The 135302-nt window shown below is 40.1% G+C and overlaps 4 protein-coding genes across 5 annotated transcripts; 3 read left to right on the plus strand and 1 right to left on the minus strand.

Moving 5' to 3' along the window:
* The first annotated feature begins 24651 nt into the window (after nucleotides 1-24651).
* vax1 (ventral anterior homeobox 1) lies at nucleotides 24652-33452 on the plus strand. The gene is made up of 3 exons (XM_020090247.2): nucleotides 24652-24996; nucleotides 26630-26817; nucleotides 31644-33452. Exons 1-3 carry the CDS (start codon nucleotides 24783-24785, stop codon nucleotides 32187-32189), a joined length of 948 nt encoding a protein of 315 aa, XP_019945806.1. The 5' UTR covers nucleotides 24652-24782; the 3' UTR covers nucleotides 32190-33452.
* Nucleotides 33453-42820: 9368 nt separating this feature from the next.
* atp6v1ba (ATPase, H+ transporting, lysosomal, V1 subunit B, member a) lies at nucleotides 42821-73627 on the plus strand. The gene is made up of 14 exons (XM_020095751.2): nucleotides 42821-43082; nucleotides 57334-57389; nucleotides 57650-57748; nucleotides 58416-58509; nucleotides 59126-59203; nucleotides 59363-59502; nucleotides 62480-62581; nucleotides 64658-64755; nucleotides 64955-65078; nucleotides 68781-68931; nucleotides 69487-69569; nucleotides 70074-70178; nucleotides 70587-70716; nucleotides 72335-73627. The coding sequence occupies exons 1-14, from the start codon at nucleotides 42977-42979 to the stop codon at nucleotides 72475-72477; spliced, it is 1509 nt and encodes a 502-aa protein (XP_019951310.1). The 5' UTR covers nucleotides 42821-42976; the 3' UTR covers nucleotides 72478-73627.
* A 384-nt stretch (nucleotides 73628-74011) lies between these two features.
* On the plus strand, nucleotides 74012-102509 carry shtn1 (shootin 1). 2 transcript variants are annotated; one of them, XM_020088331.2, is made up of 16 exons: nucleotides 74012-74159; nucleotides 76093-76145; nucleotides 77012-77072; nucleotides 82616-82710; nucleotides 88490-88664; nucleotides 90130-90227; nucleotides 91075-91156; nucleotides 91311-91405; nucleotides 91513-91659; nucleotides 93947-94100; nucleotides 94343-94463; nucleotides 95213-95295; nucleotides 97509-97615; nucleotides 99972-100022; nucleotides 100328-100496; nucleotides 101086-102509. In XM_020088331.2, the coding sequence occupies exons 1-15, from the start codon at nucleotides 74105-74107 to the stop codon at nucleotides 100451-100453; spliced, it is 1503 nt and encodes a 500-aa protein (XP_019943890.2). In that variant the 5' UTR covers nucleotides 74012-74104; the 3' UTR covers nucleotides 100454-100496; nucleotides 101086-102509. The 2 variants fall into 2 exon arrangements, with proteins under 2 accessions (XP_019943890.2, XP_019943879.2); XM_020088320.2 differs by having other exon boundaries at nucleotides 100328-100483.
* A 2295-nt stretch (nucleotides 102510-104804) lies between these two features.
* On the minus strand, nucleotides 104805-119947 carry eno4 (enolase 4). Its single transcript, XM_020090363.2, has 13 exons — nucleotides 119744-119947; nucleotides 117877-118005; nucleotides 115609-115793; nucleotides 112813-112955; nucleotides 111016-111185; nucleotides 110805-110933; nucleotides 110521-110589; nucleotides 109807-109971; nucleotides 109538-109663; nucleotides 108489-108663; nucleotides 106772-106833; nucleotides 105978-106095; nucleotides 104805-105445 (listed from the first exon to the last, which is right to left on the minus strand). Exons 1-13 carry the CDS (start codon nucleotides 119900-119902, stop codon nucleotides 105354-105356), a joined length of 1722 nt encoding a protein of 573 aa, XP_019945922.2. The 5' UTR covers nucleotides 119903-119947; the 3' UTR covers nucleotides 104805-105353.
* Nucleotides 119948-135302: the final 15355 nt, after the last annotated feature.

The raw sequence follows: 135302 nt of genomic DNA on the forward strand, positions 1-135302 counted from the left end.
TCTGTGTCTGTGAATATCCAAATGTCTACACTGACAGTATTCTATAATTTAGATTTGTTTTGTGTTCTGACACTACATTATTAGAGTAATGATGTGATGGAGGGAGAAATTAGCACTAGCCCAAAGCACAAGAGGGAGTGATCCTATTCAACAAAAACAACAGGCAGTGGTAATTCAAGAGTCGATCTGGGCCCCAAGCAAAAATTCCCTGGTGGCCCCTCAAACAGCGATCATCAACATTATTTGAACAGTTATAAATCTGACACCAGTGAAGGGTGGAACGTGCACTGTGTTTTTAATTTGAAATGTTTCACCTACAGGAACATATTTCAGAAAAACTAAGAACACTAAAACCTTCTAATTGTCAAAATATAAATATAAAGAACAATAAAAAAGAAAATGAGCCAGTGTTCAAATTAGCAGACATAAGTTGCTACAATATAAATATATAAAACATGAAATAAAAACAATATTAATATAGTACAAAATATAACCTAAATTATAACCCACATTATAAGGCCAGTGCTTTAATTGTGAAAAGTCTATTTAGGCAGAGACAGCTAAATTGTTTTGAAATTTCAATACTGTCTGTATGACTAGCTTAATTTATTTTTCCTCTTCATGTCATTTTCACTTTCTTTTTTCACTTCTAGATGGATAACTCCTCTTTATTTTATTTGATTGAACTTTGAGAATGATACAGAAGTGTAACTGCGATGGGAAATGTCATGGGGTTACCCCATGCCCTGTAAGATATGAGGTGGCAAATACTTAATATACATCATTATTTGCAGCACATCAGTAGCATTAGCATGCCTGTATCATTCGGCAGCATGGTAGATTGTTAGTACTCACAAACCATTTCATCTTTGTAAACTGTACTGATACACAGAGTCCACAACCAGTAGTCAGAAATAACCTCAACGACACACAGTTTTATTTCACAAACATTTATTGTTATTAAATGTTTTGGGCACATGTGTTTGTGATGTTATATCCACCCTCCCTCACCTTCATTGAGGGGCCTGGTCCCACTGGCAAACAGGAAGTGGGAGATTCCAACTCCATTTATGGAGAGGGGAATCTGGAGTGTACCACATAAAAGCCAGTCCAGAGGGGTGTTTCAAATGATATCACAGAAATGCTCTTTTAGATGCCCATCTAATATAATAGTGTGATATTTCTGTGACAGGCTAGGTCGGGTGAAACAATGATGGGTGTATATATATATTTTTCAATGTCATATCTAATAGAGATTTGTTAATTGATATTTGTCTCTATGGTTTGTCTGGTAGGAGGGGCTTCCACTATAAAGGCAGTGGGTAGATGCTCCTCAAGGGGAGTTTAGCTTGGGCCTGGAGGCCGTGTGTACGAGAGCCCACGAGTCAGTGGCTTAGTAACGAGTATTTGACTTCAGTTTGAGAGAGATTTGTTTAGTATATTCTAAAAAAAATTTCAACTATGTACATTCTCACATTGTACCTGCATGGGACTGGTAACTAAAATAAATTTAAGCACCAGGTGAAGATCTCGAATCATGTCTCCTTCTTCCACCCCTCAGACTGATGGACTGGTTGAATGGTTTAACAAGACTGTAATTAGTATGCTCAAGAAATTTGTGTCAGACACAGGAAAGGACTGGGACAAGTGGCTGCCATTTTTGCTTTTTGCAGATCGTGAAGTTCCCCAGAGTTCTACTGGATTTTCGCCATTTGAGCTGATCTATGCCCATCAGGTCAGAGGCCCACTGGATGTACTCCGTGAGATGTGGGAAGAGTCCGATTCAGCAAAGACTATGAATATTATCTCTTTTGTCCTGAGGATGCGGGAGCAACTCATAAAAACAACATCCATGGCTCGTGACAATCTCCTGAAGTCCCAAGCAAAACAGAAAGAGTGGTATGACCGTTCATCGAGGAAGCGGAGCTTTGTGCCCGGTGAGCAAGTCTTGTTGCTTTTGCCAACATCGGAAAACAAATTGCTGGCTAGGTGGCAAGGCCCTTACCAGGTCAAGCGGAAGATGGGGGAGGTGACTTACCAAATCAACATGCCAGAGCGGAAACAGCCACTTCAAACATTCCATATCAATATGCTGAAGAAATGGCACCCCCGCTCTGTTCCAGAAGCATCTGCACCCCATTCTCTCTTTGTTCAAGTGGTCAAAAAAGAAGAGGACTTGGTGGAACAGTATCTACCAACAGAGGAGGAGGAGACGCAATTAGACCTGACCCATCTGTCGGATGAGAGGAGAAAGAAACTTCTGAAGATCTTGCCTCATAACCTCTTTTTGCAAACACCTGGAAGAACAGAGGTGGTACGTCATCACATCTCCTTGAAGGATCCAACTCCTTTGCGGTAACCAGTGTACAGAGTTCCTGAGTGTCTGTTACCTGTCTTAAAGAAAGAATTGGAAATGATGAGGGAGATGGGAGTGATTGAGCCTTCCATCAGTGAATGGAGCAGCCCCATAATCCTGGTTCCAAAGAAAGACACAACACTGAGGTTCTGTTTGGACTTCAGGAAAATTAATACAGTGAGTAAGATGGACTTGTACCCCATGCCCAGAGTGGACGACCTGGTCGAAAGACTAGGCGGTGCTAACTTCATCAGTACCCTGGATTTATGTAAAGGGTACTGGCAGATCCCACTCACCAAGGAGAGCAAGGAGGTTGCGGCATTCCGAACTCCTTTTGGACACTTCCAGTTCACAGTCCTTCCATTCGGACTGCATGGGGCCCCTGCAACTTTTCAGAAGATGATGGATAGGTTGCTCGAGGGCACAGAATCCTATGCAGCTGCCTACATGGATGATGTGGTGATCTACAGTTCCAGCTGGGAGGGTCACCTGTCTCATCTGAAAGAAGTGCTGAGGAGAATTAAGGAAGCAGGCCTCCCAATCCGCCCAGACAAGTGTGCACTTGCAAAGCAGGAATCCAAGTACCTGGGTTTTGTGCTAGGAAAAGGTTTGATCAGTCCCCAGGTTGGAAAAGTGGATGCCATCATGATGGCTGAGAGACCAAGAACCAAGTCGTAAGTCAAGGCATTTTTGGGCTTGGCAGGGTGGTATAGGCGTTTATGTCCCGGGTTTCTCTACCCTCTCAGTTCCTCTTACCAACCTGACAAGAAAGAACCAACCTAACAAGGTTCAGTGGACAACAGAGTGTGAAGAGTCATTTAAAGCTCTATAGGGTGCATTGTGTGAGGAACCAGTACTGAGGAGCCCTGACTTCCAACAGACATTCATTCTGCAGACTGATGCATCTGAGCTGGGCGTGGGTGCAGCCCTGTTGCAGGGGGAACCAGGTAGTCTCCAACCTGTTTTGTACATCAGCCGGAAGCTCAACAAGTATGAAGTCAGGTACTCAGTGGTGGAGAAAGAATGTCTTGCCATCAAATGGGCCTTGGACTCTCTTCGCTACTACTTGCTAGGAAGGACATTCACCCTTGAGACTGATCACCGGGCATTGTCATGGTTACAGAATATGAGAGACACTAACACCAGGATCACACGATGGTTTCTCGCCATGCAGCCCTTTGATTTTGATGTCGTTTACAGGACGGGGAAGGATAACTGCACAGCTGATTACCTTTCCAGGACATCACAAGTGTCATCTCCAGAAGGGGGGATGTCACGGGGTTACCCCATGCCCTGTAAGATATAAGGTGGCAAATACTGAATATACACCATTATTTGCAGCACATCAGTAGCATTAGCATGCCTGTATCATTCGGCAGCATGGTAACTTGTTAAGCTAGTACTCACAAACCATTTCATCTTTCTAAACTGTACTGATACACAGAGTCCACAACCAGTAGTCAGAAATAACCTCAACGACACACAGTTTTATTTCACATACACTTATTGTTATTAAATGTTTTGGGCACATGTGTTTGTGATGTTATATCCACCCTCCCTCACCTGCATGCCAGGGTCCTGGTCCCACTGGCAAACTGGAAGTGGGAGATTCCAATTCCATTTATGGAGAGGGGAATCTGGAGTGTACCACATAAAAGCCAGTCCAGAGGGGTGTTTCAAATGATATCACAGAAATGCTCTTTTAAATGCTCACCTAATATAATAGTGTGATATTTCTGTGACAGGCTAGGTCGGGTGAAACAATGATGGGTGTATATATATATTTTTCAATGTCATATCTGATAGAGATTTGTTAATTGATATTTGTCTCTATGGTTTGTCTGGTAGGAGGGGCTTCCACTATAAAGGCAGTGGGTAGATGCTCCTCAGGGGGAGTTAAGCTTGGGCCTGGAGGCCGTGTGTACGAGAGCCCACGAGGCAGTGGCTTAGTAACGAGTATTTGACTTCAGTTTGAAGAGTTTTGTTTATTTGTTTAGTATATTTTCAATTTTTTTTCAACTATGTACATTCTCACATTGTACCTGCACGGGACTGGTAACTAAAATAAATTTAAGCACCAGGTGAAGATCTCGAATCATGTCTCCTTCTTCCACCATGGGGCACAATATTACAGGAATGACATGGGGCCCCTATAGAGAGGACTCCTTCCTCCGACTGAGATGTCCAAGCAGTAACCTTGCCTATTCACAAGCGACGCCTCTGACTACAGGCACACTACTCAACTATTCTCAGTATTACAGGGTGGTTGTGCAGGAACATATAATGGTAAACCTATAGTTTTTGATTCACACAGAGATCTATTAAGACATATGGAGGAAAGCAGGGAATGACCACTGATAGAGACCAAGATGCTAAAACACAGGAAGACAGTCCTAAATTTAACTGTTGGAACAAATTTGCACAAAATTGTAAAAACCTTTACCCATAATAACAGTTTTAGTTACATTTTTTAAATGTAAATTTGGAAAAAATCTAATTAACCAAACCATTCACACTCTTTACTGTGATGCTCCAAACTGAGGTCAGTTTGTTTTCACTGTCCCAGACAAATTCAAAAGTTTAATTTACACTTAGTATTAATACTTTATGGTAAAAAGCAAGTTAAATGACCAGAAATAAATGTAGAAATAAACTAATTTGCTGCAGTTTGTGCTGTGATGCTCTGCTCTGATTTACATTTATAAGTCAGGTCCGGCTCCTCCTGTTGCCCTCTCTCATCTGGACAGTCTGCTGCGAGCTCAAAGCATGATGGTATATATTGCCTGGTTGGTGACCATCAGATGAACACTCACTACATAGGGCACAAACGTCACCAAACATTCAGACAGCACTACAGAATGGCAAGCTATCGAATATGTGAGTGATTTCAGACCCAGCCCTGGAGTTGGTCTTCCACCCAAACTGAGTAACCAGGCAAGAGGTTGGGGAGGTGACTAAGAACCCAACACTTACTGTGACAGAGTCTTAGAAGCTCAAAGATGAGAGAAGCAACTGTTAGTGCAAATACCTCAGCAACCTCCACTATTCAGGCCTGTATGATGGAGAGAAGTGCAAACATTACACCTGTCACAAAATAAATCCCAGCATTTTATCACAAACACATAAAGCTGGGATGTCATGACAAAACAGCATGCTTTTAACTCCAGTATTAACAGGAAAATCAGGCACTTACAACAACAACAAAAATTCAGCAGCAAAAGTTTTAACCTAATCTCAAAAGACTGTTAACAAATAAACAGTCTGAGTATTTATGTAAATTAAAGGTACAGTGTGTAGTGTTTTTGATACCTAGTGTTGAAGTTGTATGTTGCAGCTGAACACCCCTCACCTCACCCTCTCCTTCCAAACATGAAAAAGAACCTGTGTTAGCTTCAGTTGTCATAAAAACTCAAAAGGTGTTTAGTTTGTCCAGTCTGGACTAATGTCAAAAACATGGTGGCCTCCATAGAGAGGGTCCCCTTGATGTAAATATAAAGTATTTAAATATAAAGGGCCTTTCCAATTCATATAATTTAGATGATGAAACGAACTAGTGAAAACATGATGAGGTTTATTCTATAATACATTTCTGGCAATAGTTCCCTTTCAACTAAATCTTACACACTGGACCTTTAAAGCCCTTAGTTTTGACATATGCCAAAAATTCAATTTGTCTTACTGAGTGAGTAAACCGATAAAAACTGGTAGAAATATGGCAGTTTTATCAATTTAATATAAATAATGCATCTTCACCACTAGATTTCACTAAATCCTACACACTGAACCTTTAAAATTCAATCTATGGCAAAATAAAGAGTGCAAAAAAGTGAATGCTCTTTGAAGCCATGTAGTACTGTAATATTGGTTTACTTGTATTATTCCTTGAGCTCATGAAGAGACCCCTCAGCAAGTGGAGGTGAGATGAGGTGATGCTTTTATCTCCTCCAGGCCGGGACACTGCAGCGCCCTTGATTCTGGTGTCAGCAGGCCAAACATCCAAACACTACAGCTGAGACAACCCTCTGCTGCCAGGCTTAGAACTCTTTCTATAAGAGGCCACCACATGGCTTGACCTCTGCCTGTGACAGTTTGAAGCAAATTCCGTTTCATTTTATAAAAAAATATCTACTAAAATCTCTGTGGATAAACTTCACTCTCACACTTTTACTTCACTCTGAACTGTACACTGTTTATAAAAAGCTCTGCACACAAGGTCCAGCACACAAACACGTAAAAAGTGACAGTATATTGTAGAAATATTTGAGGAGGACTCACTAATGACAAGGAATAATTCTGAAGATGCGCCGGAGCATTGACACAAGACAAGAGAACTTTGTTATATATCATTTAAAAAATAGCATAAGGTTTGCTTGGATATTTAAAGATCTGGGTTTACTGCAATAATGACCATAATTGGTGTGAGCCGAGACAAACACAGAGCACAGCGGTGGTCCAATGGCTGCAGGCCACTTTATAAAATACAACACGTGAATATCTGCTCAGCGTCATTGGAACTAACATTTGGCAAGCATCTTACCTAAAGCAAACACCCAACACAAAGTTATGGTGCTCTGGCCTCATACACATTTATCAGCAGTGAAACCATAACAAAGCAACTAGTCAGAGCAGCAACTCTGCGATGTCATCCCAGGCCCCTGCACACCATGTCTCTGACAGAGCTTTTAAAGGCAAACTGAGTCGTCTGTGTTTGTGTTACTGTGATTAACGATGAGATAAACTCGGGGGAAGACAAACTTGCGGCTGCCAAATCAGTCTGTGTTTATTTCAGGATATTATTTTTTGTTCCAGCACACATACACACCATACCACACATGGTGAAGTTTTGTGTTTTCTGAACATTAAATCATGTAAACCTTTTACACCATTTAATGATCCTTGTTAAAATTATGAACCTGAATATCAGCAGACCTCCTTTAAAAAGAGGTGTGGTCAGACAAACAGTTGATGCATTGAATCCTTGGGGCAGCAGAAAGTCATGCAGAAGTCATGCAGAATTTCACTGTTATCCTGAGGCACATTATCAACATAGTAATATGCAATAGGCAGATGCACAATATGCATACACAGTGCTTGTTGCACACATCCATAGTCGACTCAGGATGTAAAACTGTTTCCTCTGCAGAAAACTGTTTCTAGCAATCCGGCCTAGTTTTAATATATCTTTTGTGGGGAAATGTGCTAGACCTTCCATACACTTATGGAGAAATGCCATTGTAAAGTGCATCCATCCAATTTCCATCTGCAGTTGGCTGACACAGAGGAAGCCTATGATGCTCTGATAGTATAGCAAAACACCATTGTGTCTTTTTGTGCCACGTTTTATGATATGGTGGATGATACAAAATGTGGGAAAGTGGTTGAGCAAAGTTACTACTTCATCATCTTAGACAATATTCTTAACCATTTCAATATTTAGAATACACATATCTCAACAAAAAGCAGCGTGATCTCTCATTTGAAATTAACTTTCAAGAAGTGCTCACATGGTTTACATACACATGCTGTACAATGATCAACTAACTAAGTATTCAGAAGCACCCCGGCTCAACAGAAATATGAAAAAAAATCAATCCCATTTGTACACAGAGGGTTTGATGGCTGTATGTCACATCCTAAAGCCATTAACTGGATCTCATTTAAAGGCCTTCCCTTTCCTGCAGTCAGATATATTCCAGTGATTATATTCCCTCTCCTATGCCCTAAAGCCTGAAACCTTCATGCCTAACATGACTAACTTTGCTGCAGTCCAACATTACCTGTGCCCAACAATTCATGTCCCTGGCTTTTCCCACCATACGTAGAATCAAAATAAAGATGACCTAGTTCCTGTGTCCTGTGTCCTTTGCCACATTGTTATTGTTGCCCTGCTGTGCATTTCTTATGTTTCATGTTTGGCCCAGTGCAGCCCTCTTCCGTATATGGAAATATGAAGCTCTAAATACTAAACAGTAAACACTCTTTACACTACTGTATGAGGGAGAACATAATTAGTGGCATTTTCGTCCGGCATGGGTGAGGTGCCATATTTGCCATCTAGATTCCTTCTAAGACCTTTGAGTGCAGGGTGTTGGGTTTCACAAAAGTATAATTGGATGAAAACAACTGAGCACTTGGGACAACGGGATTTTTTTTTTGTTGCAGATAATGGTCACACATTTTAATCAATACATTTTAAGTCATAGAATATAAGACTTTAGAGATACAAACTAATAAAAGTTTTTCTCTCCCACAAACACAACAACCACATCTTCTCACACACTTCATTGCTTCCTCAAAGTTTGTAATTCCAACAGAAATGTGGTGCTTTTGTCTTGGTTTTACAATGCATTTCACCTGGTACCTACTCGCACCTTTCCTTTTTTTACTGACCAAATATTGTATTTCTGTGCAATTAAAAAAATTAATTAAAAAAAGAAATCTGGTATTTTCAGTTCATTTCAGTTTGTAGTATATTTTATTAATCATTGGGCTTCAATGTACTGGTGTATGTTTCCTGCTGCCGGCCTTGTTTTTCCAGTCATAAGAGCTTTGCATGAAAATAATCATGAAACATAATCATTGCAGTTGTATCACCAATGGAAACTAGGTTTTGGTCCATCATTGGAAAATTAGCTGTGATGTAAGGCTATGTGCGTCCAAAGAAATGCCATGGTGAATTTAATAAATGTCCTGTGCACCAGCTTCATAGATTGAGCAGTGATACATTGAAAGCCTCATTTTTTGTGCATATTCTGTCAATGCTGTAGACGTCAGTAAGTGATTACTGAAAACATGTGAAAAGAATGGGAGCTACTGTATGTAGGAACTGAATTGTGAAGTTTGACCGTTTCATAGAATACCTTGGTTCCTATCGATTTTTCTAACCCCGTCAAATTAGCTTGAATGGTTGATAACACATTATACTGTGGTGTAAGAAAATATATTATATTAACATGTCAAATAAACAGCCACTGCAGCGAGGGATCTTTTCATGGTCCAGCAGATCATTCACCTGACCTCAATCCAGTTGCCCACAGGTGTTAACTTGCCAAAAGTCAGAACATATGCAGTTGAGGGCTGACTGAGCCTCGACAGGGAGAAGACCACTTTAACACCCTCAAATCAACAAGGACAGGTTGAAGTTAAAGTCAGTGTGCTGAGGCACACAGCAGTTTCCACACAATCTTCCCTAATCTAATCCCAGACTGGAAATATGTATCAATACTCAGGTCAGAGGCCTTAGAGCTGTTTATTAAAAACATATTAACACTGAAGTTACCGTCCTAACTAGACATGTTGTTTTAAACCATATGAAATCTTTCTTTTTGTGCTCAACAGAATCAATCAATCAACCAAACTTGATCTATATAGCACCTTTTATGCAGGTTAGTGCAGCTCAATGTGCTTCACATATGATAATATGATAAGAAGAAAGACATGAGAAAAATAGAATTTAGACAATGAAGCAATTAGAAACAATTTTAAAATCAATTTGAGACAAATGCACGCAGTCAAATTGAGATATAATAAATAATAAATGAATAAAAAGAGGAATATAATAATAAAATGGTAAATAACGGTAAGAGTGGTAGAATAGTGTGGACTAAAAGCTGAATTAACAAAAGAAAATGAAAGAAAATGTTTTTTTTAAAGGTCCAGTGTGTAAGATTTAGGTGAAAGGGATCTATTGGCAGAAATTTAATGTAGAATAATCCTCATGATGTTTTCACTAGTTTGTTTCATCTAAAGTGTATGAATTGTAGTTTAATCCCAGAAAAGGTCCTTTATATTTAAATACTTACTAAACTATATTACCATCAAGGGGACCCTCTCTATGGAGGCAGCCATTTTTTACATTAGTCCAGACTGGACAAACTAAACACCTTTTGAGTTTTTGTGACAGTTAAAGGCTACCACAGGTTCTTTTTCATGTTTGGAAGGAGAGGGTGAGGTGAGGGGTGTTCAGCTGCAACATGTAATTTCAACACTAGATATCACAAAATTCTACACACTGTACCTTTAAATAAGTTAAAGTAACAATAAGTAAAAGTAGTTATTAATGATAAAAGTAAAATGTCTAAAATACAATTCTAAGTCAAAAGCGTGAAGAGGTAGATTTGAAGTTTATGTTTTCCGGCTGCTCTCAGATGCTCTGGCAGACTGTTCCAGTGGCATAAAAGCTAGTGACTCATCAAATGTTATAGTCCAGCACTTTGGAACAACTTAAAGACTTGAGGTCCTGAGGGGCTGAACTGGTTCATATATTGTCAGCATGCACATATATTGGTGCAATACCACAAAGTGCTTTAATAACAAGTAAAAGAACCTTAAAATCAATACAGATATTGACAGGCAGCCAATGTAGGGACTTTGGGACAGGTGTAAAGTGTTCTCTACTTCTGGCCCTGGTCCGTACACTCGGCCGCAGAGTTCTGAATAAGTCTGAGACAGAAGGAAGCAGTTCAATCGACCACAAGCAGCAATGAGTCATGTTCAGGATTCACAAAGCCGAGCAAATTCCCTTCACAGAGATGAGATCAATCACAAAGTTGTGAACTTGGGTCTAATGATTGTGTCACTTGCTTAGCTGACCTTTGATATAGCTGACATGCAATGTTAAGAAAATAAGTGAATATACCAGACACATGAACAGTCATGAAGCAAATGGAGTATAAAAATCGTCATTGCAGATAAACCAGGAGGGTGAAGTTTTCTAACTCCACTCTGCACCACAGACAGTTTATAAAAATGTCTGCACATTACATCCAGCACACAAACAATAGAAACCGACAGTATATTATAGAATAGTTTAGGAGGACTCATTAATGACACAAGGAAATGTTCTGATGTAGCACCTGATTATTAACACAAGAAAACAGCCAATTCCTAACAGACAGGTTTCAACCTAGTGAGGCTTATGATCATTGTCCTCATAAATACCACCCATGCAACGTTTCTTTATATTCAATATCTTTGAAATCAGACAAGTTATGAAAAACTTTTGATAACCTTCTTCTGATAATGATCTGAATTGGTAGCAATTGGATGCAGTGTTTGAGGGGAAATCAAAAGTGTAAATCCATCATGGTGGACTCTAAGTGGCTGTAAAGTGAACACTGAGCTGGACGAGTGTTACATTTGAAATCAGCCTGACTTATGCTATGAGGGGTGTGGCCAGGAGCCGCTCTGCCACACAGGTCATGACTGATCTAAGGGAGCAGTGCAGTGCTCTCCTGGAGGCCTGCAGGTGGATGAAGACCTGCCAACCATGGTGATGTTTGGTCAGGCCTTCTCAACACAGCTGAAGTGATCTGAGCTCTGTGGATGCATCTCTCTCCAAATGCTCTGCTCACTAGCTAGATGCCTCCCTTTAGTAATATCATTTGGAAACACTCACTGTTATTCAGATGATACACAATTATATTCATCGATGAGGCCAGATGAAACTTAGCTTATTTTTAGTGAGAACTGGATGATCTGCTACTCTTTGCTATTATAGTCAGGAAACACCAAAGTCATTGTGCTTGGCTCTGAACACATCAGAGACACGTGACCTAATGATATAGTTACTTCGTAAGTTATCTATCATCCAATGTGTCCTCCTAAACTTTTTATTACCTACGTAACAGCAAAAATCAGCAAATCCTCTTTGATTCAAATAAATGGTTGATGCACGTGTTACTTCTTGGCTGGATTATTGCAATTCCTCGTTCTCAAAGTACTTTAAAAAGTCTCCAAAAACTAGCTGATCCAGAAAGCTGCTGCATATGTATTGTCAGGAACAAGAGTGAGAGATCATTTTTCCTCCGAATGACTTGTACTGCACTGGCTCCCCATAAGATCCATTACTGAATTTAAAATCCTCCTCCTCATGTTCAGTGTCGCCAGGCCCCATCTTAAAGAGCTCATATTACCCACCAGAGCACTGCACTCCAGGAATGACGTAAGAAGTATCGTGATAAACAAATGAATATGAAGCTCGACACAGTGCGCTGCGCACGCCTCGGTGTTTTTAAAACAACAATAAGAACATAGCTCAAGACAAAATAGTCATTGTGATCGTTGACCTCTGAAACCATTTTCCAACATGGAATCTATGTTGTGGAGAATCTTATGTTTTATATGTGAATTTTAAATCAGTGGTTTGCTGTTAAATATTGTGTTGTCATGTCGTATTGTACTGTCTTTTACATCTTCAAGCCTGGACAAATTTCACACACTCATTGAGAGTATAAATGTTAAAATATCACTCGTACGTTTGAAGGTCTTCTGCACAATTTAGGTAACCAACCACTGTAGATGTTAGGTGTTGCACATAACTGTGCACCTTAGCGCCATCAAGTGTTTTGGCCTTGTAATCAATGATACAGGCTGAACTTGAGGATACGCTGAGGCTAAAGGACTACTGGCTTGTATGGCACTTCTATGAACGCCATGTGTCCCGCTCAGTAGATCAGACATCATTACCTCTATGTCTTTTAAACTAAAGACTTTCCCTCTTTTAAGATTTAAGACAAGATGGAGAATACATAACGTATGTTCTGCCGCACTAATTAATGCCTACTGCCAGTTGATGAAATCGGATGTTAGTGACCACCAGTGGATGTTAGGGACATATCTTCAGTTGTGTACCTCAGTGTCATCCGGTGTTTTGGCCTTTTAATCACATCCTCTTCTAAGGCAGGTCCACCGCAGGTTGATCACACCTGGGTGCATGTCTCTAGCATCTCGGGACCCAGTTGGGATCTTTCCTCCTGATCCAGAGCCATTGGTTGCAGTTTTCTGCACTCGCTGATGTTTCTTTCATGGTGTGATGCAGGACTTGTCCATGGATCCCCAGATCTCGGAGTAACATGATGGTGGATGGTGCATGGAAACCCCGGCAGCCAACCTCCACAGGGCAAACTATTGCTTTCCAGCCTCGTGGCTCTGCCTCAAAAGCCTAGTCTTTTCCTCTCATTCGCTCCATCAACATTAGCCTCCTCTTATAGATATCAGTTCTCTAAATTGTAAAAATTGTTCTCATCATTATACATATATACATTCTTTATTTCCTGGGGAAACTGGTGTAAATGTATGAAAAACACCACATCTCACAATCTTAAAGAAAGTAAAACAAAAATCGTGGGTTCTTCCCTGAACCAAACCACATCCTGTTTGTGTCATATTTGTTACAAACTTAAAACCCTGTGATTCAACCAATGAACAGACAGGGTTGACAACAAGACCTCCTTGGCAGAGGTAACTAATCTAAACTAAAAACCTTTTGATTGATTGTTGATTGTTTGATGATTAACTTTCCTGCCATGTTTCCCTTCCTTCTGTTTGTCCCCCATATATTTTCTCCATGGTGATGTTAGATGAAGCTTCTGACCTGTCCAGGTCATACACTGCACACATTGCCACATGACTGACTGATTAACTGCATGGATAAGAAGGTCTTCCTAATTAAGTGCTCAGTGTGTGTAACTTTTAAAAGTAACTCTCCCATGACTGATTGGCAGGAAGAAAAAGCCAATCACAGATATGGATTGATCATAATGTCTAATCCAGGGATCACCGACACGGTGAAGTAGCCCCCAAGGAGCACAGGAGTCGCTCGCAGGCCTGTTCTAAAAATAACACACTTCACCAGGGAAATTTGAAATTTGACATGCGTTTCTACTTGAATTATTTATTTTTTATACTGTCAAATTTGTATTCTCTTTTATTAATTGTATTTATTTCTTAATTTTATTAATATAAATTTTATTTGAAAAGCTAAGCACAGATATGGATTGATCATAATGTCTAATCTAATCTATTCACAACATGGTTATAAATATTTATAATGTAATTTATTTCATGAATATAAATCAGTGTATTGTCTGAAATTGAAACTAAGTTCTGCTGTGACACATTCTGCTGCTGGTAGAGAGGTGCGTCAAAAATAAAAAGTCCAAACAGTGATGGTGATACCAGATATTTGCTTATGCTTAAATAAATGCTTAAAATAAAGTATTAGTGTAACATCCTAACAAATATTAAAATGCAAATATTTGCATGAGTAAAACTGACACCACAACTGAAGAAACCTTTGGAGCATTTTTTAAATAGTTTTTTATTCTTGATGATGATTATAAGTAAATGTGAAGGATTTTTATTCTCATTTTTGACTTGAGAAAAAAATAGATCTCATCTACATCTTGCTGAGTGAAAGTCATTAGTCTGCTGTTCCTTCAAATATCCGTGGATTGGACTGGGGAGTGTTACCTGCACAGGCCACACGAGGGCCCCAGAGGTTTAAGAGTCATACATCTCTGCTGCTGAAACATACATCTTTTCAGGATTTTACCCACAACCTTCTATTCTAATGGCCCCTGGCACAGGAAGCGAGCCTTCATATGACTGATTTCAATTTGACAGCAACATAATAAATAACAATGCTGTGTCTTCCAGTTTCCTAATTGATAGTTCTGAATTAGCCATTTGATTATGGACAAATCAAATAGCAAATCAAAGTTTGATTTCATGTGAATCAATCAACGTGTTTGCTCAGCCATTGGAGATATGGTAAATTTGACGGAGTGGGGGTCAAAGAGTTAGCTCTGTAACAAAAGACCAGGTTTTTGTTTCAGGTGAGAAACGTGTATTATTGTGATCAGCCAACGTCCCAGTGTCTGCGCCCGTGCACCAGACTTAGAATATCTTGTCAACACCTTTATGGTTTGTGAGGGTCAGGGACAAAGCTCCAACTGACAACAGGTCCACACTGTTGTATCTGGAAATGTGAATATTTTAATGACATCAAAAGGCAGATTCTCATTATTTCTTCAGACAAAATATCTCAGAAATGTCATTGTTTTCTGAACAAACAGCTGTTATCTAAAATCAATTTAAAAAATAAAAAGACAGTGTTAATTATTTAGTAGTTTATTGTATTTTTGGAAAGGCTTTGACACAGCAACAAGGAGATAAATTATAATTGAAAATATGATTGAATAGTTACTGTTCATCAATGAAAAAACATTTTAAAAAGTTCATTAATTAGTCTTTTGGTGGAGCAATGATTTCCATTTAGACTTTCAGTATGTATCCAGATTTCTTTATTAAATTAATATATAATTTTTACTGCCGGTTCAGATCATTTAAGATTAATGCAGAAACCATTGATATTATATGATAGCACTATCTTAATGGTTATAGTGTTGTGCTTTAAAACATGTTCTTACCACAAACTACATATATTTTAGAGTTAATTTAATCAATCTGTTGTTTAAACAATAGAAAATAGAAAATAATCAAATTCTCCATGTGAGCAGATAAAACATGGCAATTTTGCTCCATAATTGATTTTCATGATTAAATCATGATCAAAGTTTTACCACTGTGTAGTATTTAGGGGGATCTAGTGGCATATAATATTAATAATGATATTAGTTATGGTGTCATTAGTGCATAATCACTGTAAACTAAGACTTGAGCAGCTCGTCTTTCTTCCATGTTGAACCAACAGGTTTTAACTTAAGCCCAGAACAGAGAAACCACAAACTCCTTCTCTCCAATGCATAAAAGCTTAAGAAGGGGGTGTTTCAGTTAGTTGCAATCTGCAGCTCCACCACTAGATGCCACTAAATCCTTCACACTTAGACCTTTAAGGTTTTTGTCCACACGGCCAATGTACAGACACTGCTGAGCCAACATGTATTCACACCACTTTCGTCAAAAGGTGTTTTTCATGTAGAAATACAATTTGAATATCAACTTGCTTTTTTGGTTGTTGTTTTGCCTCAACGCAGATGTAAATTACTGTTTTGAATTGTTAGTAAACAATGGTTTTAGTGTGAATTTGAGTGATGCATCTGCATATTAAAATGTGTTGACCGACCATGGCCAACTCTGATTATATAAACATTGCATATGACTGAAGCCAAATCAGCATTCTCCTACAATAGCGATCGGAGGTGGAAAAAGTAATCCTTTATTTTAAATATGTGGACTTTGGTGTTGTTTGTTATTCAATTTGTAAAAAGATTTATTTAAAAAAACATTCAATCAACTGAGCTGAGAGTTTATTTTCTAAAGCTGTACAGTAATGAAAAATATTCACACACACACACGCACACGCACACACACACACACACACACACACACACTGTTAATTAGTTGTTCTGACATTCATATTAGCTAGAGTAGCTTTTAGATTGGTCAATAGTAATTTAGATCATAAAGACAACCACCTACATGAAGAGGAAGAACATGAGCTATATCAAAACTTTTGGCTTCATACCTTATTCCATAGTCTAATGAAAAATATGTGTCAGGGGTTCAGCAGTAAGAGGTACTTAGACTTTATACACACTTTATCACTTTATAACATCTTCAAAAAGATTTATTTTTTTAAATACTGAAAGTTAATGAAGCTCCAAGGACATCTTTTATAATGCTGAAGAGAAATGAAAAGCATGGTTTTGATTAGACGAGACCAGATTGAATCACTTTCCTTTGTCTGGGATGTTCGAATATGTGAATACTTACTTTTAGATAAATGATGCACTGGTATAAAGAATCATAAAAGCTGCATATGTTTTTGTTGTGGAGTGACTGTAGCTACAGTTACAATCATCGACTGCTTCCACCTATAGATATAAGCAGCTTTGAACCTGACATCCTCATAATTCTAACAAGTCCTGCTGTCTATAAAGGGCTGAGTTGTTTCTCATACCTGATTTATTCATCTAGGTATTCAGTGTTGCTTTTTCTCTGACTGCTCTGCTTTGTTCCGTGACAATGGATAGCTCATCATTGATTTTTCATGTTGAATGGAAAATGATGGCCAGCTGTATGACGCAGAAAACACAATCATGTTCTCGAGCACTTGTGTGTCTATACTCTGCTCTTTTAATTGATGGAGACACTGCAGCATATTTTGGGTTTGCATGATATTTTGCCCAAAAATGTCTACACGTGAGTAAATAGTGCCCCTGCACACATGGCTGAGCTGGTTTGGATTTCATGTTGTCTAGATGTCTTTGTTTAAATCACATGATCACCGGGCTGCTGTCGTTCACAGTGTTGACCTTGTCCTCTTCCTTCACGTTTGCTGTGCAGCTGTGTTTGCCTGTAAGTCCGACAACACCTCCTCATCAGCTGATTTGTGGGGTGCAGTAGATATTCTGGGGGCAGAAAAGCGTTCGTTCTCCCAACTGACACAGATATCTCATTGTTAGACAGCAGAAGGCCTTGAGAAGAAAAAAACAATGATTCATCCAGAACTCTGTGATCTGGCTCCTCAGGAGACGCAGCCACCGTTTACTGCCCACAACTGTTCTCACATCATGTGTTCTAACCTCTCTTAGTATATGTTTTGCCTCTTGTTCCTCTGTGTTCCTGTTGCCCTTTGAGTCGTGCTGCTTTTATGTGTGTGGTCTGTCCTTTTTCTTCTTCGTCTAAGCGAGGAATTTAAGAGACTGGGTCTTATCCGGTCTCAGCATTACCGTGATTCTTCATTGTATATAACAAGCACTGCAACTGAAACACCCATGCTCCCTCGTTCCGACAGTAACAATAGTAAACACATGGTTAAGGTTGTGAAAGAGGCACCGTTTGTTAAGGTTTGGCTCCACAAAATACTTCGGGAAAACATCGTGGTTTGAATTATTCCTTAAGGTTAGAGGACCTTTGTTGCCATGGTTACCATTAACACATGGTCATGACTTCAGGGAACAATGTTGACACTGGACTCCTCATAGTCCAGTGTTTTGTCAACCTATACGTCAACCTCCTGTTTCTACAGCCACTTATAACTTGCTCTGCAGAGACGACCCACTGCCTTTTTTTTCACAGTCAAACAATCAAATGAAAATATAAATAATAAATAATGCCTCATGCAACCACAGGAGGTCCTCAGCTCAGACCGACTTGGGCAGCAGTGACTGCTAAACCTTTTTTTAATAGTTCAGTGAATGTGTTTGATGAGAATGTATAATCTTTTCGGTATATCAATTCCATTCTATTCCATTGTGTAAACAACTATCGCTGACATCCTGAAATCACTACAATAATATTAATACGCTCTGTTGATATGCTCTACACAGCTAACAGTGACCACTGATTTGGTTTTACTAAATTAATGAATCCCAACCTTTGTCTACGTGTAACCTCTTGTCTCAGGTTGCATGGGACATGTTTATTGAATATATAGGGTGTCTGTTGAATATATAGCATCTCTGTTGAATATACAGAATGTATGTCTGTTGAAAATATGTAGCATGTCTGTTGAATACATGTTTGTTGAACAAAAACACTTGTTTTTGAAAATGTAAGTGATAATACTCAATCGAGTGTCAAATGTGGATTCATCCGCAGCTGGAAGTAGTCCCGACAACACGCAAATTATCTTGTGTCTGACTAATGTTTACTAAAACGTTCAGTGGCTAATTACTTGAGAAAATTAACAAGCGTTAGTTGTTGCAGCAGCTCTCGCTTTCTCTTGAGCTTTTTCTTTGACTTGACTTGTTCGATTTTTAATAATTATTTTAAACTATTATATATATATATATGTTTGCTTATTTGTTACTTTTTTACAAGTGCTTTTTTTATTATAGTGTCCCATTTACTGTAATGTAGCAAATTAATCAAAAATCTTCAAGCAATGGGCTCAGGGCTGAGAGCCATAGACAGGGTCAGCTGCAGACAGATTATGTTATTGCTGGTTTCAGGCTTTTGTCCAAACTGCTCATTATTGTCAACGTATAATTATTTTTTTAGGACCTTCTATAAACTATTAAACAGGAATGAGTACAAATATGTTTTTCCAAATTGTACTGTACCCTTGTAGAATTGAACCATTCTGTTGTCGCCTCCTGTGACCTTGTTGCAGGGACAGAGGGAAAAATAATTATAATAATAAGTGAGGGGCCCAGTGTCAATACACTGGTGCTCGTTCCTAACATAAACATTACTCTCCACCTAAATATATGCTCTCTCAATCACTACAGCTCGCAGCAGGAATCATTTTCTGTAATTCTGAATAACCCTATACAGTTAAGATTAGGTTAAACTGAGAAACACAGCTGTGTTTCCAAACACTCCCAAAAGATCTTCCTCGACAAAAAAAAGGAATCTGTCTGTGGCCTGACAAATGGTGGGCTGAGTGATGAAAGAGGGAAGGGAAAAAAACACATGATTTATTTTCAAAGCTTTTATGATGCTTTCCATTGTTTCCCTCATGCTTTAGTCTTGATGCACTCTTCGACTGCCAATGGGGACGTAACTGTTGCAGAGATACAAAGGAACTGCTCGAATTACACCTGTGACAATTACTACAGCAAGGCGCTGTCTGTGGGACAAAAGAGTGTTATCTAAAACTACTCACGGAGAATGTACAGAAGAAAACCCAATTACTGCTTAGGCTTTGTTGCAGGTTTTAGGCTGTCTGGTATGTCACAATTACAATATTGTATTGTCAGCAGCAGATTAGCACAGCAGCACTGAGATGTTTTCTGTCTTTAAAATGACAAAATTACATGTACTACCCCAAATACAGGTGGCGTCTAGCTACACATTAGCCACTGTTGTATCTACGTTCATCAAATGTCTTGATTTCAAACCATAATGTCCTTTTCTTAGGCCTTGATGAATTCTTGATGAACAGGCACCCTATGTTAAGAGCTTTTGGTTTAAACAAGGAAAACACCCAATGAGATGTGGTTGAGCCCGGATACTGCGAGATGATGTCACGTTCTAACTAAAAACACCTTGTTAGCTACACAGTGACGGAGAGCGCCGGTCCATCTAGTGGACAGCTCTTTTTAAATGATGCCTGTTGAAAACAATTAGCAAACCATAGTGAACCAGGTACAACGTTCAGGCACTTTGTCAAACACCACCTTGAATGAAAACAACATATCTATACTGAGCCAGGTAAATAGAGGCTTGTACCTAACGTAAACGGATACTTGTCACACAGCTCATGCTATATAAGAGCCCGTCAACGATCCTTAGAAGAATTTTTGATACGAATATATAGTTTAATTTTTAATTAGCACATTAGCTGAGCAGATTATCTGGAAGCCCTTAGTACGCATTAACAATAGAGTTGTCACTGGCCTGAGAACACAGGGTTCCTACGCCACAAACCAACACACACAACAATTAATCCCAATTATTAGCTCAGATGTCAAAACCACTTAGTTTAAACCTAATATGTAAACTTCAACAGCTCTGATGTAGCTTAATTGGTGTGGAAGTTTGTTTTCACAACATCATCAGTCACTACGAGGACACCATCATTTTTTTTTGCACCAAGGATTTTGAAGCAAAGGGAAGCTGGATAAAAATGCTTGCAGAGAAACCCATCAGCGCTCAACAATGTTTGAGCACAGCTGCGAGTGTTGCCCTCGGCCATCGATGGAAACAAGTTCTTTATTTATAGGGTTCAAGAACAGCTTGCTCTCTTGCTGTGGAACATAATCACCACATTTGTAAACGTAAAGCACGGCTTTGAATGTAACCATTCATCTTGCGTTACCATGTTGTCAATCAGACATCAAGGCTCTCCAAGGCCTGCGCTCACCACAGCAAGCTACCTTGTATCAGAATTATCCACAAAGTGCCAAGTGGCCCTGGGTCCTATTAACAGGACAACAAAGTACTAACTTATAGCAGTAACAGTAAGGATTACTGTCACGTTAGGCACATGGTCATTTCTCCACTTTGCTTTGACTGTGTTAACTGAGTATTTATGTGCGGCACAGTCACAGAAGGCATTACAAACAAACGTGCTGGCATCTCAGCAGGTTCTGTAGCAAAAGTGACCATTTCCTCCCTGGAAATAACTTGAAATTTCACCCCCTCATTCTGTCCAAATCGAGCCTCAAACTGCCGCAGCCAGTTTGAGGCTCGATTTGATTTCCTGGGATGCACTTATTTTGAACCAGACATTAAATGTGTCCCTAGAACAACTCTAATTTCCGGTGTTGAAATAACAAAAAGGTGGTTGGAGCCAGGTCACATTACAGCACAGCACTGTCCAGTATTTTAAAGAATGTCACCGAAGCCATGCTGTGTTAAAAATGATGACTATAATAGTGATGATAATAATGCTGGTGATTCAGAGCTGGCCTGTGGTGATTGGACCACTGCAGAGCGCTGTGTGTGTGAGTGTGTGTAAGTGTGTGTGGGAGGGCACTTGCCTCCAAAGTTGGATGCTTGCAGGAGAAATGACACATGAAGGAATATATTCAAACCCTGTGGATTCACCTCTTTCATTTCTTTTATATCAAACTTTGTCATGTGATTGTGGCCAGTTGTGTTGAATTAGATTGGACTAGATTCTACATCTGCCATATTCACCAAGGTCAAGTTTTAGTCAAACCCTGCTGTGTCATACAGTATATTTTTTAAGTCTATTACATTATGGAGGCTTTTTGCAGTGCAAACATTCAACAATAAAATTAATCAATACTGGTCTGGTATTAATTATTTTGTGGAGTGGATAGAACAAAATCTGAAGCAGCAATACCTTGGAGTTCAGCCTCCAACGGGGGAAAATGAAGGTCAAAGAATTATTTCCACACCTGGAGTGGTACAGGTGCTTTAAAAGTCATTTTTACATGAGTAAATTCACTGTTGTTAGTCATTAGTAACCCATTTCCGTTAATGGGAACAACAAGGAATAATGAATATACAGTGCGGGTGATATGTTTTGATCTATGATTGTACTGACTATGTCCTACTACTGGAGAATTTATAAAAACATGGCATCATAAAGGTGGAACATTCCTGGTTTGGAAAGTAACATGAAAATGGACACCAGTATGTTCAGGTCATTGTTTAAGATTTAGGTGAAAGGGATCTATTGGCAGAAAGTTAATGTAGAATAATCCTCATGATGTTTTCACTAGTTCATTTCATCTAAATTGTATGAATTGTAGTTTTCTTTACCCCAGAAAAGGTCCTTTATATTTAAATACTTTATATTTACATCGAGGGGACCCTCTCTATGGAGGCTGCCATGTTTTTACATTAGACTGAACAAACTAAACACCTTTTGATTTTTTATGACAATTAAAGGCTACCACAGGTTTTTTCATGTTTGGAAGGAGAGGGTGAGGTGAGGGGTGTTCAGCTGCAACATGCAACTTCAACACTAGGTATCTTAAAATTCTACACACTGTACCTTTAAGTAAATTATTTGAACGTTACTTTTGGGGCACCACAGGGTCACAAAACATCCCCACCCATTACATCCAGCTGGTTGATGATGTTATTGTCCCTACAATAGAATGAACATGGTCACGCAGACCAGTGGTAGCAGCTTGATGCCAGGTCAATGCTGTAGTTTCACTCTGCAGTGACATCACAACACAATGGCAGCCCATGGTGTAAGTCAACAAATATAATGTTGTCCCTTTTCGTACAGCTTATTTCAAGCAGCATTGAAAGCAGAAGATCTTTACAGCACTGGGAAGCTTGGCTCATTTTCTGGTGACGAGATACACAAGCCTTTTGTTTACGAGCACCTGCTAAAGGAAAGAATTATCTACAAGTGAAAACTCAGAAATGCTCTCCATTATTATATTAGCAAAACCCACAATATTAATATGTTATAGTTTTTATTCTGGGTATGAGTGTGTGATAGTTTTTGGGATGTGGAAACTAAACATCGGTCTTTTCTCCCCCTCAGCCATTGTGTGTCACTGAGAGGCCAAGATGCTGCATCCTCAATCTATTTCCCAGGCTGAGGCTCCGCACCACAGCTTGAGAAGCCCCGGTCCCCTTTAGTCGCTCCCTTTTTAGCCTCCTTTTTACCTCCCTCAAACAATAGATCCTGCGCCACTCCAAGCAGCAGCCCCCCAAACACTCAGTGAATAAAGTTAGTCCAACATGCAGCCCTTAAACCCACCCAAAGACTACTGCCGGGCAGCCACACTCACAGAATTGTTTGTTAATAGTCCAATTAGATAATTGCCATCTTTCACTCCTTTTCCTCTCTGTTTCCCATAAAGGCATGAATGGCACTCAAGGAGGGGGGCAGGTTGAAGAGGGCTTCTGGCCAGCTAAGGTGACAAGAAGGGCCAGAGAATGTTCCTTGCACTAGGCCACCGGTTTGAATTGAATCATTGTGGCCTAATCAATGGTCTTATTGGATTACTGGCCACTGCTGTGTTCAGAGATATTGTTGCACTGACAATGAAAATAGCTAAGAGTTGGTGGTAGGGTGGGTGGGTGTGTGGTTAGTGGGCTGGAAGGCGAGTGGTGGAGAGTGGTAGGGGCCATTCCAGGGGTATGCATGAGTGAGAGAGAGTGTTAGCAGTCTAAGCACTAATGACAAGTTTTATTCTCTTGTTTTTGTCTTTTTAAAATGTGGAGGTTAGGACTATGAGAGGTGAAGATGGCTTCTGAGGTGCAATCATTTTAATACTGAAGAACGTGGCGTTAGCGGCCAGGACCTCGCTGGGCTGCCCTGAATGAACCACGGGACGACACAGGACATTTTAAAACAATTCCCTTCAAAGCAGAGCCCCGCGTTGTTGCGGTGCTGAAACTCACTGGCTTGTCATTGCCTCCAAAAATTCTGATTGACATGGATTTGTCTGTCATGCCTTTTTTTCCCACCTATCCCTCTCTCTCCCCCTCTCCGGCTTTCTCCCAGTGTCTCTTGCCGACAATAGCGTAGTGGTGAGATCTGCTCATTGCAGAATTCCGTTGATTGGCGAGAGAGCCAAAGGGAAAAAACGGGATCAAAGTTCGCTGACATGCCGCGGTGATCAGGTGCACTGTGAAAAGTCTGGGGGGGAGGTAAAAAATGTCTGGTCGTGTTCTGCGGATGGAAGAATGAAGCACCCGGGAACTTTTTTCAGATCTGGAAGAGTCGTACCCCTGTGATTGTGAGCATTCATGTGGGGTTCAGGGAGGCTTGGTTGCGAGACAAGACCAATCATTTGTCCTGATTCCCTGGGCTGAGAGGAGGCAAACAGAGGGGGACGGGACGAGCAAACCCCTCTATCAAGACCTGATCTATTTCCCCAAACAATTTAGTGTATTCATGAGGTTACGCAAATGTGGAGGCAGCGAAATTACCGTAATCAATTGAAACAGCAAGTGCGCTTCCATGGCTCTGATTATGTGAAGATCATCTATCAGCCTGATGTCTATGTAACGAAGAAAGGGGGGCACTGAATTACTGTTGAGTTTAACTGAGAAGTCCTTGATCATTGGGCAAAGGGAGTTTGGTCAGTGATAATAGGGCTCCTTGGTCTGCCGACGGAAGTATTTCTCCAAACATTAGATAGCTGACTCCGTCCTGCTGAAAGGTGCTGTTTTGAAACTAAAACCCACACTGTCCAGACGATCTGGTGTGCCGTGCTCTCCGTGATATCCTTTTTTTTCACTTGACAAAGGAAAAAAAAGGTTAACCGCAGGTCCTGAGGATAAACTGAGGATGGAGGTCAGGTACAACCAAGAGACGGACGGGATGGTGCTGAAGAATGGACTAAAGGAGGGGAAGGATGGCAAGGACTCCCAGGGAAGCTTGTCCAAAAGCTTCCTCAAGGAGCAGCAGGACTCCTTTTCCCCCTCTGGGACTCTGGACAACTGCGAGAAGAACAGAGGGAGCACAGGGGACCCAGACTACTGCCGGAGAATCCTAGTCCGAGGTACGGCTCTTCGCTCTCTCTCTTTTTTTCTGTTTTTAAAACCTTGAGGTTTTATACTGTAGAGATGGCACAGATGAATCTGTGCCGTTAGATTCACATGAATTTTAAAATCAGCAAAATGAGAGAATCTTCCAGAAATAAGTTTTAAAAAATAATTTATAAAAACGGACATTGTTTTTGGTACGTTGACCGAAGATGGACAATAACAGCAAAATATTCCTTTAAATGAAAAATCTGCTACAAAAACAGTTTTTTTAAATTGATATCTATGCAGCCTGTAGATAAAGAGACCTCTGTTTTTTGTTTACTCTTCCGAGTGAGATGTTGAAATTACTGGTTGTTATTGTAATTTATTGTTATTCAAGAAAATATGGATATTACAATCTCTCTTAAATATGAGATTGGTAATTTTTTAAAGTAAAACCATAACAAGTTAAATTCTTCTTATGAATTTGTACCGTAACTAATGTAATTCTTTAGAGTTTAATGTTAATGTTAAAAAATAAATCATGAATATTTCCTTGGTTGAATTCAAAGGTGTGAAGCACATTGTAAGGATAAAGAAGGCTACATACAGCAGGGTTTTATACTATATGTACCGCCTTACACCTTCAGGGGATAGATAAAATTATTAATATTTAAACACAAACAAGGGAAGATGTTTATAAAGTATTATATTGAAATGTATAAACCACACATGGAACTGTGTATATGACTGTGTGTGTGTGTGTGTGTGTGTGAGTGTGTGTGTGTGAAAACAAATAAAAAAAAAAATATATATATATATATATATATATATATAATATAATTTCACTAAAAACAGTGGATTAATTTTCAAAGATATTATGAGACAGAGCAAACCGACTCCCTAAATTATAAAAAAATAAATAATAGAAGATTGAATTTGTTTTATTCATTTATTTTTTGGGACAATTGTGTCATAGATTTGTGTTTATTAATTTGTTTCTGGTTAGTAACAAAATTATTGCAAATGTATTTTTTGCAACCCTGGAACCACTTTTTGCTCAATTTGAGAGGATGATACATTTAAGTACTTAACTTCAATTTGCTTTTTAACATTTAGCTCATATTTCTCATGACAACACACATTGTAATTTCTCTTGTATGCTAACATATGGATGAAATGAGTGAATTGAAATGTCGTGTATGTTTCCTGTTTTTTATGTAATCACTGGTTATATATACACATTTGTCAGCAAATATAAATGTATATCTTATTTGAATTGATAAAATAATAATAAGTATAAAAGTATTATCATTTTTTATGAAAGACTGAAATATTCTACTTATGTTAAATTTAATAATTTCAAACATTAATGTTGTCAGCTCATTGATATATAATTTAAAGAAAGATATTCATTATTTAATCCACAAATACTTAAATTCAGGAAGTAAAATCAGTATTTGACTCATAATGAGTACTTCTGTCCTATTGTGTGTATTCTGTGTTATTAATACTATTATTTATAGTATTATTAAAATTGTTATAACTATGATTATAATTCCTATTATATAATAACAGCTAATGATATATTTTATTTGTTTGTTTAAATTGTTACTTGGTTGCAATCTTGGCCTCAACCTTGTTAATTTGGAGTTCTTATTGTTGCAGATGCTAAAGGCTCCATCCGAGAGATTATTCTGCCGAAGGGTTTGGATTTGGACCGGCCCAAAAGAACCCGCACCTCCTTTACTGCAGAGCAGCTCTACCGGTTAGAGATGGAGTTCCAGAGGTGCCAGTACGTGGTTGGGAGGGAACGGACTGAGCTGGCCCGCCAGCTCAATCTGTCTGAAACTCAGGTATGTATTCATCGTCCCCGCTTGTTTCTAAAATTCCGAATTAAATTCAAATTAAACAGGAAAATCTAGAGTGCAAAAGAACTTTTTCAATGATTTTCAGTCATTTCATGTTTTGTGTCTTTTTTTCTTTCACCCCTGTCTGTTTTGACTTCAGACAATCGTATTCCAATCTATGATGACCACTCGCTTAGTCACAGAAGAAGATGATTTTAAAGTCAATTAATTTGATTTGCAAACCCTGACACAAATCACTAATCAATTTGAATTCTGACAGAACCTGTTAATTGAAAGTGGTTTTCTCACGTATTAAAGAGTTTAAATCAGAGAGTGGATCATGTCAAAAGATATGGGCTACTTTCACAAACACTGCAGATATGAATGAACCTTTATTGGCACCAATGATCAATAACAAATAGTGGTGCTTTTGGTTGTATTCACAGACTTGCCAGTTAATGTAGGTGCGCTTGTTGGTTCTAATTTAGTGTTCTGGCGATGAAAGCTGTGGTCATTCTTTAGTTTGTATTTAGGTCAATGAATACACCACAGAGGATAAACAATATTTAATTTGTTTCTAGTTGTAGTTAGATTCATTTCATGCAGTGGTGATTCAGCTTATGGAGTGTTTGACAATATTGACTCAACCTGCTAAAATGAAATTTGTCATTGAAAAAAAAAATTGCGGACTTCCTACTGATGTCACATGTCTGGGGTCAGCAATGGATCATGCAGCGTCCGCCTTTGGGTGAACTGCGTTTGCACTCTTGCGTTTGACACCAGATTCCAGAGCACCACTCACCCTGTGATTTGGACTCAAGGGAACCCCAGTTGTCTGCGCCGGAGCATTGGCGTGTTTCTCAGCTCATTCAGTGTTATTCACCTATTTATGTGTTTTTTTTTTAATTGTGCAACACGGCTAACGGTGCCCTCGACTCGGCCTTTGGTGTTAATGTGTTGTGGCTTTCGATGCGGTTGAACGATGTTGACCTGGAGTGGAGGTCTTTGAGAAGACGGCACTTTCCTTACAAAGTGACACCACGAGCAACATCTTCAATCTGCGGCTCTATTTCCATTAACCACACGGGGCTTTTGTGCTATTAATTATGCACATTTTACTTACTTGCTTAAAGTTTTTCAATTTTAGATGTTTTAATATGTTTAGTTGACCCACACAATTGTTGTCAAAACAAGTTGATTGTATGAAAATGTTGATCACATAAAGGTTTTATAGAAAACAACCTTTGTTTAGGCCGGACAAAGGCTTCAGGATTTTATTTGAGTGTCTTCTTGTCCCGATGAAACACCTTTTATTGACAATAATGAAATTAACATTTTGTTCCCCCAGCACTCACAGGTTGTTTACACACTGACGGGATTTACTGTGCGTGCACTTGATTTTCGTTTGAGCTACTTCCTTCAGCTTGTCATTGTCTCTGATCAGAGAATTTCACCCCAAAAAAGAACAAGATTGTTCCTCCGGGGCAGTGTTTGAGTCACAAACAGAAAATATTGGATTGAGCGGCAGGACTTCTTCTCTTGATGTGAGATGGTTGTTAACAGTGGGTGAGGAGTGAAACCACAGACTGAAGAGAAAGGGGAAAAAAAAGATATTCAGATGTGATTGGACTGGCAGCAGGATTGAGCTGGAGGCTCACTGCTGATTGGTACATGAACATTTTGTTCCATATGAAAGCAATCAGGTGAAATTACAGAGATTTACAGGTACAATACACAGACAAGCCTGTATCTGTTTTAGTTTTGACATTTATTCAATTAAGACTATGTGGAACTGTCAAAATAACTGAATAGATCTGTCGAGCCAGATGAATGACTTGATTGAACATGTTAAATTACAAGGTTGGTGCTTTTTCCTACAATTTAATCAGTAATCAAAATGAATGAATAATTTTTTCATTCTTAAGTGTGACTTTTTTTTTCTTTATTTGGATACTACATAAACTGCTTGATATATGCTGCACACAGACTGAAATAGACATTAGCAATATTTCTGGAACAAATGGAGAAGCTAGATTCATCGGATGTGATAATATCTTTTATTTCAACTAAGAGAGATTTTCATTTTCTGAAGTGTTTGCAGCCTCGGATTTTTAAAAAGGCAACTTCAGTTCTGGGATTGTTCAGTTTCCGTCTGAGGCTCTTTGTAATTCTTGAAGCTAAATCTACATGTTCAGGGTCAGGGAATCACATGATCCTCATTAAAGGAAGGTGTAGGTCTCTGAAATCAAGCGAATGGTGTTTGCGTCTGCACTTCTGTGCCTTTAAAATTATTTTGGAACATCAACTATATACAAACATAATATGGGCTGCATATTATGTTATGTAATTTATATACATATATTAACATTTCATCCATAAAATATCAGGAAGTAGTTTGAGTGTCCTGTAAATTAATAATTGTTGTTTTCTTGGAACTTTTACGTTTGATTCACAAAAAATAAACCGGGGAGACAGCTACAATCTTTCAACCAATGTTTGATAATTAACTTTAACAATCAAGCCACTATTAAAATTAGAGGATATTAATTCTCTGTCAGTCTCCACTGATAATCTCATCTTTAAATAAATCACCATCACATCGTTATTTTCCAACATAAGAACAACAATCAGGTTTGATCGAATAAAACCAACAAACCGACGGAAGAAAAATGTCAAAGACAAAATTACATATCTTTTCGCAGAGTTAGAGGCTGATTATTATTATTCCACAGTGTTCTGACATATAAAGTTGTGTGGGTCGTCTCCTCCATGAGGAGCAGAGTATGAAATATTACATATTGGAACAGATTTGATTGTGTGTCTATGTGTGCACATACCCCTGGATTAGCAGCCACGATATACATTAAAGAGTACCACCAGTAGTCTGAATGCAGCAATTGGGAATGGGCAGGCACTTTGTCACGTATGGTCTCCGAACAAAAGCTTTGGATAATAGCTTTAACTTAATCTGTCAAGACACAGGCTTGTATGGTTCATTGTGCAATTGTCTCCAAGTACTGAGATGATCAGATTACTACTTTACAACTATAATCACAGCAAATATTGGTGAAAGGGAATTATAGAATTCTGCTTTCCTTACAACTACACCACCGACAATGGGAAGGTTTTAATTTCGAAGGATATTTTTATCCTAATATAAAATAAATGGGTGGGAGTGAGTCACATGTGCAAGACACAAGTCTTAATCCAGCCAGTCTGTGTTACTGTGGTGACTCAAGAGATTCAAGTCCCTGCTTTGAATTTAGCGAGCCAAGCCAAGTCATTGCTCAGGTCAATTAAGTTGCACGTGAAGTCATATGAAATTCTGCTGATCTGCTCCAGTTTCTACTTCTACATCATGCAAAGTGAACTAAAATGTTGCACGAGGCTCACACCTTATACATCGCACTGATATTTAACACTAACAAGTGAATGTGTTATGTCCGATGGCAGCACGTGAAACAAATGGCCACAATTTGTCATAACGTTCCTCTGATGTAAATACGTCCTGATGTGCCACAGTAGTCGGATTGTGTCATTTCTGGTTGCCGGTGTGTCTGTGTATTTTGCTGCTCGGTCTCAGTAATGTAGTTATTTTCTTCTTATAGTTGATAATTAGGTTTAAACTCATTTTAAACACTCGCTCTGCTCCTTCTTTGAGTTAATTTATCACATTTACATTTACTCTCCTCAGTTAGCTATCTCTGTCTCTCACTTTGCTGCTTTCATGTGTCTCGTATTGAGCTATTCCTCTGCCTTTACTCTTAATGATGTATTATTTAAATGTAGTTTATTTGTGGTTATAGAGGCCAGTGGATTAGAAATGCTCTGAGCCATGGAAAGTCAATCATTAGCTGCTGTAGTAATGCAATGTAGCCAACTCTAAAAGTGCCCTGAGGAAATGTGTTATAATTTGTGAAGTTAACATGATCTCCCCATGTCTGCGTGGGTTTTCTCTGGGTGCTCAGGCTTCCCATTGTCCAAAACCATGCTGATTAGAATTGGGTTAATTAGAGAATCTAAATTCACCGTAGGTGTGGATATGCGTGTGAAAGGGTTGTTTTTCTCTGTGTGTTGGTCCTGTGATACACTGGCAACCTGTCTCACGCTCAGTGTCAGCTGGGATTGCTTCCTGCACCCCCACCATCCTATACAAATGGATGGATGAATAAAATTGGCTTGACATTTCTATTGAGTAAGTCAATTTTCTTATGGAAACACATTTTTCTACATGAAATATCACATGGGAATTGATGCGGAACGACATAACGTAGCTTAAACTAAACACTAGCTTTCTAGCTAATGTTTCCCCAGAAAAGGGTTTGTACCCTCATAGTCGAATGCACTTATTGTAAGTCACCTTGGATAAAAGTTTTAACTAAATGAAATGTAATGAAATTTTAAATAAAGAAGTTTGCTAAAAAACAGACGTACCTTTCTTTGTGAGTTTTGTGGAGATAGATTATAAAGTATTATGCTGTTCTCTTTTTACAACTGTCATCAATATGACAACATGACCATAATCTTTAAATCATCATTTTATTTTAGTTTGACTTGCCACTTACATCAGTCCTGCATCAGTTAGCAGTCTCTCTATGAGAATAATGTTTCAAAAACAAAACATGCAAAACTAAATATGCAAATATTTGAGTAAAAGTCAAATTTTCATTTGTCTGAAGTCTCAAATCATGAACGCATCAAAACTAACTCGACTCTGACTCTCAGTCACGTGAGGTGAGACCCCCACCTCAGCAGTATGCTGTATGAACTAGCCTACATGTTCCACATAAGCTGTTTCTGAAGCTCTTTCTCTCATCTGTGTACCTCCCCAGGTGAAGGTCTGGTTCCAGAACCGGCGCACTAAGCAGAAGAAGGACCAAGGGAAGGACTCTGAGCTGCGTTCAGTGGTTTCAGAAACAGCAGCAACCTGCAGCGTCCTAAGACTGCTGGAGCAGGGGCGGCTGCTGACACCTCCGGGCCTGCCAGGCCTTCTACCCCACTGCAGCAGTGGCACTCTGGGCTCTGCCCTGCGCCCTCCCTCCATGGCCATGGCCAGTAATGGCAGCAATAACAGCAACAGCAGTGGTGGAGGCAGCACTGGCACGGCAGGCGGCAGCCCTCCTCTACCCACTGTCACCAGCTCAGGGACAGTGGCGGGCCTGCAGAGCTCATCAGCAGCACACAGCCTCTTCAGTTTCCCAATGCCCTCCTTACTCAGTGGCGTCGCCACCCGCATTTCCTCCAATCCCCTGTCAATGGCTGGATCGCTGGCTGGAAACCTGCAGGAACTTTCCGCCCGCTACCTGAGCTCTTCTGCTTTTGAGCCTTATTCGCGGACCAATGGCAAAGAATCGATGGACAAGAAAATTCTGGAATGATGCTTTGTGGATTCCTGTTTCCTCTGGACATGTTTTGGTTGTTTCCTTGGCTTTCATTGTCTGTGTTTGGTTTTGCTCAGTCTCTATCATCTGTCTGTGTCAAGTTCTGTAGCAGTTCATGTATTCCATCTAACGAGGACAGGGTGGCAATGGGGGGATTTTGCACAAAATAGTCATATGGTACCAAAAAGGTACAGGAATTTAGAAAGGCACACATTTGAGGTGATCAATAAGGGATCTTTCAGGTTTCTGATTATTAAATTGCTACATCTATTCATTGGTCAAAAATAATAATTTAGACAGCGTCTGCTTAATGCCACCATCACTCCAAAAGGGGAAGTGGCACTTGGTTTACAGCAAGAGATACATGATTGGTGACAGAAAAAGTGTTAAGTGATGGTACCTTATTGAATTTAGTTTCATTATTTGATTGTGTTGGTCAGTTGCATGTCACTGCAGTGAGTACATAAAGAGAAAGAGCAGCAGTTTGTGATATCCATTCAGCAAATCAGAATGTTTACAATTTTAAATGCAGCATTATGAGGGAACAAGCGGAGAATTGGGAAAGTAGTTCCTGTGTTTGAAGGTCACTGCAAGCCCAGTGTCAGCGTGAAACCCAGTGCATCAGACATGCAAATACAATTTGCTTATGCAGATGCCTTGCGAAAATTGATTTTACAAAAAAGATCATTCGTAGATCGGTTTGTATTAAGTTTGGACCAAACCAAAACATAATCCAGAAAAGGTGTCTTCATACACGATGATGGTTCAATTGTTCAGTGTTGTTTTCTCTGTGGTTTGGTGAGGATTTTTAACATTTTTCAACAACAATCTTCACTTTGTGGCAATTTCTTTGTCAAGCTGCGGTACCTGACATTGTTTTTCCCTGTCTGTGATTTTAATACCACTGGAGGTTCTCAGAGTTTCGGTGTACAGTTTTGATTCCATGTGGAAGCTATTTCCAGGAATGAGTTGCTGAAAGGGGAAGTCCTAAAAAGGGCTTTTCAGCATCAGTAGCCTGCTTGCTTTGTTGAACACTACAAGGTTTTTCCTTCATTGAGGCTATAGTAACATTTCCTCTCTGTGTGAAATTTTCAGAATTCACAGCTTTCATAAGAAGATCAAGGCAGACTGATGCATGTGAAGACTGAGTGGAATTATTGTAGTATAAAAAGTACTGAAAATGAGAAAAGTACCTTAAAATTGTTATTTTATTGTAAATTATTCAATTCTGTAATTAATAGATTATTAGTATCTGGAAAATAATGAATGAATGTATTTGCAGGGTTGAGGAATCAATCAAAAGCTCTTTGGTGCTGTCTTTGTGAAATATCTTGAAATTTGTGAAACGTGTGGTACAAATGTGCATATATATTATGTATATGGATACAGACAAAGTGTGATTTTCATTTTTCTTTCATACATGTTGCTATGAATTGAGTTATGATAAATTTCATGACTGTTATACCTCCATGTCTTTTTTACACTATTTTTGGTAATATGACCTTCTGATGTTGTTATCGTTCGTCCTTTGATTACAGTGGAACAATATGTAGAGCTGGTGGTTTCAATTCAAACTTGACTTATAATAGTAAGATTTTAAAATGGGGCAAGAGGTTTTCAAAAGAAATGACAGACATACTCAAACTGTTAAATCAATTTCACTGGGACTCCATTGTTGATCATCAATAATTTTGCCATTTACTTTATTTATTAATACTCAATGTATGAAATGAGAGAAAAATGCCTGTCCTGATTCCCAAAAGTCCAAGCTGGTGTCTTCAAATGTCTTTTTTTCCTATGACCAACTGCCCAGAATCTAGACATATCCTAGTTAAATAGATCTAAAATAAAGAAGGCAGGACATTCTCACATTGGAATCTATAGAATCTCAGAATGAAATAAGGTTCTTTGTCAATTTGATTTAATTAATTGATTATTTTTCATAAACTCAATATTCAATATTTGTATGAAACGGTTTTATTATCAGTGACTAAAGGGAAAATACTAAAACATCCAAAGGTTAAATGTATGAGTTGCCTTTAGTTCCTGCACTGAGCTCAGAATAATAAGCTTAAGGAGCAACAGTGAGTTTTACTTCTCATACCTCTCATAAAATAGACAACAATAAAGAGAAGGACAGTGTTTCCTCTAGAAAAAAAAACATCTATCAACAATGAGCTCTGTCATTGAAACTAAATCATTTTAGACCCCTCTCTGTTTGGACAGTCATATTATAAAATAATTAATTTTATCAGAATATCAAATTTACAAGATTGTCAATCATTAATCTCAATCCACTGATGAAGACAGTGAGATGTGTTGAAAAACTTAAAAGTAAATGAAGTCGAGATTTTTAAACTACTGTTACCATGTGGCATTCACACAGTTTCAGTTCGGTTTGTGGTGGGAATAAAGAAACTTCACCTTCATTGTACCTCCCACTTCTGAAAGTAAACCTATGCCCTGAGACACAGTAACATTAGCTTAGTGTGCACACTTAATCTGTGCACTTAACTGGACTGAGATGAGTCTGTGAGGGGACGGTCACTGCTGAACTGTCATGAAACGTCCTGGATGAGCCTGGTGTGTGTCGCCCGAGGTATGGGGCAAGAGAGCTTTACTGGTTGTGCCATGAAAAAGACAAAAACACCTCTCCAAGATGAAAAGACTCATGGTCATCAGTTTTTTTTTTCAAGTGTCTTAAATAAAAGCTGGAAAACACATTTAAGAGCAGAGGATATACTCCACAAGCCTCTGTTTAGCAGTGTGGCATCATCAGGATGGTGTGTGTCTGCTGTTGCCAGTGGTGGAAAGTGATTATATAAATTTAATCAATTAGTGTAATATAGTCTGTATATATTTCCAATGGATGTTATCTTCCACTTATACAATTTGAATTAAGTTAAAGGCTCCAGTGCTTTTTATCCCAAAATATATGTGATAACTGTGCAAATTATAGGGTTAAAAAACCCTGCTGTTTATAAAGTTGTTACATTTTACCACTATACTTTGCAGACATCAAAACTCTCCAAATGCATCATTAGTAGCAGCCTAAAATATAATAAATAATATTGCACTTTGTGGCTGTTATAAGGACTTTGTCCACCGCCGGCTGTGAACAGAAGAAATGGACCTCAGAGCAGTATACTGTAGGATCTTGGTGCAAAGATGCTGCCACAAGTTTAAGTGTGTTTTTAATATTCGGACGATTTAGAGATCTGTCTGAGTTGAGCTCCGCTTCCTACAGCAGAGTAATCACAGCAGAATCTCAGGGACTGTCCAGTAACAGAAAAAAAACTGAGGCCCTTTTGTGAGCAGAGCCAAAGAAACCAATCCTCCCCACTGTGTCTTGGGAAACTCCCCAGAAGAGAAAAAAAAAGGTCACACTTAACGCCTCCTACCCCCTTTCCAACCCCCACCGCTACCCCCTCCCATTCTCTCCCTTCACCCCGAAGTCCAATTAGAAGGAAGGTCAGGGATGTTTTTGTAAGTGGGGGGTTTCGGGGGGGAGGAATGCACGTTATGTCTGCAGGCGCAGGGCTGTCACTGCTTCAGACCACCAACACATTTTCTCCCGTCACATGGTCCCTCCTGTCTTTAAGATGAGGTTTCAGGAGGTGAAAGTAAGGCTACGTCCTGTTTTGTTGTTAGAATCTGTTTTTTAGTGTGTCACACAATGGATCTGGGGATTAACATGCTGACAAGTCTAACTTTATAAAAAAGCTCCCATTGATCTGGTCACATTAAGCTGTGCAGTACAACAAATACATAGGATTCCCCTCTAAGCCTCCCGGGCCTGTGACGCAGTGTGGTCACTCTGCTTCTTCACATATTAATTAATCCCATTAAGTAATCAAAGGAGTGAGGGGAGTGGAAAAAGAGAGGTTTCTACTTATGTATTCAATAAAACACTTAATATAGAGACATGAAATAATCAGAATTTCCCAACACGTTGAAATAATACAATGTCATAACACAGTGTTTAAGAACACCCTCACTACTGACACACAGTTTGTTTTAAGTAGCAAGATTCTTTTTTTTGTCAATAAAAGTAGACCAGGACTGTAAGTGGGCACACAAAATGCTGGTGTGTAGTAAAATAGGCGATCATATTATTTGCAATGGAGTTGTTGAGTAAAGCTATTGTCATTTAGCAATGTCTCTATTCTGTTTGATTACTTATTTAGTCTTTTCTTTGCAAGGTGCACTATTAATTGTTCCATATTCACAGCAGAGTCAGTGCTGGTGTAATGCTTGTGTTAATGCACAGTTATGACGCGCCTCTCTGGTTTTCTTCTGTATAAATTCTGTCTTTCAGCTCGTTGTTTTGGATCAGTCTCAAAGTTCTCATCAGCACAAGTTAGCTAGCTGGTGAATATTGGAGCATGTAATATGTGCACCGCCACGTGTTTCCACCGAGGGTAGCTAGCTGAAGGAGAGTGTTTGCAGGTTGGGGATAATAAGCAACTGTTTGCTTTAGCACTTCAACATTTATTTTACTTTAGAAGGTTTCAACAAGCATTTACAACTTTTCCCACTGACCCCAAGTTGTCCCAAAAAAGAAATGAAAAGATCTGTTCAGGTGAAAAGCTTGGCTCTATCCAAAATAAAAAGGTAAAAAAGAATAATTAATTGTATTAAGAGTAGAAGAATGACCCCCCCTCCCCCCAGAAAAAAAATATTTAAATGTAAAAATTTATTAGACAAAAAACAAAACACAAATGTGGAGTAAAAGCAATTTCATTACACGAAGTGTGGATAGGAAACAAAAATGATTTTAAAATGTCTTAATAGCTGTTAAAAAGAGATGAGTCGTTCTTTTAAGAGCGCTGTGGTGCATATTAAATAAATTACAACAAATAAAAGATCAGGTGTGTCAAAAGTAACTCCAACCAATCAAAAGCTGCCTCTGTTACTTTTACATTACATTTAGCTGACGCATTAATCCAAAGTGAAAGACATTGAGGACAGTTGTGCAACAGCTGGAAAGCCAGTCCCTCATTGTCAGAGCCCAGAGAACACTTCAAATAGAACGCCACACTAATAAAATAGGCCACCACACACAATAGCAGAGATTCTGCAATTTCACTGACCCTTCACTTGTTTACATGAACCACACAAAGGCAACACGATGCCGCCTCTGAGTTATATAACACGCCGTTGTTTCGGATTATGAGGCATTGTGTGGACGACAACATCATCGGCATCCTTTCCCATCATGATGACTCTCTTACTCAAGCATCAAGCCGGCTCTGTGACCACATCTGCTGCCGCAATAAATGTGGAACAACGAAGGCCCCTCTTTAAGGCAGACCACTGGAAGAGAAATGGCACAACTATCCCACCTTTCCACAGGCTGTATGAGGGGGGGTTATATCTGCATCAAAGTGAATGGACCACACGCCAGCCGCAGCCTCAGAATCTTTGAGACACGATTGAAATCCGGAACTAAAAAAAAACTTAATCAAAAACAACTTGTTTGGAATAAAGGTCAGGCTTCTACTTTTGAATAAACAGTGTGAACAAACCTACAAAAACATTTACTATTGTATCGCATTGAACGCAAACAGTCATATACACTATAAGAGACAAATTACAACATTAATATTGCATACTTTTTATCCATTACTGACCAACAAGAAAATCTACTAAATAGTTGGCTGTAGTTCCATTTTAGTAAAATAAGGTAATGTCCAAATGAAAATACTCTTTAGGGATATGAAGGCTGAGTTGCATTTGATAATATCCACAAAGATACGGTCAACAGATGCCCAACGATGATAGAACATACTGCAAACTATATTTAGTTTTTGAATGCTTAATATCAGAGTTAGTATCGTCACTAAAGAGCCTTCGAATTGGAACAGTCTAGTTGCACCGCTGTGACGTAATTGGTCTTCAAATGCAGCTTCCGATGGATGCTGCCCTCAATTGAGACACAGCTTATATGAACACCCCCCTTTGAGGAATTCTTTATCTTGGACCTTGGAATTTCTGAAATGTCCAGTTATGTGTAGCCATGGATGCACATTTTTAATGAATTTGTCTGAAGACTTTAAAACAGTCTCTCTTTCTCATTATACATTTGATTTTCTTGCACTTCTGCAAATGTTGATGGAGTCAGAAGGATTAACTGAGTTCCAGAAAAATGTAATTGGTAGTCAAACATAGTACTAAATCTTCCTCTCAATGTTTCCTACCTTATTAAAAGTTTCAACTTCTCTCAAATATCCAGACATTGAGCAGTATTATCCTGAACAAGTGAGTGAATCCACCTGGATGATCATACATGGATCTTTACATTTACACTGTGTACAAAGTCCTTTTCAACTGAAACTTCACTGCTAGAGACATAACTAAATGTGTTAGTTTCTGCTGATAGAAATCAACTAAATCCAAATAAGTAAAATTGAACTGAATAGAAATAAAATGAGTGGCTAGAATAAACACTGGTTCCTCTTCACTGAAACCAGCTGCCTGCTCGTGCTGGAAACAGTTGATGCGATGCCGTGAATCTGAACCAAAACACTCATTGGGGGGCAAGAAAGCAAAACAATAAGCTAAAAGAGGCTAAAGTTCTGCTGTGCAGGAACACAGACAAGTGATAATTCTGTTTGTCACTAGATGAGCACCCATTTTAACAGGGTGTGTGAAATGACGTCATGAATAGTTTAAAAAATGCCAGGTCGTCATATAGCGTATAGTAATGCATTGACTTTTGCTTCGTCATCTTCATTATGAAATGGTGTTTGCATAATCAAATTGGGGCATATTCAGTGCAGAGGGTGTGCATTGCCCCTCTGATGAGCAGTTTTAAAGTTATGGGAAGAATTTGGTTGTGGTTAAAAAGAAAGACCTCAGATGTACAACTTAAACTATCCCATCATCACAATCTCCACATCACGCTGGACTCACACATGTGTGCTTTGCATTTATGCTTGATGGTGGGCATGCTCGATGCTTGGTGCCAGTGCGATAATCATAATAACAACAATCTGAAAGTTCCATGCTTGGGACACACTAAGCCTACTTTCAAGCATAGGTACCATGATAGCTATCAATACAATGCTAAAGAGTACACAGAATCCCCAACCAGAACACATGCCAGGTTAGCCAGCTGCCTCTGTCTCCCAAACCACAACATCCTTACATTAGCTAATGCCTGTTCTTGCTTGTTTGTTTGACCATGATTTGATTGGCTGGTGCTTCTGTCGCCGCATGAAAACTTGTTGTTGCATCCAATCCAACACATAAGTGTGAGTCCAGCGTATAGGACACACTACGTCCAACCCTGGGATGAGGGGTTGGTTAATGCATTGCTGTAGTTCCTGGTCACCATCAGGAATTTAACTTGCATAAGGACACCGTGTGAGCCTGTTAACAACAACAGCAGCAGACAAGCAAAATTAATACATGAATATTATGATATCTATTTTGCCTTGATGGTTGAATATGAAGTGTTTGAGGGATGTCATATCCCTCTGAACTCATCATAAAAGACTGAGGGACAAAAACAGTTTTTTCTAAAATGAGGGCACTGCTCCTGTAGGAAGAAGCCCTTCACTTGCATTAATTTGCTATTTTTTGCATGCAGCCTGAAACGTTTGGATGAGCTCTCTAGGGGCTGCCATCAGCCTCACCATGGCAGTGCTTACCACTTCAATCTGTAGTGCTTTTCTACCATCAGAGAGCTGTAGTGTGTCTGCATGTGATGTGTGGCTGCCAGCGTGTCGGTTGTGCAGGGGGCACGGTTCAAAATCATCTTCAAACACTCGCTTACAAGCTATTGTGCAGAACATGCTTCGTCAAAAGAGAATGGATCACGGCATCGAAAATGAGAGAACAGCAAAACAAGAGATTTCTGGAGGAACGTGAGTGCAATCGTTTCATTTTACCGTTCACTCAACAGTTTGCTCACCAGGACACTCAGTGTTGGTGTTGTGTTATAAATACACATACAGAGTACATATACATTGTATTCAGAAGAGGTATTTAGGTCTTTGAGCTATAAATCTCTCAATATTTCAGAAAGATTTTAACAGACTTTCTCATGAGCAGTGTCATCACTGTTACTCTAAAATAATGAGGGGGGAAAGAGAAGGGGAAGAAGATGAAGTTGATGAAAATGTAGTTACAGGGGGTGATTTTGAAAATGAGGAGCGTATGTCATCTGTCTTTTATGTGGAGTAGTTGACAAAGTGGCTTGGTAGAAGGGTGGAAGGAGGAGGGGGACTGGGTGGGTCAAGGAGGCTGGAAAAGATGGAGAAGAGTTTTTTGGGGTTGGAAAATGAGGACTGAATTTTAGTTTGGTAAAAAGTGCTTTTGGCTGCGGAAATAGAGGCAGGGAAGGAAGACAGAGGAGATTGATAGGTGAGCAGGTCATAGAAAGAAACAAAGAATATTTGTCAGAAATAGCCATTTCCTTTCTGACGCTTGCATCTGTCGGCACACACCGAGTCAGACAACCACGGAGCTGGGGAGGACTTACGGACCTGTTGTGAAGTAAGAGGACAGAGAGAATCGAGAGGAAGACAGCGTGGAGAGGAGAGTGTCTGTGGCAGAGTTAGGATGCATGAGTGAGAAAGAGTCAGACAAGGGGAGGGCTGTCAAAACAGATGAGACCAGAGAGGAGGGAGAGAGGGAGCAGACGACGGACAGGTAGTGAGTCGGTTAGTGAGATAAGTTTCAGATTGTGAGCGAGTAAGAGATAAAGAAGTGGTCAGAGATGTGAAGTGGGGTTACAGTGAGGTTAGAGGTTGAGGGGAAATAAGGTCAAGGTGGTTACTGGCTTTGTGAGTAGGAAGGGGAGGACTGATGAGAGAGCAAAGGCAGAGAGTAAAAGTATTAGGTCAGGTGACTTCTCTGTCTGGATGTTGAAGCCACCAAGAAGGACAAGTGGGGGGCCATTTTCTGAAATGTTTGAGAGGAGGACGTTTAATGCCTCCAATAAATCCCCCAAAGGACCTGGTGGGCGGTAGAGAACAACAATGGTTAATTTTACCAGATGAGTTACTGTCACAGCATTACATTCAAAAGAGAGTGGGGTAAAATGTGGCAGCAGGTAGAAGGAAAACCTACATTTGGGGGTGATAAGTAAACCTGTACCACCCCCCCCTACCGGTGGGTCTGGGTGTGTGGGTGAAAGAGTAGTCAGAGGAGAGAGCAGCGAGGTGGATGTATTGGCCGGTGTGATCCAGGTTTCAGTGAGAGCTATAGGAAGTCAAGTGATTGCTGGGAAGCAAAGCCAGAAATGAAGTCTGTCTTCATGGCAAACTATTAGATTCAGCTTTTAATGTTGTGGTTAAAAGGCCGAAACACCTCATGACTTCAAGGTACAACTGAAGATTATTATTTTATAATTATCTTCTCACCCCTATGCCGATGGAGGGGTGTTTGAATCCAAAAAACACTTTCAGGTTTCAGGGGTCCAATACAAATCCAATACAGTTGAAGTAACTGGTGATTACTTTTTCAAACTTAAAAAAACAGAAAAAAAACGTGCCTCCATACTGCTCCTGTGGTGTCATCAAGGTGTCCTTCACTTGAAACGGAATCATTTACACCATGCTTTTATCCTAAATGTCCTGAGATATTCTCCTCTGGAACCACGTTCACGTTTGCACACACTGCACACACTGCAAACAAGCTCTGGTGTAAATGATGCTGTTTCAAGTCTGATGTGAATGTCGGGGCTTGGATGACATCACATGAGCAGTATGGATTCTATGAAGTATGAAGAAGAAGTCACCAGTTGCTTCATTTGCATTGGATTTGTCTGCAACACTGTTTACCCCTGAGTCTCCAAAAGTGTTTCGTGGACTCAAACACTTCCCCCACCCATGCATTGGACTAATGAGTGGATTTTCATTGGAAATAAATCAGCTCTTTTCTACCCTTCTCTCCTCATCCCCATTTCTCTCTGCTCACCCCAACCAGTCAAGCCACATTGAGGTGTGCGAGAGCTTTCCTTCAGATATTGAGGGAGTTTTTTCTCTCCAGTCACCAAAGTGCATACATTTTAAGGTCTTAATCTCACTATGTTATGAAAAATTATTTTTTTCTCATTCATTTTTTGCCATGGATTTCATGACCTTGTTCAGATAGGTGCTATCCATATTATTATTTACGGAAGCCCTAAAGGGTCACCCGTTTTCTCGTGATAACGAGATAATTTTCCTCCGAAAACGGAATGATTGTCTCGTTAAAACGATCTTTGTTATATCGAGATAAGGAGATAATAAAAATAAAAAAATCGATGGTTCTCGGCTTCCGTAGTCTTCTCAGATGACACACACTGATGTGTGCATTATCTATAGCAAGGCATAAAGCTATTTCAGCCTGTGTCAGGCCTTGATTGAAGAGATATGGGATGCGGTGATCGGTATTCTCCTGCTCCTCTGACACTGCTACACTAAATGATGTTTCCTGCAATGATTTAATACGTTTTGTTTTCTCGAGATCTCGAATTAATTATCTCGTTATCACGGGAAAACGGGTGGAATAAAATGTATGTATGTGTGACCCTTTAGGGCTTCCGTAATTATTTGTTATTATAAATGTTATATGTATTTCTGCGGTGACACTACTACAAACGTGTCGTGATTAAAATGTGAAACCAAGCTTAATCCTATTACGCTCACGCGCACGCCCAACACGCGCGCCGCTGGCTCCGTCCAACTTCCGGTTCCTCAGAGTCATATGACCGCTGCTGTCATCTGCCTCAACCAGCGAGCGAAGCACAGCGAGCATCGGTTCCTCTCGGGCTTCAATCTCTGCATTCGACCATGGCGACACTGGTGGCGAACAGGGCGATGGACGTGAACGGCCTGGCAGCAGCGCGGACTCACACGCAGGCTGTGACCAGAAACTACATCTCTCAGCCCAGGATAAGTATGTGACATTAGCTGCTGGGTGTAGCGGGTGGCTAGCGAGGGTGCTGTGCTGCGTTCAATGACACGGGAACGGTGGGGAATGCGAGGATTTAGTGGGGGAAATGCAGTCAATGTCAGCCTCCAGAGGACAATTGTGCGAACAAAATGCAGCCTGTACCCCTTCAGTTATAGAATTAAGTCTTATAGACTTTGGCCATTAAATGTGGCTGCTTTCAGGATTCCAGAGACTTTTGAGTTGGATGACTTGTGTTGGATTTGTAATAGTCCTGACCTTGTGAAAATGAATTGATATGAATACGTAGTGCTGAGGGGGTGTCATTTAACTCATGTGTGAGTGAAAACGTGATTAAAAAAAAAAAAGAAAAACAAATCAATTCACACGATGCAATTGTAAATATTCCCAGTGAACGTCAACGCAGCATGAAGGGGCAGTAACGCTAGCTAGCTAACAAGCGAAGAAGTCACTCAACGGGAATCACGATTATAAATAAACTAGCGTACTTTACAGTGGCCAGTGAGTGCAGGGTTGTGTCATAGTTGAATCATCCTATGGACTCTGCTCTTTAAATGTGTGTATAAACCAGTGAGACTCACTCGTGTCATGTGCTGCAGCCAGCTAAGCTAACGCGCTAGCTCGCTGTTGCTAACAGTGGCACGACGTACATTCATCGTTAAACGCTTTAGTTAAAATGACAATCAGTAATACCGGGGGGGTTGTCAGACATACCATTTTCATATTGGGGTAAATCCATAATTGTCCCTGTTGTTACTGTATAAGCGGAGCGTCACGACAATCTGACGCAGCTAAATGTTAGCGCAGTGGATTAGCTAGCACTGACAGTCAGCTGACTGGTGGCAGCCTCACGAATGAATGAGATGGTGAAAGTGTTATTTTCTGATGTGCTGTGTTGAGATGGAAACATGTACGTTTGGTTTCACGGCCCTTGAAGCTTCAAGTGACTGCGCAGCCCTCTAGTCAGTGATCTGCATCTGCATTTTAGCAGCATTAGCGTATCGAAGGACATGATGTTGACAGATGGACGATCTGTCCATCATGTGACTGGATCACATGAGTGGTGCAGGCTGCAGTGGTGAGGCCAGACATGGGAAGCTGCAGTTTAAAATAACCCACAGTAGTTTGCCAGATGGAATCTTTTATTTGGGTGTAGTATCTCTCTATTGTGCTGTTGAATTGAAATACTGCTTCAAATGTTTCTCATTTACTGATAAGAAAAGCTTGACTTGTGAAATTTCTTGCCATAAAGGTCGGCGGTTCGATCCCCAGTCCTTCTCATCTGCATGCTGAAGTGTCCTTGGGCAAGATGCTGAACACCGAATTGCCCCTCATAGAACATAAAAGTGCTGCTAATAGTGTGAATGTGTGGTTTTGCAGGTATTTATTCAACTAATATTAAAACAATGGGAAAGCAGAAGAGGGAAAGCAATAGGCCCAGCAGATTTGTATGATATTTAGGACTGCAACTAGTAATTATCATCATTATTCATACATTTCCTGATTATGAAAGTACAACTTTGCAAATGGCCATTACATGATTAAACAAGGAGAGCAGATGTCTTCAAATATCTTGTTTTGTTAGGCTACAGTTTAAAATCCAAATATGTCATTTTGTTTCATAGAATATTAAGGAAAATTGCAAACATTCACATTTTAGAAACTTAAAAATATAATAATTCACAGTTTGGCAAAAAGTGGATTCTTATTTTTTTGTCAGTCAATTAAAAATGTCATGTACTGTTTTTCCACAAAGCTTATGAAGTCAATGAGGTACATTTTGTTCCTGGAAAATTAAACTGATTAAAGACCAGTTTTGTTTGCCACATGATTCATAGACTTAAGTGGCAAGTGTTGGTCTGGATGCAGCCTAAAACTGACTTTACATGGAAACTAGAAATCTTTTTCTCAGTTTTCTGTTTCCTTTTGAATATATAACTCAAATTAATTTAACTGAAAGTCCTGATGTATCCAGAGTTAACCCAAAATAGTTTTGAGTGGGTTAATCTGTCTGAAATTTCATTAGTCTGAAGAGTTTGAACACTGAATGTTTTAGCAGTCTGTGATGGTTCAGGTTTATTAGCACTTGCCTGATAAGTGTGGATTATAGCAGGGGGGGAGATGGTTCTTTCACGCTTTTAAGGGTTTTATCTGACTGCTAATCACTGCAGTATTTTAAGCTCAGTCATCTTTCCTTTAAAACAGAACAGGAATTTGATCAAACTACACACGTCTGTTTTGATTATCTGAGAGAATCACATGGGTTCTGATGATTACAGGGTTTTAGATAAGTATCCTGCTTTGGGAGTGGTTCAATTGTTGTATTCAGAAAAGGTGCAGATGATTGTTTCATTGTTGTCCCACTCAAATATAACAAAAGCATCATTTATCTAGCTTCATCTACCTTGGTGACCACAGTCATCAGTTGTGTTTGTGTTGGCCTTATTGTTCATTTTTCTGGCTGTGCTGATTACATAGTTCGTATCAACCCAGGAAGTTTTGACCAATTTTTGTGTTGTTTGGCACTTTGCTCTCTGAGCCTGATGTTGAGTTTTTGCGGTGACTTTGATTATGCTATCGTTATGCTCTTACACTGAGCCGTGTTGAAGCTATGAAGCCAGTAAGGTGATGGCTTTCTCTTTGTGCAAGTGTCAGAGAGGCAAGCATGGACTAAAAGCTTTTTAGCAAACTGGAAGGAAATGACTTAATGGAGCTCGGGCTATCTGAGAGCTAAGCAGAGAGGGTGCAACATGGGATAAAACCCTTGTCCTAAAAACATCTAACCATCCTACTCTTGAAATGCTCTCATTTTGTTGTAACAGAATGGCGTGCCTTTTTCTCTCATCAAACACATAACCAAACAGCAGTGGGTCCATTCTGATGATGAGGCAAGCAATTCAAAGCCAAATGATAATCTTGAGTAAGTGTCAGGAAACTTTTTATGTGCTCTTCAGAAACTGTAGGTCCTGCATTCACAGTATGTGCATGTTTTAACCCCCCGGCAGATAGTTAGAGGAGATGCTTTTGCTTTAATATCCCTTATACTATTCTTATATAGGAGAGGCTTTTACAAAGGCCAAGTATATAAGAGTACAGGTAATCAATGTGATTCACCATTTTGCTACTGTTTTGTTTATAAGTTAGTTCTTTGTGCAACACCCTTGGTAAATGAAGCATCCTTGATGACTATGATTCCTCTCAAAACCAATGCTGGGGCAGCTGGTTGCTGTTGTCAGGCTGAAACTGAAAGCATTGAGGTGATATGTGCGAGGAGAAACAGACTAAGCGGAAACAATGCAATGTATCTAGGAACATTATAAAATGTGGAGCATATCCTCTTGTCACCTGTAGTTCACCTAATAGCAAATATAGTCAGTTTAATTTTCGGCTTTAAGCTTCATTGAATTTAGGGGACTGTTCGGCCTTGACAGAGGTATATGTGCTACTGAGTGCCTTTACAATTTACATAAGTAAATAATGAATTCATAACCACTGATCAATACATTACAATGTTTTTGCTTTCAATTTTCAGGGCAGTTTATTATTTATCACTTTGCTATTAAAAAGATTTATAGGAGAGACCTGTGGTTTCTTGCTCAAAGCTCATCCTCCAGCTTCAATAAGACATTGGGACACTTAGTTTCCACCTCAGGGACCAGAGAATGAAGGGGTGAGGATCGGATGAAGCATAACTCTCAGACTGCAATGTACCAATTCTGAATTTCAGTATATTGTTTATCCTCACAGCCTGTCATATCACTCTGCTGCTCTAACTTTCTCCTTTTGATCTTAATTATTTTCACTTCAACTCTTTAAAGATTTTTAATGTGAGTTTATTGGTGAACTAAAATGGTATTTCTTTAATGTAATCAATATTCAAATGAGCAGAGTGGAGAGTAAAGGGACCAGGTTGTTGATTTAAAGCTCCAGTGTGTAAGATTTAGGAGAAAGGTAACTATTGGCAGAAATTTAATGTAGAATAATTCTCATGATGTTTTCACTAGTTCATGGGGTGAGGTGAGGGGTGTTCAGCTGCAACATGCAACTTCAACACTAGATATCACACAATTCTACACACTGTACCTTTAATTAATGCTGTGTAAATATCATAGCACTCTTAGCTGGATTCCTCAAGGTAACAGATAAACATGGAGGATATTTATTTATATGACATCAACTGTGGAGCGGATGAATTTAGCTGTAAAGCTTTTACAAGGTCTTTCTGCAATATGAGCCTTCTTTTGATAAAGGATGATTCTTTCTCTGCCACTATTTGAGAATTTCATGGATGGTAAAAAAAAATTCCAACACTTAGGATCATGCAATAACTTACAACATGATTGACACTGCAGATGTTAATGATCCCTAATGATCCCAATAAGTCTGGGGTTTGAGGCCTTGAAAGTTGTAATTTTGTGGCTCTCATCTGTAGACTGTGTCTGTAGGATAGTGGTATTTTGAATCTGTTGTGGGAGTCCGGGCATTTTTCTGTTGGTTCAGACTTTTCGTACCCAAACCAGTCGCCTCTCTTTCAGGTACCAACTTCTTGTTTTGGCTCATCTCCTGTTCAGAATGACCACGTTCTGTGTGATGTTCACTTTCCTCCACGTTTGTCTGTGCTGCCTTCAAATTTCCTGCCTGTAGATGTTTTCATTTGGAAGAACACAAAGTGGAATGATGAAAAAGTATTGCACTGAACAATGATTTTTGATGCAAAAAAATACAAGTATACCATACAGTAGTAGCCACCAACCCTTTAATCCCAAGATCATTTTTAAATTCCAAATGTAAGCCAAGATCTACAACCCTGATATCTTCCAAAAAAAAAACACTTAAAGGTTCAATGTGTAGAATTTAGTGACATCTAGTGGTGAAGTGTCATGTAGCAGCTGAATACCCCTCACCTTCTAAACATGACAGAACCTGTGGTGAACTTCAGTTGTCATAAAAACTCAAAAGGTTTTTAGTTTGTCCAGTTTGGACGAATGTAAAAACATGCAGCCTCCATAGAGAGGACCCCCTCCATGTAAATATTAAGTATTTCAATATAAAGGGCTCATTTTAGGGGTAGAGAAAACAACAATTTCCTCAAATTTAGATGAAACACACTGGTGAAAACATCTGGATTATTTAATATGTAATTTCTGCTAATAGATAAATATCTTACGCACTGGACCTTTAAGAGTTTCATATTCATTACTTTTGCAATTTCTGTTCAAGGCTCAATGTACGAGCAGAAGTATACAAATATAAAGGCAGTTATGCTACTTTCTCTATTCAATGCACAATATTCAACTTCTCATTTCAACTTTGCAGAGGTTTTTAGATTTTACATGAATATGGCCATAAATATGACTATTTTCTTGCATAAAAGTAGTCTTGTGTTCTCAAACAAATACCAGTACTATAAAGTATGGAGCCATGCATCGTCTGCTCCTGCAAACATTTCACAATAGTACCCTCCCCCCCTTTTTTAACAAATTAACAGATTTATTTTGAAACGCGTGCACAAAGTTTTGCAACCATTTATGTTTGTGACATAAATTCAACATATAAACATTAAAACTCAGGCGAAAGATCATTTTATCTGTCAACCACAATGTTTATCTGTCGGATTTGTCACAAACGTATGTATTTCCAACACTTCCCGAACCCGTTTCAAGGTAAAGCACTCCAGCGTTTCAATATATACATTTTCCTAATAGGGCTTTGATTGTTATCACAAGACTGTAAGCTGCGCGTCTTCATAGAGACTTGAGAGGAGAGTCCTGACATTTAGTTTAATACATAATCCGACTTGTATTCGAGGAAATGCAGAAAATATACCAGAAGCTCCCCTGCCAGTAGTAGAACAACAGACAACTACTACACAGCTCATCTGCAGAGCCACCGCAGCCAGTGAGTCCAGAGCGCTACAGGGATTGACAGTGAAGACTGTTGAGATCGACCCGTCCATCGAGATCGACGGGTTGATCTAAAGAGCTTATCAAACAATAGTTTATCTATCGTCACATGATATTCATGTGACAATAGATAAACAGAGGTCCTCACTCATATTGGTGCTAAAGTAAACAGTAACATAAATGTGGAGTGTAGGAAATCACACAGACTTTATTCAGCATAGCCAGTTGCCAGGCATCAACCAGTCTATAAGATCACGATAATGATATGGTTGTTCACCACCTCTTTGACTTGACAGAGCTCTAAGGCAGCTATTGAAAAAGCCACTGCGAGACAGAGCAGGAAAAATAAACAAATAAAGACATTTCATATCAGACCAAGTCTTTTCTTTTACGAGGCCTTTGTCTCTCTCATGTCAAATGTGACAAAAGCTATTAGTCCACGAAATGGCTCGTCTTTGTTTTAGCTGTGCATTCTGTCATTTAGTGCAATGAAAAGACATGGAGCAAGGCACTAATTGTAATAATGTGTAGTCACGATAAACAAGTGTCTCATCTGTCACTATGAAAGTAATTTCAATAAAATCAATGCTATTTTTGCCGCCGTTCTATAATCCACATTCTAATTAGGCTTAAGCAGCTAGTTTGTCAGTTGGAGAGAAAAAGACTCTCCCGTGGGCGTTTGCCATTCTTTTCATGAAAGAACATTGAAATGTGGGCTAAGGATTTGACACCATTTCTGTCTGCTGCATGTGCACAGAGTCATCCCTGTGAGTGACACTTGTTTTGCTGACCACTGTTAATTAATTTCCTGACATCCCCGTCTGACAAACTGTTGGATCATTTGGAGAAGTGAGAATGTATTTTCAAATGCAAGAAATTCCCCATTCCACTGCTTAACTTCCCCAAACCTTTGGACGTAACACTAGCATGACAATGTATCAGTGGTTTAGCCTTTTTATATACTGACATTTAAAGTGGCACCAGCTTATAATTATTATTATTATTAACATTATTTATTAGTAGCAATCCACTAATGCACTCAGACATAATTAATTAAAAGAGTACAAACTGTACTAATTAAAGTGTGAGCATATAAAGAAATATATAAGACAGACATAAGATGATACAATACAAACTGAATTATTGCACTATGGTTATTGCCCATGTTTGAGTTGATACTGCAGATGGTGTATAAAAATATTAAAAACATACAACTTGCAATTTCTTTAATCATGAAAGTTTTTGTAATGTAATGTTCTTGGCTTTAATTTGAACGTCCACTGAATGAGGGAACAGATGGAAGTCTGGCTGCACTTTAGTTACTAATAATATATTCTGATAGTTAAGAGAGTTTTCATATGACTATTTTCTTGGCGCACTCTCTTCAATCTCATCATCTCAAAACGTTCGTCACTTTCAATTTCCATGGTCAGTTAACTTCCGTAGTGCTGCACTATAGTTCTCAAGAGCCCTGTTGTAATGCAATACATTAACCATGCACATCTTTGTGCTTCTGTCTTCTCAAAGCAGGGCTTCTAGGAAATGGAAAGCAATGGGGTCTTTTATTTAGCACTTCAACATAGTGTTGATGGTCAAGATCAAGCGATAAACATTTGCATATTTCAGCTCACCATCATTTTCAGTTGACATTGAATCTGCTGCAGTGGATTCTAGGAACAGTTAACACATTATTTTTGTAGACCAGCTTGTAACAGCCTGCAGGTTGTTGCAAGTTTTGTCCATCTCATCTCTGCATGTTATTTTTGTGACTATTTTACTGTTTATGTCTGCCAAAGAGGTTATGTTTCCATTGTCGATTGTCTGTTTGCAAGTTAACGCTAAAACTACCAAAGGGGATCCAGGAATTTTTTTCAGCTCCTTTACATTGAAATAACTGATGTTTTCTGGCAGTTTTGTAAATTTCTCTACAAATAATGCAGGTGTCATGTATTTGTAGAGTAATAACGGGTTCAATTTGGTGCATATGTAGTTAATGAACAAGATGCATTTGATCTGATACATGCATATGTAATACGCTGATATCTGTGCTCTCCGAGTGCCCCTCTTTTTCATAGAGGTCATCCATTTTTCTGGCTCGGGCACAATAGACAAGATGATGTCACCGTTCTTATTACTACATATACTAAGAAATGGACATATGAATGAATGATGAGATCAATGGGGCTTCCGTTATGAACATTTTGTTGAGTGACATGATTACTGTTACCAAGGTTATGGTATATATTTTATGCCAATAGATGCTGAAAATTCAGACGTGCTTGGCTGGCATGAATAAAAGAATTCAAACAAAACAGCAGAATGCAAGTTCGTCTCATTGATGGGTATTTGGTGTGTGTCTCTTAAATTGTCCATAGATTATCTGAAGGCCTTTTTTTTGTGAATACAGTGTTTTTGTTCACTGCCTTTAGGTTGTTAGCTTAATCATTAGTTGTGGGTAGTTCCTCCTTTTGCTCTAAAACAGCCTCAGTTCTTCATGCCATGGACTCCATAAGATGTTGGAAAACATTGTGCTCCATGTTGATGTTTCACATGTCTTGTTACACCGCTATACTACCTGCAAACAGACAAGGTTCCGAGGACATGAGTCCCCACTCTGCTTGCAAAGTTGCTCCAGGTTTGAGCCTGATGACACATCCTCACAATCAGTGCAGTGAGGTAGGGAGTCCTCTTTACACAGAGTACCTATGCACCTGCAGGGTTAAAAGCCTGTCTCAATTTTAAAGGGGTGTCAAAACCGCAGGATTTAGCAAAATGCTTTGTGTTTTAAGCCTACGTGTCCACTAAAAGTGGCGGTCCGACTGTCCCTGAATGTACCTCTTCGGAAGATATCAGTGGAAATTTAGGCTAGGTTTACCTAGCTTTAGGTAAATTCCCTAATTTTGAGTCAAATTTGAATGTCGGGGCTACCGGACACTTGTATGACACCACATGAGCAGTATTATTATGTTTTTTTTTCAGTTTATTTATTACGTCTGAAGATAAGTCACTAATTTCTTCAATTGTATTGGATTCGGTTGCTACACTGCTTACCCATGAAAGTCCAAAAGGGTTTTGTGGACTCAAACACTTCACCCATGATAATAGATTAGATATAAGACATAGATAATAGATTGATTAGCCTTAAACCCACTGTTAAATGGGAATGAGATAACAGTGGATGCTATGGATCACACTATTGCCTATCTTGGCGACTTAATTATACAGCATTGTACCTTTTCAAGTGGCTGGTCCACCCTACAGTGACAAATCTGAGAACTCAGCAGTTATCGTGTCATCCAAGTGAGGCAATGGAGGCACCAGAAACAAGTAGAGCAATGTCACCTGTACTCAGGACCCCTGCCAGAGGCTTGTTAAAAGCCCCACTCATACAGTTTTTCTCATAGGGCTTAAAGGGCAACATCCTCTGTCCTTGACAAGAGTATGATGTTTGCACCCTATTGGCTTGACTTCAATGCACATGTGCACTGTGTAATGAAGCTGATACTTTAATTTGATTTTATTTTGGAAAATTTCACAGCCCTACTGTGGACTTTTCTCTCCGATCTTTTATATTGTACACTCAACAATCAATAATTCTCAGAACACACACATGACATGTGAGTTTGGTATAATGGTTGAGCAAACCTATTTCTAAATGATTGAGCTTTTGCTTCTTCATATCATAGCTAATCCTAACCCACAGCCTTTGCTGTGATTACTTGTCAAAGTGAACTGTTTTCACCAGTCATAAGAGGTGTGGAGCAGAAGGTAGATAAATCCCAACCAGCATTGTAGGTACACATTTTTGTTTTTCACCCTGTTGTTGACTACTTTTATCTTCACCACTACCTTCATTCATCCATGTCAATATTAAGTTGACAGTGACAAAATAGAAACAAAGGTTATGGAATGAGTTTAAGGAGTCAGAATCTGTTTTCAGACTTGAAGGAGTATGTCCACCAAATTGGGTCTGGATTTTCTCTGGAGTTTAAAAAAAAAAAAAAGGCTGCCGGACGTTCTCCACTGAAGACGCGTTCACAACAACAGGTAAGGGGTGGTGCAGCAAGCAGAGAGGGTAAGGAATAATTCAGCTGCGGACAATCTCATTTTCCTACATGTTAGCGACACAGGCGTCGGCTCTTATCACAAAAACATCTCTTGACATTGTCTGTCTTTTACATGTATCGCGCTGCTTTTTCATCCGGAAATATTTGCATTCTTTTTTGTTTTTCTCAAGTTCCCGTCTGTCAGGTGTTAGAAATGTCATCAACACACCCCGTCACTCGATGTGTTCTCACTTTGGGTCCTTTAAACATTCTGCAGACTTTTTACAAGGGGGATGGCAGGAGAAACTTGAGCTGCTTTCAGACATGCACTGGACTCTGCAGCCCCTATCTATGTAGATGTTCATGTGTGAAGCCAAATGTCTGATTGAGACACTCCACAGTTTCTGCTGACTTAATGGCCTCCCAGTATAGAATCTCTAGAAATGCAGGAGATGTTGATGTGTGAACTCAGCAGGGGATCATTCGCAGGATTCACAGTGAGTGGGGGGGGGGGTTGATGATGCTTTTAACACGCAACAGATGCAAAAAAAGAAATCAAATATCTCACGGTGAAAAAGCAGAGACATACGACACTGCTGTAAACAAAATCACGTTATGGCCGCAGCTGAGTTAATACGTCACTTTCTGCCTGTCTGCTGCACCTGGCTGCTCCACCTCTCGCCTGAATGATGCAGAGGATTTGTTGCTGATGTGAACGCGTCTGTGCAGAGAACCTCCTGCTGCGTTGTGCATGTGTGAAAGGCAAACTCTGGGTAAAGTCCGCAGCCAAGTCTCTGGATTTTACCCAGAGGTCATGTCTGAAAACGGCTTTAGGAAAAAGAGGTTCTCTGAGGTTCTCACTCAGTCATTACAGCCCCTCTGGAGAATGTCCAGAGGTTCTCTGGAGTTCAGTGAATGTCTGAAGCAGCTTGAGTGATTTTATCATGTTGGTTTATCGACTCACTGTTGCATGTCGTGTGTATGTGGTGAAGTGAGGGAAGGCGAGTTTGAGTTGGTTGCAGGGATTGAGGCAATTAGCATTCCCTTGTCCAGTGGGGCTGTGGGAATCCCTTGAAGTAGAGGCTAAGGCGTGATTGTGAAGCTGCACATCACAGCAGCCACTGCTTTGTAGCGTCCATTATTTGTCAGATTGATGATGCACCCTCATCTCCATCCGAGCTCCAGCCTCCTCCACCCCTCCAGTTCTCCCCTCTTTCAGCTGGGAAATTGAATTGTGTTGGAATGCTCTGTGCCTCTTTTCTCTGGCACTTGAATGGGCTCTTTAGTATTTCACACCAAGGTGTCCTTCAGGGTGCAAGGTCAGGCTACCAAAACAGCTTCTAGTAGCGGATTAGGACCAATTAACATCTTTGTACACAAAGAGCTCTGGCAGCTGAACAGGCTGCAGGGTGACCCACACTGCCGTTGCATGCCAAGCCAGGGGACTGCTGCACTTGAACTGAAGTAGCAAAAGAGGGGTGGAGAAAGTTTTCCAAACCTAATGGGAAATGTTGCTACTTCACACCTTGTGAACATATAGGCCATTGAGCAATTGTTATATAGTGAAATGAGAGTGCGAACCACCATAAGTGTACTTTTTCCCTCTCCTTTTTATAACGGGTTACATGGAGCCAGTGATGGCCTTTAATCCAACTAGAACTACTTATTCATAATGTTGCCACACTCAAGACTAGTTCCACCACATGACTGATAAAGTAGTTTTAAGGAATCAAACTTTGGAAGACATGAATGCTGTATCATGTGCTGCATTTAATGTATTTCTTGAAACTTCATGTCATTGACCATTGTAGATTTTGGGGCAGAATTACAGAGTACACTACACTATGATAGAAAGTAAACTAAGCTATGGTAAGTTTGACATTATTGTGCTTTGTGTCTTTTACCTTTTACCAGAAACTAACTAAATTAGCTAAATTAAATTAGAATCGATGAATGTTTGGTGTCTGTGTCACCTTAACTCAAACAGCAAGTGCTCCTTCATAGAGCGGCCTTATCGCACTAATGCTCAGCATTTTCAAGGAATAAACCCAGTAGATGCTAACTGACCACTGCAGCCACATGATAGAGTATATTTATTCTGAAGTAAATCTGATGTGAATCACAAGATAAATAATGGTTAAGGGCTAATAATTACATCACAAAATATCTGGACGCTTCCTTCTATCTAAGTTTGCTCTACTGTTTGTCCAATAAGTAAAAGTGTTCATGATGGTTTTATATTAATGTCTGTACTTCTTGAATGTGATATTGTGGTAGTCAAATATAGCTTGATGTTCACAGTGAAAAAGGAAAAGTCCCCTCAAATTTCTTTAACCATCATTGTAACCAAATGTCTACCTAAAGATGCACTGACTTGTGGATTTCTAAGAGGTTACTGTATAATTATGTAGCCCAATTTTCCCCACAGCATTATTATCGCCCTTCAGGAAATAGCCATATGCATCTCTTTTGAGATCTGTGGGCAATTTGTAGGCTAAGTGTAGCTATTAAGTCCTTTTATAAACATGGCCAACACGGATAATTTGCCATTTGTGGGAGAAGGACCTGGCCACATGAAAACATAATGTTGTGAATTTGATGGAATTTTAATGAAGCCTTGTGTTCTTTTTTTTTTTGCTTTTTTTTTATACTTGTTTCATTTAAAAAATTTTTTTAGATGGTCATTGTGATAAGAAAAATCCTTATCTTAATTTCTGAAGCCATGCTCTTAATAAGAGCATGGCTGTAGTTGATTTATATTTTGTGAAGTACATTTTACATGACACATACTTTGGTACTTTGACACATACACATACATTCCCATTAACCTAGTATAATATGATACTATATAATATAATGGCTGCAATACTGTAGCACATTGACAGGACACTTTGTTGGCCTCTGCCTAATTAGTGGCATAGTGAATGCCCCCCACTAAGCTTTTGAGCTTTACATTTGTACCAGTCTGTTCCAATTTCCTCGTGTCTTTGATATCAGCCCCAGGACTGACAGTTCACAGATAAAGAGGAACACCAGACCATGTTAGAAAACCTTGTCGAAACAATGCTGCCGCCTCCAGTTCCCACCCTCTTCAATCCCATGTCTTTGCATTTACCCACAAGTCTGCAGATGTGCAGAGGAATGATGAAGGGGGGCGTCAGCAGATTCCTTCCAAACTCAAGCAAACAGTAAAGAAAGCAATGGGGTTCAGTCTAGACTGTGTGTGTGCATATATTGCCTATATATGAACTTTTTCAAATCGATATTCTGAGTTTGTCCTACAGAAATAAAATCCAGACAAAGCATAAGAGGTTTTTCATAATAAAAATATTAAGCTATAGCTTAATGGAAAAGCTCCACTGGCAGACCTTCACTTCAGCACCTCTATGTACCACCAGATAGGACTCACTGATAACTTTGCAATTTCAACACAGTTAAAACTCCAAAATTAAGTTACTACAGGTAAAACCAGTGTGGACACGTTTCATTATGATGCAATTACCACGTTGAGTAACTTTCAAGCCTCATTGAGTTGATTTTGATGAAATGAACTGAAATCTCTGAAGCCCTGAATGATTGGGAAAACTAATTTAAGTAGCAATTTACATCGGCAATTGTATCAATTGTGAAATGACTGTGGGTAATGTAAGTTGTAAGGACACAGGATTTAGTGCACTAATTGTGTGGAACCACTGAAATGGTGCATTTTAAGCACAAATAAAGATGTGAATAACTGTTTCATCTTACTGATGATTAAAGAAATACGCAGCAGACCAAGTTCAGGGAAATGACAGTGTGCTACGTGGCTGACATATTTGACATGTAGTTTTCATTGAGCTCTAGTATGTTCTTTCAGTACATCTTGCTGCAGTGATTGTTGGATAATACTGGGGGAGGCCACAGGCTATTCGCACTAACCTTCATCGGTGATGACCCTTCATTTAGTAGTCTCTTATTGTGAGGCTCAGAACTAACCACGTACCTGTGTAATTGTACTCACTATTCGTGGACAAGTGGATTTCATGCATTTTTTCTTGACATTTGCCTGTCTTTGACATTTGGGCCTGGAAGTGCATGAAAGCTGTTTTAAATCTCATCATGAAAGGTCAGCTTGTTATTATTAACTGTGCTGGAAGGAAGTCTACCTGTTCCCATGTTAATTGGTGGCTTTCGGCTCCACATGAGAAAGCCAATATGGTCAGTTTTACCTGCCTTATTTTACTGTCCTGTGGCCTCTTGAAATAAAGGAATCAATGAATCTTTATATGCAACCCTTCTGTCTTTCAGCTTACTCTACTGTGTCTGGTGTAAATGGACCCCTGGTGATCCTGGATAATGTGAAGGTAAGGCTATAAATGAATTCATATAATAATAATAATGACGATGATTATTAATAATATATTCACCTATTTTGAAAATTCATTTTGAGAATATATCGATGAGATTGGAATTAGCAAAACTGCCAATTGACAATATGTAAAAGTATTTTCAGAAGCAGTTATGAAATAAACACGGTCATATTGGCAGATCCCTGTTGTATTGGTGATACGTGTTTCATCTTTGGGCAGCTGTAGTGAAACTATGTTTAATCATTTTGAACTAGTTTCCTAGATATGCAGAGATTGTTCACCTGACTCTGCCGGATGGCACCAAGAGGAGCGGGCAGGTCCTGGAGGTGATTGGAAGCAAGGCAGTCGTCCAGGTAAGAAGCAGGATGTAATATGTCTGACTGATTGTCTGACTGCACCGATTGTGTGAGCGTCCTGCTGCTGTAAATAGTTGTGAAGGCACCAAATGTGCATTAATCCAAAGATGAAAATAGTCCACAATGCTTGAGTAGCATTTGCCAGAAATGCCCTATCCTGTGCTTTGACATAGCTCAACATCTATTGGATGGATTGGCAGAAAGTTTTGTACCGACATTCACAGATCCCTGTTAATTATTTGTTGATGCACATCTTTTCCCTCTTGTAACACATTCAGGTAAAATCCTGCCTATTATCTTAGATTCAGCTGGATATATTGGCACAAAAATTAGAAATAGATGTCCATTTGACTGACTTTTCCTCTTCCATCCCTCGTGTCATGTTGAATTTTTTATATATTCATATATTAATAGTCCAGGGAGAATAATTGCCAATATTTTTGATGTTCTGTTTTTTAAGCACTTTCCTTTCATCTGTCACTGCTGTCATTTCATTTTGTCCAATAACATTCCCATTATGTACTTTGTATTAAAAAGCTATCTGGAAAAAATAAGATGCTTAACCATGGTAATCACTGTACTTGCTAAACATTAACATACTAGCATTGTCATTGTGAGTATTAGCATGCTGAATTTGAAATGCTTGCTGTGTGTGTTTGTACAGGTGTTTGAGGGAACTTCAGGCATTGATGCCAAGAAGACAGCCTGCGAGTTCACTGGTGACATCCTGCGTACTCCAGTATCAGAGGACATGCTGGGTATGACATCATCAATATATTTATACTGAGCAAACTGAATCCAAATGTTACACTCAAGAGGAACAAAGTAAATAATCCTCATAATTCTCTCTTTATAAAATACAGATGAACATTTTAAAGCATGTTAAATGCTGCTTAAAGAATCATACTACATTTCTTTCAATGTGCTTATTTAAATTATGTTTTCAATCTACTCAGTGAATGGTAAAAGCAACAGCAATGAATTGAACCTCCTCAGTGAATGATCTTGAATATCTCAATCAGCGCGATTATCTCAGTACAGCACAAGGTTACATATATTTAAATAGCTGTAGAAAGTAAACCTGCTTTTGTTTTTGAAGTATCATTAATCACATCTCTGAATTTCTAATAACTTCTCCTTGTTACTTGTAGACTCGACAAGAGCCATCAGAAGCACTCCTATCTGTTAAGAATCTGACACAAGATAGAATAGATCAGATGTGGTTGGAAGTGTCATCTAATGAACTGCATTTTATCACTGTTGCTAAGTAATTATCTTTGAATTGAACTTCCAAAGAAACCACACAGTTGCTATTTATCATACTACAGATTGGATTTCTGTTCGGCTAAAGGGCGACAATCTTCCTTTTTTCAGGGCGCGTGTTCAATGGATCTGGCAAACCCATCGACCGTGGGCCCAATGTGCTGGCTGAGGACTACTTGGACATCATGGGTATGACCTCAGTAACCTGTTGCCCTTCTGTGGATTTGAAGGATTTTTCTCTGATGCTAATGGACATTTTCAATCAAACAAAAAGAAAAATACTGGTTCAGGCACATTCTGAAATTTTGTCCACTGAACATGAACATGAAAGTGTTCCATATTTCCCAGGTCAGCCCATCAATCCTCAGTGCCGTATCTACCCGGAGGAAATGATCCAGACTGGCATCTCAGCCATCGATGGCATGAACAGCATCGCCAGAGGACAGAAGATCCCAATTTTTTCAGCTGCTGGGCTACCACACAATGAGGTGAGACCACCAGACTAGCTCATTTCAACAGATATAAAAAAAAAAAAAATTCCTTCCGTACCTGATTACCAGCCTGAGAGCATTTTCTGTATATAAGGAAAATGTTATCAGATCCCTCCCTTGTAAAAAAATGCAAAGTAAATATATTTCAGACTAAAAGAAAGGCTTCCAACTTACTACACTGGTAATCAGTGTTACTGTAATAAATCAGTGATTATGTTATCTAATTAATTGGTCACTACATAATTTCTACTGCATATGTCAACAATGTACTATCATTGTGGAAGCTGCAATTTGTGGTGCTGTTAAAAACATTCTGTTATGTTGACAGACATGCCAATTATTTTGTCTAGCCCCCATTCATATAAACGATGGTAGGCTAACCGGAATAAATCCTGATGAGAACAGAACATTTAAAAATTAAATAGCTGGAACATAGTGTTCGGTAAAATGGCAAAACCTCCGCTTCTTACATTATTCAAATGTCTGCTATTCTCCTGTCATGTGACACCAGTTTGACTTCTGCTTTCTTAAACTTCATGGTTCTCAGGTCCAGTTTGACTTCTGCTTTCTTAAACTTCATGGTTCTCAGGGCTCCAACATAAATGTTACACACATTAATATATCAAGTTGTATAAAAACAGTGTAGTAAAACATTTAACTGTTCATTGGTTAGTTTCTTACATGACCTGCACACATATACATAGACATAAAAAACACAACAGAAATTATGGATTAAGTAGGAAATACTCTGTCTGCTTGTGGGATTTGTAGTTTGCCAGTAAAGAAAGCAGAACTTCAGCTAAACTCACAGGGCTTAAATTCACTGCTTGGTGCTTGGCATTCACCAAGCTTTTGCTACAGTGTGTGTCATAATCATTGTGACTGACAGCTGTGCCGCACAAACAGCTTTGTTGTGGTTTTTCCAGCTCGATTGTCACAATAGGCTAGTTTAAGTAGGACAGCTTGGGAAATTGTCCGATAGCAAAGAAATTTATTCAACTAGAAATACACTGTGGAGCACATACCTCCACCAAGGCCAAACAGTCCTACACATGTAGCTCTTATAATAGAAAAAGAAAAGAAAAAGGAAGTAGTCTGATAATCTTTGGCAAATTGTAAAAACTCACTCATGTCAAACTCATAAATATGTCCTTTTTCCATCAATATCTGGACATTCTTTTCTAAGAAATTGACAAAAATGATGCCCCATCTTGCAATGTTAGGGACAGAAAGTTAAAACAGTTCCCGGATGTGTCCATTTAACCGGATTAAAATTTTAAGGAGTTCTTCTTTGGCCAGTGTAGGGTGCACTGTAATCAATTTAGTTTTGTTAACAAACAACTAAAGACACACGGGTGAAAACACCTCCTTTTTAGAGTTGATGAAATAAACAATGGCCACAAAGATAACTCCATTGTGTCTGCCAAAAAATCTACTGAACCACTCCAGGACAATTGAGCTGTCTTGAATGACCATTGGTTGTTCTTGATGCTCTTCAGGTAAAAGAAGAAGTTTTCTATGCTTCTTTTCACTCCTACAGTCCTTAACACATCAATGCTCAGGGGCAACATTTAATAATGTTACCTTCTCACAATGGAAAACCATTATCAGACGGCAAGAACAATTTATTTCTTTGTGTACTTTGAGGAATGTTTTAATATCCTAACTTACACATTATTTATAAGAAATCTGTTTTGAACTTTTTATTTTCTTTGTGTTTGAATATGTGAGAAAATGTATCCCCCTGCTCCCCCCTCATAACGATTAATTGAATAATCAGTGTAAGTAAAGTACAATAAAATCAGAAATGGCGTCACAGGAGAGATTCTGTGTTGACTATTCACAACTGTCTCAACACGCAATGTCAACAGCTGAGTTCCATTCGCACTTTTATGAAGTGTGATCAAAACTGTCCTACCACAGAATCTAGATAATGATGAGTGGCTAGTCGTGCAGTGGAGATGCTGTGAAAACGTGGCTCGTTGTTTCATTAAGGACATGTCACAGAGGTCATTCATGCAATGGCTTCCTCTATGGGCCAGGTGTCTGAACACTGGGTGCATGGAGAGGTCAGGCCTGATCAAGGCAGTGGCTGTGGCATTATGTGACGAGCGTGAAATTCCTCTTTCATTCAACAATTCATTATAGAAGACATTTCACTCGGCTTAATTAATTAAAATGAATTGACTTCAAAATATCTCTCTTAGACCTACGTACTTCTATGAAAAAATGATGACTAAAATGACTAAAAAGAAACAATGAATCGATCCACTAAATTATTGTCTAAGAATAAGCTAACCTCCACTGGTTCACATTGAAGATGTAACACATAATTTATTTATTTTTTAAATTAAGCTCAAAAATGTCATATTGACATGTCAAGCTTTGTATTAAAAGACCCGTTGTATTCAAAGCCTGATGTGTTTTATTCCTCTGTGCCATAGAGCCCCATTGTTGTTTAAAAAAAAAAAAAAAAAAAAACATAAATGTCTCTTCACTTTTGACAGTTGACATAACAAACATGACTAGTGTTAACTAGTAATGGCTGAAATAAAACTTAAGAACTTGAACTAGTTTCCTAGATATGCAGAGATTTCACATATTATCACCTTACTTTTGTTAACATAAATTAGGCTAAAACTAAAAGCCAAAGAAACTAAAACAGTGTTTCTGTCTTTACAGATTCACATCTCAGTTGAATCTTTGAGTTATATAAGTTATGTATAATCATGACACTTACAAAAGTAAAAGCCGAATCAAATTATATTTAACGAAAGGATTCAATTGAATTCACATTTGATAGAATGCTGTCAAAACCCAGCCCTGCTCGACATACACCCTCAGACTGATACATAATCTTTGCCTTCGCACATTAGTCAACTAAGTGACATTAGCTTCTATTTAGAAAGGCTGTGTGTTGAGATTGAGACGTCTTGACTGTCTAAAATCCTTCTGTGTGTTTTCTTTTTCCCAGATCGCTGCCCAGATCTGTCGCCAGGCCGGCCTGGTGCAGAAGTCCAAGGATGTAATGGACTACAGTGCTGAGAACTTTGCCATTGTCTTTGCAGCCATGGGGGTGAGCAGGCAGTGTTCAGCAGACACTTGTTCAAACATTGATTTTCCCCCATCTGTAACTCTAATCCCCCTCTTAACCCTGATGTGACACCTTGTCTCCTCTCTCCCACCCTGCTTTCTGTCTTTTATTCATCAGGTGATTTAACCTTTAAGTCCCTCTTGTTATTTCTGCACCTCTGAGCATATCCCTCGTCCATGTAGACAGGCCACTAATTCAACAGGTCCTTTTAACACTGTCAACCCTGCAGTATCAAGTTCTCTCCTCCTCAGCTGCTCCTCCAGTCTGCTCTAACACCCCTTTTGTGACAGTGCTGACCTCTAACACACACACACACTCACACGGTTCACTTGCTAAATACTAACCCTTCCCTCTTCTTTTGTGTTGTGTTTAAGTCCAGCAGGAGAGTTGAGTATTTATCCAACTCTTCACATGGATATGAATCTTTAAAAAAACATAGTGCACACTGTAACAGCAATGTATCTGTTTAATGGTAAAATAAAACATTCAAGACACTGTTTACTCATTAGACAGATGAGCACTGCAGGCCTTCTGTTGAATGTTAACTAATTTCAGATTTTGTGTTAGTCTTTGCCCTAAAAGAGAAAAGTAAATGTATTATTCAGAATTCCTTTTTAAAGCAACAATACCAAATATCTCAGTGTTCCTCGTTAAGTGAACATGTTTCAGTTTTACATGTTGGTCTCTAAGCATCTGATTAATTTTGACATATAATAGCAGTTTTATATGGACAGACTAAGGCTAACTGCATAGATGATTGAAAATTCTATGTATCAACAAGGCAGTGGTATTCCTAACAATGACATTTATGAAAATAAATTCATAGAAAGTGATGGAGGACGCAAGTGTCCCTTTTATTCATAATGGTCTTCCAACATACAACTGTCATCAGCAGTGACAGCAGTCCCTCTCTGCACCATGCTGTTTCCATAATGGTCCTGTCATGCTTGTATAAGACCATAACCAGCATTTATGCAAAGCCCCTCACATTGGACAAAAAAGCCCACCAACACCCACTAACATCTGGCTTTTGTCTTCAGTGTGAAAGGTTACCATCAGCTTTCACTCCCGGGTCACAGGTATTTATCGGCTCCAGCACCGATCAGCAGTGACTGAAACGTGACTCCCAGGCGAACGCAAATTTTCGCCCATTTTCAGAGCGATGCTATGACGTGGGCAACAAAAGCATTTGGCATATGACAACATTGTGCAGTTGGTGTTTGACAAGACTAAAGCAGTAGATTTATGTTGTAAAAGTAACCGGCCTTGCATTGTCTCTGGCCTCCATGCTGCTTTCCCCTGTTCCTAATACAAAACTCTAAGAACAGAAAGGAAGGCTCCACTGGCAATGGGAAAGGAGTCAAATGCCTTTTCTCTGTAGGAGTACTGGCATTTATGATACAAAAACTGTTGTTTCTGTTACAACATGTTGGAAAATCTGCTCAATCAAAGTGCAGAACTGTGTAGTAGCACTTCCTGTTTGCAGTATACCCATGGATGTGCAGACAGCTACCCCTTGTGTACTTTGATACTGAAGAAAACTTAAAACCCTACAGATTCTGATGTCAGTCCTTCAGTCTTAAGAAATGTCTTTTTTGTGACATTTCTTCGAGATGGATAGTTGATAATTTTAGAGTGTCACACTGAATCTAAATATATGAATATCAAGTCTATGCTCACATTTGGTTGAGATAGTAGTCCCATGAATTTGGATAGTTTTAATGTGTATTGTGGCAGTTGGGTTAACGGACTTCAACTGTTTCCATGAGCTGTTTGACAGCCTGTGCTCCAACAGCTGATATCGTTTATAAGCTGGCCAAATCAACTATAAAAACCCCCTTTGTATTTTGAACACCAACATGCACATGTCCTTTCACCTCACACTGTGTCGTTGCCTCTTCCTCTGCGTTTCTCCCGGCCTCACAGTTTAAAAGCTTCCGTTGATACTTAGTTTGTCAGTAATGTGACATATCTGATGTCTGAATAGGCCTTTTGTTGTTTCAAGATCTTTCACCCAAGAGCACTCAGTATCAAATACCTGTATCTATTGTTTCGCAGGTCAACATGGAAACTGCCCGCTTCTTCAAGTCTGACTTTGAGGAGAATGGCTCCATGGACAACGTCTGCCTTTTCTTGAACCTGGCCAACGATCCCACGTAAGATTCACCTAGAATATGTGAAAGCTGTAATCGTACCAGCTATTTTTAAGTCATAGATAATCACGGACAATCTATTAGCAATGGACATCAAAGATGATGATGTTGTCAGAAAGTACTGTATTCTAGTTTAATTCAGACCTTGATTTCTAAGTGTACATATCGATAACTTGCAGTTATTGTTTCTGTGACCAATCAGAATCGAGCGTATCATCACCCCACGCTTGGCGCTGACCACAGCAGAGTACCTGGCCTATCAGTGTGAGAAGCACGTCCTGGTCATCCTGACTGACATGAGCTCTTACGCTGAGGCTCTGAGAGAGGTACGGCTACTTGTCCAATCTGACACATTTGTTTAAGCTCTTTGATAGAAAGGAATGATTTCAGTTCTTGATGTAGAGTGGTTAATACCGCCCCTGCCAAACTTCAAAAAGGTACCAATTTGAAAGTATAACATCATTTATTCCCTATCCATTTGAATCATTTACAAGAACACTTTGACACACTACATCAAGGTCTGAGCTCTTAGATCTTTTTACTTCAACACTTGTTAGTTAAGCTACTTGTAAGGATGTTCTTGAATACCCTCTGCCTTCTCTATCTAATCTCTAATCCTCAAACCCAAAGTACTTATTGAGGATCTTAATCTTTAAACATGACTGTTATTATCAAAAGCTAATTGCTTATCTTGTTTTCACATTGATTTCAAGAGTTGTTTTTGCAGAATTCTGTTTTGTGTGTGTGTGTGTGTGTGTGTGTGTGTGTGTGTGTGTGTGTGTGTGTGTGTGTGTGTGTGTGTGTGTGTGTGTGTGTGTGTGTGTGTGTGTGTGTGTGTGTGTGTGTGTGTGTGTGTGTGTGTGTGTGTGTTATAGGCATTACCACAGAGGTTGTTTCAACTGTGAGATATAATAAAAACTTGGTTGTGGTTTGATCCCCCAAGTCCCACACTAAGTGTAATTATATATTTACAACAACTCATGAACATGTGACTAATCGTCACGTCTGCACAGTCTCTAGTTTCACCTAAAAAATAAAGGCTCAGTCATTTCTTTTAACAGTTGGTCACCAATATTTTTTTTATCAAACATGAGCAAGCAGAATTTTTTATTATACATTCGTATTTGTTGCTTTACTTTACTTTTTACTAATAAACTTGAACCATGGGAAAAAATAAACAGGAAAATGAGCATGTCTCATGTCTACTGAATATAGTTTCTTTCAGGTGGTGGGTGGTAGTGATGGTTGCTTGCCAAGAGCTTCAGCCATTGTGTTATTTAAAAGACAAGTGGTTATAAAATGTCCTTAGACCTGACTAACTTCAGGGTAGACTGGATGCTACAGTGAGTCACTTTCGCCATGATGGGCCATGTTTGAATGCTTGCAAAAAGTTTTGGTTCTGTTTTTAGCATCGGTATTGGAAAAAAATCTAAAATAATACCCAACCCTGTTAAAAACACACGATCCAATTTTTGGAGCAGGCCTCTTAACATCAGTGAAAATCTGTTTGTCGATTTTAAACATGCTGTGGCGTAAGATGTGTGATATGAACTAAGCTTTTTTATGAAACTAGGTATGTGTGCATACTGTCAATGTTATGTTATTATACTGTAGATTTAAGCACATGTATTCAGTAATATTATCACTACAGTATGGTCATGCAGAATCCTCTGAGAAGACTCAGTCTGTTGCTTTAGCTGCTGCTTGTGAGGCAAGGTGTCAACATAACACACCAGTGTAAATTCTCTGCAGCATTAGCACAAAGGTGATGGACTCACTAAAGTCATTGCTGAAAGGGACGGTAATGTGTCCTTCATTTGTGTAGGAAATACCTTTATTTTATTATTGTCCGCTTGGCTTTAAAAGGAAATGGTTCCCCCTCTCTCCCCTCCTCTTTCCTCATGTGAGGACTAAGGCCCCCTCTTTTTGTGTTTCTGTACCGGCAGCACAATGTGGGTTTTTTAAATGGCGCATGTGCGTTTCCCTTCTTGCATTCGCTGTCCCTAACCTTGGCACATGCACACTGCACCAATAGTCAGCTAAGACTCAGACAGCCTGATGGGTTTTTCAGCGCTTACAAAGAGCCAGGAGGACATTAACATTTAACTTCTGTTCCCATTCATATGTGTGAAGGTTTCATTTTGCATTGAATCTACAGTTCAGAAGTGTTTAGCCTGCCCATCAACCTTTGAATCCAAAGATGAATAAGAAGCATTTTCTTTCCTGCTTGCTCTAAATTCACTTGACTTTGGGAACAAGGACTTACTTTTGGTCATTTTTGCAGAGGGTCTGAAAATAGAATGGCAACATTTCAAACCAGCTGTTTGCCTCTTCTGAAAGATACTGAAGGAGCTAGCATCACTTGACTCTCCAACAGTAAATGGATTGAAAATACTTTTTCTTTTTTTTGTTTATGATGAAGAGTATAGCACAAAAAGCTACAGTAAGATCAAGTCCTACCTAATAAAAATATTTAAGTATTCAGTCTGATAGAAAACACCTTTACCTTTACCCCAGGGGTCTGTTGGGAAACAGACAACATCCTTTGTTGTATCGCTTGTTCCCTGACATAATTTTTCTGCTGTATGCCTGTCACAATTTTCATACCAGTATTTCACATATGCAGTTCCTAATAACTGTGGAATATTTACCACTTGTTGTTATAAATATTTTTTATTAAATGGTGCTTAAATGATTTTAAACTGTTAGAGAAAGAACTCCCAGCCTTTCCGAATGAATCAACTGTTGAATCAACTGTTATCTGTTAAATGTGAACTCTGTTAAATGTGAACTGTGTGAGCTGTTAGAAAAACAACAAAACTTCAACCAAGATCTTGAATATTTAGTCAAGGTCTTTTGACGTGATTCAGGGCTTAAAAACGGTTATTGTTTACATGTTGGAGAAGCAGACATGACTATAGAGGGCCAAATGAAATGTAATAAGTTAAAACTGCTATTATGAATAATAATCCTTATCATTATATAAATTGGGCTGTCTGTTATCGCTCTGACAAATTTCGATCACCAAAACCATTGGTGTCATTCCCCTCAGTAATGAGTAGTTTGTATGTACCTCATGGTTTTGTTTCTTTTTCATCAGCAGCAACTGTTTTCTATGGGCCAGTGGTGGTAGTTGACTACGGTGAAGTTGGAAAGATATTCACAGATTCTGAGGATGTTTTTTTTATTAGTTATTGATCTAAAATTATTGCACTAAAGCTGCTGCCTGTGACTGTGACACTTTAACTTCCCACGGCAAATAACAGACTAACTGTACATAGTGCACAATCCCTCCCCTGTTACTTATAGTATTTTTTATTTTCTATGTTTAATTTTTGTTGCATATTTATACTTGCACAAACACGCCACAGCGAATTCCTTATATGTGTACACCTACTGGGCAATAAAACTCAATTCTGATTCTGATCCGTAAAGTCCGTGAATATATTTCCAGCTTTACCGCAGTCAATAACTCCTGTACTTTTATATCCACACAGAAACATAGCAAGCTGCAATACACTGTGGACTGACGGTTATTACGTGCATATGCAATATTTTCTGGTGTGCACCAGAAACACATTTTTTATTTTTTGTCCATGTCACCTTGAGGGCTTTGTCGTTTTCAGTGAAAAAGTTGTGATGTACATCACCTGTCCAGCATCAAACAGACATACAGTTAGCTAAAACTAGCTGCTGAACGTACTGGCACATGTAGCAGCTACAGAGCCAGATCATTTTTAGGCTTCAACATCTTCATTTATACGAAATAAATCAAAGCTTATTTTGCTCTGTGCTGGATTTGTCGTCAGACAATACTTCTAATATAATATGTCTGTTACAGTACTTGTATAAGGTGATAATTGAATTTTCTACTCTCTACTGCTCCCAAATGGCCAAACAACTAATCAATATAGCTTCAAGGTTTTCTCATACTTGATGAAAATAAGAGAAGTGTGAAGCAATAAAATGGATTTGCATGTCCACAACCTTTTATACTCTTTTACGCCACTCATGCCGCCCACCTTTAGGTCTCTGCTGCCCGTGAGGAAGTGCCTGGTCGCAGAGGCTTTCCCGGCTACATGTACACTGATCTGGCCACCATCTACGAGCGTGCCGGCCGCGTGGAGGGCAGAAACGGCTCCATCACTCAGATCCCCATTCTCACCATGCCCAACGATGGTGAGAGCTGCAGCAACAGAACAAAGCTTTCTGTGCTTTACATCGAATCTTCACAACCTTCAGTCTTGTACTGGACTTTGATATGAATTAATGTGTATCATTCACGGCAGTGTTAATAGCCTTCCTCAACTTATGTATCCATTGTGTATCTACGAGGCTATAAAGATTATATGTCTATATTCTATCATCTTTTTGGCAAGTAATTGTTTCAATTACAGAAGAAGGCATCTGAGGTGGACAAGGGAGATTTTCTTGATGCCTTAAATTACCATAGCAACAAGTATGAAGAGGGTACTCTTATGTAGTTGACAGAAGTGATCGCTGAGGAGGTAGTGTCAGTTTTACTAAACACTACTGTTCCCAAGGGCTCTCAGGCTTTTGATTCAGAGTTAAATCTGTAAAACGAAAAGCCAACAGATGTGTCAGAATAATATCTCAGTTGTAGATGTTCTTCACTGAGTGTGAACTCAACTCCTACATGTGTTTCTTATTTTATAATAATTCTACTTGTGTTTTTAATCGTAAGAGATAAAAGTTTGTTTTTGTGTCCAACAGACATCACCCATCCCATTCCTGATCTGACGGGATACATCACAGAGGGTCAGGTCTATGTTGACAGACAGCTGCACAACAGACAGGTATTCAACATTCTCTCTTAAAAGAAAATGCGTCACCATTACGTTGACGCGTCACCCCTACAATTAGGTAAGAACAGTTTTCTGAGTTAGATGGTTAATTTGAAAAGGCCACATGCTGGACTAGTCATTTTGTGTGAATTTGAACATAAATACTGTACATGGAGTATACGTATTATTCCTAACCACACATTAACAAATAATCCCACACAATGCTTGACATTTCACATTGGAGTCAACCTCCAAACGACAGAATATAAGAAGCAAACTACTGGACATGTTAATGGTGTTAAGCTTTTGTGCAAGTATTTTGACGGATGAAAAAGAAGGAAAAGAAATCATCATTCAAATAAATGTAATATTAAGTTAAAACTACAACTATGGATAATAAATATGATTGTTTGTTAATTTAAAGACAAAAACTCCCTGGTTCCCTTTTTACTTACCTTTATAGTTAACAGTTTTAAATATTGTATTAGTGAGACAACCTTCATACTTGTCTTTCAGATCTACCCACCCATCAACGTGTTGCCCTCACTGTCTCGTCTCATGAAGTCAGCCATCGGGGAGGGGATGACCAGGAAGGACCATGCTGACGTCTCTAACCAGCTGGTAAGAAGGTTTACCTATCGTAAATTGTAAATGATGCTTCATGTAACAGGAACATACAGTTCTTCTCTCTAAATGACTGAGTTAACAGTGCATGCTCTCAACTACTACTTTGCACTTTACATGGCTCAGACTGGAGAAAAGAGAGATCCTTACATTGAGCAATGAATCTGCTCAAATATTCAAAATAAGACAGTCCAACTAAAAATAACACAAAAAAAGTCTGTCTCCACCCCTTTTATTAAATTCAGACACTTGGTGCTGAACTACATCGTGAATTTCACACACTGACCACACACAGTCCAGTCATATATATATATATATATATATATATATATACACACACAGTATATATCGGTGGGTTTTGACCTGGTATTGTTTAGTATTAATGATGTCTCCTCTTGTCTCCAGTACGCCTGCTATGCCATTGGTAAGGACGTGCAGGCCATGAAGGCTGTGGTGGGTGAGGAGGCCCTCACCTCTGATGATCTGCTCTACCTGGAGTTCCTACAGAAGTTTGAGAAGAACTTCATCGCTCAAGGTGAGACGATGCTTAAGAAACAGCTTTGCAAATACAGACGTAGTATGTTTTCAACGTTCATAATAGTGTAGGTGGAAGCAGTACCTGGCAACCACAGATATTGTTTAATCTCCCTCCTCACAAGGGCCGCCATGATTCACTCCAATCAATCAATCGACAGATTATTGATCACCAGCTATTATGATATTATTACCAATTGTTTATTGATGTCATTTATCAAGAAAAAGTGTTTTCTTGCTTCTCAATTGTGAGTTTGCTGCTTTTTCTCTATTATTCTATTGTAAACTGAAACTCTTTGGGTTTTGCACAAAGCCTGCAGTTGAATGGAGACATAACCTTGGGCTTTGGGAACTTGTAATGAAATTTTTTTACAACTTTTAAAACATTTGATAGACTAAATGATCAATCCAAAAAAAGGCAATAGACTAATTAATTATGAAAATAATAGGTAGTTGCAGGTTTTGTAATTTGACACCTACATGCAATACTTCTTGATGTGCGCTCACTTATTTTGACATCACAGTTCACCTGCTTCGTGCAGGCAGATGTGAGCTTGTGCTCTCTGTCATCTCTCTTGCTCATGCAGCTCAAGCTGGGGCTTCACCACAGAAAGTAATATTTATTAGGTCTGCTCTTTTATTTAGGCGGGTTGGTAGCAGGAGTGTGTGTGTGTGTTGTCTACATCTATTAAAACATTACCATCTTGATAATGTGCAGGTGACCAGGTTTTTTGGGGGGGTTAAAAGCACCACTGCTAATTTTAACCACATGAATGCTTCGATGAACGAAAGTTAATTTGCTATTCAAAATAAGGTTGGAACTTGATTTGAAAAATGACGACTGCTTTGGTCTTAAACTAGCAAAGATACTTGCACCAAGTGTAAGATGGGCCCATAGACAGACAACAGATTTGTTCGTTCACTGCTTTCACGTAGTTGTCAAGTCGCGAAGCTGTCATTTAAATACTCAGAACAGAGTTGAGCTTGGAGAAAATCAGATTTTCTTTGTGCTGCCCAGCAAAGCTGAAAATGTGTATGCCGTCACTATATTTATATTTTAACTAACAACAGTTAACAGTGTATTTCCAGGTTTTTGTTTGTTTCTGGAAAATATTGTTTGGTGTAGGTTACTGCTTTCTGGCCGAGGGAGGTTTGATCAGAGCTCAGAGAAACAGAAAGCAGCGCTATCTGAAAGGGGAAATCTATGTTCAGGATCATGTTAACGTTCAGGTGGGGGTTTATGAGCGGTATTAGAAATTGGCTGCTCTGGGTTATGTTGTGGAAAAGCTGCATCATCACATGGCAGCACATGCAGGTAGGTTAATAAAAACTCTAAAATATCAGTTACATTATCCACCAAATATTAATATTAGTCAGTGCTGGATGTTAAGTGGGGTGTTTTTAATTAGATTGGATGAATGTTGAACTAGCCTTTCTACCTGATCTGTACATTTTATGGATTCAAGTGATCAAAAAGTAATTGACTGCAGCTTGAATACCTGATATTTCTTTCCTTGACAGTTGGCTTTGAATAGCGGTTTCTGCCTAAAACTTTATGCGTGGCAGCATTATTTAATTGTATGTTTGGATACTAACCTTCACCGTTATGTCTCCTTCAGGCCCATACGACAACAGGACAGTGTACGAGACCCTGGACATTGGCTGGCAGTTGCTGCGAATCTTCCCCAAGGAGATGCTGAAGAGGATTCCTCAGAGCACCCTGGCTGAGTTTTACCCGAGGGAGTCTGCCGTTCGCCACTGAAGCGCACAAAGGATTGCTCTGGCTGTACCTCCACTCACCCCTTCTACCCACCATCCTCCTTTTCCTTTACTCCTCTCTGCACTTCCAGGGGCTCCGAGGCCGACATTGTCTTTGCAGATCCCAATCGTCATCTTCTATTTCTCCATAGTTCTTATTACCTCCAATTCTTCTTGTCTCCCTCCTATGAATAACCCCAGCATCACCCCCCTCTTCTCCCCCGCCCTGAATGAGACCAGGGCAATAATCTTCCCCTTCTATAGATGTACTGTAGTGTATCTTTGTCCAGAAGTTGTGTATGAAAAGTGTCTGTAGTTGTACTATCTACCTGTGATTGCGAAAACGTGAGCATTTCTATAAAATTATAGATCAGTATTTATTCATCGGGGTGTGTTACTGCTGGATCTCCCTCTTTTTGTCAATAAATACTATGAAATATCCATCCCCAGCTAAAAACAAGAGTCTTCTAATGGAAAAAAGAAGTGTCTACATATGGAGGTCGACAAAATTACAAACACCCTGAAATACAGCAGTAGCCCTGCAGTTAGTACCATTAAGGTGACGCTCATAAGTTTGGTTTTCTTATTGAGAATGTCAGAGGGTGATAATTCCACTTGATTGTCATCTTCTAAACAAAGCGGCACACTTTAAATGATTATTTTCAGAACAATACAAACTCGCCGCTTCATCAATGTCACCATATTGGTATTAACCTGAGGGCAACCTTACAATCTGCTGTTTCTCATATTTTGTCCACCCTCCTGTATATTGTTTAATAAAGACAAATCCTGTATTTTTTTTTTCTTTTATGTCGAAATTCAGGTTTACCATTTCTGAAATCTTCTGTTACCATCCACAACATCCTGAGTGAACGTACAAACCAGCAGAGTCCAGATGTTCCCTGTGTGTTGCTCCTCTGGTACTTCTTGACCCCTCTCTCCCCTCTGCAGGGCACTCTCACTTCCTCTATATCTTCTCTTGAGAGGATGCAGTGGATGATAACATTATTTGTGTTTTATTGTTTTGATTTGTGTCATGGGAGAGTCAAAAGAAGTATGTTAAACATTCCTGTGTTTGCAGAAACTAATTCTTTGTTGTGTATACTGGTTTTGTGAGTTTGTGTGTCCATGAATAAATTAAATTATACGAGAAACCTTGTCTGGTTTTAAATGGGAAGATCTGACACTTCGTGGGCTCGGTGTCGGCCTCCTCGCATGACGATGGCTTCGCTCATCATTTATATAAAGTGTTAAACAAATGTCGATGAGCTTTGTGACTGAAAGTGTTTGTATCCCCTTTCTATTCTGAAACACTGCTTACTCTCAGACATCTCTTTTTGAGTGTCAGTGGAGAATCTACTACAGCAACCAATACATTTAATCACGTTTCATTTATTACCTATTCACATATATACATGTTACTGTATATATTATTAATAATGTCATGTAACTTCCCCCCACGTTATTACTATTGTAATGAATGAATAGTATAATTAATAAATGAAGCGGGGGGGGACTATTAAAATGGCGCCGGTGTTCCCCCGGCTGGCGGGACGTGTTACTGTGCTGAACACGACAGGTGTGTCTCACCTGTCACTTCCTGTTCAGCTGAGCTCACTCGGTTCGTCATCATGGCTGCAGAGGAGCTGGACAAGATCCGCGTGATCAACCAGCTGTCAAACCAGGGTGAGTCACACGCTCCTGTCCACTCCACACACACGCTGCCCTCATGTCCGAACACACACGAGCACGAACCGGTCAGAAATCACTGAGTCTCACACACCGACTCTTCAGGAGTTTCCTTTCAGACCAACTCGTGTTTATGTTCGTTAATTATTAACACTGCTGACTTCACTCATTTCAATCTTTACTTCTTCAGGAGTTCAACTTTTAATATTTATAATACTGATATATAATAGAATACCAAAATATTTCCCTTTAAATGATATGGAGTAGGAGTTTGAGTAAATGTATTTCATTCCACATCATATTTCGGACCTATGACCACTAATACAGCTTGAGGCAGTATGACAAGAACTGCTGGATATCACACCTCCTGCTCCACTGCCTGGTAGTTTTTATGATCTGAATAATAGAAGTGAACTGCACAGAATCGGTCCAGTAAGACTGTATGACAATGATCTGTGAGGTCCTGTTGGTGAAGACAGGGTGAGCAATAACTGAAGACAAAGCTTTTACCATCAGGGAGACGGCTCAGGTGCCATCTATCCAAACCAACCACGCAGATCATTGGGAGGGTGCTGCACCTTATAACATGTAAAGCACTTTTTACAACAGGTTATTATGCTTACTGTGGTTATCTATCTCTCTCTCTATCTATCTATCTCTCCGTTTATCCATCTAATTATATCTGTCTGTCTCTCTGTCTGTCTGTCCATCCATCCACTATCTATCTATCTATCTATCTATCCGTCTAACTATCCATCTATCCATCTGTCTATCTGTCTATCCGTCTAACTGTCTATCTATCCATCTAACTATCTATCCGTCTATCTATCCGTCTACCTATCCATCTATCTATCCGTCTACCTATCCATCTGTCCATCTATATATTTATCCATCTATCCATCTATACATTTATCCATCTATCCATCTGTCTATACATCTATCCGTCTATCCATCTAACTATCTATCTATCCATCTGTCCATCTATCTATCTGTATTCATCTATCTATCCATCTGTCCATTTATCTAACTGTATCTATCTATCTATCTATCTATCTATCTATCTATCTATCTATCTATCCATCTATCTATCTATCTGTATTCATCTATCTATCTATCTATCTATCTATCTATCTATCTATCTATCTAAATAACACTGGACCAACAAATTGTCTCATCTGCTTGTGGTGGAGCTGGTACGTTGTGTACACTGTTTGTCATTAGTTCAAGTAAAGAACAAGGATACTCAGTGTCTCCCTACAGTTATTTTTACTCTTCACTCTCTTCTTCCTCTCCTAGAACCATACTGTAAAGTCCAAGATGTCAGACTGTTCCTTTATAAAAACCTCACTTCACTGCAGAAGAAGAATATCTTTAGTCACTTCCTTAATTCATGACAGCGCAATGAGTAAACAGGCTAAATGTGGCCACTGGTCAACATGTTGTTCCGTGGGGAAAACTTGTACACAGTAGCATGTGTAGTAGCATGTGTGTGAGGTGTATTGCTCATGCCTGTAAGGTACAGTCCCAGTTTCTAAACTCATTTGTATTTTTTTTTTTTCATAATAAATACATTAAATATATTGTAAAAAGTACTATTACCATTTATCTCTACTTAACATGTCTTATCTTGGCAGTGACCAGCCACATTATGTGTTAGTACAAATATATTATGGAGGGTAGTCCCTCTTACTTCCTCTTACTATTGCAGTAACAGCACAGGGCAGATACTCAGGTCCACCTGAGTTGTTGCTATATTCAAATCCCCATGCCAGTCACTGGACACGAGTCGCAGTAGTCACTGGATGAGAAGTTCTCACGTGCTGGACAAGTTTCCACACGTTGACTGTACAACAGGAACATATGAGTACTGCTCTCTTCACTGACATTTGCCTAAAGAAGATGGCTCACTGGCATCCTTTGCTCCCCATAGCCCGACAGGAGTATGAAAGCCTGCAGAAGAAGCATGACACAGCAACCACGGAGGTGAGTGTTCATACTGCACAGGTTTACAGTCATAGTCATTGTATGTTCGACAGTATGCAGAGTTGGTCCAGTTCTGAGCGTCTCCCACACCATGGATGTCCTGTAGGTGAGTTACAGTACGATCGCTTACAGTAAATACAACAGCAGCAGGGGAGACAGGGAGAGCCGCGTCCTTATACTGAGAGAAAAATTCATTAAAGCTGGATGAAGAGACATTTTTACCGAATGATGATTAATGGTGATTAAAGATAAGAGCAGAGAAACAGTAGCACTGTATGTGTAAATAGAGCGAGATGACATGGAGAGGTGGCTGTTGAAGGGCATTATTAAAAGCTCTGCTCACGGCACAAACAAAGGGTTTGAGAGAAATGTTTTTACTGTTCTACAGGCAAATAAAGCTGCACTGCACCAAATGTGGGTCAGATATTCTCCCCTACACACTCTCATTTTTTAAAAATGCATTTGAAATTGTACAGAGGGCTATAGGATTCTGGGTATTAGGGTCTAAGCACCGACTGGTGCCAGGACCCTGTTTTAATGTGAAGGAATTTTTTATGTTTGTCCTGGAAGAATCTTGTTACATGTGTCAGTCGTGGACGTGGCTAAATGGTTTGACCATGTAACTCGAACACATCCCCCTGTGGCAAATCGATATCACGCTTATTTCGAACTTTTACCTGGATTACGATTCATGAACAATTTCTTTATGCCAGCCTCAAGTTCCCTCATCTTCCCCTCAGCGCTCTATAGAATGTGTTTTTCAATGCATCGTAAGATACGTGTCACGCTGTAGAGGCAGACAGGTTGAAGGATGATTCAAACTGCAGTGATCCTGTGTTAAAGCTCCTGTGTCTGTCTTTCTAAAGTGCAAGAGGCTGGAGGAGGAGAGAGACATGGCCATCAAAGAGCTCAATGAGATCCAGCAAGGTAAGTTCATCTGTCATGGCCCAGAGCATTTCCACAGAGTGAGATGAAAGCGATAAGGAGTGGTGTCTGAGGTAGAGTCTGTGGGACAAACCTGGGTGAGGCCAGGGTTAGAGACACTCATGTACAGTGTGTAAGTTGATTTAAAAATACTTATGGTTCCCAGTTCCCACAATGCATCTACTCGACCCACAGAACTGTATATTTTTTTTCTTCAAACTTGACTGGCACAGAGAGAGTTTAGGTCAGAGGTGGTAAAGAGGTGGAATCCGATTCCCCACATGTAGGAGCATGGCATTCAATAATCTACCTGTAGATATCGGTGCATGATAACTAATGCTCCATGTCATCATCGTCTGCTTCACCTGGTTTATCTGACGTCTCTGTTGTTGGCTGGTTTGACAGTGGTTAGAATCTCTATGTAAGATTCCCCACGATAAATATTTGTATAGTTTAATAGTTGGTGTTAAATGAACACCTGTAGAATATACGCAGCTCTTTCTCTGAGCTTGCTGTCGGTCATACCTGTTGCTTCTGTCCCAGCTGGCTCTGCCAGAGCAGCATGGTGGCTGCTGTCCTCCTCCCTGTCTTCATTAGCTGCAGCAACCCCTCCCTGACACTCTCTTGCTGCCACAGCAGCACTAGTTGAACCCTGTTAGAAATTAAACATTTGATCGATAATTAATCATACTAGTCACTCTATTCAGCTTTCCCATGTGTGTTTTCTTATAATTCTCATCCTCTGTTTCACCAATTGTGCCTCCTCAGGACAAAACCTTATGAGTTTTTGAGATCGATAGAGAAAGGGGGGTCAAACATGTATGGAGACATATAATTGAATAATATTTTACAAATTTCAATTTGTGAAAAAGAAATATATCAATATATGTGAAACACTGATGAAATACATATAAAACATTGGTATACTGCTGCTTTCATTTAAATTGACCCGTGGAGCATTTTTATGTAAATAAATATTTCTGATCAAATGTGATGAGAAAACCTAAACATCTGATATAAATACATCTGATGAGGGGACTTAAGCAGTACTTTTTAATTTTTCGTTCAAATATTTATTAGATGTTGTGTGTTTGATGTCAACATATCCACTGGCACTAAGTCATTATGGGAAATACATTCCGTCCTTAAAAATACATATCAGATTGAAATATGTTCAATGATAGAATAATAAATGCACTGTCAATAGAACATGTGTTCTAAAGAAATGCTTTATTCTTTCATCATGAATCTGTTTCCTAACACTGCAGATATATCTCTGATGTTTTCGCCCACCGTTCAATTCTCCAAAATGATTTTCTTTACAACTTGAATGCTTTGCTATGACCACTTTAGTTGAGACAGAATTTGACATAGGGCACCACATGTCAAAAGATGGAGCAAATAGTTTGTCTTTGTAATGGTGACAGTTGTGTGGATTTTCATCTGAATAAATCTGGCCCGTACTCATGTATTCATGTGATTCTCCAGCCAAAACACATATTGTGTTTGACTTCCTTGTTAATAGAAGCTGCCTCACTGTGCCAAGCAGCTGCATATTAGGACCTATTACGTGATTTCATAGCTCTTAGAAAATTGCTCCTATTCACAACGAAACGGCTGGGGGTGGGGCGACAGGGCTGGTTGCGGGGGGGGGTACAAGCGGGAGGACAGGAGAAAAAGCTCCCAACACACAATCATGCCTTTTCAATTGCCGATGGCAAGGTTGATGACAACATGACCATTGTGTTATAATGATAACACCACAAAGGCATCTGCCCCCCTCATCAAGGCTTCACAGCGGCTGCAGATACAATTTAATTCACTGCTCCGTTGGCGGCGCTGATACCATTATGCAGCACGTCGGCACAGGGGTAATCACTGTCTTTCCTGAGAGGAGGATGAAAAAAGACAGACACAAAAAAGAGGGGAGAAAAAAAATGTAGTGATGATGATGGGGAGGTCGAAACTTACAATTAAGACTGCCAGTTCTGACGAGTCAGAGGGCCCCGTCGACTCGCGCTCATACACTTTCAACACTTCCACCGCTGTTTATTTACCATGGCTACCAGTAATTATAATTAACATGTCATTTAGTTCAAGGCGTCCTTTCATAGGTTGAGTGTGGTCACAGCATTATGGAGACAGGCAAAGAGGAAGGGAGACAGGGCTGGGGATGAAAACTGGCAGCTAAGTGCTATTCAGTGACTGATGTGCAAGGCGCTGGAGGAACGTGGATATTGCCCAACGCCGGTGTTCATCAACTTCTTAATTAGGTGTCAGCGAATGGCCCACAGCAATGGCACTAATGCTGAATATCTCCCTCGCTCAACCACAATGCTTCATTAGTTAAGTGGCAGGACATTGTTTGTGGGCATCCTTTTTCTATTGAGGTGTGATTGCATCTTAAACAACATCATGGAATTGTAATCAGATTTTTTTTCTGCTTCCGAGCTTTAGTTCAAACCTGCACCAATCAATAGATTTGAACTTGTATATCATTTAATGTCTCGTGTGTGCATAGAGGTGACTGGAAAAATATATAGCACTTAATGTCCAGCAGCAGCAGCAACAGTGTGTGTGATTCTGAAATATTTGCTAAAGCCATTGTAAATACTCTTGGAAGCTGAAAGTGGACATCCACTGTTTGTTTCCTGCACAGATCCAGATCATACATTTTGAGCTGCTATGAAAGATGTGGCCATACAATGAATATCTCCTCACACACTTCGTGGTCATGCAGTCGCAGTATTTTTAAAAGTGGATAACATTAAGTCGTATCTTATGCTAGTCAAAGCTTGAAATATAAGCTTCATAGATGGCCTGTAATTTGAATTTAAAGTTCACTTATATTCAGTTGTTGAGCATTTTTGACCGTAAAACATCTGGAGTCCTCCCACTTGTCATGGAACTGTCAAATGTCTGATTATTGTGAGCTATGGCATTCATCGGTCGAAAGCTCTATGACCTCATGTGGGGTTTTTTTTCTCCAAAATACGTGAGATGTTGTGTGCTCAGATTGTTCTCATGCTGTCCAAAAATGTGGTAATGCACCTTTAACGTAGATATGTATCAGGGACGTTGAAATAATCCTGCATGGACTTTACTGATCTTTAAAGAGGAGGATATAAGATCGTTATGGTATATTCATTAAACATTGTATATTTTTATAAGAAAAACATCCAGTAGTAGATATAAATATGATCTTTTCTTCATCTAATTCCCTTCAGTGTTTCATAAGATAAAAATTCACCATTGTTCTCATATATAATTTTCGATGTAGTTTAGCTAAGAAATAAGGCATAAAGGCAAATGTTTTCCTTCACCCTGGGTTCAGTGCAGCATCACATGTAATATTCTGAACAAAAAATCCCACACACACCCTAAACTATTATTCATAGTCTTATGCTCTAAAGTTGTTTCCTATTCAGTCTATACTCAATACACATCGGCCTTGGCTGAGGAAAATAAAAAAGGTAGGGAAAATTATCTGAATAAAAGATGCATCGGTAACATTGTTTAGTTCACTTCCTTTTGAATCCAAATCATAATGGTGCACACAGGTCACTCACCGTTGAGGCTACTCAGATGGCAGACACAATGCCAAGCAGAAATATACTTCAGTGTCAAGTGTTGTGGCACTCTTATCTCAATTAACTGTGCAATGAAGTGAGAAGTCACAGGTATGCACCCACTCATTTAGAACATTCCAATCATGTTATTTGTTTCCTTCATGGCATTTTGATCAGGTTCAATAGCCATGAGTCAACTTAGTAAGTTTGTATTGAAAGAATTAAGTAGAGTTTTATTTGCTATATTTCAATAACATTGTCACATCAGCAAAGGCTACGAAGAGTATGAATATTAAGATGAACGTGCCAAACAATTATGTCCATGTTTCATCATGGACCATTGATTTATTTCCATTCATTAATGTGTGGTTTTATTAGTTGGGCAGAGGTTGGGCAAATGTATCTGTGGCCCACGCAGGACTGTAGTAAACACAACCAATCATTTCAATCAGGCTGAATGAAATGATTGGGCGGCGGAGCTGTCTGCCACTAACCAATCTACCTGCCGGCTGTGCTGTCACTGTGCATGACCGGAGTCTTTAGCCAGACAGACTCACACCGCAGAGGCAGAGATGAGAAGTGAGTGAGTCCCAGAAGAAAGACGGCTTCTGGCAGTTACCTTTCAGTGCAGGGTCATGTGTTTTGGGGCGTGGCTTCGATAAGAGGGCTGATAGGAGTGGGTGTGGTTACATTTTACTGTTGACTTATTTTTCTTTAATAACATTGTGTCAATGTTGGAACTTATTAGTCCGCACTTTGAGGCACTGTAAAGACCCCTCTTAGCAAGTATAACAAGTTTAGTACAGTACTTTGGTAGAATCTTGAGGTATTTGTACATCACAGTATTTTCATTGTCGGCCATTTCATACTTTTTTCCACTATATTTCAAACAGTTCTTATGAGATGATAAATGTAGTAATACATATCTTAATTACAATAAATCAAAAATATGTGATTGAAAAACAAATATAATAACATCATTTATTAATAACACATAATATTATATAACACATACTCATTTCGCTGATAATACTTAGTATCATTTTAGCTAAATGTAGAATTCTGTTTCCTCTGGGTGGCTGGTGTGGAGTTCTGAGTAGATTGTAAATCACATTTGTGTTTGGGAACTGCAGCCTGTCTTATATCAAATAACTATTTCTGCAGTGAGGTGCTACTTTTATTTCAGAGCAGGATCCGAACTCTGCCTCTATTACTGGTTCAACAGAGCTCCAGTTCATGTTGTGACATGGGTCAATGAACTCTTGAGCAAGGACAACATTGTTAAACCACCACACTCATGTGTTACAGTGTAATGCTGCTTAGATTATGTCTTTGTTTTAACATAATAGCAAAGTCACACTTATAAGAAATGATCATACTGAAAGGATATGTACATATTGACTGGTAATTTCTTTTATTTGTACATTCTATAGAATATCCACTCTAAAGGGAAATTTACTTTTGTATTTATGTGGTTAAATTCAGGCAACTCAAAGCTCTTGGTTAGGGTTTGGCAGTGATCCTGGTTTTGATCAAATAATGAGTCAACAGTGCAATGCGTCAGCAAGACTTCTGTGCAAAATGTAGCACCAATCTGAAAAAAAAGTTGCCACTCAACATAATCCGAGCAGCATATTCCTTTTAGATTCATTGGTCAAAAACAAAATAACACATACATGTAATTTCAAGGAAACAAAGGCTAAATACTTTCTGTTCTGTTCTCAGTGCACAGTAAATGTACAAGTATTTGCAGTAGTTAATCACTTAGTGTGTTCTGTGACAGTTCGTGCTGCTTGTTCTAATTAGTTGGTTTTAGCAGAAATCCCATGGTCTGAATTTTGACGCTGGCTGTTTTTGCTTCAGTGGACATGAGTGATCAGTGAGGTCAATCATCTGGAGCACAATGTACACCAGCCTCAAGTTTGACAATGAAGTCAGTGTGTGCTTTTCTGTGTCTTTACTCGTCTTTGTTCCTAGTGTCTCAGATGGTCATCGAAGAGGTCAGCGTCATTCAGGAGAACCTGGAGATCGAGAGGACGTGTCGAGAAAGTGCTGAAGCCCTGGCCTCTAAGGTGCAGTTCTTCTTTTTCCTCTATTCAATTTAATTGTATTTTTATAGTGCCAAATTATAACGTACATTATCGCAGGACTGTTAAAAGAAACTCAACAGTTTTTCGCGATGAGACAATGAACTTGCTGTCTCTCTCTTACATGACTAACGTGGACCATAAGTCCAACAACATGATCACAATCAAGGAAATCCCGTCACCAAGATAAAGCAAGCTAGAACTACTGTAATCTGAATCTGCTGATGTTGAATAAGTTTGGCTCAATCAATACTGCAGCATCAAATCAGTCTGAAGATGTCTCTCTGGTCTGTGTATTCCAGAAACCATCACACACTGACACATTCAATTTGGGTGTTGCAATCAGAAGCACTCTGTGGTCCTCCAGTTCTGCTGCTGTCCCCATATCTTAGTGTGTAAAATTGTATTGGACTCTTTTGATTCAGAGCACACTTTTTTGCTAAAATGTGAGTTGTGATTGAGAGCGGGGAAGCTTGGCACGTAGTGATTTTGCAGCCCACTGGTGTTGAGCTTATCACTGTAATCATTTCTCATTCAATTTCTGGACAAAAGCCCCCTCAGTCCACCTGGCTGGAGCAGATTTTGGGCAGTGGGAGGCTGAGGGAGAATTATGGTGAAGGTTGACTTTAATGCCTTTTTTGTTTCTTGCGTCCTTGAGCCTCCAGTGGTCCTCTTTCCTTTGGATTGTTTTTCATCCTCATCTTATACGAGTGACAAGTAAGATTTGGACTGGTCCAAATACTATACAGCGTCTGGGAACTGGACTGGGTTGTTGAGGAATACTTTTGGCTCAAAGATGATTTCACTGGCGGCTAAGGATTTGGGGATTTCTTCACTATTAAGAAGCTCCTGCTACTCATAGATTTTCCCGGTCTGCTGAGCATTGCTGCAATTCACTTAACATTTTGTTTACAAGTTTTAAAAGCCTTAAACTGACACACAACATATGACTGCAGTTATATAACATTAGTCAAATGTTCATATGTTACATCTAGGCCAGTTTCTGTTATAATACTCTTGATATGTTGAAGAAATGTAGCCTTAAGTTTTTTATATTATTTACACACACACACACAGAAAGAGAGAGAGAGAGAGGAAAGGAGAGATATTTATTTAAAAGTCCTTCATTTTTAATAACCACCACAAACAATAACAAAACCAAATGATTGCTAAGAAAGGGGTTGGACTTCAAACACTCTCAAAATACAATTTTATTTCTCTCCGCCTTCTGAAAACCAATGCATCATATTTCTCAACAGAATTGACTGAGTCTGAAACGTCCTTCTCGCCCCTGCATATCTGTCAAAGTAAAGGAAAGGAAATGTAAGGTCGACATTGTTTAGAGGAGGTCGGGAAGGACTGCAATACTGTGATGGGACAGTAGTTTTACGATTATCATACTGGCATTGTTGCATTTCCTTCCTATTTCTGATGACATAAGGTGAAAAAAAGGAAGATGAAGGTGTGACAGGAGAAAATGATTGAACAGAGACTGAGAGTCAGTCTCTCTTTCCTAAATGTAATAAAATACTAACGAGCAACGCTGAGCAGAGAGATGCTGTTAAGATAATTCTGTCAAAATGATTTGCATAATTACAAGTAATTACATGAACTTTCTTCGGAACAATCTTAAAATGTAAAGCTCTTTGAACCCCTCATATTCATATAATCTGCTAATAACTCATAGCTCCATAAATTGACTGAACCACCCATCAATAAAAATGTGTTTGTAACCCATATTCACAAATCACATTTTGCTTCATGGGCTGAACAAACTTTACAAAGTGCGACATCCTCTGCCCTTAACCCTCGACGACTGTGAGGAATAACTCCCTTTTTATGTCACGTGTAACAGAGCACATCAGCAAAATAACAATATTTAAACATTTAAAAGAAAGTACAGTGTTTTATATAAATAGAGAGGTGTATCAATGTTTAAAGCATGTATACCAAAAATAAATGTTACCAATAAAATATATATATATCCATCTTTGGCCAAAAACATTACAATAAATAATCCATAAACCAGCCGGTCACCAAGAGCAGCACCAAGATCACTCTGCTGATTAACACTAATAACTAGAATGGTAGAACTAGAAAAGGCCCAACAGTCGCCTTATGAAACCACATTTACATTCACTTGATCCAGAATTTTATTAGGATCTGCATTAAATTGTACACACTGATACATATCAGTCTCCCTAACATGCATCAACTTTTATTTCTCTGAGAAATCAAGGCAAATGTTGATGAACACTCCATGTTCGAGAAAGTGAAAACAAAAGGATCTGCCCCCTGATCTGGAGCCAACATATACTGACCCTTACCTCCAACAAGTTTCCTTGTAATTTGTCAAGGATTTTCCTTCTAAACTTACAAACACACAAACAAAAGGGGTGAAAACACAACACAGAGTACAGCATTTTGTGATTTATTATTAATATTTAACTGTGGCTTTAAAGCTAGCGGACTGGTCCCTGCCTTCCATAGTAACAGTAAGAAAGGCAGGTGGTTTTCAGTTCAGTGTCATGTTTGTTTAAAGGTCTATTAATCTGTTTTGTCAGGAGATTTGGAGACAAAATACTTTTCCAGTCCAGGTTTCAGTCCACCATCACACTCATCTTGATTTCCTATTCACTCTGTTTTTATCCCGTCTCGTTGTTTTGCAGGTTTAACATCGTGATGTTGTTGGGACATGAGGTTTTTTTTGCATAAAAGTGTAACTGTGAAACTTTGAACCATATTCAACCAAATTTCAAAAAATACATATTTGAAATGACTCACGATGCAGATGTCTGTCAGAGAAGATTTCATTGGCCTGATATAAAGATTCTCTTTTCAGACAACAGGAGACCAAATGTACTGTAGATTGTTGTCATAGTATCTACTTTGTCATCAGATGTGCTGGTTTGAACAAAGGTGGATAATTAGCAGATGATGACAGATATGGGGAATGGTCATCGTCTTGAGAGACAATTTTGTGCCCGATTTCATCTTCTACCGACCAAGTGCAGGAACTTGGCTTCGGAAAAGACATAATGTAGCAGGCCATGTACTTCCACTGAATATAGTTTGAGAGACAACATACAGACTAAAGCTCGCTGTGTGGCGGGCGATCTCTCTATCAAGCTATCTGTTCCTTCGGTGTTTTGCTCTCTGCGTCTTTCTTCTCCCTCCTCGATATAAAACATCGACCATAACCAGACCCCGACTGAGAATGCATTCATTAACCAGTAAGCACCGTTAGTAGAATACGGTTCATACACATTACCCTTTTAAACAGAGTTGGTCTTTCTACTAGCATTCCAGCAATATTATATATAAAGTCACATTTCCTACACATCCCTTTATCACTTATTTACATTTAAATTAAAGTCAAAACACACAAGGAGTTGTCGCAGGAGAACTGACAAACTGAACTATTCATTTCCTCATAGATGATGATAATTTAGCCTCTCCAATATTCCCTGTCTGAATGAGGCTGAAGTTCAGAGCAATTCCTTAAGTCCTCAATATTTTGAATTAAAAAGCGAGCAGAGGGCGTTAGCAATTTACAACCAGTCACATCGGAATGTGTTTCCGATGCTTAATCTTTCTTATTTTTGATGTGTGATCAAAAGCAAGATGAAGGGGACGTGACTCTGTGACTCCGCAGAGTGCTCTCCCGATGCTATGCCAGCCTTGATTCATCTGAGTATATAATTTCATATGTACTTTTCTTGCCACCAATTGTAGATTATTATCGAAATAATGTGATTCCATGTTATGTATTGTTGATTGCGTTTCAGAAAAGAAAAGATGCAGCCTGAAGGGCATTATCAAAAGATGGAATTGCTGCAATCCGCTCCCACCAGGATGCCATTAATAAATGTTTCTTTTATGACTCGCCTTTTCTATTTCTCCTCTTTTTTTCTCCCCTCCAGGCACTTTTCTTCCTTCAGACGACACCAAGAAACATGCATAATTGGCATCAATCTCCTTCACATAGGCATCATTCATGTTTTGCGTTAGTGATGGTCTCCTTAATTGAAACATATGGCTGTCCTGCTGATTGAACCTTCAGAAATGGAATGGCCATTGTGGCAGATTAGAATGCATAATGCTTAGAATAGAAACTGATCAATTTGCAAAGAATTTCGAGGAAAAATGCCGAATAAGAATATGTGTTAGAAGTTATAATCACACGGAAAAACACGATGCACAGAGATGCAAGAGGCAAACACATGCCACATCAAAAAACTATGATTACATCTAAAAGGAGAGATATTCACTGTTTTTTTTTCTGCCTCCTTCATCTGCTTGTGCTCCTCTAATGATGTCTTTTTTCACACCTTATCATTGCTTTTGCATGCGTCCTGCCATTATGACTGATTGCAGGGCCAAAAGAAACGAGGAAATCAGAACAAACATCTCATCTGCCCCCGTCTGTCTCTCTGCGCCCTCATCACTGTTTTCCAGCGGCGATGCAGATTTGAGAAATGAAGGCAGTGCACGAGGCAGGCTCTGTCACTTTTTGTCGGGTTCATGTCATCTTTAAAGCAACATGTGCAGAACGGCCCGTAAGTTGTGCGTTCAGAGGTTGTGTCTGTGGCTGCACCTTGTGATCGCTCTATTTACAGTTGTCTGAAGTGTTATTGTCGCGGCCGTGCTGTCGGCAATTATCCGTTAAATTATTCTCCAGTCAGAGAAATAAAAAGCCCTCTCCTTTGAAAAGTTTTGCTGTTACTGCAATTTAATCACGTCCAACAGATTTTATAGTACGTTGTTATTACCCAACTTTAAAGTGAGTTAACTTTTATGCCTGTACATTTTCAACCATGTTATTTCTGGTCAAAATACAGTGAATTAAACATTCTATAGTTGATAATATACAGTGAATATTATCTCTATGATTATCATACACTATTATGGCAAAATTGTTTACTTCAATGTGAATTGATTAATGTTTTGGGTTTAGGTCGCTGCTTTAACTGCAGTAAAAAGAAAATGGGAACTGGACTGTATTTATGAGATTAGATTAGATTAGATTAGATGATCACTTTATTGATCCCAGTTGGGAAATTGTTGTGTCACAGCAGCAGTTCAACATTCACAGAGAGTAAGACACAAAAGACAAGGTGCAAAGTTGCATTTGACATGACTAAATATAAAAATAACTATATGTGGTAAAATGGGTATGAATATAATATGAGCGAAATATATAAATAATTGACGGTTATTGCAGAAGTAATTACTATTCAGAAGAGGTGGGATTTGTACATTATGTTTTGCTTTTCTTGTGAAAACTCACAGGATATAAATGAATGATTCCAAAATGTAGGGTCTGGAGGTCGGAGGAATTTGATTCACAGACAGTGTACCTGCAGAGAAATGTGATTGTGACTCCCTGTGGCTTGTTTGTGTTGGAATAATGCACTTAGACTAGACTGAGACTAGACAGTGGCAGTGCTTCGTGTAGCTTTTCAATACTTTGTATGATGTTTTTTACATAATCAACCAATTAGATCAGTGACCAGAAATTGGCGCCGATGATCTTCAGCAACGAGATTAAATCTGCTGTGTGTTTATGAGATTAAATCTTTTGCTTTGCAGGAAACATGGATAGCAAATAAAAGTACCTGTTAAAACAGTGATTTCATTGTGAGAAATATAAAATGTCACCTGCAGCACCTTTAAGTAATTTTACAGTGCCATCAGTCTCTTTTATTCACTGACGCCCGGCTGTGTGTCTTTCCATGATTCTCTCCGCGCGTCCTCGCTGCAGCTGAACCGCCAGAACCGCTCTCTGAAGAGGAAGAGCATGATGCTGCTGTCCCACATCAGCCCAAGCACCATCGCACAGATCAGCCTTGAGGACGAAGAGGAGGAGGAAGATGGTGAAGATTTAAATGCCGTCAGCATGGTCTGCCTCTCCGCTCAGTGCCAGAGCACCATCTCAGGTACAGGATGTCTGCAGTGGTTATGTGTGTTTCATGTTTACCACAAACCTATCATACATTCTAGTTACAGTTTCAGCCATATAGCAGAACCTAATTGTGGTGTGGGCTATTATCAACCTTAAAGGTGCATTTTTTATCACATCTTGTCATTCAACAGAGAGGCGGCAATGACTTAAGAGGCACTTCAGATCATATACATGTCAAAGTGAATTTACTGTGTGATGTTAGAATGTAGCTGTTCAAGAATATGTAACACAGCAGTATCTGCATCTGTTGATTGTATATATATACATATATAGCAGTATATATATATATATATATGTGTATATATATATATGTGTGTATATATATATATATATACCAAAATTAAAGTGATGCATTGCATATGCATGCGATAAGTAAGGAGTAACTCCATATGTTGAGTGTTTTCTTCTCATCCAGCTGTCAGTGGAAAATGTAATGGTCAGTTCCTTTAGTTAAGCAGTAATTATACCTTTGGTGATAATGGATTCACACTCCATGATGCTTTTCCCATCATGTTGTTTAAGGCTGTTGACATCAAAAGGGAGAGTTATTTGCGAATGATAAAGTCTGATAATGATTAATACAGAAATACGTTGCTCCAAGACTGTAGACTTATTATAGTTAAAATCCATGATAACATGTTAATGGAGAGCTAGTGGACAGTGTGTTGTTTTTTCACTTTTAACATATATACATCAGCTGTATATTCGGAGCCGAGCACATCGCAGGTGAGACCCCGGGCATTTTCATTTAATTTGGGGATTTTATTCATCAGAATACTCGTCCTATTCAACAAAGGTCATACCATCCATCACTAAAACAATTTTAGATGTCAACAACCTTTTCTGCTTAAGTACCCTCCTAAATGTCTCCGCCTGCTCCCGCTGTGAGCTGCTTCACCTGGGAACACCACTTCCTCCGGTTTTTTAATTTAACACATGAAGCAGTTGAGAGAAATTCCATCTAGACAAATACAAAGTGTCGATGCTGCTGTTGTCCTTTTTTATTCCACTGTATATTCATACAAAGTGCATATAACTTATACATATCGTAAAAAAATATTCTAAAAGCAAGTGTTGCCCATTCTCAGCTTTTCACCGCTGTTCTGCTGTATTATTATTATATTACATTTTCATACTCTCAGACACATGGTCAGCACAAACGAAATACAGGTTTTCTCATAAGGGCTGGTTAAAAGAACACTGAGCGGGGTGAAACTACCTGTAGCTTACTTCAACTACCCACAGAAATAACGTTTTAATATTTGTTTACCCTCCAGTTTGGAAGATTTGGGTACAATCAATGTCTCCCATAGTCATAGACACCTGAGAATGCAGGTCTCTACCAAAGGAGCAAATCACGAAATAACCTCTGAGAGCCAGCCGTCCCTCAGACTTAGACAATCACTTCACATTCACACTGTCCGACGTCTTTGTTTCAGAGCTGCAAAGTAAGTTGGAGTTAACGTCAAAGGAGAAAACTCAAGCAGTAACCGATCTTGAGGCAGTGAGAGACCAACTGAGGGAGACCAGAGAGGAAGTAAGTTCAAACCTTCTTCTGTTTGTATTGACCTGTCACTAACACTACACAATACAATATATTATTGTTCATTCTAAATCTATGTCCTCAGTAAGACTAGCAAACATTTCTACTGTTCTAGTTCTTTTAAATCTCTCTCCTCTCTCTCTCTCATTTCTCTCCGCTCAACCCAACCAGTGGTGGTAGGTTAAATCCTTCACTATGTAAAGTGCATTGTAATAATGTATATTGTGATTTGGTGCTGCATAAATAAAGTTGAAATGAATTGACCTGACAAGAAACGATAGATAGTACATTAGCATGGATGACAGAACGGACTCTACAGCATCTTTATGCTGGAACAGGTGTTTGTGCAGGTACTAGCTTAAAGAGTCACTTTTCATCTTCGACTGGTAACAGAGTTCACATTTCATATCAATTACGTTTCAAGTAAATTTGAGTTTAATTAATAGATTTAATGAAACATGTAATAAATGTGTAGACTGAAGTCAATTCCCTGAAAGTATGAATGAATGGGTCCATTCAGACCAGCTGTTTTTTTTTTCTATGCGTGTTTGTGTTTTTTCACATGCATGTGCAAGGTTGAACATGCATGCATCGAAGCACATGGGTGATGTGCACAGTCTGACCGCTTCTCAACAGGTTGTTGGAGTGTGTGCACGTATGCTGCAAAGCAGGGAAAGGAAAGGATGAAGCAGAGTGAAATCAAATAAAACATAAATACGCATGGATGGAGCAACTTTAAAGAAACACACTCAAACTACATGAATGTTTTTTTTCCCATCCGCACTTCATCACCAGCAGTGTCTGTATTGTTTCTCCGCTCTGACCCTCCTTCCACTTGCAGCTGCTGAAGGAGAAACATGATAACACTGTTTTAATTGCTGAGACAGTGCAGCAAAAGAAGCTCCTGGGGAAATATAACAGAGGTAAGGTCATATGGTGTTCATTTCTACATATCACCAATAGTTCTGTATGAAAACAGCACGGCCTTATTGTTCTATAGTAATTACACAGATACCACTGTATCACAGTCAATGCATCTCTGCTAGTAAATGAGCCAGTTGGGTAATGTTTGTCCAGTGTCTCAGTTTGCTGTGGAGGAATACAAGACCCTGCAGGACATGTTGAGCCTGGAGCAGAGTCTGAGGACAGAGGCAGAGAACTTTGGCAGAGCAGTGAGTGTGTTTCTCTCTCCCTCCATGTTCCTCACTTATTCTCTGTGCGAGGACATTAGGCCGTGTCCGACCGTGGATTACCCACTGTCCCTCCTTGTTTTCTTCAGATGGTTGTCGAGCAAAAGAAGCTGCAGAGACAGAGTCAGATCCTGATGCAGAGCTCCTCGCCCAGCCATGCTCTACAGGAAGCCCTCAGTCACGTCACCAGACTGACCCAGGATCTGGAGACACAGAGGCTGGAGCACCACAACCAGGTCACTCTGATAACTTCTGGATGTAACATCACAAATAGAGCATCTTTGATTCCTGATTCAGGATGATAGACGTGGATGATCAGATGAGGAAATAGTGAAAACAGTCATCTGTTCAAAATACACGCTTCCTCAATCATGAGGAAGTAGACCTCATGACCAGATGTCCACTTTCATCTTCATGTAAAGAACAAAGCTCTTATGATTCAGGGACATTTCTTCTTGCTGGTTTGAATAACATACTCAGTTCTTTTAAATGGACAAAAAAAACTAATTTGGAGGCAATTTCAGAGCCGAGCAATTTCTTTAAAGAAAAATTGGAAATTGCTGTTGTGTTTAATTGTCTGCTTGTAGCACATTAGGCCAAATACGCAGGCACCAGGTGCTTCTGAATTAGCACCAGTGACTGGTTTTGAAAAGATATTTTTAAATAGTCAGTTTGGTCAGTTTGATCTTTTCCAATTTATTGTATTTGCAACTTTGTGGCCACAAGGGACCTCCTGGGAGTGGACGTCTGATTGCAGCAGGAACTTTAAGACCTTGGGCATCAAGGCACATTATCTAGAAAACAAAACAGCTCATTTTATAGACTTCAATATACATGTATCTGTATTCCTCATCCTCGGTGCTACTCTTGTAAAGTGTTCTTACACACATTTCACGTTTTTTCCCCTAATATCAGCAGACAAAGCTCCTCTTCTTAAAGTCAGAGCAGCTTAAAGCCATCCTACCCCCAGACTAACTCTGGAATAATCATTTCCGTAGTAGAAATCAGTGACGCCTGCTGATCAAATGAGAACCTGAAACAGAGCAGTGAGGACGGCAGGGTCAGGAAAGAGATCTGACACATTTAGTGAACCCAGCATCTCACAGCATCTCTCTGCTGCACATCTTCACTGCTTTGAGATTTGATTCTGCTTCTAAGCAGAGATAATGTTTTTACCCCTGTCCATTTGTTTGTTTGTAAAATCAAACACCACGGGATGGATTACTGTGAAACTTGATTTGGGTGGTGTAGATCCAGATCAGGAGGTGGATCTAATATTTGTGAGGCAGGGCGCTTTTCAACATTCTCCTTGATTCTCTGAATAATTCATGGGTCTTGATGAAAACAACCTGGCATGGTTAGGTGGCTGATATCTGTGAGTGTGTGGAATGTGATGCAGATCCAAATAGAAACCTGGATGTAGTGATTTTGTATGTGTTTTGCTTACTAAGGGGACTGTTTAGCCTCTGTGGAGGTATGCACTCTACTGAGTGCAATACTAGTTTGTACTGCAGAAGGGGGGCAAAGAAGACATTTCATGGTTTGGCTGTAAGAGTCCACAAATGTCTGTGCATCCAGATGGCACATGCACAAGAAAAGTAAAGTGAATGCTCACTTGTGCACTGTAGACCTGCTTATGTACTTTTATAGATTTTTTAGGTTGTAAATAGTAAATCTAACAAACAAAGGAGGTCTCATTGTGGTGCCTGCTGCTTCACATAACTCTCTACAAACACGAAACAAGTTAAAGTAGAAGAAAGGTATTGCATGTGTGACCCATCCCTGTGCTTCACTCCTGTAATCCCTTTAATTCATATGCATCAGAATAGCATCAATCAAAGAAACACAATTATTTAGCTGGTTAATGACACAGGAGGGTTGTCTGGTGAATGATCGCAGGCCATGACAGAAACACCTCAGGGCCACGACCTGCCACATCAATAATTAAAGGAAGCATTGTCGCCTCCAGCCCCCCCAACCTCCCCTGACTCCCTGTGGCACTGATGGAAAACAATTAGAGCTGAGTGGGATCACTGATCTCTCCTGGTGCTGGAAAGAGGTTGTCATGCCCTTCATTTGAGGAACAATTAAAACACTGGTTAAGGAACAGGGGTCTGAGAGCCAGTGACTGAATGTTCACTGGCAGCTACTAATCAGAAATGGTTTGTATTAATGTAAAGCTTTTCTAGTCTTGATGACCACTCAGAGCTCTTTACAGTACAGTTTTCCATTCACCCATTCACACACACATTCACACAGTGCATCTATTAGCAGCACTTTTTGTTCCATGAGGGGCAATTCGGGGTTCAGCATCTTGCCCAAGGCCAGGGAACGAGCTGCCAACCTTCTGCTTGGAGGGCAACCACTCCACCCCTCAGCCACAGCCGCCCCTTCATAATCACAATAATCATAATCAGCAGAGCACAGTTCCAGCAGGAGAGTAGAAAAGAAACTCTTTAACATGAATTTTTTTTTTTTTTACATCTGTGTGAAAACATTGTGTTGTGGTTGGTCCATCCGCAGATAAAGCAGATGGAGGACAGACTGAGAAGCTGTGAGGCCCAGAGGGAGCTGGCGGCATTGAGGCGCAAACTGGAGCTTGTGGAGGAGGAGAAGAGGGAGTGCAGTGACAAATGCTCCAAGACTGAAGTGGAGGTCAAGGATCTGCGGTTTACAGGTGAGGATATATTTGGAACTGTAAGGACAGCATGAGCTGCAGGGCATTACACTCTGCACATTGTTGGCACTATAGAGGGAACCCTGTGTGTGTAGGCTACAACAAAGCCATGAAATTCTCCTCATGTCTTTTGTCAGCATGGAAGACTATTAGCTGTTCTCCAGAGTCTTGACTAAAGTCTTGTTCTGCTCTCTGTGCTGTTGCCGCGTGTTTACTGTTACTGGATGCGATCGACTGGCCAGTTGAGGAGCTCCAGAAGAAGCTGCAGGCAGCTACCAACCCAATCCCCATCCCAGCACCTCCTCCACCACCGCCGCCACCACCACCACCACTTCCACCGGCCCTGTCCTCCAACCCACTCAGGTTTGATCCCACACAGTCTGCATTTTTAAATTAACTTTTGTGCAATGAAATGCAAACAACGAACCTTTCCTGTCTTGGTGACGACTCAGTGCTCTTTACATTTCCGTTTTTTCACCATTCATTCATTCACACACACATTCATACAGGGCATCTATGGGCAGCACTTTTTCTACTGGAGGGGCAATTTGGGGTTCAGTCTCTTGCCCAAGGGCCCTTTGGCATGGGATCTAGCCAGGACGTTAGAGGACGACCCGCTCTACTCCCTGAGCCACAGCCGCACACCATTAGTATGAACTAATGGCTGATGTAGTTTTTAGTGTGGAGGCTGTACATCTATACATTTATAGAGTATATAGGCTAGTTCAGAATCTGTCAAAAAGAAAGTTTGTAATCACTAAAAACCTTTCAGTCACTTGCTGCCACCGGACGACTTTGAATCCTCACACAGCCTGGTGACTTTCTTTCTGTTATTGTCGGGCCTCTAATTGGTGTATTCTTATCTTTGAGATGACCTGGCACTGAAGGTGAGAGAGAACTGTGTGGGTCACTATTTGTACCTTACAGTATTATTTGTTACTGATTATGCTGTGACGTGGTGACATTCATTTAAAATCAAATGCACGAGTTTGATTTAAACCTTTACCTGCTCCGGAAGGCCTTAGGAGAACGTCAGCCGATCACCAGTATGTTCCTGTGAGAGTAGAACCCTAGATCCTAACCAGCTGCTCTGTCTGTGCCTTCCCCTATAGCTCGCTGTTGTCATTGATCCGAAAGAGAAAGGACATCAGCACTGACATCCCACTAGAGGACCACGACTCTGCCCAGACACCAGGTACACAGCAAACATCCACAATCATATACAGTGCGCTGCTGCACCATTCAACATGTAGTACGATTAAATCTGGAGAATTTGTATAAACTGGCAGGTGTCCATCATGGATTACGGTGTGATCGGATGCAGGTCTTTGTTCTAAAGGAATGCAGTATTTATACAAAACACACAGACAAGGTAGGTGGTTGGTCGGGGATGACCACCCTGTGATTAGTGTTACTAACTTAATCACGAGATGATTGTTATTTTTAGTTGAAAGCCCGCACCAGGAGAAATCCTACCCACGTCAGTAGATGTCAAAGCATCTGTAAAGATTTGACTGTTCAGCAGGAAGGCAGGATCAAGCATGAAATTCTGCTGTCACTGTGCACGTTGAAGCAACAAGCGTGCAGTTCTCTCGTCTCAGTGGATCAGCTCCAAAAGTTAAGAATCTGTAGATACATTCCCAAGTAATATTCACATCGAGTTTGGTGAAAATCCCTCCATGCGTTGTTCAGTTACACCGGGGAGAAAATAATACGCTGCTATGTGCAGGATAATACATCAACCACAACGCAGCCAAAGACTGTGGTCAATGACAGTCAACCTGTTTAGAAGTCAGCACCATTTTGGACATGATGGGAATTTTAAGCAAGAAGATGAAAGAATGCACAAAGCTGAAGGTCTGATTTGATTCCCAGCTGTCGCATTTTTCTTTCTGAGGGAAGCAAAAGTAAAAAATGTCTGAAATATGGGGCCACACTAAGGTCACACAGAGTCACGTTATCCAGACACCAACAAGTTTAAATGAAAAAGGAAGGCGTGTCCTTTAAATGTAAAGACGAAGAGGCCACAGTGGTTGGAAATAGATATCTTTTTTAATATTTGTAATATTTAGAAAAGAGGATTCTGCTGGACAATGCTGTTGAAATGGACAAGACTGTAGTTTGCAGTGAGGTAACTGCTGTAGTAATGTCCCCTCTGAAAATTCAAACATCCAGTGTATCTTTCCTTTCTCCTCGCAAACATGTTCATTTTGCTTTTCATTCTCCTGCATCTCAGTGTAGGAGAGTTGGTCTTGATTCTTCTATTTCTTTTTTTTTTTAAATAGTTCTCCTGTTAGAATTTTTTCCTTTCACCTTTTCCTTTGCAAATCAACGTGAGTACAGTGTAGAAGGACGAATGCAGAAGCAAGTGGCGCAGGAGAAATTCAAACTCGAATCTCCATCACTGGCCTATCAGGTCAGCGTGTTAAATTCTTCAATTAGTGCAAACAAAAGGGGAGCCTTGACTCGTCGGAGGAGGTAGGACATGGGTGTTGACTGAACAGGCTTCTCTGAGTCCTCATTTTGTTCGACGTTTGTGAATATGTGCGGCCTGAATTGGGCACTACGCACAGAGTATCTTCTACTCTGCCACAAGAATAATAGTCTCTTTCTGAGCACTTTGGAGGAAAATATTTCACTATTACTTCAACACAAAGTAGTTTTTATGTGACACATTAAAGTCGTTTTACTGACAATAGTTCCATTGTGTGTGTGTCGCTGAATACGCTGCGATAGGAAATTAAATATTCACATTTCATAGCCAACAGGCCGCATTAGTGGAGAGTTTTATTTTTTCTTAGCCTCTTCTTTGAACTCTCTTTCTCTCGGATGCCGTGTTTGTGTTTTAACGACCAGTCAAACTTCATTCCTGTTGAATTTCATTAACCTCACACACTAACAAGGCTCTGAACTCTACAGGTGAATACTGGGAATACTACAAAATTAGCGAGAGCAATAGCTATTGTTGCATGACTACAGCCTGAAACAGAAGTGAGGATAATACAGTTCAGTCAGTATTTATGGCATAATTAAGATGAAACCCTGGAGTTTCTCCAAAAAAAATGTAATTGATTGGTCCCTGGGGCTGGTGTCATTTTTACGCTTTCACATCCAAATGAGTTTTATTTCAATTGCACTGCTAATGAATTACACGTTGCCTCGCACCTCTCAAAATCATTTAAACTCATTTTGGTTCTTGGCACAGTTTCCCACTGAGGCAGACCCTCGTTTAGTGTCACAGAAGCCACTAAATACAGTGTGTCCATTGAAAAGGACTAAAGCTGCAGGCAAAGTGATGACGTCTTTGTCTCGCTTGTTTGTGTGTGTGTGTGTGTGTGTGTGTGTGTGTGTGTGTGTGTGTGTGTGTGTGTGTGTGTGTGTGTGTGTGTGTGTGTGTGTGATGCTCAGTGGACACGGACGTCAGACAGCAGGCGGTGGACGAAATGATGCAGAGGATCAAGAAGGGTGTTCAGCTTCGACCGGTCGGCCAGTCAGCTAACAGAACCAGGAGACAGGTGACTTCACCAACATGACCTATGACCTTTGACCTGCTGTGTTCCTGCTGGCACACATGACTGTGGGCTGATGTGGAGATCTTATCTCGGTTTATTGACTATTGAACATTTATGAATATTCCACGTATAATTTATTTGAATGAATATGAATAGTTCTAAACCATATTGTATATTTAATATTGATTTGTTATTTGTGTGCATTACTCAAGTGACATGCTAATGTTACTGTGAAAACAATGCATTTGATACATAAAGTTACAAACAGTTTAATCTTTATTAACCATTCCATTAATGGTATCAAATCTCAGGATCAGAATTGCTATATATACACTCATCATACAGTCCGTCATCTTGTTTGCATCTAAAATATATCGAACTTTTCTTTTGAGTCAACGTGACGATGTCCTGCAGCTGAGGCAGTGTACACGGTGGATTGTTAACTCTCACAGATCATTACAGATTGTTCACCGAATTGAATGCTAGCTTGAGTTTCTGATAAAACCTTGACTGACTTCTTTGGTTGAGATGTGAACACAGGCACAGATAACATTCTTATTATAGGGGAGGCAGTAGCTTGGGGACCAGAGGGTGGCTGGTTCAAGTCCAGCATGGACGGAAGTTGGAGAGGTGCCAGTTCACCTCCTGGACACTGCCGAGGTGCCCTTGAGCAAGGCACCGAACCCCCCAATTGCTCCCCAGGTGCCTTCATGGCTGCCCACTGTTCCGTGTGTGGTGTGTTCACACGGATGGGTTAAATACAGAGGTCAAATTTCCCCATGTTTGCATGTTGCATGCTGTGTGTGGGACCATACAGAGGAATCTTAATCTGAATAACTGAAATATTAGTGTGAGGTTAGAAATGAGGCTACATGAAAGTGTGTGAAGTCCCCACAATGTGAATAAGTATTATGGTCTGTGGTTTGCATGTTCTCCATGCTCCCACTGTGTTTGTCTTAGTTTTCTTCACCTATCTCCTCCTACATTCCAGGTGCAGGTGAATCGGTGTATGTTGAGAGGTGTGAATGAGTGTGTCTCTGTACAGCTGCTTACAGACATGCACTGAACTCTCTGGAGGACGTGTATGTGTGAATGAACGTCCGAGTGAGATCCTCCACGGTTTCTGCTTACTTTCTCCGCCTGGCCCCCTCGTACAGTATAAAGTCTGCAGAAAGTCCAGAGGAGCCGCTGTGAGAACACAGCAGAGGAGGCTCTGCAGGATTCACTGCGAGCGAGTGGAGGGGTTGATCATGATTCACGCGACAGATGCAAATATGAAAAATGAAACCAAAAAGATACAAACATCTCAGGATGAAAAAACGGAGCCAGACCCGTCGAAAACACATGCAGTGAATTGAATTTGTTACTTCCTGCCTCTGCCTGCTGAACCACCTCTTGCCTGAATCCTCCAGAGGATCTGTTGCTGTTGTGTGCAGAGGAGCTCCCGCTGCTTTGTTCATGTGTGAAAGGAAAACCTCTGGAGGAAGTCCGGACCCAATTCTCCGGAGTTTCTCTGCAGGGTGAACTCAGCCTTTCATCCAATCGCACCGACTGAAACAATAATGGAGGAAACTTGTGCTGGGATTTTTGGGTTGGTGCACACAGGATTGGAATAAATAAGCCTATGAGTAAGTCAGGTGAAATGAAATAAATATGTGAGACACTGAGACAATGGTGAAGTGAGAGTTCTGCCAGTAGCTAGAGGTTTATGTTCGATTCTCAGGAGGCTGATGGATCTGAAACTGTGGTGAGGTTTTTCACATGAGCAGAGATGAAGTGGCAGCGAAAGAAGCTTCTTCAACACAGGAAGTGATGTTTGCTGTTCGTCTGAGTGGAACAGAAGACGTCATGCAGACAAAGAAAAGATCAAATCCCTTCAGAGTAAAGTACAACACCTCCTCCAGACACAGAGACAGTAAAACTTCAAACTATTCCATTAATTCCATGAAAGGAAAATACGTCCAGCAGGGCCTGAATGAGTTTTCTGTACACGGTATATACACAGTACAGATTTTGTTCAGTGCTCCTGAATCCATCAGTGAGGGGTAATATCTAAGAGCTGCTTGTTTCGATAAAACACGACATACGGCCAAGACATCTCCGTCTGCATGTTCCTCCACCACAACAACTCAAATTAGATAGCATTAGGACCTGCTCTGCCAGGTAATTAGAAATAATGAGGATGGGAAAATTGACTCAGAATGATTGTGTTGACACATTTGCCTCTTGTAGAAAGCATACGTCCCTGTGCTTACCTACTGTGTCTCGCCTCTGCTGATTGGGGAAAAATAAGTATAATGGGTCAGACTGCTGTTTATTTACCAAACCCGTCTTTTTCCTCCTTTCTTCCTTTTGTCAGATGCAGAGGCTGCCCTCTAATTCCGCCATTCAGGAACTTAAAGGAATCATGGTAATGATCAACAATCAAATATCCTCACAGGCCTTATTTTACTTGTTGAACTTCAACTGTATTTACTCAGGAGGAGAAACATGCTGCTCACACCAGAACGTGATGTTAAAATAAAATACAACCCAGTCGTCAGATATTTTACTGAATACAAAGTTTTACGGCAACACACCAGACACACAGGATGAAGATGAGCCCTGTTACTGTCAGATTAGTGATGCATCCACCCCAGTTAACGTCCACCTCTATCTACACTCCCTGTTCGCTCACCAGGCCTCCGCGTGTGTGTTTTTGTTCAAATTCTCCAGGGGAATTTCAATAGAACCCCCCCTCAAACAAAGGCCGCACCCCCGTCAACAAACCCCGACGAGGAGCTGCGGAGGATCCTGCTACGACGGCGGGACGCAGCGGAGCCCCGGCCCCACGCCAGTTAGTTTCAGCGCGTTCACTTGAAACCCTCTGAGGTGCGTCCACCAGGTCCGTCACTGCTCCTTCATCACTGACTGTTTAGTTCATCTGTAGTTTCTGCTCTGAAGTAAAACGGAGCTTTTGTTTTACAGTCAAATATAAAAATCTTGAATTAATAAAACAAACATATTTACGTATAATGCAAACATAAATGTGCATTTTTTTTTCTTCATTGTTTATTATGTGAAATAAAAGTTTTCCTAATGGCACATAGCAAAAACAATGCAGAATACAGGGTTTGAAAACATGTGTACGACTCTTCCCACAGAAAAGCTTAGATGTATGAGAACAGATGGTGAAGCTAGATTTTTTGATGGTTTTAGTTTCCCTTCAGCTGAAATGAATAATCATACATTAATATCCTCAATGTGGTGAACATGAACAGCTACGAGTTTCAGGACACACAGACACAACAAGTCGATTATGAACCGGTGAGTGTTTGAGGTACAATACTGTGCACATTATCAAGTTGAGAGCGCTTCATGAAGTGAAGTTAGCGTTCATTAATGTGCACGCACACAGTTGATCTGATTATCTTTGGTGTACGTCTCTTCTGTCTTTTGAGTGACACTGATTGTGTGTTTGTCTCTTTGTCCAGGTCTCAATTCTGTCCTCTCCCCTGAAGTGTGACGGTGCCACCAGGCCGAGGTCGGCCCGGACAAGAGTATCACAGAAATAAAGACAGGACGTGGGTGATGGACACGATGCAGAATCAATGTGAAGCATTTTATTTTACTGTGCGAGGCTACAATATATATATATAGAAAGGACTAATGCTTCAGATTGTGCTCTACTGTCTATCAAGATTTTGGTCATATAGCACCGCCCCATACAGTCAGTTTCACATGTGAAATCATGTGACTGTATCAGGAGGAGTCGGTGACACAGTCAGATGGGTTCTGGGCGAAGTTTCACCTCAGAAGGAGACAAACGAGAGCAGACGTGCAGAATGGAGACAAAGTTCCGGTTTCATTGATTTCCGCGGAGGCCTTTAGATTTCATTGAATTGAAGGGCGTGTGTAACAAGCCACCCTCTCTGGCTTGGTTCAGCTCCTTTTCTCACAGTGAAGAGAAAGCCCAGCTTATTGTTTGCAGCGCGAGGAACAGTGAAGCAGGTTTTACAGCCTTGAGCTTTTGCCAGAGCAGAATGTGTGTGTGAATGGTTCTGTCTAGACAAGTGTTAACCTTGTAGCCACCTAGTGAGCAATTACAGGCCACAGTGGCAGATTTGGTTTCCTCTTCTCCCCTCACTCACACTTCCACCCCTCAGCCTTCTTCTTCGGCCACCATTTTACGCAGGCTCTGCCTCCTCTCTGCAGCACACGACCTGTGCTGGAGGAGAGAGGACACGCCAGCCCCTCACTTGTTGATCTTTAACCAACCGGCTCAAACCGATATGTTGGTACAGTTACCAGTGAGAAGCACGGTTCAGGAAGAATATAGGTTTAGTGGGTTAGAAGATTAACACCTACGGAACGTTATCACAAGTCACTCATGAGGTATTTGTTCTTTTCTTATTTGATTCTGCAGAACAGTCACGTCACCCACGTCCAAGGCGCTCCGACAAGATCCCGTAATTAAGTTGTTTTAGAATATTGGTTAAAAAAGAAACGGCTTTCTGAGCTCGACTTTATTGGCAGATGATTTGTTTCTGTCTTTTCATTTATTCCACAGCTTCATTAGAATCAAGTCACTAGAAAGATGAATTTTACCATTTTAATTTTGTCGTCTCCTGCTGTGGTCAAAGTGATTTATGGGGATTTCCTGTCATTTCTCTGTGACGCTCGTGAATCTGTTTCCTACAATTGTTTATTATCATTTTCTACTTCATTTATAATCTACAATCCCTCCCTAAAGTGGAACCAGCTCCATTCTCTCTGCCTTTGGGAACCGTCACGTCTGTATCAGACTTTGTTCGAAAGATTTTGCTGCAGAGCATGATGGTCCACTGAGGCAACCTGTGATGGGAAATGTAAGAAACTTGATTTTGGTTCTGAGTGAATAAAATTGACCTTGATTTTTTACGATTTTCATTTCATCAGATTTTGTTGCACACGGTTATTAAAGTCTCCTCAGTACTGCAGCAGAAATGGAGAAGGCGTCACCACTGTGGGTTTAGCAACAGTGACTTCACAGCGGATTTCACCTCTAAGCCTCGGTGATTAGTGGCTGTGAGTCAGGTATGGAGCCCAGGATCCGCCTTTGCCCTTTCAAAGTCACAGTGAATGCCGGCGATTTAACCACAATGCCGGGAGGCTCTCATCTCGTTTTGTTTTACCTCAGCACCTGTCCAGATTTCCCAGACACCTCCTCGAGTGAGGGGCTGAAACGTGAGAGCTGTGAACGGCAGCCAGCATCCGCCACTCTTTGTGTGCTGCTCTTAATTAAAGCTTTAGGCTTCATTTAGCACTGAGGTGCAATTTCCAGCTCCTGGTTCCCCTTTAACAGAGCATGGAGGAAATGTCATTGTGGCTCTAACAGGATTCATCAGCAGCGCTGCTCAAAGACTCTAACTTTATTTAAACGCAGATTTAGTCACAACAGCAGGAACAGGAAATGGCGTGTGAAGGGATTAGACTAATCTCTTGTGCACAAAGCATATTTGGCTTTCGGTGCTCCCGTTTGTCGAGACCGAAGTAGCATGAGGATGTGTGAATTATCTTGGATAACGTGTCGGAGGATAGAGTGTCAGTGAGTGGCCGACCTGCCTCCGACAGGAGTAGAATGAAGAAAGAAGAGAAGGCCTTCCTATTGATTTGTCTCTCCTCATATCCTCCATATCTAATGAGATTCTTCTCGTCGAGGCCATCGTGGCATAGCTCGATAGTATGGCAACATACAATGTTGTCTTTGATTCCTAGGAGGAGGGATGTGAGTGTGCCCCTTCCCTCGGCAAGAAACAAAGTCAATGAGCGGCTCAATTCCTTCCTCCGCCATCTGCTCCAGCTGCCGGACTTGCTGCCGGTGATTGACAGATGATGCGCTCGCTGCCGATCGAGGCAAAACATGTAATTACACGAACCATGCTGTGTCCTTTTCTTCCCCGGCGTCTTCCTCGCCACTACAACCTATTGTCAATGTCTCTTCTGTCACCATTGGGCCGATACAATATGATGTTTTGTTGTTTTTGTATTTTGGTCCCTTCGGGGACCAGCAACTAGGGAGGTCCTTTTAGTGTGTCTGGGAAACACTTAATTTGACCTATTTTGTTAGTCATTTCATTTATTTTCCCAAACACAGTAATTGCCTTGCCAGGGATCCTCCGTCGAGACGCCCGGCCTCAGTCTGTAACTGCACGTTTCATTGATTAGAGGTTGTCTTCACTCGCACACTTGTACAGCAGTGCGGGCGAATCAAGAAACCAATTCGGTGAAAAAACAATTTGAGAACATTTGTAATTTAATTACATTTTTCATCCAATTATAGAAGACGAAGCAATTGAATTATCTAGACATAATACAAATATAAGATGTGAAGAAGCCCGTTTGTTTACCAAACAAAACCTTTCTTGACATCCTCAGTTTCTATTTTCACTTGCAGCCTAAACAAGTTCAGCAGGACTGTTGTATAGAGAGCAGGAGCACGCGTCAGTGCGATTCTGTCCATTGTCTGTTTAACGTGAACGTCGAGGATAACTCACTCGACCGACGCATTGATACACATGTAGTGCGGCCTGAACGCAGAGCACTCGAGAAGCTCCTACATGCATTTCTTTTGTCCGTGCAGAGACGTAGCTCCTCTGCTGTGTTTACACACTGACAGAATCGTTCCCTCCACAAGGCAATGAGTGTGTGTGTGTGTGTGTTCAGCTAAACCTCCACAAGCCAAATGAAAGAAGTGAATCTAGAACTATTTGAATGTTGTGACTCACTTAAGTCATGATTGAATGAGCATGTGGGGGTGACCCTGACTCCTGGAGCTTAAAAACCATTTAATTCATCTGAATTTCAGTGGAGTGATTTCATGTCACATTGTAATCTAGATCGTAGGTCCCAACACAGGGTCAGGACTGGGGACCCTCCCCACAAAGGGACAGTGACACCTTTAACAGAAGAGGAAATCAGAAAAGGCCCTAAACACATCGAAAACCATTTTCTTTTCTTGTGATTTGAGGTGAGCATTTTAACTTAAATAAAACCATCTGAAACGTTAAGAATCACTCCGCTTGACCTAATTACAGATTACTGATATATACAGACATAAGTGGACTTCTGGGTCTGATTCAGATGACAGCGCTGAACGCTTACTCAGATTAAATGTTCCAGATATACAAAAAATATGCAGTCTCTTTTAAAGTAATACAAAATGAACGTTTTTAGAAACATGTATTTTATGAAAAGACACAAACATTATTCATTAAAAAAACATGCTCCAAATGAAAGTGGTGGAATGGAATAATGAGCTCAATCAGTGGATCTCTCCTGTCTCTATTGTAGTGAATAGAGCAGGCTTGTGTGTGTTGTGGCTGCTGAGTGCTGCTATATTTGGATTTTTTTATGGAGATGGTTGCGTATGACCTGAAAGCAGACCTGTTTGTGGAAGGAGCTGCAGCCTACAGTCGCTGGTAACGTGGCTCATATCTGAAGTGGCGACGAGATGTTTAGGGATTTTAAAAACCGCTTTGTTGAAGGTCGCGTTTGCCCTCTCAGTCTGTCTCTGAATAGCTTCAATTTAATTTAAAGAGAATGGCAACACTATAACTGATGCACTTAATCATGTTTATAATCAACCCAGCAGGTTCTATAAGTGTAATCCTGACCTCTGCATAAGTGATAAGAGCAGAACTGAGTGATGAAAGATAAATATAACGTGGTGGGTTTAATACAGCTTCTGAATCAGTCGTGTTTTCTTTCAAGCTGTGTTGCCTCAGGCCTCATCTGACAGCGCTCTGTCCGCAGCAGTGGACTCCTTCTGTAGTTTTCCAGCAAACAGCGGAGGGGAGTGCTTCTCCTTGGAGACTGACGAGACAAAATAATGAAATGAAGTGAAAGGACAAAAGACGGAACACAGACGCTTTCACATAACAGGACTGAAATCATGTCCCCGCTGCTGCAGCTGAAGCACACTGAGTCTATCGCTGCACCTCGGTCCACTCCGGGCTTCAGCACATCATTGTAACACAAACAATAAACAGCAGCGAACATGTAACATAAAGTTGGTTTTTTGATCGGAGCTGGACACACACGTGTAGTCATCTCTCGTTAACTCGCCGCTGCTCCTGCCTGCATCTATCATTCGGAAACGATGGATGGGAAAGTATTTGTCCCTGTGTGTAATTAGGCAGCCAATTAACAGATCCGAGGTAGGGCTTTTCATTCTCACACACACACACACACACACACAAATGCACATTCGTACACACAGACAGAGAGAGAGAGATGTGTGTTCTCGAGCGCAGGCATTACTACCTCTCTCTCTCTTTGTCTGGTCTCCTTTTTCTCTGTCCAGCTATGAAAAAGAAAGATGAGGGAGGAGCATAAAAAAACCCACCCAGGATTCCTTGTTGGGCCAGTTCTTCCTCTATACAACCCAGCCGGTTGTATTTAGTCATCCTCTCAGCACCGCTCAGACCTCCCAGTTTGACATAGTCCAGCCCCAAACCCACAGCCTGAGGGAGGAGAAGAGCGGCACACTGTGAGACGGAAACCGCTGTGACGCACGCTGAATAGATGCTCCCGAAAAAGCTTTATTGATTACAACTGTGACATAACATCTTGTTTTTTACTTGACGAGGACACGAGAAAGGACAAAACATAATGTTGTCATTGTCGTCAAGTGTTTTTTTTTTTCAGTAACATGCCCGTGAGCCGGGTGTCCGGTCACCAGATGTGAATCCAGAACCGTGAATGAATGTGCAGCTCAACATGGAGCAGAATTTCCGAGTGGTGCTCACAGAGAGTACTGTGCATGTGTATAGATACGTGCATGTAAATGCAATTGCTAGATTACGGTTGATCCTGGTTTGGTCAATGCGCCACTGTGTTCAACAGCTGGTCTTTGACTGTGTCTGTGTGCTGCTGAGCAGGAGTCGTGGAAAGTGTGGTTTTAAACATTTTCGGAAAGGGCTAGTGTGGCATCATGAAAGCGGTAAGAGTGAAAAGAGGAAAGTTAATACAAATCCAATATTCATATTAATAGATTATTATATCATTATATTTTATGAATATAATATAAATCTTAACAAAGCAAATTCAGGTGGTTCAAGGGTTCTCATACTGTCAACATTGTTCTCATATTTTAAGTCAATATATATTATTATATTGTAATTAAAAGAATGAACTCACTATATCTGATAAGGAGTCGTTGGTGCAGGGCTCACTGCATGTTGCTCCCATCAACACTGAACCTGCAGGTCGACAGGTGAACGCACACAAACACACAAGGGCAATAAGAATTGATAACAATCCACCAGAGACGCACAATGTTTCACAAGAGGTAACGATGAATGATTTAGAAATGAAGAACCTGTGGAGACCGTGTAAACTCAGTCACTGGAGTCAAGCTTCAGCTGCTTCATTCATGTGTAGCTACCAGCAACTCAGCTTCCAGTTAACAAGTAATGTCCAATCAGATTGAGTCTGCCAACAGGACACTCACTCTGCTGATGACTTCATGCCAGCACTGCTTGCTGCTGCAGCTCCCCCCACCAAGCCAACCTCGTCCTTATTTGCTGCATTTATGGTATTTTGGATAAATCCTTCCTTGACATGTTTATTTGATTTGTTCCCCAATCAACATAGCTGTTCTGATTCTGTGAGAGCTCCCTCAATCAAAACAGCCCATGTCCCTGATCTAGAGTTTGTGTGGTGTAGTGACGTAGGGCAGCTACAAAACGCTGGACAGGGTCCTAGTGAAGATATGAGTGTGTGGAATAAGCAGGTGGACTCTGAAGAACACAACTGCTGCTGGCCTGGGACCCTCCCACTGAACTGCACTGATGTCCCTGTCTGTGACTGGGACCCTTTGACACTTTAACTTCCCTGACAAATAATGGACTGTATAACTTTACATAATGCAGTGTTGCATCTCCTGGTTCTTATAGTATTTTTTTGTTTCCTATTTTTACATTTTCTATATTTATACTTGCACAATCACACCACAGCAAATTCCTTGTATGTGTAAACCTGCTTAGCAATAAAACTCAATTCTAATTCTGATGATATTTGCATGTGAGGAAATTCAAGGTTTAGCCAAGAAGAGGGCACATTAATCAATCTGTTACATTCATGGCATTTTTAAAATTGCCAATCTGACAAAGCCTCACTGGGTTAGATTAAGTTTTTTACAAGTATCCAGTAGTCGCATGTGCCTCAAGTATCTTTTCCTTTAGAGGATTAGACCTAAGCAGCTCAGGTATGGATCCACCAGAAATTCTCATCAAGTAAACAAAACTATTGCAGCAATAAAATACACAGAATTAAAATATGCTCTAAATTAAGTCTTTTTTATTTTAAGTGAAGACCCGACAACATTGGGGATGTGAAGGAAGTTAAGTTCCCTGCTATGCAGAACAATACCAAAAATACTAAATCTGTTTATAGAGACCAGCTGGTTGTGAGCAGAAAACCCTTTAAAAGGACTTTGATGGAGGACCTGGTCAGCTGATTGTAAGGGCGCATTCCTTTCCGACACATCTAGCAAAAGGAAACATGGCAAACAATGCAACGTAAATTTGGAATATCACTAATTATATTAGGATTTATCGTGTTTAAATTTATTTTAATAATGCTCTGTGTTGCATGTGTTTTAGCTGATGTTTTATGGCACTTCTACCTGCTCTGGTGATGGTAAGCCAAAGCTTGAAACTGCAGATGTAGCCACCTTTGTTCAACTACCATGACTCTTATGTTATAAGAGCAGAGTGAGGAATTCAAAGAATCTGGTTTCTTGTATTATTCTACTGTGGCTGTTGAGTACTCATTTACAGCTTACAGAGTTCTATCTTCCCCTTGAGCAGTGATTCTGCACATTTTCTCTGCTACACCTGAGTGGATGTGTTACCTTGGCGCTGTGATGCGATGCAGATCAAATCACTGACTGTCTTCTCGTGAACGTGTTTTAAGATGTTACCACTGACTCCTGGAGGGGGCGGGGCCTTTGACTCATGAGTGATGTCCAAGAGCAGCGAACATGTGTCTCCAATCTGGTTGCTCAGCTTCTCCCACTGGTCTGTGTCCTTACAGAGCACAAACACAAGAACACGGTTGTGAGCTGTGTGTACAGATCATTATACACAGAAACAGAGACAACAGTAACACCAGTTCAGAAAATAAACCTAAAGACAGAAAAACTGAGGCTTCCCTTGGTTCTACATAGAGCCCTTGTTATGATAATGGGAATTCATGAAAGTGTGATTTAAGCTGCTCATGTTTGCAGTTAATAGGGGAGGACTTTACAGAGGAGGACCTGCAAGTAAATATAACTAACCTGTCCCATGTCAACAGCTCGCTGTGACATTACTCCTGGTTGCATACTAGTTTTCATGTTTCAGCTGGTACTACAACCATGCAAGAAGAAACGTCACCATCAGTTTGATTGAAATCAAACAATCACTGGATGTATAGCTTAGGTTGATAACTTATATGTTGAAATGATGTCTTTCAAAATGCCCCCCCCCCCCCCATCATGAAGAACACACTGTCGACCCACATACACACATACCACATAACGCTTTTCTAGTCTTGATGACCCTCGAAGCAATTTACAGAAAAGTGTTGCCATTCACACACACGTTCATTCAGTGCATCTATGTGCAGCACTTTCTCTATCACACACCAATCATACACTGCCGGCACAGTGGGGTCCAATCTTTCTCCCACGGACACCTTGGCATGTGAAATGTGGGAGATGGGGAGTGAAACGCAGATCATCTGGTTGGTGTTCAACCTGCTCTACCTGAACCACAGCTGCTCAAATAGACGCTCTGGACCGATGAGAAAAAAAATGTCCCCAACAAATGCATCGTTTATTCTATTCGAGTTACTTTTGTGACGTTAAAGGTTTCTCTGTAATTCAATTGATTTGAAACAACGATGACATATCTAACTTACCTCTCTCCTAAATGGATTGATGAAGGCTACCACTGCTGGATATTTCCTGATGAGGGACTGGTACATGTCCACTAGTTCATCTGGAGACTTGAAAACTCCGGTCGCAATTTCATACTTTCCTTTAGACTGACATGAAGAGGGAGAAAATACATTTCATTTCCTCCATTGCTTGTTCTCTCTGTATCTGGAGTAATAATACTGGATTTACATGTGACCTTTGGCTGTATGCACATACACATGATGATGCAGCCAGTGGCATTCAAACTTACATAGTCCATTAGCTCACAGGTGGCACAGTTCACTGCTAAATGGATCTCTGTTCCCAATGTCAGTCCAAGGTTAGCGCAGGCTTCAGTGATGAGGTCCAGAGGCTGCTCAGGTCTCTCAAAGCTCCCAGCCGGCGCTCCACTGTCATGCAGAATAGTCTGAACGGCCTTGGAGAATATATTCATGGTTTACCAAGTCAACAACATCTATGCATTGTACTTTTACAAATGTATCTGTAATAAATACATTAACCTACAATGCTCTTTACATCATCTGTTGGAAAATGGCTTGGCTGAAGCTGCATTTGGATGACAATAGACTATTTATTCATAGGTTTGAATGAAGCAGTTGTCATTTCAAGGTTATAAAGAGAGGGGTGAAGTCCTCTGCACTGTGTTGTGAATATTAGTGCCAGGGGTCGCTGAACAATGGAGGAGATAAATCTGTGTATATAGTACAAATGCTGCGTGAAAGAAAAGGCAAATAGAAGTATTGAATGTTTTAATAAGCCTTTCCAGGCCTGCATACCTGAGTTAATTTGAACATTAGCCATGAAAATCACTTAGAAATAACCTGCTTTGTATATATCTTTTAGGAAAGCTCTATCACAGAAAGTTTTGAGTCCTGTCTCCAGCTTTTTTTCATTCTGTGCCATCGTAAAGCCTTTGTGAACTCAGTTGCAATTCTCACACTGAATCAATAGCAATGTCCCTCACCCCGGATTTTGTTGAAGTGTTCATTATTCTCATCATCTCCTTCTGTAACTCAAGGGCCATTGTGATGATCTGTGGAACAAGTTTACAGTTCAGTGCATTCTATTAATGCTCTAGAGAAAACTGAATGTAGCCTAACTACAGTGTAAATATAGGCCACGTTATAGCATCAACAAAGAAAGAGACAACTTTATGCAGCTGAGTCTGTACTAACAGCCATCACTTAGAGGGAGTGGGCTAAAGTAAGACAGAACATGCAGCTGCACTAAGTGGAGATCGGTGAGCACCTGTTTGACTCGTTGTCCTGCTTTGGGGATCAGGATGACTTCCTCCAGTAAACTCAGTTTTCCAGGAGAAGCCTTCCCACAGCTCAGCAAGGTTACCAGAGCGATGGGGATATGAAACTGTGCAGGAGTCTGAATGAAATATGTTAAGACACATGTTGCTCCCAATGTGTTTGCGTAGTGTTTGCATGAATACGCGTGTTAGTGATCTAACCTCTCGGGCCTTTAGCGTGGCTATGTATTTGTAGAGAGGGATGCCCTGTAACTGAGCCCCAGTTCTGGCAACAGCCAGAGACACTGAGCCTATGGCCATGCTCCCAGGCAGAACTGGTTCTGGTGGCTCAGCTGGAGGGAATGGCTTCTCTGCAGTGCTGTTCTTTTTAGCTGAAAGTCAGATGTGGAGAGCTTAAATGAAACACAGAAACTCAGGCATATTCAAAAACCAGAGCAAACCAGAAACCACATAGCATTAAACACATATTGTGGTTTAGTTAAGCAATACAGTGGACTCATGCTGTGTAACATAGAGCCATTCTCCTGCTGGATGTGTCCATCACAAGTTGGTAAACTATGACCATAAAGACATAAACGTGGTCAGCAACAATACTCACTGACTGAGTACTAGACTGTGACATTCAAACCATGATTGATTAGCAATAAAGTCCCAACGTTTGTCAAGAAAACATTCAGCCTTCAGCTGTCCAGTGTTGGTGAGTCTGTGTCACTGCAGCCTCACGTGTGTGTTCCTGGCTGACAGGAGTGGAACATCTCATTCTGATGCCTCTCAGTTGTAAAGAGTGATTACCTGGGTTACAGTCGTCTTTCTGTCAGCCTGACCATTCTCCTCTGACATGTCTCATCAACACAGAACTGCTGCTCACTGGATGTTTGTTGTTTTTCTCTCCATTCTGAGTCAAAACTTTAGAGACTGTTGAGTGTGAACTAATCAGCAGTTTCAGAAATACTTAGTCAAAGTCACTGAAGTCATAGTTTTTGTCCATTCTGTTATTTGATGTAAACACTGACATTTATCTGCTGTCTATAACATAGTTGAAAGAATGTTTTAATGAATGCAAAACCTAGCGTAGCAACAGGCACCAAGACTCTTTGCTTTTGTTTTCTTGCATGTTATCGCTCAAGGTTATGTTTATACCCACAGTTTAACATTGGGATCTTAGAGACAGTTTTTTTTAGGCCAAATTAGAAACTTCGGTCACTGTGCAGTCTCACAAACATGCTGTCATGCCCTCCTGATACAGTCCAATCCTTTAGATCTTTGAAAAATGCCAATCAGAGAGGGCTTTGACTGTGTAAATCGGCTTCAGTAGAATAGTGTTGCAGCAATTAATTTGTACATGAGGTTGCATGCTTGTCCAGTGTCTTCATAAGAGTAGGTCCCCTTTATTTACATGAAATAAGATCAGAGAGGGGCAGGGTAGAGAGGACGAAGGTTCACCACAGAGATCAAAATGGATATACTGTTCTCGAAGACAGTCTATTCATCAATTCAGCATAAACCATCCCCAGTGAGGTGCCGGCCTCGATACAGAAAATTACTTTTGAACGATGAAACTATATTTTTGAACAACTAAACACAACATTATGCTGTAACTGATTTCTGATGTGATAAAACATCAAGGTCTCCCACTGTACTGAAGCTTTACTTTTGTCCTACAGTTGAAAGTCTCTTTGGATAAAGGCATCTGCCAAATAAGTAAATGTAAAAGGGACATTGTCATCCATGGCTTAGGCAAGATATTCAACATGATCCTTTTTTCAGCAGAGTAATATGCAGTGCAACATGATTTACTTCAACTACGGAGTGCAGATACAAAGTCCACGTTATATCAAGATGTAACAACATGATCCAGGATCCCTTTCAGAGGAAAACACACACTCTTGTTAAGGTTAAGTAAATGGCTGCTGGTGCATGATTGAGGAACTGGGTAAATAATTGATTATTGATTTTAATTATTCCGTAGTACCATCTCACAATGAGTAACCTCCCTACCTTTATCAAGACTCTTTTTCTCTTTAGTCTGTGTCGGCGGTGCAGAAGAAATCACCTCCTCAGGCTCACTGGGTGAAGGACTCTCCTCCTTTTCCCTGTCGCGGATGTCTTTCTCTTCCAGATAGCGTGCCATGAAGAAGTTGCTGTGCCAAATCAAAGAACACAAAGTTATATTTTGGGCCACATAAACAAGCCCTAAAAGAAAGCTGATCTGTTCCTGAAGCACAACAACATAACACACCAAAAACATTTGCTCCAGAATACTTGTGGTACCTAATATATGTCAACTATGTGGAACACAGGTGATCTCAACTGATGTTCTCAGATCAAACTCACTCACTACTAACTAAGAAGATCACACAAGGCCAGTTATGACTTACAATCTAGGTCAACAACTCAATTACTCCAGCACAGAATCATAATATCCATTTTTATGTAGATGACACAGTCATGCATGTACATGGCTCTTCAGCTGAAGACATGTCTTGATTACATATCCCATTTGCACCTGATATTATGCCGTGGAGGTAACTGGCCAAGTATTGCAGACGCCGCTCTTCCCAGCCATGCTTTCCTGCTCTTCCTGGCAGATCTGTAGGTGGTCCCAGGCCAGATGGGATATGTTATCCCCCCAGCGAGTTTTAGGTCTATCCCAGGATCTCCCTCAGGTTGGGCCTGCTAGGTAAGCCTCCAATGGAAGGCACCCAAGAGGCATCCTGATCAGAAGACTAAAGCACCTCAATTGTCACCTTTCCACGTAAAGGAGCAGCAATTCTACTTAGAGCTCTCTCTAGATCTCTAAACTCCTCACCCTATCCCTAAGGCTTAGTCCAGTCATCCAATGGAGGAAACTAATAACTGCCGGTTGCAATCACAATTTCTTTCTTTCGGTCACTACCCACAAACTAGTGTGGGTTGGAACATAGATCCAATGGTAAAAAAGCTTTATCTTGCTGCTCAGCTCCTTTTGCACCACAATGGTCCGGTACAACGCTTGCGTCACTGTGGACGCTGCATCGACCTGCCTGTCCTTTTCACGTTCCATCTTCCCCTCACTTGTGAACGAGACCGTGAGATGTGACTGGATTGCAATCAGTACGAAAGCACAGATGAAAACACACTCAATATGCGCTGAGGATGGATTCTGATGCTATCAGCCAGCGGAAATAATAACCACATGAGACTGATCCAAACCAGCAAGGATAAGCAAGTAGAAGCCATGAGCCTGTAAAAACAGGAAGTAGTCCTATCCTCATTCCTAGCATTATTAAAAACACGTTTGGGTTAAAGAAACCAACTGACACCAATCTTTAGTGTGTGAGACGGGATGCTAATTAGACAAATGGTTTACACTGATAACCTTTTAGTCTAATTTACAACCTCCTGTCTATCCATGGAATTGTCTTAAATGTATAATAATTAAATCAATTGTTTGTTTATTAGTTTGTTTGAAACAAGCATTATTGTTTTATCAGGAACAGTATAGTGGTATGAACCATCATGTCTGTGCGTGGCCTTTAAGATTTCTTCTACACTCATGCCACTCAATCCTCTAGCACACTAGCAACAAGAAGAGATACTATAATTTTTTATTTGTGCAGTGAATATCTGATACTGGGGCAAACACCTTACATTATAAACTGAATTTTCATAAATTTAAAACTGCTGTTCATCAGAGAAGTCCTCCATGGTGAAATGCTGTCTACAACAATGGCGGCCCCTAAAGAGTTAAGCATCGATGCTGCTGTAGCATCAGATGCATCAGAACTGGAGAGTATTCATGAAAAGAAGAGCAAAGAATGACACTGAAGGCTTTCCTTCACACAAAAAGATCTTTTCATTCTTCTTCTGACTGACTTCAGCAACTGTGATAGATGTGATTGACAGATGGTTAATCTTATCACCCACCAAGTCTTTTCTGAACGTGCCTACCCTTTGCTAAACAGATTCCTGCCCAGATGATTCTGTGTCACAAACCATCTGATGCATCAGGTTAAAGATTAAATACATATGTTTAAATAACATATTCAGAACCATTTCATAAAAATGCAGCATTATTTCAGATACCTGTGCTTGATTCGAGACTAGACGGCTGTAGAGATCATGTAGGTGTAAGTTTGGAATACCCAATAAATGCTTTGTTTCTTTATTAATAAAGTACTCTACCTAAAATAATAAAGTACAAATAGTACTTTGTGATTCAAATTTGAATCTATTATGAGACAGATGGTACCATATCAATATGGCATTGTTCCCCCCAACCCCCAAGGTAACTCATCAAGCGTTTCTATTGGGTCTTTAGAAACAAGGGGAGCTCAATACATAATGATGATTTGATGTGGCTGCAAGTGCATTAACCTCTGTGTGACCCCATTCCAGGATGTCAACACAAGGCACATGTGACCCCATTGGATCTTAATGCATTAAAAAAGGCAAACATTTGATTAATGTTTATTTGTCTTCCTTGTAGTGTATGATCTAAATGAGTGAATCACACAATATTGTGAACAAATATTAGTTCGACAATGCTCAAGAAAACTAATGGTTAGGTTTCTAGTTGAGGTTCTTTGTGTGTGCTCAAATGGAAGCTCAAGTTTCATCACGGAAGACTTGAAACCAGGGAAGTATACTCCCATCATGCATTTTTTTTCTGCACGTCAATGATAATAGTTTTTGACATGAACAGAAGAAATCTTTGCTAAAAATGCTAAATTTCATCTGTAGATGTAAAATTCTATTTTTGATATCTATACCTCCGGAAATGCCACCATGCAGGGTAACTCAGTTCAACACTACCTGAGTGCGTGATCAACTTCTGATTGGTCACAGGGGTCCTGGCCCTGCAGCATATTGTTGAGCGGTTCATTGACCCACTGGACAGCAGTCATCACATGGTCAGCCCTCTCCTGACAAGTTGCTTTCCAGTCCAGTGATGTCTCTTTAAGTCCAAAGTGGCTTGAGACAGCAGCTGAGCACATGCTCTGAACAACAAGAGAAGAATGAATGAATTACATCCTCTCAACCTCCACACACACACACATACACACACACACACACACACACACACTACACTCACTTGTGAACCAGAAATTAATATTGATACTGTAAAATAAACCTGGAACTGAATTACTGTTAATTATTTTGAAAGCCACTACACGTTCTGACAATTTGTTTATTCCCACGAGCACATGAGCATCCAGGCGGTATTCTTTGTGTCTCTCAGTTCCTCTTTTTTCTCTTCCCTGTCCTCTCTTTTCATTAAGGCTCTGCTGGACCATTGGATGTCCTGGGAACTTGGCAGATCTTTGTCCTCCATGAGTCGCAGACTCAATCGTTAAACCCCCCACCCCCAACACCTTCTGTGTTCTTCTCCTAGCTGTGTTAATAATGTGCTTGGTTTTGCCTCTTGTATGTTTGTGTATTCGGTTCTCGGCCCAGGTCTTCATAGTGGACAGGAGGTCATGTGGCTCATCTGTTGGCAGAACCTGGAACTGGTTCAACATCTTATTCTTCACTCACAATTTGATATGTACTTCTGGTCTTTACACACATCTATTGCATTGCAGGTCTTTCCATCCTTGGATTAAAGGTTTCTAGGGGGGGGGTTTCCTTGTCAGTCATATGCTCTATAGATTCTCAAAGCCCCTCAAGGCAAATGTGTGATTGGTGTGATTGTGATTAGGCTTTATAAATAGTTTAACATGACTTATACTGGCACAGTCCCCTCCACCTGACATGTCTCCAGCAGTGTGGTTGGAGAGAAGAAGTTTATCTACCTATATGCTATCTCCTCCCCATCTCTCATCATTCACAACACCCCCCCCGCTCTCCACAGCCTCTTCTTACAGCATCTGGTGGGATGTGACACTGTCTTAGCATTATCTTTAGACTTTTGAGATAATGTATTGTTTGTCTGTCTTTAATTAGTTACAATGGATCAATATCAACTTACTCGTCTCCCTCAGAGCTTCAGAACGTCTTCCAGATAAACTCACATACAGGTCATCTGTGATGACAAGCTTTGTTTTGATTGTAATGTTATTTCAGTTGTCCAATCTTATCTAATGTGACTGGTATTTATATATTACTAGAAAGAATAAGATCTAACCTTGATGTTTGTTTATTATTGTTACATCTTACATTTTAATACATTTACATGTCCTATTATGATCATTATTATCCATCTTTAGCTCTGAGGAACCGGCGTCCCGAGCCTGACAACGACAACATAGCTTTAAGTAACGCTGTCTGGTAAAAGCATTAATACCGCTGGGCATATTGGCTTAGCCCTCTGTCTGTGCCCTCTGTGACCTCACTGTGATCTCAGTGTCACATCTCATCTTTCTGGCTCCTGTGATACTGTAAAGACAGGGGTCAAGGGCCATGCCCTGGTTTTGATTGCGAGCTTCCTCCCTCACTTCTTGCTTCCAGCTGCCTGTTCACATCAGAACATCCTGCATGTTTGATGAGGCCCCGTACTGTCCCTTCAAACCACTAATGAATCACATCTCCTTTGTTTAATCTATATTGTCCTCATGCAGAACGGAATATGCAGAATCTGGCACATGAGCATTAGATCATCAGTCAGTGATGTTTAAACAAATATCATTTCAACAGTTCATCTGCTGATATTACGTTAAGGGTCCAGTGTGTAAGATTTAGGTGACAGGGAACTATTGTCAGAAATTTAATGTAGAATAATCCTCATGATGTTTTCATGAGTTTGTTTCCGCTATATTGTATGAATTGTTGTTTTCTTTACCCTAGAAAAGACCCTTTATATTTAAATACTTTATATTTACATTGAGGGGACCCTTTCTACGGAGGCCGCCATGTTTTTTATAGTTGTCCAGACTGTACAAACTAAAACCTTTTGAAATTTATGACAATTAAAGGCTACCACAGGTTCTTTTTCATGTTTGGAAGGGGAGGGTGAGGTGAGGGGTGTTCAGCTGCAACATGAAACTTCAACACTAGATATCGCTAAATTCTACACACTGTACCTTTAAACTAGAACTTGACTAATCTGTAGCCAAAAGGCAAAGTGTGACTGATGAGTTTTACCTTCTCCGTGTTGCAGACGATGCAGAAGACCTCCACCTCAATGGACAGTTGTCCTCTTGTATCATAAACTTCTCGTCCCTTCAGCCTGCTTATCCTTGGTGGTGCAGAGAGGTTTGTGAAGTAATTTGCCTAAAGTGACGAAAACATTTTAACTTACACATTGGGGGGAGTGGAACCCACATACTGCCTTCATGTTGCCTTCAATTACTTAAGCTCCTGTAATTAGTCAATAAAGCAAATATTTCAACACAAAGTGGACACAATGGCATCATTGGTGGTTGGATTAAATCTGCACCAATGTGGTGAATGATTTTTTTTGTTTTTCAGAAAATTCGAGATTGTCACAACAAATGCAATGCAAGGGTGTTGTCAGAGATGACTATGAATCTTTAAATCTATCACAGAAAAACTAAAAGGTTTTTCATCATTTAGAAGTATTGAGGTTTCTACATATACAATATCCAAAAGGTGTGATCTGTATCGCGTTTTGTGTCTAATCCAAACAGTGTTTGACAAGGAAAATGCTCTCCTCAATGAAAATCAGTTACAAATGATCGACCTGATAGCCAAGTCGTTAACCCAGCCGGACCACTTGCTGTACGTCACAGCCCCCTCTCTCTTTCCCAATATTACCCATCTGTCGAGCTTGTCTGCGAAGAGCCTGTTCACTTCCTATCGATGCAATTCTGATTCAATTGGATGCAATTCACCAATAGGGCAGTATCAAGATGGTCATACATGAATTGAAGTATAAATCTGGTTAATGTAGCAGCTCCTAACTAGTCATGGTGGCATTCATAATATCTATGTTCAACAGAGACACAAAAACAGGCTCTGGTGAAACCAAAATGGCTTACAGAGAGGTACTCGAGTAACAAGGAAATGTTTTCTCTTTTGGCACACAAACACGGTGTGGTAGCCTTAACAGTGTGGTAACCAGAGCAAAACAACTGTTCAGAAGGAAAAATATAAATATAGAAATAAATTTGATTTGATTTGGTTTGATTTTGATTTGATTAACTAAAGAAAAAAAAATCTTCTTTTGATTTAGTTCTTTCGCTGATTTACTTGACTTCTTTCTAGACATTTTAACTTTGTACTTGACTTTCCAACCTCCACGAAATAGAAAAAAGATCTTCCGCCTAAATATCCTCTGATATCCTCCTTTGGAGCCGCTTTCACAAGCACACATCGCACACACTGCACGCAAGCTTTCACCCAAGGGCACGCATTAGCATCGCTACTTCCGGTAGCGGAAATTTAGGCTAAAAACATGGTGTAAATGCTGGCGTTACAAGTCAAATTTGAATGTCAGTGCTTACAGTATGGAGGCATTTTGTTTTTTTCTGTTGATTTTTTAAATATTTGTAGACGTGATCCTCCAGTAACTTCAACTGTATCAGATTTGGCTGCAACGCTGTTTACCCCTGAGACTCCATAAGTGATTTTAGGACTCAAACACTTCCCCCACCCCTCCATCGGCACAGTGGTGAGCAGATAAGGAGTGAATTTTCATTTTTCTGTGAACTATCCCTTTCTTTTGGGAACACTGAGAATGATTTTCAGCCTGGATGATGTTAATATTAATTCTCAGTTTGCTTCTCTTAGTGGGTCTGGAACTCCAGCACGTGTCTAAAGGATCGGCAGGATGTTTCTGGATGGGAGACTATCTCGCCAGCGCCCCCTGTAAATCCTGAAAGAAGCTAAAGGAAAAGTAAATTCCTGTATCAGAAATCATCCCGTACTGCTCTGGATCTGCGGGAACTGCTTCCGGTTAATTTGGAGCTCTCTCCCCCCAGAACCACAGGGTTTTAACCACAGAGGCGACATTAGCAGTGTGGTTAGCATTAGCATCAGAAGCTCCTACCAGGTAACCGTGGAGGTCTGCGGGCTGCTGGAGGAGCAGCTCGTTCAGAGCTCGCTCTATCTGCTCTGGGACCCTGTGGAGTCTGTAAAACTCGGCAGCCGCCACCTTGGTCTCATGCTCGCGCTGCTCGTGTTTGCCGGTGAAGCGCGGGTGCGACATCGCTCGTGTTCGTGCGTCGGCTTTGTGTTGTCTGTTGCCGTGGAAACGAGAAGTTCAAGTGACGGCGGGAGGTCAGGAAATCAGAGCGACGTGCTTCAACTGTTGCTTTCCCCGTGTGGGCTGTTTCTCATCTCTGTGATAAACACGTGGATGGATACAGGGAATAATACTTCTGTGGCTTACATTTGTTCGGTGAGCATGACTGTGGAGCCATGGATTGTTCTTTCTCTGTCATGTCATGCAGCATCTGAAACTACAATGGTTCCTTATTGGCTAAATTAAAATAACAGACTGTGTGTTTAGAACTGAGATCTACATCAGCCCAGTATTCACCTAAATGTATATTTTAATTTACTTAGAAGATTATGATTCAGCTTTATTTTTCTTTCCATAATGCTCCACAGATCACATTTAAAAAACATAACGTAACATTATGAGATTGTCCATTAAAACATTTAAAATAACAGCATCAGAGGTTAGCAGGCAGTCAGTGGACATTTTAAGTGCATTAAAAACTGCATATCTGTCATTGGTGTGTCACACTAACCTTGATGCTCTATTTCCCACCACCTACACCATAGCTTTTGTGTTAAGTCACGTTCAGTCACAATCAACCTGATTAGCCAAATTCATCATGAGCACCTTGGCAATAATCATTTCCTGTTCATGTTTCTTTTTCTGCCACTGAAAATTATCAAATTATTGTTGTGTGGTTGTGAATTTAACATTGATAAGTGACTTAAACAATTAAAGCAGGCATGATGTTCACTGTCACACCTAATTCATGGAGGTTAATTTTCATGATGAGCTGATGAATGAGAGAAACATATTTAACAGTAGGAAATAAATATATGTATTATATACTTTATTCATGGGTCTTGTATTCCTCCCCAACTTATGACAAATTACATTTACATGTAATTTTTGTGAAAACTATTTTATTGGCACTTCTATTCTTGGGACTGTGCAGAGGTCAGACATATGAGGAAGTGTATCTACAGTGTGTGTTGATGAGAGTCAGTGAATGATGAGCTGTGGTGCTTCAGCAGTGGAGCTGGACATGATGAGCTGCAGGTCTCACTGCAGACACGAGGATGGTGGATGGTGGTCTGCCTCCTTTGCCCTGCACCGTAACAATATCTATTGAGATTGATATCTTACAGCTACAGAGCTCCTGTGCAAAGGGAGGGGCAACAAAGCATTAACTTTACATGTGAGGGTGTAGAGTTGTTGGATAAACAAAAGAAGTTCACTGAAAATAGGACAGCATAATGTGGAGGACTGGAAAGTATTTTGTTTCTTTATGGCTGAAATAAAATCAAAACCTCTCCTCTTTTTGTTTGCCTGATTTAATTTTGTCTTTTAATACAGAATAAAGAATTAAAACATCAATAATTCAATCGAACATTTAGCACTGTAAATAATTGATTGTTATCACAAATTCAGATAGCAGCATTTAAGACTAAATCACTGAATATTAACAATTGTAAATGCTTGACATTTCCAGACTAACTCATAGCCCATATTTTATTTTATCTTATTGTATTTTATTTCTCTGCAGCAAGAACTAGATGGCACAATAAACTGTCTTTAATAATTTATTATAAATATTTTTTACTGCCTTGTGTGCACTTTACCTTGTGTGTGAATAATTTCAATAGACTGGTCGAGTGTCCTGGAATGACATGTTAAATTGCAGCAGTTTGATAAAGAGTTTCTGCTGTTTATTGTCTAATGGAAAGAGTCAGATGTGACCACAGTGAGCAGCTTGATGAAGACACCACAGTGACTGTGTCCTCTCACCACTCAGCAGCCTCCCACTCACTGAACTGTGGGCCTCCAGCTGCAGAATCCCAGAGAGGCCTTCGCTACCTGACTGTCAACCTATCACCAGGCTGTGAGATGGACTCACCAACATTCACTCTGATCCCCACAGGGCCACACAGGGCCTGCGGCATTCCTAACTTTATTAGTGTTTGTCAAGAGGCAGATGAACAGAAGATGAGAGAGAACATCTCCCCGTTTTCATCTCTCGCTTTAATTTGAAAGGGAAAGTCTAATATATAAATGATAATAAGAAAAAGTGTAATTTCATCAACAACAAAAATACATTTATTAATAATGAATCATTTTAAAATAAATAAATAATTATGAGACAGTTTTACAAAGAATATTGAGGCGGGGGGGGATACATATCCAAAAAATACAGCAGGCCCTACTTTCCTCCGCCTGGTTTATATCCTGTCAATAATCGCAGTCAAAATACTCGAGTCACCTCACACCCACAATGATCTGTTGACTGCCACACACACACACGCACACACGCCTCTTTAAGTCACAAACACCAGTGTGGAATGAGAGTAAACACACACACACACACCGATCTCGTATTGTTTCCAGTGATAACCATTTTATTTATTCGCAGGAAAAATGTCAACCTATTCCCAGGCGCAGGGAGCTCTTATTTTGAAATGCATCGCGTTTATAACGCCGTTTGAACTTGATCCTCGATGATGTTGAAAATGTATTGATGTTGTTTTATTCATCTGTGTATCTGTCCATCAGTCGTACTGCAGATATGAACGCCTCCGTACAGGCCCAGGCTCAGTTCACATGTAGGATGCGGTGGTGGTGTGGCCGCCTGCACATGGTTGCGCACAGAGGAGCGACGTCTCCCCGGCTCCGGAGCCCGCAGCTCGGAGCGGACCAGCGGGTCAGAGTCTTCCCCGTGAACCCGGAGGAAAGTCTGCTGTCAAACTGTAAAACCCCCCCCCCGCTGCTTCAAAGATTACATTTTCTTTCACATCCTTTCATTTTTTTTCAATTCAGATTATTTCCCCTCCTGTTATAATATTATAATTCTTCAACGAAGCACAGTTTGTTTTCTTAAATGTTTTAAATGATTTGAGGCGCTTGTGATTTTGCCTACACTGTTCCTAATTATATTCAAAAGTATTTAAATCTTAAAAATGAATGCAATAAATATACGTATATTACGACATATAAAATTCAGATTCAATTAAAATATAATAAAAAACAGGTCATATTGCATTTTCATTGTTAAAATAGAGTTCAATAATGTAATAGCTTGGGCTGTGCTAGTGATTTAAAATAATGGCAATGAATCAATCGATCAATAATTAAGTCTTCATGATAATCAAAAGGATTTTCCTGGTTCCCTTCTCCTGGCCTAATTCAGGGCCACACAGGATTAGAGGCATCGGCTCAGGAGGCCCCTCCAGCAGCTCCAGGGGTCACCGCGGGGTCACCCAGAGGGCCACCCTCATCCAGGACAGAAAGTCAAGCAGGCGGACAGACTCCATCGACCGAGCGTATCCACATGGCTCAGATCTAGACTGCATTTCAGTAGTGACACAAATGTGCCACACAGGGACAAGAACGTCTTTATCTTCATTGCTGTGGCACCACGCAGAGGTTCATAGGCATGTTTGATGTCACCACACTTTATTACTTCTCATCAAAACCTGCCCTGACCTCACTTCCCCGTGGAAAACTACATTTGCTCATGTTACCATGATCATGCATTTCTGATGCCAATACAGACAACTTGAGGACGAACATAAATTATTTATCTCAGAGCAAAAAAGCCCTGCTACATTCTGCATCAACAAAACACAAGTTTATAAATAATATATATATCATTAAAATAAAACTGACCTTACGATCGAAACTCCAACAGAAAATGATTACGTTTAAAGAGTGTGCTTTGAGATCATCCCCAATAAACTGTAATAGGTGCGTTTCATGTTGCCCAATAAAAGCGAGGAATATTCGCATCTGTGTGGAGAGTCAAAAAGATGAGATTAATGATGACAGAAGAAAACAAGAGTACATCTATTCTATCATCACATACTGTAAGTATTTATGCTTGAACATGTAATCTCCGGTTTACGTCCACAATACCACCAGGACACACTTACTGCCGTTACTGCCGCCACAGAACAGAAGAACTGTGTCTTTGTTATCTGGATCTCCTGTGTGTTGTTTAATTCCACTGCACGTGCACCCTCAGACACTCACAAACTAAAACTATACACGTGAATCCTTGATGTTAGTGGCCTTATCTACCGCAGCAGGACTGGCAGGCTCGGAGCAAGAGGTTCAGACAAAGCCTTATGGAAACATAATAATAAAAAAAGTAAAGGCCATTCAGGCCTGTCAAAAAAGATGGACGAGGGGGCACATTTTAAAATGCTAAATCCTAAAAATGTGCAGCTTTCAGCCAATAAAGCAAAGCCCCAGCCCCCTCCTGGACACTCTCATCTCACATCTGAGGATATAATAGGGCCATCACTCCTTTCTTTTTTTATTTCTTTCCTCCAGAGGATGGTAGACTGCAACAGCAGGGTGCCAACAGCTTTAAAAAAATGCAGCTGCCAAGAAAATGACCAGTTTGGTCTAAGTGACACAAATGGCATATGAAATTGGGCTGCATGAAAAGTGTCTTCAGCTAATTTCTAACAGGAAGAAGAACTGTGAATGTCTTTTTTAAAACACTGATGCGCCTTGTTGGGGTTTACTTGGTGTCTCCAAGCAAGTTCTCAGGTTACTCAGTGGGTCTTCAACGCCCCCCTGGAAAAATAGGGAATAGTTAAGAAAAGTGTAATATTGTTACCTGAGCCATTTAGATGCAGAATCCAAGTTCTGTGCAGAAGTTTCCCATGAGATGAAAGGAGATGTCACTTACTCACCTCTATGTGTAATCTTTTGCCCGACACACTCTCTTCATATGAATCTACACAAACACAACACGTAGACAAGCGTGTAAATGGCTGCACATGCTTCTATCATTCTCCTCCTCTGCCTGTCACCTGTTACTGCTGGCCCATTAACACAGGCCATTCACGGCTCATGGGCAACTCTTCCCACCGCCGTGAATGTAATGGTGTCTGTTTATGTCAACATGCAGCGCTCATTCAAATGAATTCCCGCTTTAATTGTCAGAGCAGTGACATTAAACAGCTTGCGCGGGGTCTCCACAGGTCACATGAATAAAAGTAGCCTCTGGCCTAATTAGCGCATCTATTTTTTCTCTCCCCCCCTGTCTAAAAAGCAGGGGGTGCATCCAGCTCTCCGCATGGTCGCCATCTCTAATTGCACCTAATTAAAATCCACTAGTCATGTTTTCAAACTTGACCAGGTGTGGTTTGAATGGGGGTATTGGTGGGCTTTATAAGTCTGGCAGGGGACTGGTAGAGAAGAATGGCCTGTGATGGTGATACAGAGAGCTGAGGTGTTGCTGGGAACCCCCCAGTGTTACTGCTGACATCTGATGTGCTGCCTGGTTCGTGGATCTGGAGATACAGAGCTGTGCAGACTGATGTACTTTTGCGAATAAAAGGAGAATAACATAAATAAGAGAAACAATAAAACAATTGTTTATGGTAATAAACAGGAGCACATTGAATTTTTACAAAAACATGTTGTTGTTGCTTTTACTTTAAAGATCCTTGTTATATGTCTGATGCTATGTATGCACGGTGTCAACTTTTTGTGAACTCCGCAAAAAAAAACCTTAACAATGCTAATTGGCTAAATTTAAATTTTAAAAAGAGTACAAGGCAAATCCACAATGAAGATATATTATCTTATTTCGTTCTCTTGACTAATAATTTCTTGTATAATTTTACTGTCTCAAGCAATCCCTCATTTATCAATCCAATAATCAAAATTTAAAAAATCCAAAAATGTATGGCAAATCAAACTACTTAAAATAAGAGTCCACAAGGGTATTTAAACCATAATCTCAGTGATAAAAATACCTTAAAGCTCTGCAGGGCAAGACGATTGTGTGTTTTTGGCTGATTAAAGCACATTTTCTTTGTTTTGTTTTGAGCTGCAATAATTCAATCTGATTGAATTATTTTCAATATAATTGTCAGTCTAAATCTACAACACATGGCATGACGCTGCTTAGCGAGCTGCAGGAGACACACACTGTGGTCTCACAGATTTACCTGACAGGAGAAGAAGTGAATTCTTCACGTCCTGTTCTCTGACAGAAGCGTCTGTGCTGTTGTTCCCTGGAAAGTGCACAGTGAGCTGAGGGATCAGATGATAATAATTTCCCAGCCGTGTTTTAAACCATGCACAGCTCTTTGTTTAGGGTCTAAAATGTGTCCGGCCTGTGGCTGAAGCCCTTCACAGCGTGTATAGGAGGGGGACTCCATCATAATGGTCAGAACATATTAAACCTGTGTGCTTTACAATAACACAAATCTTCATATTGTTCATCATTGTTAACCACAATCATATTTTTACATCCAGTGCCATATTTAATTTCTTCAGCAAACAAGAAATTTAATATTTGTGTCGAAAAATTCCACTGTCTCTTACAACGTCCTTTAGAAGTGAATAATATGTCCCTGTCTGTCCCTGACAGGTGACAGGTTTTGCTGGGCTGATAGATGTATACTGTGCTGCAAACTGAGTTTACAATATAACGCAGTACATGCATTATAATTATATTTGTGGGAACTTCAGCCATTACCAACAAATCACTTTACTGTTACTCTGTCATTAATATTACATATTATATAGTGTGTGTGTGTGTGTGTGTGTGTGTGTGTGTGTGTGTTCCTGAGGCCTGTAAACCTCCACTTTCTACTTGTAAACTTGGACTGCCCTCTAGTGGTACATACTGAGTAATGCAGCTGCTTTCATTTACCTCTACTTGAGACCCTGAACATGCGAGTGTATAAAGATTTGAGCTCTCATTATAATGTTAAAACAATTATCAAACAGTTACCATCACACTAGGGTAGCTGCATGTAAAGGTACCACAATAGACACAGTTCATTCATCTCCACTGATGTGGCTGTAAATAATAGTGCAGACTGTGAACACCAGGTGGTGATCATCAGAAAGCTCCCAACAGAAATATTCATTTACATAAAAAGAAAAATGCTCAAAAACCGAAACAACCCTGATGGAATAGTGATGACATCATCAGGGTGTCTCCTCCAGAGCGTCAGACGACATTACACTGTTCCCACAGAGCGAGCAGTGCTCAGTGAACTGATGTTGATGGACATTCCATGATAAACATGCATCAGCTAAACAGGTGTGATAAGCATTGCATTGGCTGCTCATTGGTTAATTGTGCTTTCAAGACAACACAGTCAGTGAGAATGATCTGCATCATTTGTCCTCGCACAGAAACTATCTGACACCCCAATGATCTGCAGTGTTGTGTGCGTCTGCCTGTGCACAATTGTGTGTTTTCCACAAGATCTTGGAAACTTTCTTCTCAGACTCTGCTCCATGTTGACATGACTGCATCACATCATTTCTGTAATCTTCTGCTCCACCATATCACAAAGGTTCTACTAGATTCACATCTGGGGACTCAGGAGGTCACTGAAGTTCACTGAACTCACTGTCATGTTTTTGAAACCAATTTGAGAGTTTTACTTTCTGACCTGGAGCATTATCCTCCTGGATGTGGCCATTGGAAAATGGTAAACCATGGCCACAAAGAGATGGTCATGGTCCGCAGCCTGCACTGTTTACATGTTTTTCTCTGCTTTGTAGAAGATGCTTTCTGGGGCAATTTTTCCCATCAGTCTTGGATGTGGTTTCATTTTATACATGCAGGCTTTAGCTGCATCTCTGAGGCCCTTGGATGTAGTTTCTCACTCAGCACTAAGATTTAATACAAGTGATAATCATAATACAACCATGGGGAGCTGAAAGAGCTGGTCGCTGATGTGGGCGGACCTCTCTCTCTGCAAGGTAAGATCTGGGTTTATTTTATTTTCTAAGAGGCTCTAACTGCTTTTTAAAATCTCCCTTATGTTGCTTCATTGCAGTCTTTCAACATTGGCCTGTATTGAACATGCTCACATGATTGGAATATGTTTCAGGTGCCAGTTGCTTTGACTGAGCTTGGAAAATCAAAATGTTCTCACTGTGCACTTGTGACCTGTAAATAACAACCAGAGCATTCTAAAGCCTACCTCACCATTTATTCTCTGAGCAAAAAAATATATTTTATTTCACTTCCAGCTATTCTTGTTTTTGTTCTTCCATCAGTTTTAACATATATAAATTAATTTAAATATATATATTTATGTGCATACATGTTTCTATTATATTACTTTTGCTTTTTATCATGTTAACATTTTCATGTAATTTCTATCCAGGTTTCCACAGACTATTCAGGAGTGTGATGAATTATTTCAGTCCAGTCCACAAAAACATCCAAAATTCAAACCTCCTCAAAGTTTAAATTGGTACATCCATTTGTTTCTCCGACCTTCACCAACTTTGCTTGAATAGTAAATGCACTTGCAACCATCTGAGCACTCACTGATGTGTTAGTCTCATTTTAGTGTGGCACATTGTTGGTGCAGTGCTAACTGGAGTCAGTGGAAATTGTGCTTCTGGTCATCAAAATTATGGTCTTGGGTCAGAAAAACACCTACACAAGGTGGATGCACAGCACACTCACTTTGCTTGTTACACACAGATGATCTGCCTGTGTGCAGAGTGAAACATTTTCTTCTATAGAGAGGTGTACTTTTTGACTACCTGAAAAATCTGCCCTTATGATCGCAATCCACAAAGATACAGTTGCAGCTGGATTTTAGAAGAAAATGTTAATTTCTCAGCTTATTAATTAAAGGTCCAGTGTGTAGGATATAGGTGACAGGAAACTATTGGCTGAAATTTAATGTAGAATAATCCTCATGATGTTTTCACTGGTTCATTTCATCTAAATTGTATAAATTGTAGTTTTCTTTACCCCAGAAAATGTCCTTTATATTTAAATACTTTATATTTACATCGAGGGGACCCTCTCTACGCCATGTTTTTTGCATTAGTCCAGACTGGACAAACTAAACACCTTTTGAGTTTTTATGACAACTGAAGCTACCACAGGTTCTTTTTCATGTTTGTAAGGAAAGGGTGAGGTGAGGGGTGTTCAGCTCCAACATGCAACTTCAACACTAGATATCACAAAATTCTACACACTGTACCTTTAAGAGACTAAGTACATCCCTTGTGAACCATGCATCTGGCAACTTTTTTTCCTCTGTTAAAATTCATTTCAATTTTCAATTCAATTTTATTTGAAAATCATAACATAATTATCTCAAGGCACCTTAAAATCGTATTAATATAGAGAAACCCAACAGTTCCCACAATGAGCAGCACTTTGGCGACTGTGAAGGAAAATCTCCCTCATTAACAGGAAGAAACCTCCAGAACCAGACTCAACGTGGGCAGTCATTTGGGGCGTCCGTGGCTCAGTGCTAGAGCAGGTCGTCCAATAACCAGAGGGTTGGCAGTTCAATCCCCACTCCCGCTTGCCATGACCAAGGTGCCCTTGAGCAAGGCACCACCCCCCCCCCTAACATCTGCTCCCCGGGCGCTGGCAACAGCAGCCCACCGCTCCAGTATATGTGTGTGCATGGCCTCTGTCAATGTGTGTTTCATCCAGGTGCCAACTGGATGGGTTAAATGCAGAGAACAATTTCATGTAAAAGTGTTAAACATCTTCTTCTTCATCTGCCTCAACTGGTTGGGATGACAGAGAAAAATGGGGAGGAGAGATGGGTGGAAAAGAGGAGAGGGAGAGAGCCAAGAGAGACCACAAACACCTGTGCACTATCAGATAGCTTTTATTGATAGCAGTAATAATTCATATAATAATTGATTACTGATAACTATTGATGTCGTTGGACTCACCTGATCCAGAACTAACTATAGGCTTTATCAAAAAGGAACATTTTAAGTTTAACTTTAAATGCAGAGATGGTGTCTGCCTCCTGAACCCAGAGTGGGAGTTGGTTCCACAGGAGAGGAGTCTGGTAGCTGAATGCTCTACCTCCTGTACTCTTACAGACTCATGGAACCACAAGAGAGCCTGTGTTCTGTGAACGAAGTGATCTATTTGGATAATATGGTGTAATCAGGTCTTTGATATATGAAGGGGCTTGAATGTTAAGGGCTTTAAATGTGAGGAGCAGGATCTTGAATTCTATTCTGATTCTTACAGGGAGCCAATGTAGAGAAGCTAAGACAGGAGTAATATGATCTCTCCTTCTAGTTCCTGTCAGCACTCGTGCTGCAGCATTTCGGACCAAGTGGAAGCTTTTTACATTCTTCCTGGAACATCCTGATAATAAGGAATTGCAGTAATCTAATCTAGAGGTAACAACGATAACTCATGGAGATGCTTCCAAGGTTCCAGACAATGAACTTGACAATGAACGAGCCCTTTCTTACAGTATCACAAAGCTGGTTCACTTCCTTCTGGGATAAATCACCAACTGCTTAGCTGCTGAGCAGGTTCAATTCAAGTTTATAGATCAAAACTTGTCAACAGCTCAACTACTGAATGAATATGTATTAATATTAAAGTCTCACTTATCAACAAATTCGAAATTGCTCTTCGCCTGGCTCTTAACAAGGTACATGCCATGTGTGACGCCAATGAAATGAAGCCACAGACAGACAGACAGCTTTTCTGGACTTAGCAGATCGATGTCAATTCATTGCATTTTGGCCCGAGCAGACGGATGGTTGGACGTTAAACTGGAACAATCACGAAACAGAGGCGCTGGCCTATGACACCACTTATCGGCCTCTAATGATGCTGTCTTGATGTTTCTCCCAAGCAGCTTCACACCCATTCACACCATGACTCTCAGGAGCCTAACGACTCTCATGTCACCTCGTACTCCCCATCTGAAGAAAGCTTTACAATGAGTGGTGAAACGTTGTTAAGAGCCTGACGCAAGTCCTGTTCCTTTTTTATAGCACTTCATACCATGACCTGAGAGCCTTCACAACATTCTCTGTGTGTAGCAGAAGTGTAATCTGTAAAAATAATCCTATATTTGATCAGCTTTCACCAGTGATTATATATGCGCTTTGGTAGTCTCTTTATATACCTAACCTGTAAAAGGCTTTGTGCACACCTGCTATAAATATGTGGTTTCTGTGATCCAATCTCAAGTGGACTGCTCTAAGTACAGGTGTGAACGCAAATCCGTCCTGGGCCACATATGAAGGACCTCCGCCCATTCAGCTGGCATCCTCTGACCTGCTGCAGTTTCACTATGAATCGAACTTATTTTTTCTCTTGTTGATTCGTTTGTGACCAGAACACAATATCAACACTGATCACCACATAATGATCGATACTCATTAAATTGGTCAAATCGTTCTTCACAGCACAGCTACACGAGATTCATTCAGTCTCCTGACTCGTCTATCTACCTCTCTTTCACTTGATTGTGCTGACAGACACACACACACACATACACACACACACACACTCATCTACTCAGACTGCATGGGTACAAACAACACATTTTGGTCTTTGTGAACAGAAATGACCTACGTGTTTGTATGTATAGAGCGGGAGGTGAGATCCGTGCAGAGATCCGATAACGAGACGCATGTGGGGCCACATTTCAATGCCAGGTGTGAATGCAGGCATTCAGAGCTGTCCACTTGTGATCAGATAAAAAGCACACATCTTAATACCAGGTGCGGACGGGCCCAAAAGCACACTGTGTACCAAGATGTAAACAGTGCTTCAGATAGATGAAGAACAGTGCAGGGAGCAAAATGTTGTTGGGGGAGAGACTTGTTGAAAAACTGAAGCGCAGTGGATTCTGGGATATGTTGGTCCGGAAAGGATCCACCCAGTGGAGTCTCTGTTTCTCAAGGCTTGAAAGACACATTTATGGACTGCATTTAAAGGAGCCGCTGTGATGCAATCGGTCTTCAAATGCAGCCTCTGAAGGTTGTGACCCCCCAAATTGAGACACAGCTAAACTTGGTGTTTTGGATTCAGAGTACCAGACCTTTACTCAACTGTCTGGACTTTAAAGAGCCGTTCACACCAGATATCCTAAAGAAATATGAAGCAGCTGTGTTGGATGAATCGTCCAAAAGTTCTGCATGAATGAGACATGAAGGATTATTTTTTTTGTGTGTTGGAGGCACATTGTGGTTAAGTGCAGGTCACACTTTATGATCAATTAATGCAAAAAATCCAGTAATTCCAAAGGGTTCAAAAACTTTTTCTTGGGATTGAAACATTAGAATGAGTTGACAGGTCTTTTTGGTTTAAATGATTCCTTATGCCACATGTAACATACAGTTTAATGCTAGAAACAGTGGACACACTAGAAAACCATGTGGATGTGAGAAAGCACATTATATCATGGATACTAATGGATAATCTGTGTTTGGTTTGGTGTTGGCACAAGCTCCTTTGCAGAAATATTTGTCATGCATTTGTCCACATGGAAACAATGAAGGGACTGAGACAACCTGAAACTTTTAAAAATGTGTCATTTCCTTGTAAATACACAAAAAGCAGTAACAGTGTGAAGGGTCTCTCAACACATAGTTGAGACACTGGAGACCAGTGGGAGGCTGACTCTGTCACAGCTGGGTGGTGACAAGGTCCCATCTATGTGTATTCTCATTATCCAGTCTGAGTAACACAGCTCATTTTCTCAAAACATTTTCTTTTTTGCCAACAGCATTACATAATGATCTTTTTAATCCAAGTTAATTTACTTATTATTCTCCTCCCTAGCATCTGTCTTCTTGTTGAGAGAAAGGCCTAAGGTTTGGAATACTGTAAAATCAATGATATTTCCATTATTTCTACAACACCAAATCATGACGTGTTTTTGAGTCTAATTATTGAATTAACTTTAAGAAAAGTAACAGCACCAAAACCATTCTAGCATTTACCATGACCAGGATTCACACGGTTACAGGTACTGCAGCAGAAGGAGACATCAGCCCAGCAGGAAGTGCAAAGTAACACCTCTCTGTGACTGACTCCTGCCACAAAACAACTAATGAAGTTAACTTGAAACTGTAAATTTAACCAGCAGCAGGACACAAGGCCGACCGAGGCTACATCCACACTGCTACGTTTTCCAATCAGTCAGACTGTTGCAGAGACTGCAGGGTTAGTTAAAGGCCCAATGAAATGGAAAGCACACCCTCCCTGTTTTAATCCTGTGTTAACTGTTCACCCATATCTTATTATGAAATCAACATTTTACATCTGAATCTCTGTCTTTTCTCTTCCTGTAAAACAGTTTCATCTGTTTGATGACTCACCATGCACTCAGGTTTATTCATTTTGCGTCAATGATAAAACTTTCTGGAATTTTTACAACCCTCCCCCCTTCCCATGACTATAAATTTTGCCAGTTAGCAGCCATCACACACAGGTTCATCGGTTAAATCTGCAGATGTTGGTAAAGGCGGAGGCGAGAAGGCCTCGACAACAGAGAGCAGGCTGTCGTCAAGACTTTCCATGTCTGTTTAGCAGATTAGCATAGGATCCAAAGAATTGTCCCCTAGGTCCCGTTTCATTTGAGATGAAATAGTTGGTTGTGAGACTATTCAGATATTTGACCCCTTTTCAAAGCATTTAGTAAATTCTCAGCTGGGATTGACAGGTTGGATTGTGTTGGAAGTTTTCTTATCTCTTCCATCTTTGATTTAATCTTTTTTGGAAAGATAAAAACAATAAAATTGTCCACACTTTCAACAGTCCTTCTAATGAACCATGAAAGACAGAGTAGTTTCATTTCTCTAAGCTTTTAAAATGTTAAATAGCATCATCAGTGCTATATGTTTGCTTTTTTTCTTTCTTTGAGCACACTATCAGTTCAGTAGAACTTGTTTAAGTCTGGTTTCTGAATGGACTATAATTCATTACCCGGAGGAAAGCACAGATGCATCCATGTCTCACTTTGCTCCTGTTTCCCCCGACTATAGCTGTAAGTGAGGCAGGTTGCTGAGTCACTGCTAAAACTGAAGCAAAGCAGAATGTATGTGCTTGTGTTTGCTGTGTGTCTGATGGAAACACATAACACTCAAACTGTTGGTCATGCACTTAGGATTTGAATGTCTTCAAATGCTTATTAAAGAGTAGCTTCATAATTCAGCAATGATGTGAATTAGAGCCATTCATCAATGCTTCTTGAAAAGATGTGGGAGTAAACTAATATGAGTCATTTGATTCTCCAAAGAGCAAGAGCCACAAGATAAGACATTGGATTTTGACACAGGAGATCCCTTAAAGACAAGTCCTCTACATCTGGTACTGAATACTAGTTATCACTCTCATGATATTGTGCTTGGTGATGGATACTCCCAAACATATTTTCTATAAATACACATCAAGTCAGATGATATACAGTAGGAGTTCAATACCACTGAGTAGCTGCCTGCTTTGCCCCGCTGGTGATCTGGCCTTGATTGTAGTCATGTAATTCATCCGTGACCCTCATGTAGATCATGTGGATCATTCAAACATCAGTGTGAATCCTCCATATCCTTTAGTGGACAGTAACACTGTGCATTGGAAATCTGGGCAAGTTAAGTAACTCAACTACCAGTCGGGATATATATGAAAATAAATAAATAAATAAAAAACACTCAAGGAGCTTCATAGAAAGTATAAGCAAACTAAGAGCCTGTTCAGGGCCCCTGTGGCCACTAGTGGGCCCCCAAGAGTGCTTTAAATGTCCTGCATGAGACATTTTTATATATTATATTATGTGAATTGTAATCATACAAAATGCAATGTTATGCTAATAAGATACCTAGCTAATTCTACATCAACCGATTTCAAGAAGCATTGATGAATGGCTCTAATTCAAATCATGGCTGAATTATGAAGCTACTCTTTAACAAGCATGTGAATACATTAAAATCCTAAGTGCATGACCTGTTTCCTCTGCTTAACACTAATGATGATTCATATAACGTGTGAATAATCAAACACTGACATTAACAGCACTGCAATGCAGGCCCCAAATTCACATTCAGCCAATAGCCCCATAAAAGCTTGGTCCCGCCCTGATAGAAGCAACTCAATGAAATATAAATAAAAGATATCAGATTTGTGAAACCTTGGAATTGAATTCCTGATCAAAAAACGTGAGATGCTCTTGATTGTCCGTCATATAACTTTATTTACATTTTTAGGTAAGTTGTGTTTCATAGAAGTCATAGAGGTGTGGGTTCAAAGCAGACAATTTGATCAAATTCACTTTCATGGCATGGCCACTTTGCCCATTTATATAGGGCCTGGACCAATTGTTTGAGATTCAAGTGTGAGTGTGAATGGCTCTGTATGTTTTGGCTGTGGCCCAGGAGGTAGAGCGGGTTGTCCTCTATCCAGAAGGTTGGCTGTGCAGAAGTGTCCTGGGGAAAGATTCTGAACCCCAAAGTGCCCCTGGCGGCTGTGCCAGCAGTGTATGAATGATGTGTGATAGAGGAGTGCTGCACATAGATGCACTGTGGGAATGTGTGGATGGCAAAACTGTTAACACTTCCTTTAAATACAGGCCATTCACCATTCAAACTATTTATGTTGGCC

The sequence above is a fragment of the Paralichthys olivaceus genome, chromosome 14, assembly GCF_024713975.1.
Source record: "Paralichthys olivaceus isolate ysfri-2021 chromosome 14, ASM2471397v2, whole genome shotgun sequence".
Classification (NCBI taxonomy): domain Eukaryota; kingdom Metazoa; phylum Chordata; class Actinopteri; order Pleuronectiformes; family Paralichthyidae; genus Paralichthys; species Paralichthys olivaceus.

Coding starts and splice junctions, on each gene's coding strand:
- vax1 (XM_020090247.2), top strand. CDS start 24,783: ATGGAGGTCAGGTACAACCAAGAGACGGACGGGATGGTGCTGAAGAAT. Junction 24,997..26,629: donor CCGGAGAATCCTAGTCCGAG/GTACGGCTCTTC, acceptor TTATTGTTGCAG/ATGCTAAAGGCTCCATCCGA. Junction 26,818..31,643: donor TCAATCTGTCTGAAACTCAG/GTATGTATTCAT, acceptor GTACCTCCCCAG/GTGAAGGTCTGGTTCCAGAA.
- atp6v1ba (XM_020095751.2), top strand. CDS start 42,977: ATGGCGACACTGGTGGCGAACAGGGCGATGGACGTGAACGGCCTGGCA. Junction 62,582..64,657: donor TTGTCTTTGCAGCCATGGGG/GTGAGCAGGCAG, acceptor ATTGTTTCGCAG/GTCAACATGGAAACTGCCCG. Junction 68,932..69,486: donor TCTCACCATGCCCAACGATG/GTGAGAGCTGCA, acceptor TGTGTCCAACAG/ACATCACCCATCCCATTCCT.
- shtn1 (XM_020088331.2), top strand. CDS start 74,105: ATGGCTGCAGAGGAGCTGGACAAGATCCGCGTGATCAACCAGCTGTCA. Junction 77,073..82,615: donor GCTCAATGAGATCCAGCAAG/GTAAGTTCATCT, acceptor CTTTGTTCCTAG/TGTCTCAGATGGTCATCGAA. Junction 91,157..91,310: donor CCTGGGGAAATATAACAGAG/GTAAGGTCATAT, acceptor ATGTTTGTCCAG/TGTCTCAGTTTGCTGTGGAG.
- eno4 (XM_020090363.2), bottom strand. CDS start 119,902: ATGTCGCACCCGCGCTTCACCGGCAAACACGAGCAGCGCGAGCATGAG. Junction 112,956..115,608: donor GAAGTTGATCACGCACTCAG/GTAGTGTTGAAC, acceptor GATTTGGCACAG/CAACTTCTTCATGGCACGCT. Junction 109,664..109,806: donor CCTGTGAGCTAATGGACTAT/GTAAGTTTGAAT, acceptor TCTTCATGTCAG/TCTAAAGGAAAGTATGAAAT.